At 48.3% G+C, this 124200-nt stretch overlaps 1 protein-coding gene and 1 long non-coding RNA gene across 6 annotated transcripts; one reads left to right on the plus strand and one right to left on the minus strand.

The window, feature by feature from the left end:
• The first annotated feature begins 18099 nt into the window (after positions 1-18099).
• Positions 18100-121282, plus strand: TET3 (tet methylcytosine dioxygenase 3). 5 transcript variants are annotated; one of them, XM_036028162.1, is made up of 12 exons: positions 18100-18122; positions 20185-20893; positions 34904-34960; positions 72328-74485; positions 92162-92252; positions 98021-98114; positions 101597-101805; positions 105788-105938; positions 108374-108463; positions 109051-109188; positions 112494-112830; positions 113471-121282. In XM_036028162.1, exons 2-12 carry the CDS (start codon positions 20591-20593, stop codon positions 115243-115245), a joined length of 5403 nt encoding a protein of 1800 aa, XP_035884055.1. In that variant the 5' UTR covers positions 18100-18122; positions 20185-20590; the 3' UTR covers positions 115246-121282. The 5 variants fall into 5 exon arrangements, with proteins under 5 accessions (XP_035884055.1, XP_035884054.1, XP_028371399.1 ...); XM_036028161.1 differs by lacking the exon at positions 18100-18122 and adding an exon at positions 19133-19336; XM_028515598.2 differs by lacking the exon at positions 18100-18122 and having other exon boundaries at positions 19660-20893.
• LOC118501135 lies at positions 43484-44644 on the minus strand. Its single transcript, XR_004903738.1, has 2 exons — positions 44093-44644; positions 43484-43866 (listed from the first exon to the last, which is right to left on the minus strand). It is a non-coding gene; the product is annotated as an uncharacterized LOC118501135 (long non-coding RNA).
• Positions 121283-124200: the final 2918 nt, after the last annotated feature.

Raw genomic sequence — 124200 nt, forward strand, 5'->3', positions numbered from 1 at the left:
CTGCCCCAGATGGCCACCCCTCCACCCTTCGTGGGCAGAGGTGATAGAGCGGCCATACTTTTATAACCTCATCTCCCAACACTCATTGCACAAAACCCATGGGGAGACCTACAGTTCCAGAGAACATCCTGTGTCTCCCACATGACGGAACACTTCGCTCTCTCCCTCCCTCTTGGCTCCGCCCCACCCTTTTACACTGGAAGAGCTGCTCATTCTGTCAGTCCAAGTCTACCCCCACCACCCCTGTCCCTGCAAGGCTCTCCCCTCCCCCCACACAGTAGCCAGTCTTTGTGCTCCTGGGCACTCTGCGGTATTCAACTGTGTCAAACTGTGTGTCAGACCTGACTGAAAGTTGTCTGGAAACAGCCCTCCCCTCCTGGGCTTTGCCATTCTTGACCTGGACCATGTCGTGGTCACTTAGCACAGTGCCCGACGTTTACTGTTTATTGCCATTCAGTGAGTGCTTAATACAGACTTTTAAATAAATGAACAATGCAACTGGAGACGTGATCTGCCCTTTCTGAGGTCATCGGGTTTGTGAGCTCCATATCGCAATCACCAATTTATGAAGTACCTTGTGTGTGTGAAGCTCTATGAGGATATGCAAGAAAATGGCTGGCCCAGACCCCACCCTCAAACTGCCAAGGAAACCGATGATTATTGAATGCCTCCTGTGTGCCAGACACCCTCCTGAACACTTTTAAAATGTTAATCAGTCCTCACAATAACCCTATGAAGGGAGTTTAAGATCCCAAATTGAAGCTCAGAGAAGTTCAACTGAGTATTTTGAGGGTCCCTCAATAAATGGCAGAACCAGGACTCCCCCCCCCCCCCCCGATCCATTCTTACTCCAGAGTCTGTTCTCTTTCACAACATCAAACCGCCTTGTGAGGAACACAAGACTAGACTCTCAGAAAAGGCAAACATACATTCCTCTGGCCACCTCTCTAGATTTATCAGTTTGCTGTCGTTTCCTAGCAGGAAAACCATCTAGCTGGCCAGCACTACTACATGGGACCCCCAGACCCCAGAGATGTCTCTGTCCCACTGGGGCCCTGAGCAGGCACACAGATGCTTCTAGTGGCCCAGGTTTCCTCCTCCCGGCAGCTGCACCTTCAAGGTGGTGAGCCCTTTCAGGTAGTGTGTGTTGGGGTGTGTTTGGAAGCTTGGGGAAGCTCTGGAATGCCTTTACAAATGCCTTCCCACCCCACCTCTGGGTCCAACCTGCACGTCATTATCAAACGGTTCTCCTGAAACACCTCTAATCACATTAACAGCGGTATCTAAATGCAGAGTGGTATCATGGATTGCTTCCTGCGATAGAAAAAGGGCATTAGTGCAAAAGGTAGTTCAAGTCTGGAGTGTAGTTAATAGTGACGTACTAATAACAGCATCTTCATTTTGACAAATCTACCAGTAACGTAAGGTATTAGCAGTAAGGGAAGCTGAATGAGGGGGTGTACGGAAACTCTGCACCATCTTTGCAACTTTTCTGTAAATCTAAAATTCCCCCAAAAGTTCATTTCTTAAAAAACGTTGATGCCTCTTACAAGACGATGACCAGGCTCCTGAACTGAGCTTTCGAGGTCCTCCGACCTCACCTGCCCGGCCCTGTGAAAGGACCCGCTGTGCTTGCTGAATGGCTTCACTCACTGTCGTCTGAACAAAGCTGTGCTCTCTGTGTCCCTGCGTCTGCCTCAGCCACGTACCCTGCTGGACTGATGAACTGCCACAGACTTGGCCCTGGGCCTTAACTGCAAAACAGAAGTAAGTTACTGTGAACCTGATGAAGCTTAAGCTTCAGGGCCCTAGAGAACCCACCATGGCCGCTGTCACAGAAAGCTCCTCAGGGACCCAAGGTTCAGGCAGGGATATCTGAGTTGCAGCCTGGGCCACATGGCCCTAACTTGCCAAATAGCTGCGAGGGAAATACAGCATCTGATTTTTCAACTTGGCCGTGGGAGGAGGTGGGTAAGTACCCTAACACAGGAGAGGGATTCATTTGTCGGCTCACCGCAAAGTGGCAGCTCTTCACTACAGGTGGGTTTTCTGGAACCGAGGCTTCCTCTAGGAACCATCAGGCTCAGACGACACTTGTGAAGCTCCAGCTTGGTTTGGCTTAGAGGTTGCACAGTACAGACTATGCTCCTATATTTGATTTACTAGACCGGGGTCATGTGGACTTCACCTCGTGAGAACTTGCATAAAACCCTTAAAGTGAAACGAGCCCGTGGGTACACCTTTGGGAGCACTAATGGAAAACAGCGACCCAGGGAAGCGATAGTCTACCCTGAGGCTGCGGGTCTTCCCATGGCAAGAAAACGCTCAGTCTCTGGGAGAAGACCCTGTGTTCTCTATGAGTGGTGGCCCCATCACTCCTCTGATCCTTGGGAGCATCTGGCTTCTCACTCATCCCCAACACCCAGGAAATCACCTGGGGCTAGCCACTTCCCCCTAATATTCCTCAGATGTCTCATCAACAAGCACCCTCTTTGGGAAGCCATAGCTGGCCCCCTCCTCAACTGGGTTCTGTGTCTTGCCTTTGTATCTCCTGTGGAGTGCCTTTTGCATCTATCTTATCGTTGCTCTCACCAGGTAACATTAACATGATCTATTTCTTGTCAGAGCTCAGAATGTGTCTCCGCCCTCTTAGACTCTCCAGTGCCTGGCACATAGGAGTGAGCAACTCAGTAAATGTTAGACAGATGGAAAGAAAGAAGCCGAGAACAAAAGGAGAAATAGGCTGAGCTTGAGAAGGCCCCCTTAGACTAAGCAATGAAATGTCCCCCACACCCTCGCCCCTTTATGCTGCCAGCTACATAGTTGCTACAAACTTGCCAAGTTCCAGGTCAGCCCCCAGCTGGGCTCCAGCAGTCTCTCTGCCTCCGGACTGGTGCCTCATGAGGAGGGACTTGCCCAAGTCAGAAGAAGCTTCAAGTGAAACTGCAACATCAGCCCTGGACTGCCCTCCTCTGAGAAATTAATAAACTCTGTCACTGTTTGGGATTTTATCGTTATATACAGCCATCACTCTGAGCTTTTTGTAACATTCTCTTGTCTAGTTTGGGGCCCTGCTTGCAAGACAACTGTGAGTCAGATGACTTGTAACCAGGGCCCCAGGGAATGTAACCTAGTACTGGGGACCCCCTGCAGTTGATAGATGGCTCCTGGGCTGCCGGTGCTGGCACGTGGCAGGAACGAGGATGGGCAGGGAGCAGCTGTGCCACTTTGGGCAAGTCATCAGGCCTCTGTAGGTTCCTTGCTTTGAAAACAAGATGATCTTCAAGGTCCTTCCAGTCTCATGTTCAAAATATTCACCTTATGAATGAACAAGTGTCTTAGGATAATGGAGGGCTTGGGTTTAAGCACCAGACCAACCTGGGTCCCAATCTTGAAGGTCCCCTCACCAATAGTGCAACTTGGACAAGCTACTTAACTTCTCTAAGCTTCTGTTTTCTTTAAATCTAAAGGGGAAACTAACTTTCCACCCACTTTGCTTTGCAGGGGTTAGAAATACTGCAGTTGGAACATATGGATACAAAGTAGCCAACCTATAAATGGAGCTGGCAGGTGTGTGTGGGTGAAAAGATTGGAGAGAGTTAGGAAGTCCTTAACAGAGAGGCCAGCTGAGCTGAGACTGGAAGGATGAGGTGAGGACTATGTTGGCAGGCAGAATGGTAGGACGTGCCAGACAGGTAAGCAGCATGGGCAAAGGAAGAAATACACACGACATGGTGGAGAACGGTGGGTTTGGTGCCATCCCAAATGGGGGGAGACAACGTGTTTCTAAGTGTGATGCAAGAGGGATTGTAACAGGTGCTTCTTCCAGCTAAGGGAGCGTCATGGATCACATGGCATTCTAGCTAGGCATTAAATGACAGTAGGGTTTTCAGAGCAAAAGTTGGGATGAAAGTGGCTTTGGAGTAAACACCATGGTCAGAAGCAGGAAGCTACAAAAGTGTGCTGTGTGTCTGGGGGAGGGGAGGCCATAAGGCTGGAGGAGAGGGCAATAGTGGAGAAGGAATGCTCAAGTGTTGTTGTTTTTTTTTAAGATTTTATTTATTTATTTTTAGAGAGGGAAGGGAAGGAGAGAGAGAGAGAGAGAGAAAGAGAGAGAAACATCAATGTGTGGTTGTTGGGGGCCCGTGGCCTACAACTTAGGCATGTGCCCTGACTGGGAATCGAACCTGCAATGCCTGATTTTGCAGCCCACACTCAATCCACTGAGCTACACCAGCCAGGGCTAAATGTTCAAGTAGTTTAAATACAACGCTTGGGCCCCTCTTCTCCAAAAGGCAAAGACAACATGGGCTGGCTGAGCCTCCGTTGCTCACGCTGTCTCCTACCTGGGTAACTTCGGCACTTCTGTGAGGGCTCTGCCTGTGAGAACAGAGCCAGGATGCCGGGTCTGAAAGGAGCCTTTGAGGTCCCCCTTGGGGCCCTGGCAAAGGGGCCAGTGGGAGACTTGTGTTCAGAAGGTGGAGGGCTGGGAGAGCAGGCAGGCAGGCAGGCATTCACTGCAGCTTCCTTCCCGCCTGGTGGCTGGCTTTGTGCCCTGAACTTGACCTCAGATGACCTGCTGTGTTCCCTTCCTGGAAACAGTTCCCTTGTGAGGAGCAGTTAGGCTTCCCTTCGTCTTCGCTTTCTTCCTCCTTCAAAGCCAGGACTTTGTCTCAGACTGGCTTCTGCTGCTCCCAAGGTCTCCCCATTACCTGAGCAGGACCCTGCCTCTCCGTTGCGTGCCAGTGGGGCATCTCCCATTAGCAACTTGTTCTCCTTGCCTCTTGTCAGCCTTCATTGTTCTCCCTTTAGAACTGATGACTTTGAAAGTGCAAGATCATGGTATAGATAAGGACAAAAAGGCTAAGCGGGAGCTGTGAAATGTTTTCCCTGGGGCACAGCTCAAACAGCCCAGGAGTTCCAAGTATCAGGCCCATGCTCTCTACCCTGGCTGCCCACTACCTAACTGTACTCCCCAAACTTATTGGGGAGTGGAGGTGTGGACCTTGGCTATTTTGCAAGTCCAGATTAATGTCAGTGTCTTGAAATCCTTGTGTGAAGGAGTGAGTTGTTTCAGGCTTTGTCCTTGTTAACAATACCACGCTTGGATGTTTTGTGGATTGAGCTGGCATGAAAAGCAGTTCCCCAAATGCCTGGATTTGCCCAGTGTCATTGATTTGTGTTGCCTTCAGAGACTAAATCAAGCATCAGCTCCAGCACGGGGAAGGATCTACATCACAGATATATGAAGTATACGCAGCAGACTTATCAAAGAAAGGAGCTGATCTGTAATCAATATACAAGATGGAATTTATTAATCCCAAATAGGCTGCTGTTGCTCAAAAACCTTTTCAGACCTACCTTTGGAGACAGTTTATGGGTCTCAGTAGCAGCCAGACTCTGTTCGCCATTTGATAAGAATAACATTCAACACTGGGCCCCAGGTGCTACGCAGAGTGCTGGGAGCACACACCTTACAAGTGACCTCTTTACATAAAAAAAAAAAAGTTTTACCTAGGTTTGAAAACAATCTTAATCATCAGGTTTGGTTCTGAAGGATATTTTGGCTGCTTTATAAAATGAAGCTCCTCTTCAAAGGATAGAAATGAATTCTCTAATTCAAAATACTCAGAAAAACATGTAGCTTAGACAAAGGCAATCTCAAAAAAAGGAATTCCCAAGACATTTTAAGCAATGGTCATGTAACCTCCCAAGGAGACAACTTAGATAAGAACATTTATTTTGTGATGTTGGTTTAAAGAAAAGGCACGTTTTTCTGAGAACAAGGTTCTGGCTTCTGGAGGCCTGCCACCTCTCAAAACGCCAGATGAGCAAATGGTCTAAACAAATCCAGACCTATTGGCCACTGTCCACTGTTCGTGAGCCCTGTGGCTAGGACAGCCCCAGGCATCCACATTTGACAGCACCTGCCTACACAATCTCCAAATCAAGTCAAATTATAAGACTGACAGAGCTTAGAAACACACTCATTTATTTGCATGGGTTCCCATGTTGCCAAGGATATTTCATCGATCAAAAAATAATTGCTATCATCTGAGTGTCCAGAGTCTAACGACATATTCAATATGCTGTCTGTTTCGCGCAGCACTTCCTCGTTTATCCTCTCTGTGAAGCCACACCACAAGTCTTGCAGTAGGCATGAAACATTCCCATTTTGCATACAGACAAACTAAGGTTCAGTTAAGCGACTTGCCTAAATCACACAATTAGAGAGAGTCGAGTGTGGGGCTTGAAACGAGATCTTGCAGTTCCCCCTTCACCGGAGGACAGTCACTTCAACTCCTTCAGAAACTTGTGCAAGCAGTGTTTCCCAGCCTGGCTGCACCTTAGACCCACCAGCCTGGGCATGATGGGATGTTGCCAAGGACCCATCCAGGCCCATCAACCGCAGTCTCTGAGAGTGGGGCCTGGGCATTTGGTTAGCGATCAGGGTTTTGCTTCTCTCTTAAGGACCTGCTTTAAGGCATGGATGTTCCGCTTGTCCTAGAAATAGTAATTTTCTATCTCTTCATTATAGGACTAACAACACCTATTCATTGTAGAAACTTTAAAAAGAAGGTATAAAGAAGAAAACAAAAATCAAGAGAGTCATTTTTAATCTTTTCATGTATTCTCTTCCCATCTTTGTATATATTTACATACAATTTTTTTTATTTTATATATTTATTTTTAGAGAGAGAGGAAGGGAGGGAGAAACAGAGGGAGAGAAACATCAATGTGTGGTTGCCTCTCACGTGGCCCTCATTAGGGACTCAGCCCACAACCAGGGCATGTGCCCTGATTGGGAATCGAACTTGTGACTCTTTGGTTCACAGCCCACGCTCAATCCACTGAGTTACACCAGCCAGGGCTACATACAAATTTTTTATAATACAATATATACTGATTATCTTCTTTTGACTTCATATAATTCCCAGTGTTACCAAATGTTTTTCAAAAACACTATTTTAAGTATATTTTATTGATTATGCTATTGCAGTGGTCCCATTTTTTTCTCCCCTTTACTCCCCTCCACCCTATTCCCACCAGCATCTCCCCCACTGCCCCACCGCACTGTCATCTATGTCCATGTGTCATACAAATAAGTTTTTTGGCTTCTCCATTTCCTATATTATTCTTAACCTCTCCCTGTTTATTTTGTACCTACCATTTATGTTTCTTATTCCCTGTACCCTTTTCCATATTCCCCACCTCCCCCTCCCCACTGATAACCCTCCATGTGATCTCCATTTCTGTAATTCTGTTCCTGTTCTTGTTGTTTGCTTAGTTTTTGTTTTTGTTTTCCTTAGGTTTAGTTGTTGACAGTTGTGAGTTTGTTCATTTTACTGTTCATAGTTTTGATCTTCTATTTATTAGATAAGTCCCTTTAACATTTCATATAATAAGGGCTTGGTGATGATGAACTCCTTTAAATTGACCTTACCTGGGAAGCACTTGATCTGCCCTTCCATTCTAAATGATAGTTTTGCTAAAAAGAGTAATCTTGGATGTAGGTCCTTGCCTTTCATGATTTGGAATACTTCTTTCTAGCCCCTTCTCAACTACAAGGTTTCTTTTGAGAAATCAGCTGAGAATTGTATGGGAACTCCTTTGTAGGTTACTGCCTCCTTTTCTCTTGCTGCTTTTAAGATTCTCTCCTTAATTTTAATCTTGGGTAATGTAATTATCATGTGCCTTGGTGTGTTCCTGTTTGGGTCCAACTTCTTTGGACTCTCTGAGCTTCCTGGACTTCCTGGAAGTCTATTTCTTTTGCCAGATTGTGTAAGTTCTCCATTATTTTTTTCAGATAAGTTTTCCATTTCTTGCTCTTTCCCTTCTCCTTCTGGCACCCCTATGAATCAGATGTAGGAACATTTAACATTGCCCAGAATTACAGAAATTCCTAACCTCTCCTTGTTTTTTTGAATTTTTGTTTCTTCATTCTGTTCTGGTTGAATGTTCACTTCTTCCTTCTGCTCCAAATCATTGATTTGAGTCCTGAGTTCCTTCCCTTCACTGTTGTTTCCCTGTACATTTTCTTTTATTTCACTTTTTATAACCTTCCCTTTTTCCTCCATTTTGTGACCATGCTCAGCCATTTCTGTGAGCATCCTGATTACCAGTGTTTTGAACTCTGCATCTCATAGGTTGGCTATCTCTTTATCACTTAGTTCTATTTTTGGAGTTTTGATTTGTTCTTTTATTTGGGCCATATGTTTCTGTCTCCATGTACCTGTTATGTTGTAAGAGGTGAAGCCTTAGGTGTTCACCAGGGGGTGGCAACCCATGTTGCTGCGTTGTGATGCTATATGTGAGGATGGGGTTTGAGAAGGAACAATGCTGCTTGCTCAGCTCTCAGCAGCTTTCGGTCACTTCCACCACTAACCAAAAGCAAATTGGGCCCTTCTAGTGCTGATTCCCATGTGGGTGGGCTTGTGTACATTCTAGGACTCCGTGGGTCTCTCCAAGGAACTCTCCTGTGAGGCTGGGAGTTTTTCCTGCTGCCACAACCCCCTCAGATTTTTACAGCCAGAGGTTTTAAGGCTTTATTTCCCTGTGCTGGAACCCTGGGTTTCATGGTCTGTTTCACTCCCATTGTTCTTTAGGGTTTATCCACACACAAATGGACTGCCAGCTGCTGTCTCACCCACCAGGTCCTCCAGCTGCAGCCTTGTTGCATGTCCTCTCTACCCCCTGCTGGTTTCCACCCCTCCTACCGGTCTGGATGAGTGTGTCTCCTTTAACTCTTTGGTTATTGGGCTTCCATACAGTTCAATTTTCTGGCAGTTCTGGTTGCTTTTTGTTTTTAAATTTGTTGTTGTCCTTCTTTTAGTTGTACATGGAGGCACAGTGTATCTACCTACATCTCCATCTTGGCTGGAAGTCTCAGAAACACTATTTTAATATTAAGAGAGATGCAATTTTGAAAGATATGGTTTATGACAGTAACAGTGGTTATCAATGCATTGCAGATTCTTTTGTAGATTTTTCTTTTTGCCCATTTGTATATTTTTATTTTTCTATAATTAACCTGTATTTACTGAATAATCAAATCATTATAATAATAGCTTTATCATATTCCAACATGCTCATAGCCCATAAGTAAATCACCCTTTAATATTGGATATGTAGGTTGTTTTCAGTTTTTTTGCTGTCTTCATGAAGATCTTTGTACCAGATTTTGGAGCATTACTTTCCCAGAAGTGAAATTATGAGTCAGAGGGTATAAACATCTTGAAGGTTATTGATAAACATTACTAAATCACTTCCCAGAAGATACATGAGTTTATGGTCCCATCAGTGGCATATCTTGGGAAACAGAATTGTTACAGACTGCAAAATTGAGCATTTCACTTGTGATCTATTGATTTGCTATGATTATTAATGAGGTTGGACCTTTTATGTCTTTATTGGTCACTTGTATTTCTCCTTTTGTGGATGTTCATACCCCTTTCCCTTTTTTCCAATCTTTTAGTTATTTGTCTTTTTTCCTTACATATTAAGTATGGATAAAACCCTTTTCCTGTTCTTATGTTTTGTAAACACTTTCCCTCGGTTTATCACTTACTTTGGTTTTTTACATCCAGAAGGGTTTCTTGATTTTAAATACCTTTAGATTAGATTACTTGGTCAGGTAAATAGTCACCAACATTTTCTTCACAGTTCTCAATGTATAAATGCTTGTTATATAAGAGCAGTTTATGTGGGTAAGCAGGATTTTATTGGTCTGAACTAGGGAACAGTCCATCTGCTTTTCCTGTAGGAACCTGAGGTGGCTCTACAACACTTTTATAGGATACAGTCCTTGAGCTACCCTGCCTGATACTGATAACATAAAAAACAAACAAACAAACATGTTGTTAGTTCCCACCTACTTTGTAGAGAGAAACATTTTCAAGACAAAGAATATAGCATAACTTCTCACAAAAGACTGCCCTACCCCCAAACCGACACAGCCCATTTCTGCTCTGTATTCAGAAATCAGTTTCAGGGCGGCACCACTGGGCCCCAGGCCGAGACTGTGCTTCAGCTCCCGCCAGCCCTGGTCCCATACCCTGGGGATAGACTTTGACCCTGAGGAGGGCTGCTGTGGCAAGGTAATATTGGGACAAATATATACTAAAAAATTATTTGTTGTTTCTTAGACATTCAAATTTAACTGGATGTCCTGTATTTTTCTTTGCTAAATCTGGTCACCCTAACCCTGCATTTTCTGCTCAGTGTTACTGTCAGGGCTTACATCCCAGAGGCACGCACAGGAAGCGGGAGGCAGACAGGCAGGTAGCCGGTCAGGGCGCTCTCAAGGCCAAGGAGCAGCCTCCTCCCAGGGCCATAGAGAGATTTTTGAAAACCCCCACTCTACTGACTTTTCTACACATATCAGCATGTGCTTATAAATCTGAACTCTCTGCCAGGCCTCGTGGGGGCTTCTAGGCTTCATTGTTCTTTGTCCTCTTTTTTTATTTTTTTAAATATTTTTTAGCAGCTGTGAGGCTCCTTTTGGGCCTGTGAGCCACTGCCTCCCTCAGACACCCACAGCCCACTGCACGTTCCTGTTTGAGTGGCCAGTCTGTCCCCCGTGGCCTCTCTTTGCCTTCAACGCCCTATTTCTGGTCTTACAGTTTTTCGATTGACTATGAATAATTGGACTGTTTTCCAAAGGCTGGATGTTCACATTCAAGTTTTACTGTGGTTTAAGATGCTGAATGTCCCGTGCCTGTGGGTCACGGCCCAGCCATGCAACCATTAGGACAGTCCTAGGAACAGCAGGCAGACGGAGGCACCGCTGGCAGCCCCTCCCGGTTTAGGAGGTGACTAGAACAATGTTGGGAGCACAGTATATCTGCCCAGGAGTGACGCTAGAGGGACCTCAAAGGACTCCATCCGTTTGTGCAGGTGTTTCCAAAAACGCCTCTCCTGGCTCAGTAGGGGGTTCCTGTGTCCTTTTTACCTCTGGCCTACTTATCCCTAGCCCCTGGGAGGCTTCTAAAGCAGAGCTTCTCAGTCTTTAGGCTGCCTCTGAATCACCTGGAGCTCTTGTTAAAATGCAGAGTCTGATTCAATAGCTCTGGGGCCTGCTGAGTTTCTGCATGTCTACAAACTCTCAATGGTACCACTACCGCAAGTCTAGTGATCACACCTGGAGGCAAGAGGCTGACACTTCTTTTCCAGATTGCCTGCTGAATGGCCCAAGAGCCCAGCCTTTTTACTTCCAGGACTTTGGGTGGGACTGCCCGGAGCCCAGGAGGTCTGACTCAAAGGCAATGTGGTTCATGCTAATGAGAAAGGAGAGCACAGAGTGAGGGCAAGGGAGGTGGGCTGGAGTGGAGCAGGCTGGGGCGGAACAGGGAGCCTGAGCGGGGGTCGGGGGGGGGGACGACACAAATTTAGGACAGTTTAGAGTGGAGCTGACTGGACATGGGCTGACTCCACTTGGGGAGGCTGAGCAGGGGCTCTTTCTCAGTGCCGAGCCTCCTCCTGGGCACCTGGACATCTTTATCTCCAATTCCTTAGGTGACACAATGTCCCCACTGATTACCTGCACACATTTTAACTCTGGTTGTCATGGATACATACGGTTAAATTATTGTAGACACTTTCTCTGTGAAGTAGGAAGAGGATCAGGGAATAGGGAGAGGACGGAAGAATGGGATAGTCTGAGTGCCTGCTCTATACCAAGGTCTGAGGTAGGACTTTGCTATAGTGGGGCTCATTTGATCCTCTGCAAAGGAGGCATCGTGAGTCCCATTTTTACAGATGGGAAGGAGGTCAGGAGAGGGGATTATTTCACCCACAGTTACAAACCAGTACAGCGAGGAGCTGGAAACGGAGTCAGGGAATCCAGAGGGAGCATCTCACTGTGTGGGAAAGGCAGGTAATGAAGGAGGGGGGTGGACAACGTCCAAGCAAGAAGAATGAGGTCTCTGATAGGGTCTTGAGGATTGGCCCCCGCACAGTGCAGCTTCTGCATATGGGGCTTGATCCCCACCCATAAAAGGATGCAAGGAAGGGGGGCCTCCAGGATGAAAGGGGTTGATGTCAGGTTCAGATCTCAGATGGGACAAGCAGGGTTCTGCTCAGCAGAACGCAAGATGGGAGCACCACATGGAAACAAATCCCCAAATCAGCAGGACAGTGGCAGACAGGACAGTGGCAGTCAAAGCAGTTTTTCGGGGATGCTCAGCTCTTTCCATAAAGACTTCGCACTGCTCTGGATGGATTCTTAGGACTTGTGTAGTTCAAGGATTTCACCATTTAAAAACAATTTTTAAAAAATACTCACCCGAGGATATATTTATTGATTTTATAGAGGGGGTGAGGAGAGAAGAAGAAGGGGGGGAGAGAGAGAGAGAGACATTAATGTGAGAAAGAAACTTGGATCGGTTGCCTCTCGTACGCGCCACAACAGGAAATTGAACCCGCAATCTAGGTGTGTGCCCTGATCAGGGATTGAACCTGCAATCTTTTGGTGCATGGGAGGATGCTCCAACCAACTGAGCCACCCACCAGGGCTCATCATTTTTATACTATACATATTTTCTCTTCATTCCTCTCCCTCCTCCCCCAACGCTTTTTTTCCCTCCGCACACACGTTCCTTTAAAAAATGCTGACCCTGCCCTGGGTGGGTAGCTCAGTTGGTTAGAGAGTCATTCTGATAAGCCAAGGTTGCTGGTTTAGCCAAGTTTGCAGATTCGATCCTGGTCAGGGCGCATAACAAGAATCAACCAATGAGTGCATAAATAAGTGGAACAGAAAATCAATGTTTCTCTCTCCCTCTCTCCCTCCCTCCTCTCTCCCCAAGTCTCTAAATAAAAAATAAAAAATGTTGACCTCATTTGAGGATTTGATGCCGAAGTTTAGTCAAGGGGTAGATCATAGGGCCTGGGCCCAGCCAGTTTTCCCAGCTGAACTCAGGCCCTCATGTGTGCTGCTTCCTGGGTCTCTCTGTGGGCGTGTCCCGTTAGTGCCTCCAAGGGACATGTCCTTGTTGACCTTACTCAGCAACCTGCTCCTCTCGGCCTCTCGGTGCTACCATCTATCCCGTTGCTCTTCCAGAAACCTCTTCCCTTCCCAGTCATTCAATCAACCCCCATCCTGTGTATTTGACTCCCTGAATCACTCTGTAACATCTCTCTCCAACCCCACTTCCACTACCCTACTGGAGACCATAATTTTTTCTCACCTGGGTTCCTATAACAGTCTTCCAGCTGGTCTCTCTGCCTCCATTTTCAGACCCTATTCTAGTACATTCCCCCATACCACGGCCAGTGTAGAGCAAGATGTAGTCCCTGTCCACAGCACAGTGGATGGGACAGACCCAGGCACGCTTACCTTGTGACTGGCGGGCCCAGTCATCAAAGGCTTCCTGGAGTATCCACCTGAGTTTAGCCAGGAAGGATGAGTGGCAGCGAAGAGCAACAAGGCAGGAAGTGCTTCTACCAAAGACATGCTGTTGTAGAAGTTTGCTTTAGCAGGCAGGCCCCTAGTGACACATATACCCTGAGTCCTTTCCTTTGCTACATTCTTTCTCTGCTTGCAAATTAACTTCTAAGTTTGTCCCACTGCCACTTACCCCTTCCACCATGCTCATCTCAACTCAGATTTTTCACTGTAGTCTAAATCTCTGAACCCGTTCTTTGGTAAGGAATGACGAACCATTAGAGTAGAAATTTGAAGTACATGTTCCCAGGAGGGAGAAGAACCCTGGAGATGGGCAGAACTGATGGGACTTACACGTACTTCAAAAGCACACTTACACACCCACCTCTCATATACACATTCCCTGTGTGATAGTTATTAGTGCTGTTAGCCAAATGTTTTTGCTTTTCCCTCCAGGCACATGGGAGCATTGCATCTATTGCATTTCCCTGCCTACCACCCACCACTTGTTTTGGCCCATGAAATGAGAGCAGAAGTGATATGTGTTACTTCCAGGTAAAGGTTCTCAATCAGTGCTCTGTCTGCCCTACCTGTGTTCCTTGCCTTCAGGGTTAAGTAGGCAACATGTCCGTTTGGCAGCCTGAGTCCCTGAGTGGCTGTGGGAAACAGAGTTCCTGTTGACCCACAATAGACACATTTTTAAAAAAGATTATATTTGTTTATTTTCAGAGAGAAGGGAAGGGAGGGAGGGAGAGAAACATCAATGTGTGGTTGCCTCTCATGTGCTCTGCACAGGGGAACCTGGCCCACAACCCAGGCTTGTGCCCTGACTGGGAATCAAACCAGTGACCCTTTGGTTTGCAAGTTGGCACTCAATCCACTGAACCACACCAGCCAGGGCACAATAGACATATTTCATGATTGAGAAATAAAATTCTGTTATGTCAAAGCACTGAGATCTGGGGATTCTTTGTTACTACAGCATGAGCTAACTGATCCTGACTGACACAAACTGCCAGATCAAGGTTTGGGGGCATCAAGGTCTTTATCCCTGTTGAATTTTCAGCAACCTGAGTTTCTGAGTTAATCAAAGTTCCTATCCTGCTCAGCCCACTTAGATTAAAAGGTTTCTAGGAAATTTCATCTCTTTTGCCTTACAGTGGGGACCCTGGCATTCTCCTTATAAGTTATATTGTCCATTTGATTCAAACTTGATTCAAAGCAAAGTCATAGAAACAGTGACACATACAAGCGTTTGCTGAACTAGCTATTCACAAACAGTCTGATACCTTACGCATGTGAAACTAACAAATGCATGTTCAAAAGCAACCCATTATTGAATCTCTCTTTCCACAAGGGCAAAATGCCATCTTCTGCCCCATACCAGCTCTGGTGTTTGGTAGGCTAATTTCAGAGGTCTTCATTCTACCATTTAGTACTGAAGGACCCTGAACAAATTACCTCTCTGAGTCCCAGTTCCCTCATCGGCAAAATAGTGACGATGATAACAATAATAATAATGATGATGATGATGATAAAAACTACATCATCGAAAGAAAACGAGAGTAACATTTGGTGTATTAGCCTCTCTGTACAGACAGAATGATAATGTGTGTGGAAATGCTTGAAAAAGGGAAACGCTATGAAAATATTAGCTGATAATGTTTTAACCAATATATGACTAAAGAAGAAGCACATCCCAAATCAAATAAACTTCCCAATGTCTTCAATCTTCACAACCAAGCCCAGGTGTGAACATTTGTGTCTATTTACATTTCTGCAAAATGTCCCATCGTACAAAGCACATTCTTCAAATAGGACGAATTGCTCATTAGCTAAAGAGGAGTGGGGTCAAGCATCTCAGGGTGGTTAGTGCCATTCAATCACTCGCAGGTTCAGCAAACGCTCAGCAGTGTTGGTTCCACGCGGTGACTTCCCCCTGAACCACAGGCGTTCATACAATTTATGTCCTGGGCCCTGCGCTGAATCAACCGCAGTTCATCAATGCAGCGGGAAGCCCTCCTTTTTCCTCAGCCCCACCTCGGCCTCCACCCATAGATTGCATTCTCTGTCAACATTGTATTGCGAGCAGTCCGGGCTTTCCCTGGAGACGGGATTTCCCTTTCTAGCCCTTGGGGCACCTGCGCCGCCAGATCCTTAACCTCACAGAAGCAGTGGCCTAAAATTCACCGCCGCCCAGCCGGCCGGCCGTGATCAAAGGAGCCTTCCGCAGTCTACCTCCTCTAAGCGCCTGGGGCCTGAGCCTGGCCGCTGCCTCGGTGCTGAACTTGTTTCTGGCCCTCTTCCTCTAGCCCAGTATTTTTCAAACTTGAGCGTGCATCAGCTGAAGGGCTTGTTAAAACAGATCGCTGAGCTGTTTTAACCCTAGTCCCCGGAGTTCCTGCTTGAGTAAGTTTAGCGTGGGGCCCGAGAACTTGCCTTTCTAACAAGTTCCCAGGTGTTGGTGATGCTGCAGTCCTGGGACCACACTGAGCGAACCATACCATCTCTAGCTTACTGCTGCTCACGGAAAGAGGCTTTCTCAGTGCACCCACGCCGGCTCCAGCTGATCTCCTGCCCTGAGCGCCAGACTGGTGCACGGGAAGTGGCACACCCCTCGAGGCAGGGCCAAAGAAGTCTGGATTTTATTTTGGGGCATCCTGATGGGCTTTTGCGGGTAAGACGGGGGGGGGGGGGGGGGGGGACCTCTGGAAACTGATGGCTCCTCCGTGTTACTGGGTTATTTCATTGACCTCCTAGGGTTACAAAGGTGAAAAGACAGAGTCCCAGCCCTGCAGGAGCTCACAGTAACTGGGAGGGGAATGTGCAAACAACGACGGTGCCTGCCTGGATGATGCCTGTTCCGAGGGAGGGAGCAGTTAAACTTCTGTGGAGGGTGAGTGGGCGGGGCTCTGGAATCTGAAAAGCAGGGGGAAGTTTCATGGAAGAGCTGGCATTTATGCGGACACTTGGAGGATAAGTGGGAATTTGACAGGTAGAAGAAGTAGCTGGAAGGGGCTGAAACGGGAAGAGTTTTCCCCAGACACAAGGAAAGAGCAGCGAGACTGCAAGGTGCAAGGTTCCAGGGGGAGAAGCAGTAAGTAGGACGACCTGACAGGCAGGTCTCCGGCCTGGGCCAGGTTTCCCTCCTATCTCAGTGGCAGCCAGCTCCTTCCTTCTAATTGCTGACTCCTTGTCAGGTGCTGTCCCTCAGGAGCTGGTGTTCCCTGGGGATCTGTCCAGGCTGCCTTTTCCTCTCATTCTCCTTGGCCACTCCTGATGAGCTCCTCCTTACCTGAGGCCTCGCTGACAGGGGCCCATGTGTGTTCCAGCCCAGACTGCCCCTCAGCTCCACACTCATCTCGGCGCTGATGTCCCCAAGCATCTTTCCTCCTGTACTTTGTCTTGGTGAAAGGCACCAGCAGCCTCCTAGTTACCTAAGCCAGAGGACTGTGTGAAAACACCCTCTGTACATAGTTGGTGAAGAGTAAATTGGCATAGGAAATTGCTGGTACCACTTGCCAAGAAAGAATACAGGAGGAAAGATCCCAGGCTCAAATTCTGAGTCTACAGTTTACTAGCTGAGTGACCTTGGGATTACTTTATCTGCTTCCTTATCTATAAAATGGATTTAGTACCTACCGCACAAGGTTGTTCTATAGATTAAACAATAATTGTCATTTATTAAGCCCTATGTTAAGTACTTTACTTGTGTTCTCTTGAAAGATGGTGAATACCTGGCCCAAGGTCACTCTGCTAGCAAATGGCAAAGCCAGGTCTGGAACCCAGGGTTCTCTGGCTCCTAAGTCAGTGTCTTCACCTCATTTTCACACTGTCTCTCTTGAGATTGTATAAAAAATAGGGAAATACTTATGATATAATGTTAAGTGAAAAGAGGACAGCAAATGGTATAATCAGTGTGAGGACAACCATTTTATTAAAAAAGGAAACTACTCTGCCCACAGAAAAGGCTAGAGAGAAATGCAGCAAATGGTTCAATATTGTATTGGAGTGATGTTCGTCTTCTAATCTTCTGACTTTTCTACATTTTATTTAATATAATTTCTATTAAAATAAATTTAAAACATCGAACAATTATAACATTAAAAACAATTACAAGTCCACAACCTGTTCTTATGTTTGATTGAAAATTACACTCTATTGGTTTCTCTTCTCAGTTCTAGACTTACTTCCCTGAATAGAAACTCTTTGGTTCTCTCAAAGTCCAGGGTAGGAAGTAGGTATTGCAGCCATGTTCACCACGCACCCCGCAGCCGACAACCTCACCACTGGAGCAGGCTGTCAAAATCAAGCATGCTAGAAGGGAAACTCCAGACAGAACCCGAGCTTCTCCTACCACCTAGGGCTGCCTTGGACAGCGCTACCAGAGATCAGTAACATTTTTTTTTTTCTGAATAGCCGGCCGAATGCTCTTTTTCCAGTTCTGGCTGACTTGTTAGCTTCAGCCTGGCGGGGATGCCTGCCAGGTACCTGGATGGCTCCGTGAACACAGCCCAAACTGGTCAGGCCAGTCTGCCCGTGGTTGTTTCTGCCAGGACTTGCCCGCGCGCGCGCGCGCACACGCGTGTGTGTGTGTGTGTGTGTGTGTATTAGAGATCCACCCTTCTCCCCAGCAACCCAGGTAGGTGGAAGGCAGCTGCAGGCACCAGCCTGGCAGTCAGGCCAGAGGGGTGGAGTTGAATTAATCTAACCTGGAATTTCAACTTGGCCTGAACAACAGGTGAGGGAGAAAAGCAACAGAGAGAAGGGGCTGTTAAGCAACTTGGAAATATTCTTGTGCCTTGCCCCTTGCCCCCTGGCTGAAAAAATATCCCGGGGTGACTTTTCAAAGTGTCTGCGCCTGGTTACAGGGCTTGGTTGTGCCATGGTCCCCTCCAAGCTGTCCGAGCCCCTCCTGAACGCTTGTCCTCCTCGGTTACCCTCCGCGACGCGCCCGTTCCCCCTCCTCTGAGAGGCAGGGCGGGGGTATCGGATTAGTCTTTGTTTTCGACGCGAAAGAGCCGAGCGCCGCGCGGGGGAGGCTCGCGATGGCAGGGTCCTGGGGTCCGCCTGGGCAAGGCGCTCGGCCGTGACCCCCGCGAAGGTGCCCCACAGCCGGCCCGCGCGCCCTCTGTCCCCGGGTACCCCCTCTTTGCCGGCCAGGCTGACTCGGTACGCAAACGCGCGATGTCCCCCATTGTCCTGCCTCGAAATGAGCGAGCAGCAGTCGGGGGCGGGGGGTCAGTCGGGTCCGGAGCTCAGGAATCCCGAGGGTACCGGGGTCGTCCCAGACCGCCGCGGCCCGCAGGGAGTGGCAGGAAGTGGGGATCTCGGGCCGGCTCGGAGAGGGCCTAGGCTGGGAGGTCCGAGTGCCCCACCCCGTGCGGCCCGCCTCGCCCGCCGGGGCTGCAGAAGCACCGGAGGGCGGGGGCAGCCACCCCAAGGGGGTGGCCGGGTCTAGGGAGGGCGGACCGCGGGGGTGGGGAGGTTCTGCAGGTGCAAAGGCGCAGCGGTAAGGAACCCTGCCCCCACCCGCTGGTGGGTAGCCTGCTCCGTCCCCTCCCCCTCCACGGGAACTCCCTCCTTCGCGCAGCCCCAGGCCCGGCTGAGGGGGCTGCGGCGAGGCCGGCGGGGCTCCGCGGGGCCGCACGTGCGCGCCCTCCCGGGCGGGGGAGTCCCCGGGCGAGCACGTGCCGCGGCGCGCGGGGGGCGGGGAGTCCCGCGGACGCCTTCATTGCTGCTGCTGCTGCCGCCGCGGCCGCCGCTGCCTCTTCCTTCCTCCTGAGCCGTCCCCTCTCGGCTTGGGCGGGGGGCTCCGTGCGCCGAGCTCGGCTGGGCCAGGCGCTCCAGGAGGCGGGTGCCCCAGGCGGCGGCGGCGGCCGCGACGGTGGTGGCAGCAGCGCGGGCCGGGAAACTTTGCCCCTTTGTGCGCTCCGCCCCGGAGGCGGCGGGCAGGTCGGTGCAGTCGGTGCCTTTCCGGCTCCGGGGTGGGGGAGGGGCGGCGGGGAGGCGTGAGGGGCCCAGCCCCAGGGGAGGGGACGGCCCGGGGACCCGCCATCGGGGGGGGGGGGGGCCGCTACTTTGTTGCGGGGGACGGGGCTGGAGTGCCACGGGTCAGAGAGTAGCGGAGCCGGGTGGGGGCGGCGGGGCGGGGGCTGCGGAGCCGCTGGAGCCGAGCGGCCAAGGCCCCAGAACAAAGGAGCCAGAGCGGCGGCGCGCGCGCGGCCCGGGCCAAGCTGGAGCGCGCCCCCCTCCTTGAGCCCCCCTCCTTGCGCCCCCTTGGCTAAGCGGACTGTCCTCCCTGGCCTGGCGAACAGGCGGGCGTGGGGGGCGCGGCCGGGAGGCCAGCGAGGGCTACGCTAGGTGCGACCCCCCTCTGGGCTGTCCCCATGCTGGGGGCGCCTGGGCAGCCCCGCCGAGTGCAGCTCTCATCAAACTTTATTTTGAAAGCTCTTCTCCGTTGGGGAGGCCCCACCGACCTTCAGTGAGGGGTGTGTGGGAATTTGGTTGAAACTCTTCCAGGCCCGTGGGGGTGGGACAGAGGACGACTTTTTTATGTCATCTTGACCACCTTCTTCAATTCATGGTCGACGTGCCCTTAATAACCCATTGGGACCTCAGCCTCCTCCCTCAGGCAGGGAGTGGGTGCTATTGTGTCCTGCCAAGGGGTTCTGAACAGAACTTCATTGAACAAGCCCCTTTGCTTCCCCCATTTTCTCTTTTCCTAGCAGCAGGAAGAGGTTAACACGTGAAAGTTGTCCCTGAGCCCTGAGTGATGTGCTTCCCCTTTCTGTCTCTTTCAGGCAGCGTTGCCTTCATCATCCTGACTTGGGAGAAGAAATATCAGGAGAAACCCCTCACCCTGCTCTGTCCCCATCACACACCTGCTCACCTCATGCCTGGGTCCAGGGTGGGTGAGGGTGAAGAGCCCACCCAGTCAAGATGATCCTTTCTCTGGGTTCTGCTGCTGCTGTCGTCCCCCAGACCCTGGGCCCCAGCAAGTGGGAGTGTGGCCCCCAACTGAGCCCTATCAGACTGCTGCAGAGGAGGTGAAGAGGTGCCCACCCCAGAGACTGGAGCTACTTGCCTTCACCTTGTAGACTCTTGACTGTTTTAGGAAAGAAGGACCTGTCCGGTGGCCTTTGTAGCAGGCAGGAAGCTAGACTGTGGCTCAGCCCTGGCACCTATGCCCCCACTTCTGGTAGCGTCATGAGTCAGTTTCAGGTGCCCCTGGCAGTCCAGCCGGACCTGCCAGGCCTTTATGACTTCCCTCAGGGCCAAGTAATGGTAGGGGGCTTCCAGGAGTCCGGGCTCCCGATGCCTGGGAGTGAACCTCAATTCCGAGGGGGTGGAGATGGGCGAAAGAAACGAAAACGGTGTGGTACTTGTGAGCCCTGCCGGCGGCTGGAGAACTGTGGGGCATGCACCAGTTGTACCAACCGCCGCACACATCAAATCTGCAAACTGCGCAAGTGTGAGGTGCTGAAGAAGAAAGTGGGGCTTCTCAAGGAGGTAAGCTGGCCGGTGCTTGACTACCCTGTTCCTTTCTTGAGTGTGCTGTATTCCCAGGGGTCTTGGTAAAGACAGTTAAGCCCACCCACGCATTCCAGCCTCTTGGTCCAACTTTGAGTGTTAGAGCCATTGGAGGCTGCCTTGGGCTCCTTTGCTAGGCTGATAATTTATAATACAGTAACTAGGTCTCAGCAGACTGGACAGTGATATCCAGCTTTATCTCTAGAAGTTCCTTATCTTGCTGGAGCCCTCATGTATTTCAAGATCCCACCAGCACTTGGGTGATGTGGGGAAGTGATGGTGTCAGGTAAGGGATGGAGGCTGATGGGGTTTAGAAAGAAAAATCTGGAGTGGTTTTATGCTGCCCTTGACAGAGTGGGATATTTCTCTCTGTAAACCTTTTCTTGGGTACCAGTGTTTTTTCTCAGACAGACAGCAGGAGAGCCAGTTGAAATTGCTTGGGAATTTAATGAGTAACCCAGGATTTGGGTTCCCCTACTAAGTGCTTCTTGAAGTCAAGACTGTTTATCTCTGTTCCAGGACCTGGCTTAGTCTCTTGATGTGTCAGAAGCACTCAGATACTAATTGAATGAATGAATGATGTGTTTTTGAGACACTGTCACCTCAGGGAAGAGTACTCCCTGTATTTGGAGTAGCGGGGTAGAGGGAGGGGAGGAGGAGTTGAGATGAGATCAGAGGAGGGAAGTGAAGAGGCACTGACCCCACATTGGCCACCCTTCCCTTCCATGAGGTTGGTGGCAGCCGTGACAGCAGAGAGTTGGCAGAAGTAGGGACGAGCGAAGTCGAGCAGCTCGGCAGGCACGGTGTAGCGGCTGAAGTCGCTTCGGCAGTGGAATTGACGCTGGACAGAGACGGAGGCCTGCGCTGTCTGTGGGGCTCCCTGGCTCTGCCACTGATTCATCCAGAGGATTAGAAAACTGGTCCTCTCTCTGAGCCTGTCTTCTCTCAGGAGAAATGGAGGGGTTGTGCTTGATCTTTGAAGCCCTTTCCAGCTGTTTGCCATTCTGCTTCTGAGGGCTAGGGCACCTGTGGCTTTGATGGACTTGGCTGGGGTTTTCCTGATCGCTGGGTGCAGAGCTGTGCCATGGGCTTGGTGGAGCTGCAGTCCTGTGGCTAGGTTGAATGATGGAAGTATTGGGGGGCGGAAATTGGGTGTCGCTGGGATGTATCTGCCCCCTCTCACCTTCTCCTATCCACTCCTAGTGGATGTATAATATCATGGTCTTGGGATCAGAGACTTGGGGCCCTGTTTCCCTAGTCTCGGGTTAAAGCAGACATCTGGATCACATTTGCAGCTCCCATCCCAGCTTGGGAGAAGTGTACAGCCCTTTCCGTTGCTGGTGTTGGGGGGAGTGGGCATCATGCTGGGCCAATGCCTCATGGGTCATTGCTGAAAGGGTGGTGGGATCAGCGGTGAGTTTTACTCCTGGGCGTGAGATACGGTGTTTTGAGGTGGGGAGAACCTGTCCAGTCTAGTTTGTAAAGCTGGGTTCCTTTGCTTCCTTCCTTCCAGTGTTCACCCCCTTCTCCACCCGTTGTTTCATTCCATTCCTCCCATAATCAAACCTGAGGGGTAGAGGGCTGAGCTTTCTAGGCTGGATGTTCCTGGAACCAGTGGCCCTTGTGAACCAGGTTTAAGTTATTCTTCAGCAGCGATGAGACATACCTGAGCGAAAGGGGCTGGAGCGAGGCCAGAGTCCTGTCATCCTTGTGTGTGAGCTGCCGCCTGGCAGCTGGGTGGTCGTGGTTAAGACACCTGCGATCTGGGTTGGCTGAGGCTTAGAGACAGCCCTGCTGAGAGATGTGTGCACTGCCGTGGTCGGCTGCTCCTCCGGGCCCCGGGGTCAGGGAAAGTGTGGCCGGTGGCCTGCGGGATCCCAGGACAGAAGGTCCACGTGGTGGCCCATGACAGTGTCTCTCAGTTTCTGGAGAAATAATGGAAAGGAGACAATGGATTGAGCTTTTTTCTTAAAGTGAATTTTCTATGACTTAAAGAGGATTGCTTTGTTTTAATAATAGCTCAACTCCACTTCTTAATGTTTAAAACGTGCTCTTTTTTAAAAATCAAACCTATTGGAGTAACATTGGTTTCTTTTAGGAAATGATGGTGTTGATAGAGAGTTGATCTTTTTTTTTAAAGAAGTCTTAGCAAAGTACAAAAGGATAACTGGTATCAGTCTCCATAACTTTTTTATCAGTCTGCGAAGGCTGAAGGCGTGGGAACCACTACCCGGGCAACAGTGCGTTTAATGCATGCACCTCTAGCAGAGCCGAGGCGCCTGGAGGCTCTGCCTGAGCGAAGGAGCTCCAGAGTCAGCGTTTACGGGGACTGCTGGGACCTTAACCATGCAATCTAAGCAGCCAGGTAGCAGAGGAACAAGTCCCGGGATTGGGGAAGTTGAGAAAGGAGGAGATGCATTCCTGGCACCTGCGTTTTCTTTGGTTTTGGTTTAGGATTAGAACTTTAGAATTTGGCCCTGACTCTTCAGGTGGAACAAGACATGGGAGTCTCTTGGGAATCAGAGCATCTCCTTGCATCCTTGTTCCCTGGTATTTCCTCTTCTGGGTGCCTTTTCCTTACTTCCATCCTGTCTGCGCCTCTCCCGGCTTCCTTTGAGCTACCTGCTGACAGCCGCTCTGTATCATCCTGTAAGCAGCTAAATATTATCTTGGGTTTCCTGGCTTCCTTCCCTGCTCCTCACTCTTTTCCCGGTGGAGGGGGTGGGTGGTGGTGCTGTGGAGCCCCTCCACTCACAAGGGAAGTTCAGCATTGTAAGGCTAGAGACAGCTCCCAGGGTGGCCCTCCCACCAGGGGCAGATGACTGCCGCTCTGGGTCCTAAAGTGCAGTAACACACCTAAAGCGTTGGTTCACTCCTGTACCACAGTCGTCCTTCCTAGTTCCAGGAAGCGTTTAGGTCCTGGGCTGATGCCCGAGGTTGTGTGACCGCCACATTCTTGTTACCTGAGTGGTGGCCTGTGGCACACGACAGCTGATCAGAAAAGTCCAATCTGGTGGGTGTGGAGACACAGTGGTCTCAGAACCCAAAGGAAGCCCTGTGCTGCTCACTCTCCTGAGTATCAGTTTTCTCATTCGTCAGATGCGGTAACCCTTTTTTCTGCAGGGCTGTTGTGGAAATTGAGACCAAGTGTGCACAATGTCTGACACATAGTAGGTAATCAGTGCTTGGTGACAGAACATCCCTAGAACATCTAGAAAATAATTAATCTTTGCACATGCACAGTTGTGCATTAGTGAGCCTCTGGGTTGTAATTTTAAAGATGCAGTTCATATTAAATGTTTATCTCAAGACATTCTCCAACATGCTCATATCAGAATTGCAGGGCCAGGCAGAGGGAGGGAGGAGTTTGCCAGCCTCTTTGCTGGGGAGGAGGCTGGACAGCAGGAACAAGGAGCACTCTGGTCCTTTGCAGAACTGAAAAGTTGCTCATGGACAAGGGAAGTGAACGCCTGGTAGGGTGGGAGAAAAGCCCTTTGTGTGTGTGTAGGGGGGGAGGTGCTGCACTGGAAGATGTATGCACAAGCGTGGAAGCACGACTGAGAATGTGATCAGTGAAAAGGGAAAGAAATCGGAATATATATCATGTGAGACACTGTCTGACACTCAGCCAAGTGGTTGAAACAGCTCTCCGTGCCCGTTTTGAGACAAGATACCTTGGAATTAGGGATCGCTCAGCAATATTAGAACAGCTGGTGGATTTGTGCCTCACCTGCTGTGAGATATGTCTTCCTAAAGATAGAGGCTATGAGGAGGGATTCTTTCCACCAACAAAGGGAGAGTTGATGGGTAAAGTAGAAGTGATGAGACTGTAGAGAAAGGGACCCCATCTTAGGGTGGTGAGGCCAGAGAGAAGACTGGGCAAGAGAGGTGTTTACCATAGACTTTACACAAATGTTTTTCATACTGCTTTTCAAAAAAGTTTTTAACCCCAAGGCCACAGGCTCTCAAAGGGAAGTTAGCTGGAGGGCTAAGATGGCTCTTTAAAAAGGAAATGATGAAGGAACAGTCCTGAATGGTGCCCTGAGGAGGAAGGTGGTGGGCGAGGGGGAAGAGCCAAACGGGCTGTGTGCGGCACGGCTGTGGCCTGTTCCTTGGGCGGAAAAGGGTGCGTGACACCAAAGGTAGATTCACGAGTGGTCTGAACAGGGGTAAGAGGAGAGTCAGGAACTGCAGTGACCAGAATATGCTGAAGCTGGTGGAAAATACTCAAGACAATAAAAGCCTTTTATTACTCCCAGTAAGAATGAGAAGGAAGGGGTAGGCTTACAACTTCAGAGAGCATAACCAGTGAATGACACAGAGAGTAGTAGCCATTGGGCCCCTGTTGTGTTAGGAGGTATAAACAGGGAAGGACTGAAGCGTGCATGGCTAGGAAAGCAGAGCCAGCCGTCTGCCGGAGTCTGAATCATTCATTCCCTGCCGAACACCTTCAGACGTGTATGCGCGGTGACATCTTCATGAATTACGATGACTGAAAGGGGGCAAAAGACCAGACCCAGGCAAAAAGTTCAGTTTGTCAAAGAGATTTGGAAAATTATAACTTCAATGTCAACTTTTGATGGTTCTAGACCAGATTGTTACAAAGGTGGTTTGTGAAGCTTTAGAAAGGCAGGTGGTGAACTTTGGGGGTCCCTGTGATTCTTCACAGAGCAACACAGTCAAACTAACATATCTTCAGATAAATGATGGTATCTCCTGCCAGCTTCTTGGACAGATCAGAGGGCCAATTTTTTATTTAAAATCATCCTGAAGAGATGGCACTGGTATAATTGCCCTGTTTCAATCTTTCTTTCTTTCTTTCTTTCTTTCAGAAAGAGAAATATTGATTTGTTGTTCCACTTATTTATTCATTCATTGGTTGATACTTGTATGTTCCCTGGTGTATCAGGACAATGCTCTAACCAACTGACCTACCTGGTCAGGGCATCCTTCTTTAGTCTTCCCCTGCCCCTGCATTTATTTTATTTATTTTTTTCAATTTATTTATTTGGTTCAACCTTTTTGTCAACCATGTGGACCAGGGTTCCATCTGGGGCTCACCTGGGTCCCGCCCCTCCACATTGATTTAATTGGTTTGGGGTGGACCCACAGGGGCTGGGGCTCCCAGGTGTATCTGCTATGTAGTTAGAGTGGAAGTCCTTTGATGCATAGGAGAGCTGAGGTGATGGGCACCTTCTGAACTCTTCTGCAAACTGCTTAGCTGAGTCTTGGGGCACCTGAGTGGTTCACACCCATACTCCCACCTTGCTCATTATTGGACCAGCAGCAATGACATCACTTGGCGCCACCTTAGACTTAGTGAGCCGTAATGTCCACTTTCACCAGACTCCTAGGTGGTCTGTGTGTCCACAGGCGTCTGAGGAGCTGGAGACCGTGAGAAGGGAGGGGGCTTGGAGAGGAGGACAGAAATAAGTCTTAATAAACAGGTAAGAGAACCCCAGTTGCCAACAAGGTTAAGGAGGATGACCCAACCATTTCTTTACCCTGTAGGCCAGGGAGACCAGAACCTCTTGAGATTTATTCCAGGTTTGTTGCTCTTCTGGAGCCCGTTTGCTGCTTGTCTAGTGAGTCATTGGTAAAACCCTCTAGGGACCTGTGTGTGCTCTGAAGAGAGTCAGGAAAGGGTTCTCTGATGTCTGCTGTTCAGGGGCCTGACTCGGGACATTGGAGACCCCTGAGGGAGTAGTAGCTGATGGTGGCTGGGAAGAGGAAGGGTATGTTCATAGATTCCTGGAACCTAAGGAAGGGCCTGGAGGCCTATGCAGCTGAAGGCAGTCGTGCCTTCTTCATCAGATGTAGGTAAGGGGTAGGTGTGTTAGATCTGTGGGTAGGTGGTGGAGGAAGGTGCAGGTATTAAGCTGGATAATAGATTAGGGGTTAAGGAGACAGGGGCAGTGTGGGACAGTGGGCCCAACCAAACCTGATGGACTTTAATTAGGGTAAGTCCAAAGTCACGTACTTGCTTTAAAAAAGAGAAGGAATAAATGCAGAGCGCTGCCTTCCTAGCAGGTGAGAAGAGCTGAAACTCGAAAAGGAATGTTGATAGCCTGTGTTGAGGACATCTTTCAGAGCAGTCACAGGAGAGGCAGTGGAAGGAGGCTGGCCTGTTCAGCTTGGACACGGGTAGAGGAATGCAGGCAGCTCTGGGGTGGAAGACGGAGTCAGCTCTGTCACATAGAGGAGTGTGCAGAACATTTCTTAGTGGGTGGGAGTTGTAAGCAGGCACACTGAAGTCCTGCTAGAAAAAAGAATTGTCTAACGTTTGTAGCTGTTCCAAAACTGAAGAGCAAGCCATACCCAGTGCTGCGTTTCCTGTGTCTGGGCCGAGGTGGGGTGCTGAATGGCAGGGATGTTATGAGGACATCCTCTAAAGGGCGGAGGCTTCCACCCTTGGTATCTCTTGCTAAAACTATGTAAAGTATAATATCAAGGCTATGTTCATAGTCCTCAGATAACTACATTGCAGAAGAAACATCTCCTTTAGACCATAAAGTTTTTGTCAAGTTCTAGACAATCTTATACATAGACCTGATCTCAGACCTAGGTTGAAAGAGAATCTGTGAATTTTCTGCAAACTTCAGCCAAATGCTGAGAGTGTGCAGGGGTAGCTTTTCTCAGGGAAAAGGGCCCATGGTTTTTGGTAGATTCTCAAGAGTATTCATGACTTCTCCAGATTTAACAAGCGTGCTCTACCTGAGCTGTTCAGTATGGTAGCTGTTAGCCATGTGTGGCTATATAAATGCAAATTAATTAAGCCCTGACCGGTGTGGCTCTGTGGGTGGGGCCTTGCCCCACAAAGTGAAAGGTGGTCAGTTCTATTCCGGGTCAGGGCACGTGCCTAGGTTGCAGGTTCGGTCCTGAGTCGGGTGCATATGAGAGGCACCCAGTCAGTGTTTCTCTCTCACATCCTATTTCTCTTCCTTTCTTTCTCCCTCCTTTCGCCTCTCTCTAAAAAATAAGTAAATAAGTTCAAATTAATTTAAATTAAGTAAAATTAAATTCAGTAACTGAGCCGCACTAGCTGCCTTTCAAGTGCTTGCTAGTGGCTGGTGAGCTGAACGTGCAGATGACATTTCTGGGTTGGGGAAGTAGCTGTCCTGGGTGACCGCTCTCAGAAGGATATTTTGGGTTAGGATCCCTGTCCCCACCCCAAGGTAAGTGGTGAGGGGTGTGGAGGGGGACGGTGGTTTCCTGGGTTCTAACCCACAGTGACGCTCACTGCTTCTCCTTGTGGGCGTGGCCATGTTTTAATTATCTGCTGCGGGGGAAAGAATAGCAAGAGAAGTGGGGTGTGGCTCTCCACCCAATGGCTCTGTCCAGAGCTCCCTAGTAGAAAGGGGCGTCTCCCACCCACAGACCTGACTGGAGGCCATGGTGAAACTAGATCTGTTTAGTTTTGGCCCCAAGCATGCCTCTGCACAGACCCTCCCGGAGTCAGTCATCACCTCTGTGCTTTGGGCCTCTTATTCTCGAAGCTAGTGAGGTGACCAGCAGAGTTGGAAGACCACATCAGGGGGCTCAGGAGCTGTCACTAGTTCCCCTTCACTTCTTTGCCGCTCTCTCATGGGCTGAGGCAGGACACTCGGGCTGCCACCTCCTCTCCTACCTTGAGCCCTGCTGCAGTCCGGCTACTGCCTTTGGGGGGGAGTTCTTGAGGGTTGCTGGAGTGTCTACAGGGCCTTTCTGCAGGGACACCTGGAAGGCACACGCCCCTCAGTGGCTTTGTCCCCTGCTGTTTGCATAAGAAATCTGATAACTCAGGTTTTCACTAGTCACCCAGGGAGGGGAAAAAAGAAAGCCACAGCCTGGCGGGGGGCCACGGGCCGGCCTCCAGGCTGTCCTGGCGACTGTAGGTTGGGGGGGTGGGGTTTGCTTGCTTTGCCTCAGGCTGCACAAGCTGCCTGCCCGCCCTGCTCACTCTGACCCATGCAAGTCCTAGCTCCGCCGTGCCCCACATTCCCGCACCCAGCCAGGGAGTTCGTGGGCAGATTAATGCACCTCCCATGACTGGCAAAGCAGTAATTTCTAGATTCTCCAAGTGGAGGGGAAGTGACACTGGGTAGAGTCATTTGGAGGCATTTGCCAGCCTGCACGTGCCCAGTAGTGTCCCACCTCTCCTGGAGACCACTGGGAAGCTGCAGGAAGGGTGTGGAAATGCTGGACCAAAAGCAGGTGATTAGCTACTGCACTAGAGTCTGTCCTACTTCTAAGCCATTCCTCGTGAGGAGGACATTGGGTGGCTCTCTCATCTCATTTTTTTTCCTGTCTTTTTATTGATTGCTGTGCCCTTTAAGGGCAAGCTCTGAGTGTCCCAGTTCCCTCGTGGATGCTGGAAATGACCCTGGAGTCCTATAAGAGAGAGGGATGGCAGACTTTCACTGTGAAGGCTGGGTCCTGTCTGGGCTGGGTTCCTGTTCAGGACGGGAGCCATCAGGAACGGGAGAGCTCATGCTAGGAGGACAGGGAGGAGAGACACCTTCCTGGAATGTTTTCTCTGTCCCAGGACCCACAGTATCCCCGGAATGCACCAGGGGAGGGCAGCTCCTCTCTCTGGTGTTGCTCCAGTTTCCCAGGGCAGGACGTCATCTGCTTTAACTCGTAGACCCGCGAGTTGCTTTCCCAGCCTCATTCAGCAAGTCTCGCCTGGGACTGGCTGTGTGCAGGGCTGCGGCTGAGCTATGAGTAAAGAGGAGGCAGCATGTATTCTGTCCCTAATGAGCTCTCAGTCTGTGGAAGGAGATGAGCGTGGAAACAAATAATTACAGTGCAGTCTGGTAGGGGTACCAGGGAGGGATGCCTTGAGGGCAGAGACCACCAGCCTTTAGTCATCTTTGGGCCCAGAGAGCCCAGTGGGAAAGGGAAGGGACACGTTTTGAGAGTTTCAGTGTAGCGATATGTGAAGGATGTGGGGGCGGGTGAGATGGGAAGACAGGCACTTCCAGAAGGAGGAAGGCATCTCCTCTGAGCCTGAGGTGTGTAGAGATGCTCCCCAAGTGCTTGAACATCCAGTCACTGGTGGCAGGGGTGTGGAAGGACCCAAGTCTCAGGGGACCGCCTGCAGGTGTTCTTGGATCAGGCAGGTAGAAGGTAAGACCCTTTGTGTTAATGCCCCCAGGAAGTTTTCCAGGAGGCTCCCCCCAGGTTCCTAAACCACTCAGCATTCCCATCCCACCTCTTAAGGTCTCCTGTTACTTACTTGACTTCTGGAACATTTGGTGGTCCCAGGCTGTTGAATGTGGGGTGGAGAGACCCTAATAAGGTTCAAAGATCGTAAGACCTCACAAGCCTCTATGAGGGCATGGGGAGTATGGGCAGAGCCACTCCTGCTACCTGTCAGCCTCAGGGCCAGGGCGCGTCCTGCCTGTCGGTACTGAGGCTTGCAGGTGGAGTGCTCGACTGGCTCTGACTCTGTTTCCGTGGACATTGCTGGGTGCCTGGGTTCAGTCTGGTTCTGCTGTATCTCTGAGGAGGAACACCTTTTCTTCTATTGCTGCTACTCCGCCTCCACCTCCTCCTCCTCATCATCCTCCTCCCTGAGATTGCTGTTGACACAGACTTCCGCTGCTGAAGCTAATTGTGAGGCCTGATCAGTGAATGAAGGCAAAGGCAGTTCCCATGACAACCGCAAAGAGTTTCAAATATAAGGGATGATGTGTGTGATGGGCTGCAATTACTTGGGTGGAAATTGATGCGTGGACACCAGGGACTTCAAACATAGGCTCTGAAGGTGGAGGGGGTGTTGGGTTTCTTTGGCAGGATCCTTTGTGTGATGAAGAAGGAAGGGAAGGAGGTCACAGACTTCCCCCACACTTGATTCCAAGTGGCTTCGGTGTGGGAATGTTGGGCAAAACCCCACAGGGGCTTTGAAAAGGTATGCCTCTGGCCATTCTGCTCGGAGAGGCAGGACACCAGAGAGACAAATAGCAGCACCAAGTGTCAAGTGAGAAACATTAGAAGTGCTGTCAGCTGGCAGAGGACTGTAGTAACTCGAGAAGGCTTCCTGGAGGAAGTGGGCTTGAACTGAGCTTTGAAATAAAGCTTTGTGGGGAGTGACCTCATTCAGGACACAGCCATGGCCAGGGAGGAGAAGTCCATCTACCCACCGCCAACTCCAGAAGAGGTAGGTCGACATGAAAATCACAGGGCTGCACAGGGCAGCCCGGACTGTATAGTTACGAGTGAGGGGGCAGCAGGAACCCTCCTCGTTCTGTAGCTGTGTGACCTTGAGCAAGGTGCTTAGCCTCTCTGTATCTTAGTTTCTCCATCTGTAGAATGGACATGAATAACTCCTGTCTTGTTGGTTTGTTTTGAGGGTGAAATAAGATGTGGTACATTTCACTCCAAATGTGGGGCCTGACATGGGGTCGGTGCTTGCTTGGTCTGTGTCTGAATCGTTCCCGTTCCCTAGTCTTTACCTATCTGCCCGGGCTCTGGCCTGTGGGTGTCTGTGCTCTGGAGCTCCTCAGTCTTGGAGTATTTTGTGTGTTTGAGTGAATTTATTCGCCTCTCCCTGGTGGTGAGGACTGTGGCCCCATTCCTCCTGTTGGGAGGTCATGGTGGAAGGTGCATAGGCACCTTGGCCCCCATACAGAAAGGTCCCAAGCACCTCTGGGTCGGTCACTGTGGAGCTCCAAATGTAGAAAAGAGGAGCAGATGGAGATGGGGCAGGGTTGGGTGTGCAGAGTGGCCCCAGCAGGTGCCTTTGTGACTCCTTGGAGCCCTGGCATTCCAGATGCCTCAGAAAAGGCAGGGTGCCAGGGTGGGACAGTGGTGGGTGCAGGTGGACTCCTCAGGGACCGTGGGCTCCTCTTAGGGTAACCGCAGGGGGTGGGCCAGGAATTGTGGTTGAGGTAGGACTGAGTTATCAGTGGGGGCTGGTGAAGCAGAAAGTCAGGGTGGCTCCCGTGGGCTGGTGAGGAAGATGTGGGCTGAGCCGAGCAAGCTGCGACTCAGCTCCAGTTCAGCTGTGTCAGATCCTGCCCTCCCAGGAGAAGAGGTGTCCCACTGATTCCTGGGGACCTCAGTGAAAGCCGGCCAGGAAAGTGGCCTCTGTATCGCCCAACCCCCTGCCTTTCCTCCCTCCTTGCGTAGAAACTCAGCTCAGCACATTCCAGCTCTGTGCAGAGCCTAGTAACTTGGGGAAGACAGGGCCCCCGCCCACGTGGGGAAGACTGCCGTGTAAATAAATAACTGAACTTGGCTGTGATTGGTGCTCTGGAAGAGGCCCTGCACTGCTCCGCTTAGGCCCTGGGAGAAGTAGGTGATGCTCGTAGAGGCTAGACGAGCTGGAGAGTGGCAGAAGGAGGTGGCTTTGGGATTAAGCCTTGCTCCTTGCACCACGTTAGGCAGGGATTGGGGAACCCAGGCAAAGAGCAGTATCTCAAAGACTCCGATACTGTTCTCAGACCCATACCTTAAAGGTCAGTGGCTGAATTCAAGTGACCCTATCCCTCTTTGTATTTCCCTGGGCTTAGAGAACTGGGAGGAGGAAGCCTGGATTGGAATTCTGGCCTGCCACTCAACAGCTGTGTGTTATGTGGGCAAATAATCAACATCTATCTCTAAGTCCGTTTCCCCAGAAGAGACAAGGTTGTGTGTAGAGTAATTCAAATGAGATGCTCCTACTGACATGGTTGGCACAGAGCCTGGTACATAGCAGGGGCTTGATAAATGGTGGTGGCCGCAGCAGCAACAGTATTAATTGTATTGTCCAAGCGGTGTTAGTTGCTCTGTTCCAGCGGCAAACTGTGTGGTGGGTGGGTGGGTCAGGCCAGGGTTTTGGGACCAGGATAAACTTCATTTGGCCTGGCAGAGGTAAGAGCTAAGGGGTGCAGAAGCCCATTTTTTCCATCTTGAGCCATTCCTCAGGACACTGCTCCTTGCCCTGCCTGTCACCTGTCCTGGAGAGGAGCCTAGCAGTGCTGCCCTTTGTCCCCAGGGGTGATGAAGGTGTGGACCCTGTGCCTCCTGGAATCTCCTCACCAGAGGCGAGCTTTGCTGTCCCTTCTGAGGCAGCTTATCCCAGCTGACGAGCCCTTTGGGACCCCAGGGTGGGACAGCTGTTGTGTGGGGCACATCTCTGACACAGGCCGTCACACATGCTGACTGGCTCTGAGTCACTTCTCTCTGGTCTCAGCGTCTGCATCTGTGAGATGAGAAGCAGCACAGAATGACTTCTCCCAGAAACGAGGAACAGTGGTAGCCAGCAGCACCCACACTGTGCAGGGGATATGCTGCATTTCCCCACAGAACCTTCACATCTGTGTATGAGGTCACCGCTCTTTCTAGTTTCATTTTACAGATGGGCAGAGTGAGGCGAAGGTGTCACCACAAGGGTCCTGCAGCTAGGTTATGGAGTAGCCAGGAATACAACCAGATATGTGAGGACCAGAGTCTGTGACATCTCCTTCCTGGGAGGTGGAGGCTCTGGGTGTTCACCAAAGAGAGGGGATGGGGCACAGCAGGCTGTACCTATGCCAGGAATTAAATCCAGGAGTGGAGTACTGGGCCTTCCTCGCCCTACTCTGTTCTCCTGCCCCTCATGTCCTGGGTGGTGCAGCTTTCAGAGGCTCAGAGTCTGGAAACTGGAGGCCAGAGCCCTTGGGGTCTGGACCCACCTTCCCTCCTCAGCCTTTCCCAGGGTTGGGAAGCCCAGATGCTTATTGGGGGTGGGGGTTCCTGTGGCCCTTCTAAGAGAGAAGAAAGTGTCCTGAAGGTGGTGACAGCAGTGGTGGAGGTGGGGGTGGGGAGGCTATCTGGATGGGGTGGGTGTGTGTTCAGGCAGGCATGAGTTGTCCCTGGGTAAGGTGTGGGTGTTTGCGTGCAGGGCGGGGGGTGGGGGCAGGCTGGCTTGGTGAGGCTTTGAGCGGTAGGCCGTGTGGGCTTCAGGAAGTCTATTTTCTGAGGTGGGAGCTGGAGGGAGGGAGAGTAGGGCTGCATATGGTTAAAAACCTTGTCTTCAGAGCCAGATAGACCTGGCTTGGAGTCCCAGATCTGCTGTTTTCTGGCTGTGTCACCTTGGGTAAGTTACTTCACTTGGCTTGCCTTGTTTCTTCATCTGCAAAATGGGGTAAAGAAAGGTTTCTATAGCCAAGGCTTTATTTTTTTCTTTGAAGACTGCAGGGGTTGTTGCTCTTCACGTTGTTGTCATAGCACTGGCACTGGGTGAGGCTGGTGTCCTGAGGTTAGGCAGTGGTGGGAGGGGAAATCCCACCAGAGGCTGCTGGACCCCAGGCGTAGTCTGTCATTTGACCCTGGAAACGCAGAGGATGCCGCTGGTATTATCTTCTGGGTCCTCTACTCAGAGGAGACGGGGTGCCCTGGGATTCCCCCCCCCCCCCCCACCTCCACTGCCTGGGGCCGGCAGTGGGCCTGGGCCGCAGCCGTGCGGCCGACGCGGCCCCAGGCACCCTCAGCTGCGCCCCCGCCTCCCGCCTGGGCAGGTCCAGCCTCCCGCCGCCCTGCCCCCCGCCCGGCCGGCCTCAGGGATTGGCTGGTTAGCGCGCCGCCCCCTGCACACCAGCCTCGCCGGCGGCAGGGAGGGGAGCCAAGCCGGCAGCTGGCCGCCGCCTCCTCTGCAGTGCCTCCCTCCGTGCGCTCCGGCGGGGATAATGGGAGGCCCGCCGGCCCATGCACCAGAGGAGGCCGGCCGAGGTAGAGCGTTTAGGGCAGGGAGGGACAGGCCAGCCCGGACACAGGAGGAGGGGCAATGGCCTTCTGGATCTTGGGAGGGTGGAAAAAGGAGAAATGAAAACAAAAACGCACTGGAAGGCGAATGAGCCCCTTCACCGCGCGTCTGGGCGGCAGCTGGAGGCAGGAAGATGGTCCCCGCTGTCCTTTCTTTCCGGGGAGGCCCCCTCCCTCCCATCCTCCCGCTTCCCCTGCAGCGGTGCTGGGGGTGCAGCAGAAGGACTTCGGGTCTCTCCTGCTGTCAGCCGGGCTCATCAGTTTCTCTGGCTTCTTTTGCAGGTGGAAATAAAGGCTTGTGAAGGAGCCCCGCCGTGGGGACAAGGGGCTGCTGTCAAGGTACCTTGTGTGTGTGTGTGTGTGTGTGTGTGTGTGTGTGTAAGAGAGAGAGAGAGAGAGAGAGTGTGTGCGCGCGCGCGCGAGCGCGGTGGGGGTGAAGTGTCTGACTGGATTGGATAAAAATAAAGGGTCTCCTCGGGTGATCCCTTAATCTCCCACTGTGTGTAGCAGCAGCTGAGGGGGAGGGGTGACGGGGGTGTGGGCGGCCAATGAATTCTCAGGCCTGTGTGGGTTTTGTTTGGATTCTTTTTGCTTTCTCAGCTGGATGGTTTGGGTGCAGTTGGGACTGGATTTGTTGAACTGTGTGTGTGTGTGTGTTTTTAAGACGTACAACCCACTCCCCACCCTTGCCCCTGGAAATCTCTCGAGAATGTCCCTAGCACTGTTGGTTTGCATCCAATCTGCAGAAATCCCTGGGTGGGTGGGGGGTGAGGGGAGGGTAAATTGCGCTCCTGAGTCTGAAGCTGATAGGGTGTCATTAGTCATGCTGCTGTCACCATGGAGATGGCTGGAGGGGAGAGGAGGTGGTGGGGTGAGGATATTTTGGGTAGGGTGGGGGCTGATGCAACATCATGACTGAGAATCTGGCAGGCGGCTGCTGTTACTCTGTGGCTTGGTGTCTGGGGAACCAGGAAGGGAATGTTACCAGGTGAGTGGGAAGCTGGGAAGGGGCACTGGGCTTCTTCTCCATGTGGTTGTCTGAAGGTCAGGGCTGGGGTATCAGGGATAGGGCAGGGTCTGGTGGGGTACCAGCCATTACTAGGAAACACAGATAGTTCTCCCAGTCTGACAAGGACCAGGATCAGTAGGCTTCCTTGGGCTTTGCCCGCATTGTCTGGGCTGGGGACCCTGAGTGATTTTGGGATTACTCAGCAGTATCCTCTGCTGGCCCTGGGCAGAGAAGACAAAGCTGGAGGCAGCTCCATGTGGCTGTCTGTCTAGTTCCAAGCAGAGAGGCTGGAGAAGGCTGGGGACAGGTGGGCAGGGGCAGGACCAGATGGGACTTACCTTAGGAGGAAGGGAGCCCATTCTAGCCCATCTCAGCCCTACCTCCTCTTTGGGCCCCTGGAGCCTGTGGAGAGCTGGGGGAATCTGGTTGCTTGGGTAGCAGGTGGATGAGCTGCTTCTGTCCCCAGACGCTTCTCCTCCTGCTTCCTGGGAAAGCTGTGGGAAGCTCTGTGAGGTGCTGGAAGTCGCACTCTGCCACCTCACTGCCTGGGTGGGGACACTGGCAGGGAGGGGCTCTGCTTCCCTATGTGGGATGGGGGCTCTTGGGTGAGGCAGCAGGGTGGATCAGAAGCCAGGGTGGTTCCTTGGCCTCCTTCCAAGGAACTTGAGGCAAGGAAGTACTTGAGGGAGGGCAAAAATTTTGCTTCTGAAGCAGCTTCTGGGGTAAGGAGAAGAGCCGGAGGGCATTGGCTTCCCTGGGGAGCCGGGCATGCTTTGGTGAGGCCAGGAGAAGTGGGCGATCAGACCGTGAGAGGCCCCTGAGGCAAGCAGAGGGTGGTTGACACTGGTGATGCTGTGGGTGGGGAGGGGAAAGCTGTGAGCTCACTCTGCATGTTCTTCTCGGGAGCAGAACCCCCAGTTCCACCTCCACTTCCTCCCCTGGCCTCCCACTGCTGACGGGGAAGCTGCAGTCACCAAGTGTGCTGCTGAGGGCTGTGGGCATGGAGATCCCGGTGTGCACCTGCTCTGTCCCCCACCCTGGGGACAGCAGGACAAGGGGATGAGGACAGATGGGCTCAGGGAGGGGGCAGCTCCCTCCCTCCTCTGTGTCTCCGGAGGCTCCTGGGCCAGAGCTTCCCTCTCTGCTAGGAGGAAGGACTGCTGGCAGGTTTGTTTACTCCCGAAAGCACCCCCTCCCGCGCGGTGGTTTCTTCAGCTCTTTCCAAGTGTGTTCTCCATTTCTTTCTGCCTGCGAATATTCTCCCGGCCCTGCAGTCCTACTAGAAGCTTCTAGCCTAGTACCTCGACCCTTAATTTTGTGGGCATGTGTCAGGGCTACTTGAAAACCAGAGGAAGCCCTTCATCTTCTTCCTTCCTCCTGCTCAGAGTGGAGCCTGAGCTGTCTGTGTTTTTAAAGCTCTGAGGTTGTGTCTGTGCTTGCTTTTACTAAGTTTTCCGCTGGAGAATCACTGCGTCCTTTTGGCCTGCCTTGGGCACTGCCAGCAAGTACTGGAAACTGAGTCTCCTGTTCCTAGTGCCACACCAAGTTTTCTTTGGTGACCAGTTTGGTGCAGTGTCCCACACACCCTGGATGAGGCAGTCTGGCCAGATCCACTTCCACCAGCAGGTCGTGGTGTAGGAAGACACCGGGCGCATGAGTTCATTCTGAGATCAGGCCGAGACTCTGGGGCACAACAGGGGGGTCTCACAGTCTGTTCCCATGGGCTGGGTGCAGGCGGGGGTTTCAAGAACATCCACGATGTAGGGCGTGTGGAATTGAGCTTGATAAACACAGGTTGTCACTTTGCTGTCTAGTGTGTTATGTGTCTACCCATGATATGCGAAGGACCGAGCCAGAGCACACACTGTTGCTGTCACCTCCTTGTTGGCAGCCTGGACAGGAGTGAGTGCCCAGTGCCGAGAGCATCATGCCGCCCGACTTTCAGGCTCCCACACTGCTCCCACGCACTGCCCCATGGGAATCCTCAATTGGCTGAAGATGGTTGGAAACTATTTTGGGACTCTGCCCAGGATCTCTACCTTCTGTCTCTGCTTTTGACCACTGCAGAAATGCCCCTTTGTTGAGGATCTGTGGTCCTCAACTTTCCGTACACCGTGGGTGACTCCTGCTAGTTTCTTGCCTGCTTTGCTTGCTCTTCCCATTTGCCAGCCCTTTGTGAGGGTCCAGCAGGAATTCTTTATCTCTGAGGTGTGTTTACAAGCAGTCGTGAACTTGGGGAGAAAGGGCAGTAGGTGAGCATGGCAGGCTAGAGTGGGAAATGAACCAACCAGGAGGATTTCTGGTTCAATTTGAGGAGAGAGAAGACGTCCCCAGTTAAAGCAAGAATGAGAGTGAGAGTCTCGGGGCTCAGCCCCACCTCCTTGGTGACTCCCAAATCATTTTGAATGTTCTGGGAGAGAGAAAGGACTTTCCAGGATAGACAGGTGAGTGGGCCCCAGGGGGCCCTCCTGCACCCCACAGTGCCCACAGGGGTCACTGCAGGGCTTGCCAAGCAGGGGCCCGGCCCTGGACTCCCTGCAGCTGCAGTTGGTCGTTTCTGCAGAAACGGTCTTTGTGGTCTTGCCAGGTCCCCTCCCAGGCCCCCGAGGCTGCAGCAAATGGTTTGGCTGGCCGAGAGTGGGTTCAGGGAGTGTGGGAGGGGCTTTGGTTTGGCTCAGTTTTTGGGTCTCCCAGTCCTCTCCAGTCCTCTTTCCCACCCTGACCTCTGGCCTTGTTTCCTCTCACACTTGAGAGCCTGGCAGTCAGCCGAGAGCCCCCCTTTGTTCCCAGCATGTCTGCAGCATCTGGGGAGGAGGTGGCTTCCTCGTGCGTTAGTTTGGGAAGCCTTTGCGCAGAGGGAGGACAGGGATGGCTCGGGCAGTGAGAATCTGTAGATTGTGGTGCCATCCAGGACCCCGACCCCATCCCCCTTCACTTCCTCTCTCTTTCTTCCTCCCTTTGTTTTTCAACATTTGCTGAGCTTTTGCCCTGTTCCAGGTACAGTCCTGGGTCCTGAAAAATAAGAGAAATCATATTATTTTATCTTTACAATATATCACTGGAAGTGAGAGACATTGACTAAATTATCTAAAGTCAGTTTTTGTTTTTCAAACAGCGAAGGCTTTTAACCTTTGTGTTTGGGGCTGCGAACGTGCAGGCGGCAGGACCGCGCCCCCAGCTGAGCCCGGCTCTTTACCTTTGCTTTCAGCACTGGCTCAGTGGACCTCAAGGGACTTTGAAGGAAGAATCAGCATGCCAGGCATGTTTTCAGTAAGTTAGCATTTCTGGGATCTGGCAATTACAGATTAGGGGAGTGGGGTCAGGAGTGGAGCAGCTGGGAAGAGAGCTTAGTTTTGAAAGGCAAGTGTTAGCTTTAGAAGTGTCGGACTTGAGAGTAGGTGTGAGACTGGATAGAAACACGGTTCTGGGCGTCTTCCTGGAGCTCACGCCTTCTACATGCTGTGCGTGTTCAGGCCCTCCAGCCTTGACTGCTTTGGGGGCTCCCTCGGAGACCTCTGCCTGAGACGAGGAGGGTGAGAAAGTGCAGTTGTCCCATTTCTTTCCCGCCCTGTTCCCAACTCTACCGCTCGGGTTCCGTCAGCAGTCATGCGGAGGTCACTTAATGTCCCTGGTCTTCAGTTTCCTCTGTAAAAGGAAGGGGTTGCCTTCCGAAGTTTATTTTTCTCAAACTAAATGTGGCAAAGGGCCAGGGTTTGTTTTTTATTTTTTTTTTAATACTTTATTTCCAAAATGTTGCAGACCGCCGCACAGTCCTACTTTGTACAAGTAGTTTGCAGCTTGCGCTGCACATGGCTCAAAAGTTCAGCACCATCCAGAACGGTCCCTGAGCCGCTGAAGGAGGCGAGTCTGGTGAGCTTGCTGTCGCACGTCCGTGCAGGTTCAGTCGCTGTGCCGGCTTCCAGAGGCCTGCCGTCGGTTCCTCTGTGTGTGGTGTGGGGCCTAGTGACAGACAGTTTACGGGCCATGACCTGGACAAGCCACATTTTTGAACTTCACTTCTGGGAGAGCAGAGGGTCTCTGTTTTGGCCACTCCACCCCTTTTTGGACATGACCTACCCTCTGTTCTGTACTGTCCCCCTTGGGGACAGAGCAACACTCGGAAGAGTAGAGATCTTGCTCTTTCAGAGATTCTCTCAGAGCCCCCTCAAAAGATTACTTGCATCTCAGCCTCCCTAGATAAGGATGCCTCCCGTTTTCAGTCATCTCTGCAAGTCTCAGATTATTCTGATGGAGAAGTGTTGGAACGTGCAGAGCCCCCCCACCCCCACCAAGGAACAGGACTGTGTGTGTGTGTGTGTGTGTGTGTGTAAACTGCGTGATATAGAGGGAGGGGGCAGTCAAGGCAGAGGCGAGGTCTCCTGTAGATGCTGGATGGACTTGGGCCCTGCAAGACACTGGAGCTCTGTTGCCTCATGCAGAGCCCCTTGCGTTTTGGCTTTCCCCATTCATTCGGTGGCTGTCAGTGGTGTAGAAAAAGTAGAGTCTGTTTCCTCCGAGGGCTGATCACAAATTCTGCCCTGGCGTCTGTAAGGATAGACACTCCAGTATTTTTTAGGACATGAGTTTGGGCATCTTTTTCCTACTTTATCCCAATTCTCTCCACCCCCCTGCCCCTGCAAAGTTTTTTTTCCACTGAGGATCTGCTAAGTTTAGCTAAAAAGATAAAAATACTAGTTTCCTTCTACCCTGGCTGCCTCATCATAGAGGAGAATAGGGCGAGGACTAAGGAGTAGGTAAAATAGTCTTGCCACAGAAATATTCCTTAAGAGGCAAATATCCCAAGGACAGTAAGATTAGAATCTGGCTAAACCCTGGTCACCTCTGTAGCCTGGACCTCTTGTGCCCTTGGTGCTTAAGTAATTGGATTTCCCAACCCCGCCCCCAAGCATTTTTCAGTGTAATCCTAACCTCCTGGGCTTTGCAAAGGAAACAAAGACATTGAAAGGGTTTGCAACTTGTCCCTGACAGGGAGCTCCTAAACTCCCTGACTGAGTTTTCCCCGCTTTGCTTTCTCTGAAGCGTGATATCCCTCCCCAGGAGCCTGCTCTCAGCCTGTGGGCCTTGGGTCCTAGCCCTGCTAAGCAGATGGTGTTTACAGAAGGAGCCAGTTCCTGCCAGTCCACCTTCCTGGACCTTAGGAAGGTCCATCTCTGATTCCTGCTGGCCACTCTGCAGACGGGTGAAGAACCAGGGAGGCCAGTACCTCCGGGCAGAGGCAGACACCCTGGAGGGCTCAGGCTGAGAGCCCAGGCTGGATCTCCAGCCACTCTGTGCTGCAGCTTCTCCCTTTGAGTGGGACCCCTGGGCCAAGTCGCTGCTCCACTGGCTTGAACAAGCCCAGGATGGGTGCAGAGAATGTCCCCCGACTACACCAGGCCCTGGGGATCACTGGTGCCCTACACCCTGCGCTCCAGGGGACACAGGTGGATTTGCAGTGGAGCGCTGGAGGCTGTGCTCGAGAGATGCCCGCTCCTTCCCCGTTTTCCTGGCACTGTGATCCCTCTCTCTTCTCTCTCAGTGTTCTCCATCCTAGGGCACTCTTCATGGCCTCAGCCCACCCTCACTCTTTGCGCCCCTCGTGCTTTGCGCGCAGCCCTAAGTCCTGAGCTGAGCAGAGGGGGCCTCTGAGGGCACTGCTTTGTGGGGCGTGGTCCAGGGGCTTCTGTGGCAGAATTGCCCTGGAGCGTGTGAAGTGCTGCAGGGCTGCCGGGCGAAGGCAGACATCGGCTGGGGTCAGACCCACGGGCTCCTGTCCCATAGCCCGGTAGAGCAGGCTCGGGACGAGGGTGGCGCGGGGGTCTCAGGGATTAGTGTTGGAAGCACTGGGCACTTGGGCCTGGTGGCATCCCCTTCCTCACTGGCCCTGCCTCTTGTCCCCGAGCCATGTCCTACCTGATGATTGAGCTATATGCTGACCTCTGCCCTGTGGCCTTTCTTCCCACTATTATTTCTCCTCGGTTTCCTGTTTTCTAGCTGTGGGTTCCCAGTGCTGTCATTTGGACCCTGGGTAGTGTTTAGGGCTTAGCTGTGGGGCTGTGTGGTTGGAGTGGTGTATGTCTTGGGGTTGTCCTGGCAAGTGGTCCAGAGCAGCCTGAACACCCTCTGGGAGCCAGGGCCCAGGCTGCTATGCCCAGCTCCCGGAGAGCCCCTCCCCTCACTTTCCACAGACTGCCGCCTCTGTGCGGAGGGCATCATTCCCCACTGGGTCCCGGCCTGAGGTCTGGGGGAAGGGAGATGCGGAGGAGGACTGGGTGGGAGCCAGGGCACTTCTGCCCTGAACACTACCTCCCACCCCCGCAGCCTCCACAGGATGGGCAGGGGCTGTGCACACATGCACACAAGCATGCGCACACACACACGCACGCACACACGCATACCTGCCTCAACTTGCTTAGAGTTTCCTGTGGCCAGTCCCTCTGGTTCAACTAGTTTAGTAGTTTTCAGTCCCACTGCATGTTAGAATCATCTGGGAGTTTTTAAAAAAGAAAATATCAATGCCTGGGCCCACGCCCCAGAGAGGCTGATGTAATTGGTCTGGAGTGGGGCCCAGGCCCCAGCATTTGTCAGGGCTCCCCAGGTGATTTGAAGGTGCCCCCAGGCTTGGGAAGCCCCTGCCCTCGCCCAGTGAAGCTTCCCTGGGCCTCCCGTGCCCCTGGGTTGCCCCAGAATTTTTTCTCATCCATTGGTAGTTTCAGTGATAACACAGAGCCTGGGAAAATCAAGGCAATGAGATATGTCCAACAAAATACTGGGTTGAATGTTCTGTTCCATGAGACTGGTCCATGAGTTCAGATTGATTAAAACCAGAATTTGAGGGAAACTAGCAGCTGACAGACACTCAGTATTCTCCTTTCCATTTTTAATTATTTAAAAATGTTTTATTGAAGTACAGCATACAAACAAAAAAGCACCCACTGTGTACAGCTTGGTGACTTTTCCCAAAGTACGCACACCTGCGTGACCAGCCTCTAGATCCAGAAGTCAGTACCCTCGCCCCATTCCCACTGTCCAGAATTTCTGTGGCCCTTGGGCAAGCCAGGTCAGGCTGTGTGTGTAATGCAGCACTGTGCTGGCCCTGCGCCCAGAGGACGTCAGCTTGTCCTACGCTGGGAACGTCCTTCCTTCCACATGTGTGTGGGTGTTCCCGAAGCCGAGTGGGTTTTACAGCCACAGGGCACAGGGCAGAGGAATCCCACAAGCCCCCCCTCCCTGGTGTTACCCAATTCCCTGTCACCTTCAGCTCTTTTCCCACCTTCGCCTTTAGGCTTGCCAGTCCTCTTGGCTAAATCCAAACATCTGTTTCTTTCTTTTTTTCTTTTTGGCTTTTTATTCTCTTTTTTGAGTATGCAGATAGTACAAGTTCTTTGGAAAAATTCGGAAGTAGAAAAAAGTTAAAACAGGAAAGAAAAATTAGGAAGTAGAAATAGAAGAGGAGGAATTTACCCAGTTTCGCAACCCTGTTAACTGCTGTGAACTGGAGCACCCCTCCAGACTTGATTCTCTGCATGCTTGCACTTGTTTTGTGCTGTTTATAAAAATGGAGTCATGCCGCACTGGAGCCCACTTTTCCCTACGTAATGACTAGTCGTAATGCTTGTGGAGCACTTACTATGTGTGGGGCGTGGAGAGGCAAAGTTTTCATTGTTTGCTCCCTGAATTCTCATGACAGCATGCATGGTTTGAAGATGAAATTGCATTTTTCTTTGCCTATTATTAAGATGAATTATATTAATACATGCTTTGAATATACCATACTTGGTAATGGGGTATTTTTTTAAATGTGCTATTTAATTTGAACTATTTTTTAAAAGATTTTATTTATTTATTTTTAGAGAGAGGGGAAGGGAGAGAAAAAAAGGGAGAGAAACATCAGTGTGTGGTTACTTTTCACACACCCGCTACCGGGGACCTAGTCAGCAACCCAGGCATGTGCCCTGACTGGGAATCGAACAGGCAACCCTTTGGTTCACAGGTGGGCACTCAATCTACTGAGCCACACAAGCTAGGGCTAATTTGAACTATTAATGTGGGAGTTTTGCATCTATGTTTGTTAATGAGATTGACCTATGATTTTCATTGAAATAGTGAAACAATGTTGACCTGTTTCATGGTATGATTTCATGTTTTCATTGTCACATGTTGGTATTACAGTAATAGTAATTTCAAATAATGGATAATGAAGATTTGATTCTTCCTTTATACTGTGGAACGATTTCTTTTTTTTTAAAAGATTTTATTTACTTATTTTTTTTTTAGAGAGGGAATGGAGGGGGGGAGAGAGAGAGAGAGAGAGAGAGAAAGAAAGAGAAACATCAATGTGCGGTTGCTGGGGGTTATGGCCTGCAACCCAGGCATGTACCCTGGCTGGGAATCGAACCTGGGACACTTTGGTTCCCAGCCCGAGCTCAATCCACTGAGCTACGCCAGCCAGGGCTCGGAACAATTTCAATAATATTATTCCTTAAAGATTTGAAAGAAATCTGGTGAAACTGAGCCTGGCACCTTTTCAGAGGGGCGGGTCTTTGCAGCTCTCTGATTCGTGTTTCCTGTGGCTGTTGATACACGAAGTTGACTTTGTGTTTCATGTGAAAGGGAGCGACTTTCAAATTTATTTGTGTATATAGTCATTGCTTTGCAGTTCCCTTATCTGATTTTTTCGCTTTCTTAATTTCTAATGTCATGTATTAATTTTTCTTTTCTTTAATTAGCTTTGCCAGAGTTTTATGTAACTTGAAAGTGCATAGATGTGTCAGCTGTGTTTTCTGTTTTCTAAAGCTTTAATTTCTGCTTTAGTGTTTATTGTCTTTTTCTTACATCCATTTGGTTTGTGCTTTTTCTAGATTCTCAGGTGGATCTCAGGACACTTTTTTTTTTTCTACCTTTTTCTTCTTTGATCACAGACACATTTAAAACTATGACTTTTTCTTGAAGTTCTGCTGTGGCCTCATTGTCCAGGGTTTGATATCTTATGTGTGCTAGAGGTTTTGGGGAGATGCTGGTGGCCTACCTACCATATAAATGAATGCCAAGTCCTGATTCAGCCTGATCCCCCTTCCTCCCAACTGGAGCCCCCTGGGGAATCCCTGTACTTAGAATAACACAAGACCAGAGAGTGTATTGCCTGGTTATTCTTGTGGGCTCCGTCTCCAAACCCCTGGGTAGGGACCTTGTAATAGCTGACCAGCTTAGCAACCAGGACCTGCAGAAACTTTTTTTTTAAACATAAATAAAGCAAAATCAGTTTGACTTATTGCTTAGGACTAGAGTATCTCCCAAGCCCAAGCGGAAGTTTTAATAGTATTTAGAAAAGCCTCACGCATTAGCACCAGAGGAAATGAAGTAGGAGCTTAAAGGCAGTGATGGGGGAGGCGGGGTGGGCATTTGGCTCAGATATCCAGTTGAGCTGGTCCAGGCGCCAGGTTTGGGTCCTCCTCCCTGCGTCTTTCATGCACCTCTAGAAGATGTGATCCAATTGGTGTCCCTGAAGCTTGGAACAGTGTCCTGGGATGGAGAGGACAGTAGGAGAAGAGAGGGATCACAGTGCCAGGAAAACAGGGTGGGTGTCTCTTGGGCACAGCCTCCAGCGCTCTCTGAAAATCCATCTCTGTGTCCACCAGAGTGCAGTGTACAGGGAACTGGTGATCCCCAGGGGGAGGGCACAGCCTCCACTCTCCGGGTCTGGCAGGGCTTGGTGGGAGTGGGGGGGGGGGGGCACCTGTTTACCCATCCTGTGCTTATTCCAACCAGCGGAGAAGTGGCTTGGCCCAGGGGACCCACTCAAGGGAGAATGTGCAGCACTTTGGGGGACAGATTTCTTTTTTACCCTCTGTCTGGGCTCCATAAAGAGCGGTGGAGGCTGGGGTGAGGGTAGGAGGCTGGGGGAGCAGAGAAGAGATGGATTTTGAGTCCAACCTAGAAACCAGTAGCAATACTCATCATCTTCCTCCCCCGCAAAAAAAAATAATAGAGAAGCTTTTGGACATTAAATAAAAGTAGTACATACCCATTTAAAGGAATAAAATAATATAAAATTGAAAATCTCTATTTTCTGTTTTCTTGTGGGCTCCGTCTCCAAACCCCTGGGTAGGGACCTTGTAATATCTGACCAGCTATTGTATATTGAAAACTGAAGATCTCTATTTCTTCTCCATCCCAGTGTAGTCTCTACGAGCAATTTATACATATCTTTCCACACTTTAAAATGAGTACATGGACTTCCTCTCTTTCCCACAGAAAAGTGTGCGTACCATTGGCTTTTATTTTATTTACTCATTAATATGTGGGGGACTTCTCTCCATGGCAGTATATCTATCTTAGGTTTTTAAATGCTGTGGAGTCTGTCATTTTATAGGTTTATTATAATTTGTTTCTTACTGATGGACATTTACAGTTTCAATATTTTACAATTATATATGATGTGTAATTTACATATCTATAAATATATATTTTTTTCTTTTTTTTTCTTTTTTTATTATCTTTTTTTAAATTTTAAACATTGTTCGAGTACAGTTTTCTCCCCGCTACTCCCATTCCAGCCCACCCACCCAACCCTCCCCCCTTCCCCCCATTACCCCCCACCCCTAGTTTTTGTCCATGTGTCCTCCAAATTTGTTCCTGTAGTCCCTACCCATTTCCCCCTGAAATTCCCTCTTCTCTCCCCTCTGGCCACTGTCAGACTATCCCCTATTTCAGTGTCTTTGGTTATATTTTGCTAGTTTTTTTGTTTGTTTGTTTTGTTGTTTAGATTCCTGTTAAAGGTGATATCATGTGGTATTTGTCTTTCACTGCCTGGCTTGTTTCACTTAGCGTAATGCTTTCCAGCTCCATCCATGCTGTTGCAAAGGGTATGAGCTCCTTCTTTCTTTCTGCTGCATAGAATTCCACTGTGTAAATGTACCATAGTTTTTTGATCCATTCATTTACTGATGGGCATCTAGGTTGCTTCCAGCACCTAGCTATTGTAAATTGTGCTGCTATGAACATCAGGGTGCAAAGGTTCTTTTGTATTGGTGTTTTAGTGTTCTTAGGATAGAGTCCCAGCAATGGAATTGCTGGGTCAAAAGGCAGATTATAAATATATTTTTGGTTATTTGTTCAAGCACATGTATAGGACAGAATCATACAAATGGAATTTTAATTAACTTTACCAAATTATCCTCCCAAAAGGTAATTTGATAATATCCATCAAATTTGCTATCCCACCTACACTGAATGAGGAATTACCAGTTTTTTAAAATTATATTTCGATTATACTATTACAGTTGTCCTGATTTTCCCCCCTTTGTCCCCCTCCACCCAGCACCCCCCAGTCCCTCAGGCAGTCCCCCCAACCATTATGCATGTCCCCAGGGTCCCAGTGGTAGGTTCTGTGGCTGCTCCACTTCCTGGACTGTACACCCCCTGGCTGTTCTTCCCATTTGTCCTTTTTAAGCCCCTCACCTCTTCCCTCATTGCCCCACACCCTCCTCTCATTTGGAGTTACAGGTTTTTAACTTTTCCAGTTTGATAGGTAAAAAAGATATCTCTTATTATTTTAATTTATTTTATTAGTGGACTTGAGGATGTTTTAAATGTTAACCATTTTGCATTTATTCTGTGTATCACATATTTATTACTCACTTTTTTTTTTTTTAATATTTTGTTTATTTATTTTTAGAGAGGGAAGGAAGGGAGAGAGAGAGAGAGAGAAACATCAATGTGCGGTTGCTGGGGATTCCGGCCTGCAACCCAGGAATGTACCCTGGCTGGGAATCGAACCTGGGACACATTGGTTCCCAGCCCGCGCTCAATCCACTGAGCTATGCCAGCCAGGGCTTATTACTCACTTTTAATTACACTTTTTATTGCACCATAATGTTCTTATATATTGTGAATATTAACCTCTGCTATATTTTGAAAAAATTGTGGCCTCTCATTTCACATGTGTCTGTCATATGGAAATTTGATTTTTATACAATTGGAATTCATCAGTATTTTGGCACCCACGTTTTTACTTTATAGTTTTATTATAGATGGGTAGATCCCTAAGCCAAGATTTATTTTGTATTTGGTATAAGATAGGGGTTGAATTTTTCCCAAATAGAAGACCTATTATGTCCAGTCTATCAGATATTTATTGTTTTCCAAAAGGTTTGTAATTCTACCTTATGCATTTTATACATACACATATATTCATGAATTTTTAGGGCCTGTCTTCAGTTCCATTGACTTGATTGTCTGATTCTGTGTCAGGATTTCATTGTTTTAATTACTGCAGTTTTTATATAACAATTTGGTTTTTTTAAAAACATCCTCAAAAACTCATTTTTTCCACAACATTTTTTTGGCTTTTCTTTTGCATTTCCTTTTCCAAATAAGCTTATAAACAACTTGTCAAGTTCTATGAAAAATGGATTTTTTCAATTGAAATCACATGGCATTTTATAGATTATTTGGAGCAGAATGGACAGCTTTATAGTAAGCCTTCCCACCCAGGAAATAGGCAGTAGATCTTCCTCTGCGTTCTAGTCTTTCTGTGTGTCCATCAGAGACTTAAAGTTCTCTTCCTAATGGTTCTTCCACATTTCTCATTATGTTTATGCCTAGGGGGTTGTAGGTTTGTTTGTTGCTGCAGTGACCGGGGTCTTCGCTGTTAAACTTTCTAACCTGTCACTGCAGGTACGTTAGAAATGCTCTGGTTTTTGCCAGCTGCTCCGTGATGCTGTCTCTGGGCCCGGGCAGCCCCTTGCTCCCTCAGTCCCCATGTGTGTTTTATGTGCCTTCGAAGCAATACTTTAGGGCCTGGTGTGAGTTCCTAGTTGGTGAGGTGCTTGTCTTACTCAATTTCATTCCCTAGTACCTGGCACAAAGCCTAGCATGCAGTAAATCCTTTTAATAAATGCTGTGGAATCAGATTGATGAGAGAGACAATGAGCTTCACCTCCCCAGTGTGACAACCCGGGCCAGTGTGAGGACAGAATCTAAAGCAGCCCTGGCTCCAAGCCGGGGGACTGTGAGCCGGGCAGCAGAGATGGGCACCTGCCCTGCTCCCGCAGTGAAAAGAAGATCCTGGGCCACTTTCCCACAGGCGGGCATCAGGGAGGAGCCCTCTGATCTGATACCTTGTAATTACCCTGGGACTGACAGCCCACTTGTCATTAACCCTCATTAGTACTAACTAGTAGGGAGAGCGGCCTTCCTGGTTCCCAGACACCTGAAGGCAGCACAGACTTCCCGCAGCTGCTCTTTGGGGATGAGGAGCCATCAAGTCTGAAGCAGAGCTTGTAAAGGCCCCTGGTGACAGTGGACTCCACGTCTGTGTGCCTGGTCTTCTTTCTGAAAGGTAGTGGCTTTCTCCTTCTCCCTACTGTTCTCCAGAGTCTGTGGCCTTCCCGCCCCCAAGTGATTTCTAGGTGAAGTTTATTCTTATCAGTGTACAAATTCTCCTCATTGTGTTTGCATTTTAAGCTTGTAACTGGGGAATGAAAGACCCTATTTCTTAAAGGAGCTGTCCAGTGCAAGCCACTGTGCCTTGCGCCCTGCCATCCTGCAGCTTCCTCTCCGTGTTGCCATAAGAGCTAGGATGGAGATGGAGATCTCTACTTTCCTGGGAAGGCTGGGTCCACCAGAACCCATGAACAAGGGCCCCTCATCTCTGGGGCACCAGGGCTATAGACCTGGAGATGTGAGGATCTCTGCTGCTCTTAAGCAGAGGGCAGGAGTTCTACCCGAAAGAAAGTGGGGAAAGGGGACCAACTGTGCTTGTATTTGTATAAAAGAAATACCAGTTAGAGGTGCACTGTGTGCTGCTTCCCAGGCACTCTACCAGTCCTCCTGCATCTGGTTCAGTGTGTCACCAGGATGTGTTTGACTGTGGCCGTGAACAGCTTCATTTAGCCTGCAGTCTGTGCTTCCCCTTCCCTTTAATGCTCAGGGCAGCAGAGGAGGTAGAAACACTTTCTCTGGCTCCTCTTCTAGTTAACTTAAACCCACCAGAGAAATAGTACAGCCAAGGGTACACCCAAGAGGTTGGGCCCTCACCCCATCCATGTCTTACTCCCATTCCTAGTGCCCACCTGAGGTTGGGGAGCAGCCCAGGGCTGGGGGTGGTCTTCATGGGCCCTGCCTGCACAGTGCCAAGTCCTTGGGCCCCTCATGGCAGCCACGGCTGGATCTCTGCCAGCTCTGGAGGAGCCACCTTCTCAGGGTGCCCGGCAGAACCTCTGACAGATGGACCTCTGTGATCCCATGGAGTTGTTCCAAATGACTTCTCCCGGAGCAGAGTGAGCTCTGGCATGAGGCTGCGATGCTGCGCTGCTCAGGACTTCAGCCCACCTGTTGGGGAAAGCCTTCCCTACCCCTGCCTCCCTGCCCACTTGTTGCCCTCTTTCATATAGCAGGGGTGCTGACCACTGACTGTTGGAGCCCACGAACACACAGGGCTGGGTGTGTGGGTAGAAAGACTGCTGTCTCCTGCCAGCCCGAACACCGTCACTTCACCCAGTTTCTGAACCACCCAGTTTCTGAACCACTTGGTTTTCCGCTTTCTTCCGTTCACCCTCAGCCTCAGGGAGTTAGTTATTGGAGGAGGGCTCTCAAAGGCAGTCCACGGACGACCATAGACACACAGGACTGATCTCTGGGGGTGGGGCCTGGGAACATGCATCTGTGGCCAGTGCCCTGCAGGTGGTTCCTCTGCCCACTGGAGTTGCAGAACTCTGTGTAGTGCTGGGAAAGCGCTCTGCTTACTTGGGGTTCCCAGTGTTTGATGAGGACTGAAAAGACATGCCTGTAAGGGCTGCCATGATTTGTGAAAAGGCCAGGCCTTATGCAAACACTTGTGAAAAACCAAGAGAGACTAAGTGTCAAAGCTGTTAAATTTCAGATAAGCTCAAACTCTAGGAAATAAACTTTGTTGTTGTGTATTACAAAGAATGCAAATTCATTGCAGGAAATCAGGAAGTTCATGTAAGCAAATAGAGAAAAATAGCCATAATTTTACCACTCAGAGAGAACTCCTATTAATATCTTGATCTTTTTACAATATTACATGTATTTTGAAATTTTAAATGTCTTTTCATTTTTCCACTTATTATAATACATGTTTAGTATAAAAATGATTTATTTTTAATTGGCATGAAATTCGTGTGAAATGTTTTGATCTGCAGATCTTCCATTGCTGTGTTAGATGAGATCTGTATTTCTTTGTGAGTATATTTTGATTTGCTTTACCTATTTACCTTTGTGTGATTTTTCTTAAGAATTCATGAAGAAGCTTCAGATCTTAGTGGTATTAACTCTCTTATACCTTGGCAACTATTACAAATATCTTTTAATTTTTTAATGTTTGTTTTGAGTTTCTGACAAATTTTGTACATGTTTATACAATCTAGGTTTTTTAAACAATTTATTTATTTGTTTATTTTAATGCTCACCTGAGGACATGCTTAGAGGGGGAAGAAAGGGGGAGAGAGAGAGGGAGAGAAACATCAGTTGGTTGCCTCTCACATGCACCCTGACTGGGAACTGAGCCTGCAACCCAGACATGTGCCTGACCGAGACCTTTTGGTTTATGGGATGATGCTCCAACCAACTGAGCCACACTGGCCAGGGCTCAAGTCTAGTTCTGATAGTTTATCAAGTTGATTTTTTTGTTTTGTTTGGCCAAACAAAACAGGTACTGCTTTTGTAAATGTAAGAGGATTTGAAGAGCTTGGACAGTTATAGGCCAGACCAGTGCGTCTCACATTTTAATGTTCATCTAGAACACCTAGGAATCTCTTTATAATACAGTTTCCAATTCAGCAGGTCTGGGTAGGGCCTGAGATTCTGCATTTCTAATAAGCCCTTAGGTGATGTTGATGCTGCTGGTGTAAGTAGTAAGAGGGCCAGAGTTTCCAAACATGGATGATCACAGAGGTACTTGAGGAGCGTTTGGAACACGGAGTTTTCCGGGTCATACCCTGGAGACGTCTGGCTGTGCAGCTGAGTCCCAGCTTGGCCACATCTGGCTGGATGACTTAGAGACAATGCCTTGGCCTTTCTGGACCCTTGGGTTCTGTGCCTATTAATTGGAGAGACAGTGCTTACCTGAGAGGGGTCTGAGGGAATTAATGAAAGAATAAACAGATTGACATTTTCTATGAGCTAGAAAATAATGTAATATACAATTATTGGGCCTGGTGCCCTTTTGAGGGTTAGTTCTCTGACAAATTTCTACTTCTCTGGTGACTGATATTTTCGGTGTTTCTACTTCTTGAGGAAATGTTTCTAGAAGATTGTTCTTTCATCCATATTTTTAAAGTTTTTAGTATGAACTTCAAGTTTTATCTATTGGCAGTGGTATTTCCTTTTCACATTTCTAATACTGCTTATTTATGTTTTTAAGATGATCATCCTAGCCAGAAGTTTATTTTATTGGTCTTTGGAGAGCCACCTCTTGGATTCATTTATAAATACCACTACATTTGTTTTAGATCAAGTATTTCTGTCCTTTATCTCTACAGATTTCTTTTTCCTGCCTTTCTTAGTTTTATTTTTTAGCTGCTTGGATGGAAAACTACATTTTTTCCTCCTTATTTAACAAAAGTATTTAGAAGCATGATTTTTTTTCTCTTTAATACTCATTGTTTTCATTGATGTTAATCTTCAAATCTGTGTGACTTTTTTCCCACAGAACAGCTCTATTTTTATACTCATATCAGTTTATATATTAATGATATTTAAAGTATGTACTTACCAGAACAAGTACAACTAGCATAAACAGATTGAAAATAAATGTAATTGTGATTGTTTTCCCCCTTGACCCTGGAGTGATTTAGGAGACTTAATTGGGATTTCCAGATGTTGTTTCTTTTGGTTAGAGAGGCTCATCCAGGTCATTCCAGGCTGTGATCCTGTGCTCCACGTGGGCCTGCGTGCTCTGGCGGGAGCTTGTGCATGTGCGTCACGCAGCTTCGGGTCAGTCTTCGGGGCATGTGGGTGCAGAGCCCCCTGTGCCCTGTGCAGGTGGAGGGCAGGGGTCTTGGGAGAAGAACGGGGTGGTCCTGTTCTGAGGCTCTGGGCTTCTCCTGGCGACAGCCAGCCCAGACACTGTCCAGAGGCCCCCTTCCTCTCCTGCCTGTGCTCTTCCGTTCTCATCCAAGGCCTGGGGTGGTGCCTGGGATTCACTGTCCCACGCCACCGATTGGAAGAGCTGGGGTCTGGGGAGAGCGGACTTGAGTCGGAGGCCCTGGGTTTCCGGGCCACCTGCTGCCGCCCTTCCCAGCTCCTCGAGTGCGAGTGCTGCTGACGCTCCTGTCTCACAGTGGGCAGCAAGAGTCTCTCAGATCATCCAGTAACATAACTCTTAAAATTTTTTTTTATTTTGGCATAATTTCAGAGTTCATAAAAGCTGCAGGAATAGGAACAAAGAATTGTCTCTACTAAGATTCCCAAATAGTAACATTTTACTACATTTGCTTTATTTTTTTCTGTCTCGTTCTCTGTAATTTTTATTTGAACCATTTGAAAGTAGGTAGCAGACCTCATCCCTTCTGAATACTTGAGTGTGGACTGGCTTTTTTCCTTTTTAAGGTTTTATTATTTTTAGGGAGAGGGGAAGGGAGGGAGAAAGAAAGGGAAAGAAACATCAATCGGCTGTCTCTTTCACACGCCCCAGCCAGGCACCTGGTCCACAGCCCAGGCATGTGCCCTAACTGGGAATCAAACCGGCGACCTTTTGCTTTGCAGGGCGATGCTCAGCCAACTGATCCACGCTGGTCAGAGCTGAGTGTGGACTTTCTAAAATCACATAAATAACCACAAGTGCAACGATCAGAATCAGGAAGCTAACAGGCATACACCACCACTATAGACTATCTGCAAACCGTATGAACACGAATGTTGCCACTTACAGACCTTACCCACATTTTGCCTGTTGTCACAACCTCTTTTCTATTTACATGTCTTCAGTGGTCAGGCTTTTTGTGTCCTTTACTCTGGGACAGAGCCTCTGTTTTTTCTGACATTTAAAAATAATTTTGAAAAAGCAGATGGCCAGGTGGCTCAGTTGGTTGGAGCGTTGTCCTGTGCACCACAAAGGTTGCAGGTTTGATCCCAGTCAGGACACATACAGCAGGCAACCATTAGTGTTTCTCTCACATTGATGTTTTCTGTCTCATGAATGTTTTTTTCTTTCTCTCGCTCTCTCCCTATCTCCCCTCCCCCTTCCTCTCTCTGTAAAATCAATAAAAATATCTTCAAGTGGAATTTTTTAAAAAGCAGATAAGTAATTTGAAAGCACAGACAGGTGTAAAAAAATGACTGTGCAGGGCTTACAGCAAGACAGTTTTAGAAGAGCTGGGGCTGCGGATCTAGGATCTGGTCTTGCTGAAGCGCTTTCCTAGTTACACTCCTCTTCCCTCCCCCTCCCCTCCTGGGGAACACCTAGCTCCTGGGTCTTTTTCCATCAGCCAAGTCCTCGGGCAGAGAGGTGGAGCACACCCAGTTCCCAGGGATCTTCTTTCTCCTGCCCTTCCCCATTGCCCCTGCTGTGCGCAATGCCAGGCCCACAGCACCCCACCTCCACCCCTTCCCTCGCCGGTTTAGGTGTTGGCAGGGGATCAAGGCCATAGCTGGGGAGAGAGGGACTTTAAAACTGGTCTAGCCACTGCCTCTCCTTGAGAAACGGGCTGAGGAACAAGGATCACTGCGCGGGCAGGGCAGGGCTGCTGCTTTCTGAGGAGTGACGCCCACAGGTTGGGGGCGTGGGTAGTAATGCCCCTTGGGAGTTTTGGGGTTAGTGGCTGGGACTTGTTTCTTCTCAAACCAGAACGTGGGAGCCTGCCATGTGTCCCTGGGCTGCGCCAAGAGTGAGCAGGTCACCTGCTCACCTGCCCCAGGCCCTCCCCTGCAGCAGGTTCAATAGTGGTCATATCGCAGCACAACAGAAGAGATAATCGATGTGGGGTTATCTTGCAGCCTTGGCACCCTCTTGTATTGTGGGTCCTAAGCACATGATTCTTTTTTTCCAACAAAATGATTTGTGTGTATCTCTTTAAGGGTATACTAATTGCTTAATACATATTCTTGTCTTTGTTGTTTTTATTTTACTGAAGCTCTTGTGAACTCCCCTCTTCAACTTTTTTTAACTAATAAGGACCTTTTGAACCAACCTATAATTCTTGTCTGACTTTATCTGTGACTCTGGTTAGCTCATCAGCTGGTTTTCTGCAGTGGTGCTTGGGTTTAGGGACCCCCACCTGTGTGTTTCAGAGCTCATGGCCACACCCACACCCTGCTGTCCTGAGAGGCCTCTCCCCATCAAAGCTCAGCCTCCCCACGGACTGGACCACTGCCACCTGCCCAGGGAGGGATAAAACCTCTCTTGCTTTCACTTTTTCACTTTCACTTGTAATCCAATGGAGAAACAAAGGGAGTGAGTAAATACTTGTGATGGAGTTACAGAGAAGAATTTTTCACTGATGTCCCTGTCACTCCTTTTGTCCTTCTCACTCCACCTTTGGGGGAGGGGGAGGGCCAGGGAGGGGTCCTGCCTGCTCTGCCAGCCCTTCCTTGAGCAGGTGTTTAGTTTCTGCTTTTGTCTTAGATTCTTACCAAGATGGAGAAGATGACAAGGGTTTACTCTAAATATTTTTAAATTGAAATATCATTCATATAACATACAATTTACCCATTTAAAGTGTACAATTCAGTGGTTTTTAGTGTATTCACAGAGTTGTGCAACCATCACCACAGTCAATTTCAGAACATTTCCATTGCTCCAGAACAGAAACTCTCCCCAGTAGCGTTCCTCCCCTCCTTGTTCCCCCTGTCCCCTCAGCTTTAGGCAACCACTAATCTTTTTGTCTCTATGGATTCGCCTTATCTGGCCATTTCATATAAATGGAATCATACAATATGTAGCCTTTAGGTCCTGGTTTCTTTCACTTAGCAGAGGTGTGTTCAGGTGCGTCTGTGTTGTAGCATGGATCAGTACTTCGTTCCTTTTCATGGTTGCATAATATTCCTCTTCGCAGGCAGACTCCGGACATCTAAGTTGTCTCCCAAATGAGATGAAACCCTTGTGTTCATGTGATCAAAGTCCTGCCTGCTGTGACCCAGGTTGTTACCTCCAGTCTTTGGGGCTGGTCGAGTCCATCTGTTCAGCCAGCCAGAGCGCTGACTTTGTGCCATGTTTTCTCTGCCCTCAGGGCAATCAAATGCCAGAATAGACGTGGGGGAAAGAGGAAAGAAACCACCTCAGTAGTCACTGTGTGCCGTGAGAATGGAGCAAAAAGTGACAGAAACTAGGCATGCAGCCTCGGGCTATACGTACACCACATACATACCAGGCAAAGCATGGCAGCTATTAAAAATGAAACTCCTGAAGAAGAGTTGAGACTGTGGAAATACTTAAGCTAGAGAAAGGGAAGAAGTTAGCATTTTTATAAATCCCGAGTAAGACAACTTTGTGAAAATCTAATTTCAATAATAAAATAATTCACATGCAACCACCCGCCCCCTCCCCCTGCCCCCCACAAATATGCTCATTGACCTCAGCTTTGTAAAAGCAGCCTGTGCTGCACAGGAAAGAAGAGGCACCAAGTGTCAACTCCAGCCATCTCAGGGGAGCCGGACTCTTTGTTACTTACTTCATTTTCCACTTCGCAGTGGCGGAACTTCCTGTTCCCCCAGCATCTTCTATTGAAACTATTTTTTACCTTCCTTATTATTCTGTTTTTATGACTTGACTTTATTATTTTGGGTCATCCACCAGGGTTTTCCTTGGCTGTAATGAGCTTTTGTCCGCCTTTGATATTCTCTCGGTAACTACACAAAGGGCAGCTTCACTCTGAGGTCAACTCACAGTTAATATGAGTTTCATTGAATTCATCACACACTCAGAGCCACAGAGTACATAACATAGATTTATACCGCCCACACACATTTAGAGATAGTGGCACAGTGTGTACCCTAGAGGAACCTGTTTTTGAATGGGACCCAAAGCATTTAAATAACTGGAAAGTCTGTCCAAGAGGCAGGGACTGCTCACTCACTGGTGTATTCCCAGTGCCTAAAAGTGACACTCAGGTAGTAAATGCTACCTATTTGTTGAAGAAATAGATGAATGAATACGTATCTATCATGTAATAAAGATATAATTGCCGTAATGTGCTGATAGCATCAGTAGGTGAAATTTCATGACTCTATGGGGGCTTTTATGGCTATTCCACTTTTTTTAAAGTACCTTCCCTCTTCTGTCATTTGCACACACAGTTTTACACAGTCATAATAATCTTCATGTACAGCTTGGTATTCTGTTTTTACTCCCCATGTTGTCCAACACTCTTCATACTGTTTATAATTGTTTTGACTGTATAGTGATCTGCTGAGTTGTACTATCACTTACCAAACTGTTGCCCTCGTCCTGAGTTTTCGGCTTTCATTAATGTGTAAACAAAACTTCTGAAGTGTGAATTTATAAACCTAAGTTCTAGGAGCCTCACTACGAGGTGGGAGCGTCTTTATTGCTCTTGATACATTTGTCCATTTACTTATCTATTTGTTTATTTTTACTGTTGAACCAGAAGAGAAGATGGGAGTTGTGAATTAGCAGGCACCCTTGCCTGGGTGTTGGGGGGCATGGGTTTGAGGTTCAGTGGATTGACTGTGTGTCCAACAGTGGGGTGCTGGGGTGAATGCAAAGGGGGATGGTCAGCCAGTGATCCATGATCCATCTACTGCGATTGTCCCGGTGAGAAATAAGTCAGGAGAAACCAGAAAGCAGATCTGAAATACTCTCAAGAGGAGCAGTCTGCATGAGTGTGGAAGCAATAAAGAGGGAGACATCAAAGGTGATGGCAGGGCATTCCCAGGATGCCCAGGGGAGGGGGACAGGCGCTAAGTTAGGTTTTAGGTGTTGAGTTTAGTTGCCACCCAAGTAGGAAATGTCTGGTAGCTGGAGAGTTTGAGAAGCAGTCCAGGGGAACAGAGGCTTCGGGCTATTAGTGCTGGCTGAGCGGGAGAGGTTTCCGGGAGAGCTGTTGGGGCCGGGGAGGAACTGGTGGAGAGCTCTGTTGGGGGGATGGATGGGAGGAAAAGGAGAGAATGGTGGAGGACCATGATCCTATGGAGGGACACATGGGGGAGGGCAGGAGGGTGGCGGTCTGCCACAGAGACGCTGGAGGGAGAACTAGAGGGAAGACGGCTCCGAGGGTCTTTCTTATCAACCCTGACCCTCAGGGAGGAGATAATGGATGAGGAGGGGCCCAGGGGCCCATTCCCTTGTTCTCCAGTATTGTAGGCAAGACTTTGAGATGAATGTGTACAAGAACCCAAATTACTGGCATGTTTCAGTTTTCTGGACTAACAGACCAGCAGGACTGGTGGATAATGAGACTTTGCACTGAGATGTGTTGTTGTGATTTTTCCAGGGGTTTAGGAGAGAATAGAATTATGCAAATAGATTTGCTGCCTTCTGGACAGCGAAGGCTTCCCTAAACGGCAGTTTCCCCCTTTTCCATTTCCTAGCCTACTGGATGAAATTGGTTTTATGACTAATGGGTGAAGGCTGCTCTCCCCCAGATTTCTTTTTTTCTGGATTTTTGGGGTGGGACTTAAAGATTAATTCCTTTTGAATGAGAAGAAATTAAATTTTTCATTTCTTTGAATGAAAGCAATTTAAGCCTTCTTGAGCCCCTGAGAAGGGAATGTGTGGAGCAAACTCACTTCCAGGGGTCCAAGTGAGAGGCTGACATCCGTAGTCACTGAGTCGCCTGCGAATGTAGGAGCTTGTTCTCCAACAGATGAGAATCCTGGCAGCTGGAGGCTGTGGGCATCCAGCATCAACTCTGATGTTCAGTCTTTGCCCTTGCTAATTACGTACTTGGAGCATGTCACATACTTCAAGTTAACCTCTCTGTGCTTCATTTTGTTGACCCACTGAAATAGATGTTGGCTTGTTGGAAGAATTGAAAGGTTACATGTAAATATAAAAATGATTACTTAATGAGTAGTTCCAGGGTCTGTCACCCAGCACTCAAAACTATTAGCCCCTGTTATCAGGGTGGTTCTCTAGTCCCTGCCCTTTGCACACACCTGCACGGCCAGTGGGTTATGTGGGGTTTGGTGCACCTTTAGGGAGAGTGCATGGGACTGTTAGTCAAGGTTAGTTGACTTGACATTGGCAGCGTTTCTCTTCTCATGTCCTTAGCTTTTTAGACTTTGGGGTAGGAGGTGAGTGGTGAGAACTGGGTTTGAGCCGGGGTGGGCGGAGCTGTGGGAAACCCCACCCTCGCCTGGAACTGACGGGGCTTTTCTGGCGGGGAGACGTGCACTGCGTGGCGTGGGCCCTGTTCTAAGCAAGCGCTGCTGGAGTGCGGCGGGTGTGTGTTTACACGTGTGTGTGTGTGTGTGTGTGTGTGTGTGTTAGGGAGTAAGGGCTCTCGCTGTTTGGCTGAGGAGCCGTGTCAGCGCCTGACCTGCCTTCTCGTGTGCTGGCGGCTTGGAGGCAAGCTGCTGCTCCTTGCGCCAGGCCTCAGATGTGGTCGGCTCAATTTCCTCCCACTGGCCTCCGGCCGCCAGCGCCGGCTGCTTGAGGCAGGGGCTTCCGTCAGAGTGCTGGCTGCCGCTCAGGGCCGCAGCTCTAGAGGCTGGAGGGGGAGCCTGCAGAGCGGCACTGCTGCTCGGCTTCCCCCACCCCCACCCTTCCTGCCACGGCTGCTGCGTTAGGGGAGGACCTAGCTGCCGGGGGGAGGGGGTTCTGCGTGGGTCGCAGTTGGAGGGCTTTGCTTTGGAGCCCAGCAAGTTACAGAAAACTTTCAAGGCAGGGCAGGGGGGTAGACTTTAGGCTCAGCACCCCACCTTGACCAGACCCCGTCTTCCCTTCCAGTGTTGTTCTCCTCTTGTAGAATTGTTCTTGCTTTCCGCATGTGTGTGATTGTGTGTGTGTGTGTGGGTGTGTGTGTGTGTGTAACAAACTCTGTAGCAACAGAAATAGCAAGAAAGAAAATTTACCCCAAATTCCTTTGCCTGAGCCTGCATAGTTTGTGAATGTTCAGGTGTGTTGTAGGTACTCTTTTCTTAACTGCCCCCCCACTCAATAAAAATGTACTACCTACAGTAAGTTCTGGAGACTGTGAACAACAGAATGTACTCATTCTCTACATCGGAGATGAGTCCTGTTGACATAGCTGAAAATTTCCCCTCGGTGCCTGTGTGTGCATTGTTAATGGAATTGAATTCTTAAATTGGGCAACATTTTGAATCCTTTTTCCCCCCACTTCAAATAGTATGAACACTTCCCCTGTCATAAAAATCCTCAGCATGTATTTATGAGTACAAGTATATTCTTGAGTTTCATTTTTATATTTAAGACAGTTCTCTATTTTATGTGTTCTCATTCTGTGTAATTTAAGCAGTTCTACATCTAGTGAGTAAAATATAATGTATTGTAATTTTTCTTATATATAATTTGAAGCATATTTATTTGACTTAGTATTTTATATATAGGCATCCTCATTTTATTGTACTTTGCTTTACTGAGCTTCATAGACGTGTGTTTGATTTTTTTTTTTTTTTAACAAAAAAATTGAAGGCAAGATTCTCCACCATCAAAAAGATTATGACTTACTTGATTGCAGTGGTCTGGAGCCAGATCTGCAATATCTCCGACATATGCTTGTACGTTAAACAGATGATGCGTAATAATAAGCACATGTGAATCCTCTACCCAAGTTAAGAACTAGAATGTTGCCAACCTAACTGGACCTATCTGGGTGCCTTCCCCACACTGTGTACGTCTTTGTCACCTCCAGAGATCACCTCTACCTTGACTTTTCTCACTCCCTTCCTCCACGAAACGAGGAAAATCTCAAATAAGCAAGTTTGAAAAGTTTTTAATTACGTTTTAATTCTTATGTGATACATTTAATTTTTTGTTTTTTTTTTTAAGGATTGAATTGGTAGACTATAATCTTTTGAAGCTTGTTGTTTTATTTTTACTGAGTGTAGTTTCTGAGATTCACTCATATGCTTGTGGTTCATTCGTTTGCACTGCTGTAAAATATTCCACGTGGCTGGCGGGCACGTAGAATATTTCTGTAGTGTGGATTTTATGCATCACGCTACCCTGAGCATTGCATGCCCATCTCCTGATGCACATGCGCAAAGTCTGTCTACAGGTGGGATTGCAGAGCTGTTAGGTACGTGGTAGCACCACCAGACCTCTCCAGAGTGGTTGCTCTGTGATGCCTTTTGCCAGTGCTGTATCAGAAAGCGTTTCTGCTGAACACCACAGCACTCGGTGTTTAAACTGAAAAGCCCTTTTATGGTGCTTTTTACCACACTATGGACCTGGTATTGTTGTAAGTGTTCTTCATATATTAGCTTGTTTAATTCTTATTGATGTTAGGTACTGTTAGGTATTAACTCCCCATTTACAGATGAGGAAATAAAGCACAGAGAAGTTAATTGTTAACCACACATTTATAGATGAAGAAGTGAGGCACAGAGAGGTTAAGTAACTTGCCCAAGGTCACAGCTAGTAAGTGGTGGGGGCAAGATTTGAACTAAGTGTTCTTGCTCTTAAATTCTATATACTAGATATACCAAGAAACATCATAATTCTATTACCCAAGATTAAAGATAAGGAGAGAATCTTAAAAGCAGCAAGAGAAAAGGAGACACTTACCTACAAAGGAGTTCCCATAAGACTGTCAGCTGACTTCTCAAAAGAAACCTTACCAGCAAGAATGGACTGGAAAGAAGTATTGAAAGTCATGAAAGGCAAGGACCTACATCCAAGATTACTCTATCCAGCAAAGCTATCATTTAGAATGGAAGGGCAGACACAGTGCTTCCCAGATAAGGTCAAGTTAAAGGAATTCATCACTACCAAGTTCTTATTATATGAAATATTAAAGGGACTTATCTAAGAAAAAAGATCAAACTATGAACAGTAAAATGATGACAAACTCAGAACTATCAACTATCGAATATAAAAAAGAAAAACAAACTAAGCAAACAACTAGAACAGGAACAGAGTCACAGAAATAGAGATTACAAGGAGGGTTATCAGTGGGGAGGGGGAGGAGGGAGAATGGGGGAAAAGTTACAGGGAATAAGAAGCATAAATGGTAGGTACAAAGTAGACCGGGGAGGTTAAGAATAGTATAGAAAATGGAGAAGCCAAAGAACTTATATGTACGACCCATGGACATGAACTAAGGTGGGGGGATGCTGTGGGAGGGGTGGTGCAGGATGGAGGGAGATAAGGGAAGAAGAAAATGGGACAACTGTAATAGCATAATCAATAAATATACTTAAAAATTCTATATACTGGATATAAATGGAACTCACAGTGGTTTTATTTTGTATTTCTCTGATTACTAATGAAGTATTTTTTCATATTTTTTTCCATTCTCTTTTCATAAACTGTCATAACATTTTAAAAACCACTCCCTATTGTAGGATGCTAGGTTACTTGTAATTCTTTATTGTTAATACTTCTGGGAAAATCTTTGGCACATGTAACTTTTTTATTTTTTCTGTTGTCTTATATATTTGTTTCTATTTCCTGAAATAAGATTAATAGTAGTATTTAAAAAATAGTAGTACTTAGTGGTTAAAAATGGCTGTGCCCTTCTGGATTGCTGTTTGTTCTTGAGAACATGACTCAGTCTCTCTGTGTAGTGTCCTCATCAATGGAGATAAGTCTCTGCCTTGGAGGAGTCTGTGATGATTGGAGGAGATGAATGAGTGTGCAGTGATTAGCATGATATTCGGTACATTACAAGAGTGTTCCGTCAGAGTTATGTGGAGACTTTTCTTAGTTTCTTGCTGCTCTTTTCCTTTCTTCCCTGAAGCCACATTAACTACTACTGGGTCAGAGGGCATGAACAGTCACAGCCCGTGCTTCTGCCAGATATGATGACCTCAGGGAATTTGGCCTCAGTTCAGCTTTTCCTGAGCATCACCCCAGCGGCTGAGAGATCTGCTCTGTCCATTTGTAGTAGGAAAATGTCTTCCTGCTACATTCATGGTAACCACAAGAACCAGTACCTCTCCTCACCTAACACAAGAATACCCTCTGCCAACACGAGACAGTCTCGAGAAGTTAGACATAACTCTCTGAGATTTGCTGCCTGCAGAGAGAGTTTGGTTGTGGAGAGTGCAGTCACAGGACCGGGCTAGGCAGTGTACATGCGCACACACACTCACACTTACACACAACTGCCAGTGGTGCACATTCTCTTAAAGGTTTCCCTAAGAGTCTCTTTCCTCACTCTTTTTTTTTTCATGAATAAATCCCAAGAGGGGAGCTCCCCTCAGGAGATGAATAACTGATGAAATCTGGACAGACTGCGCCATGAACGCAACCCGTGTGCTGTTAGAGGAGTGGGGCTGTCCACGTGGGGCCGGGAGGGTGGAGGGGAGTTTGCGTGGAGGTGGACACTGAGCTCCAGGACTGGGGCGAAGGGTGGAGCTGGAAAGTCCAATCCCTTGGCCAGTGGCTAGAGAAATGGAACAGCTGAGCTGGTGGTGCTGGCGGCCAGGCTGGGAAGGCACTGGGTGGGATTTACTGGCCAGCAGCGTGGGGAGCAGCCCTCGCTATCTTGCAATCCCTTGAGAAGCCATTCTTGGAGATTCCACTGGGGAGGACGTGCCCCTCACGTCCTAACCTGCTTCCTAACCACTGGGAGGTTGACTGCAGACTTTTCATCCTGGATAAAAATGCCTCTCGGACCTGTTTCTTCTACCGTGGTGCCTGACTGTGGAGGGTCGGCGGAACGGCCCTGGGGACTCTGCTCTTCTAACTTCCCCTTTCCTAGAGGCCCTGAGAAGGTTGGTCAGCGAGGACTTTGCTGTCTCGAGATAAATAGTCTTTGTCTCCACACATCCCTTCCATTGCTCCTTCATAGAGGATTGTTGATCTGGTTTTGAAGGGTCGACCCTGAGAGCTGGGAAAACCTTGGAAACCATGGTGTGTCTCTGCACTTCTCATTGTGTTCTGGACCAAGTGAGGTGTCTGGGAGGTGGGTTCCATAATTCTCCAGCCTTGCCTGGCATTCGTGGCAGGGGTCTGTGGAGTCCCTCTGGTGGGGAGGCAGGTTCTTGTCGAATACCTGCAGGTGTGAGGGAGGGGCAGCTGTGGAAAATTGGGAGCACAAGAAAGGGGTTGGCTGTAGAACGGATGGGACCTTGGAGTCCTGACCAGGCAGGGTACAGGGACAGACTCTAACGGAGGTTCCTGGACCCCCGGAGAAGACCTGGAGCCCTCCGAAGATGAGACTTGTGACTGGCGGGGAGGGGGCGATGCTGTATGCACACGTCAGGTCTTCATGAAGTAGGATGGGAGCCAGGTCTCTTCTGGGGTCTGAAAAGGGCATTCACCATGCCCGACCTCCAGTACCAAACCCCTGCTGCCCCCAGACAAGGGAGCACACCCCCAGCCCGGGCAAGACCAAGCCTGGGATGGTCCAGAGCCCTCCTAAGACACCATGAGGCAGGGAAGAGACCTGGTTATGGCTGGGTGTGCAGGTCAGTGCAGGTACACTGGGTGTGCAGGGCAGGGCAGGGCTTTGTGTCTGGAAGGTGGCTGTAAGAAGGACCAGAGCTGACACCTGTGATGAGCCTCTCTGTGGGTGAGGTGGGGCTGTTTCAAGATCAGTTGTGAGGTTTCTGCGTCCCTTGTGGCAGAGGCATTCCTGACAGCATTGGTGATGCTCAGACTTCCCCCGTGCGTGCGCTTTGATGGGTGCAGTGACAGAGGAGACTGCTGACTCTGCCCAGAGCTTCTGTGGGCCGTCCTCTCCAAGTCCTGGGGTGCTGAGGCTCGTACCAGGTCTGGGGAGGAAGCAGCGACAGTTCTTTCTGAACACGTGGAGCGCTCTCTGTGAGGCTCTGCGAGACTCTGCAAGGCTCTGCGAGGCTCTGAGAGGCTCTGAGGTATGGTGGAAGCCTGGCACCCGCTGGAGGAGCCCAGCGTGTGGTTGGTAATGCACCCTATGGAAAAGATCCCTGCAGAAGGTGTGCTGACTACAGCATCTGGTTCAGACCCTGCAGTGGGCAGGGCTGGCTGTGGGGGACTTCACCAGGCGTGGACTGATTCAGTTCCTCGTCTCACCCTCGGCATTTAATCATTTGCCTCCAGAACCACGCTTTACTCCAGACTCCCTGCTCTGGCCTTGGTTCAGGCCCTTGCTGTTGGGCGTCTGGATGGTGGCTCTACCTCCCAAATGGTCTTCAGGCCGCCAGCCTCAAACTCCGCAGTCCTTGCCCTGCTGGGACACTGGGTGTCCCTCCTGAAATGTAAATGAGCTCTGCTGTGCTCATGCTGTGTGAGCTGCACCCCTGCCCTCCCCACGCTTGGCGCCCAGCAGCTCACCCATCCCCCTTCTGCCAGGCCTTCTTCTGAATCTTTGCCTTCTCAATGCTAGTCCCTCCATCTGGAATTCCTCCTCCTTCCCCCTCCTTCAAAGCACCTGCCCATCTTTCAAACCTCATTCTGAAGGTGAAACCTTTCTTGACACATGCGATCACCTGCCCAGAGAGAAGCGACCCCTCCCCCCTGTGTAGACCGTTTTTGCTGCACTGATGGCGCTTCAGGGGCACTCGTGTGTTTGTAGGTCTGTGTCGTGCCTTTTACCTTGTAAACTTCTCAGTGTTCCTAAAATAAACAGTCTGGTCTGTTGTTGGGTCAGAAGCCTCTGTAGAATTTGGGGGCATAAACAACAGAGATTTTATTGTGCTCACAGAGCCTGCAGATCCAGAAGTCAGGAAGGACACAGCATGGGTAGCTTGTCTCTGTTCCTTGATGGTTAAGGCATCAGCTGGGAAGGCTCAAACGCTAGAAGTAAGTGCATGACTGGGCTGGAATCCTCACAGGCCTTCCTCACTCAGACATTTGACAGGTGACGCCAGCTGTTGGCCGGGGCCTCAGCTGGGCACCTACACACAGCCTTCCCGTGTGACCTGGGTTTCCTCATAGCGCGATGGCTAGGCTCCGAGAGAAGGTGTCCCAAGAGAACCAGGCAGAAGCTGTACTGCCTTGTGTAATCTAGCCTTTAAAGCCACATAGTGTCACTTCCACCACTGTCACAAGCCCACCTGGATTCAAGGGGAGGGAGCACAGACCCCCGCCTCCCCATGGACGAAGTGTGTGGGGGGCAGAGGGGTTGTGGTGGCCATCTTGGGAGAATAAAATCTGTCACAGGTGCTAAGAACTGGGTGCATGCACATGGCACTCTGAAAATACGAAGGTGGAGCAAGGAAGAGTTACGAAGTTGGTGGCCGGGAGTCTTGAGGGAGGGCGAGATAGACCAACAGCAGAGATGGCAGGGTGGAGAAGAGATGGTGTGTGTGTGCATGCACATGGATGATGGGGAAAGGGACTCGGGGGTGTGTAGAGTTGCTTGAAGGAGCCACTGTCAGGTTAGAAAATTTACAAAGTGCACACACCCCAATGCCCAAATTAGGAGAGCAAGAACAGAGAGGGAGGAGATGGGACAGAGAGGCATCATGTTTAGAGTTCCTTGGATCTGGGGACTGAGTGTGCTGGCAGAGCGTGGACGATGTTTGAGTAGGGGACATTGGTGAGTGTAAGAACACTGGCAAAAAAAGAAGAGTTGGAGCAGGAGCCGTGGGAGGTGGGGTGGGGGAATTCATTTCCGTTTTAGATGAGCTGACTCCTGTTCCAGGTGTGCGGGCTAGCTGGAGGTCAGCTGAGAGGTTCAGACAAAGGGTGGACACTGAGGAGCATCCTCGGAGTGTGGTGGTTGCTGGAGCCCAGAGGGGACTGACCATTGAGGGAGAAGCTGTGGAGGCTTTTAGTGTTGGGGCATATCTGCACAGGAATTTGAAAGGGCCTAAACCGCCCCTTTCTCTTCCTCCAGCATTGTCCTGCCCACCTGTCAACAGTCACCAAATAACTACTTGGTTTTCTTTTCGACATCTTTGTTTTTTAAACAGAAGTGGGAGGGGGAGAAAGAGAGGGAGAGAAACATCAATATGTGGTTGTCTCTCATACGCCCCCTACTAGGGATCCAGCCAGTGATGCAGGCATGTGCCGTAAACTGGGAATCAAACTGGTGACCCTTTGGTTCACAGGCTGGCACTCAATCCACTGATCCACACCATCCAGGGCTGGTGCATTTTTTAGTATTCTTAAGTATTAAAACTACCCCAAATCGAGTCAAAGTTCTTCTCTCTAAAGCTTTACCCTTTTTCTAATTCCATTTTTTAGCACCACTCAAAACAAGTGGAATTCTTTCCTCAAATGACAGACCTTCAGATGGTTAAAGACCTTGAGTTTTGTCTTCTTCAGAACCAAAGGGACCTGTCCTGTTGTGGTTTTGAACTGTCCAGCTGGCTGTCCACTGTGCCCCCTCCGAGGTGCAGCCCCAAAGAGAAGCCCACCTTGCGGGTAGAGACTGCAGGGGCGGAGCAGGGCGGTGGTGCCCTGTGCTGTGGCGCCTGCTCTGGTCAAGTCTGCATCTGACTGTGGGCTGGGGTGCATTAGTGCACTATGAAATGCAACCTGCAAGAGAGAGGGAGGGAAGGAGGGATTCGTTAATCTACTGAAGAGAAAGACTGTTTTGCAAAGTTATCACACATTTAAGTATGTAATAGATCCTGGCATAAAATGTATTTCTCACTGTGGATTGTAGTAAAAACATTTGAGAAAACCCTGGGTTGTAAGACCCTTTAAAGCCACCAAGTCACATCATATTGGGTGCCCCATCACAGTCTTCTGCCCCTCCCGAATCCTAAAATATCCTTATGTGTGCGCTAGTCACAACATCCTCGCTTCTTCCATCTTTAGTTTGCACAGGTGTGGTGTGGAGCCTCGTCTCGGACCCTGTTAGATTTTTTTTCTCCAGCTTGTTGGCCTTTTGGACTTGGTTCTGTCACTTAATATAGGTGTGTCCTTCCCGTTTTTGGCATCTATTTGGCAAACGTGCCTTTGCTATCCTTATTGATAGCTGTCTTGAACAGGGCAGTTCTGAGGTCAGAGCACCGTGGCAGGCTCTCCGGGTGACACGCCACTCGCGCTTTCAGTGTGGCTGCTCAGCCGGTGCCGAGCCGCCTCTGCCCTGCCTGTGCTTCCCTGCACCTTGCCCTCCAAGGGATCATGGCTGACCCTGTGCAGCTTGAGTGTCTACAGCCCCAGTCACAAACCCCAATGCCCACAGGGGCTTGGCAAGTAACACAGATGAACAAAGTGACCATTAATTCAGGCATCTGATAAACAATCCCTGAGCCTTGGCCCTGGTTTCAAGAAGTCAGTGCGGAATGGTGAAGCTGGGTGTGAGCGGGAGTGGTAGACAGAGCGGCCAGGCAGAAGTGCGGACTGTGGGGAAATCTGAGTTTCATGTGAAATTTGATTTTTTAATGTTGGCAACACAAGCAAATAAAAACTCAGCACTGTACAAGTTTCTCCCACTGTCTGAAAGTAGAGTGTTTCTGTGAAACCTGTTGTAAGCTGAAACAGCATACAGTGTAGCATTACCATTAATTTATATGGAAAATTTTTTTAGCATTCCTAGCTCCAGCAAATAAACTCTCATATACTAAAAATACTGAATTATGTCCAGTTTTTTTTAAAGATTTTATTTATTTATTTATTTTTAGAGAGGGAAGGGAGAGAGAAAGAGAGAAACATCAATGTGCGGTTGCTGGGGGTCATGGCCTGCAACCCAGGCATGTACCCTGACTGGGAATCCAACTTGCGACACTTTGGTTCGCAGCCCGCGCTCAATCCACTGAGCTACGCCAGCCAGGGCAATGTCCAGTTTTTTAAAAAAAAATATTTCATTTATTTTTAGAAAGAGGAAAAGGGAGAGAGAAAGAAAGGGAGAAGAACATCAATCGGTTGCCTCTCACACACTCCCAGCTGGGACCTGGCCCACAACCCAGGGCTGTGCCCTGACTGGGAATCACACCGGCGACCTTTGCCATTCACAGGCTGGCACTCAGTCCAGTGAGCCACACCAGCCCGTGCTAAGTCCAGTTTTGTATCAAGCATGACACACACCCTTATGAGCTCTGTTACGCTTTTCTGATACCTTAGGACATACCTTGCTGAAGGATGCACAGAGTGAATCTAGATCAAGTGTGGATGCTCACAGACACAGGTCGAAGTTCTGGCAGCTGATGCTGAGACTCTGAGTGTGGACCCTGGGGTAGGAGCTTGGCGGCGCCACCCCCGCCGCTCAGGGTGCAGGCTGCTTCTGTAAAGGCTCGCTGCCAAACAAACACTGAACGTTGTTTTCACTTTTTTGTCTTTTTTTGTAAAAGTTAAAATCCTCTGTGGTTTTCTTTCAGTTAAGCAAAAACAAGTACTAATGTCAATTTTCATAAAAATAAAGTGGCGTAACTCGAACTTTCAAAAAGCGGGGGATACCTGTACAGACCAAACAAAACAGATCTGTGGCCGATTTGGCCGGCAGCCCTTGAATTTGTGATCTGTCAGCCAGGATGTCTCATCTCCTGCCAATAACCACGCGACATAAAGCAGTAAGATTAGTTGGACATTAAGGGGTTGATGGCCTTGGTGGGGCCTGCCTCCTGTAGTTCCTGTTGTTACCCACTCGGGAATCTTACCTGGGGCTGTTCTCACTCAGTGTCCTGAAAGTTGAGACAACACTTGTCCTTGACCCACCTACTGGCACCTTCCCCTGGTGGCACGTTTCCTCCAGGGTCACCAGCAAGTGTGAGGAATGTATGAGTGGGCTCCCCTGGCCAGGCAACTGGAATTCAGCCTTTCTTCAAGCCTCCCACCCATCCTGGCTTCACTGCCCTCATACCTGTGTCTACCCTTCCCTTTCTTCTTTTTTTGGTCCAACTAACACTTTCCTTTCCAGGGAATTCAGAGGCCCCAGAGTGGGCTTAGCCCTCTCTTACTCTTATTCACACACTAAAAATAACTTTTCCAGTCCTTTTTGTTGTCTCGATCATTTTGGGGAAGCCTCAGTTCATGTAGCATTGTCCTTCCGCGGCACTGCTTTTGGGAAGTCTTCTCTCCCATGTTTCTTCATGGTTATGTGTGCTCATTTTGGCTTTCATCCATGAGCAGGCAAGCTTTGACCACCTCGGATTTTGTAGCCTTGGCAGCCACATTAATTTAGGTTTCTAAGACTGAAGGAAGGGAGTACTGGGTGATCAGCCACATTTCCTAGAGGAAAGGTATTTGTTCCTATTCTTACACCAGGATCAGGAAGAGGCTGGCATATTCCATGGCCATTGCGGGGTGGGAGGCCTTTCACTGGACTGAGAATGTGTTTCTGCAGCAGCTACAAGCAGGAGGCACAGAAATCAGGAAGATTTGAATGGTGTCTTAAAGGAGCTACCAACTAGTGGGGAAGACAGCTGCTTGAGAAACAGTAGTGGCATGTGATAGGTGCTAATAGAGACATCTCTCAGGTGCCACGGGAACTCAGGGGAAAGAGCCACAGGTAGTTCCGCCAACCAGGTCAGGGAGGAGGTCAGGGAGGAGGTGACGTTGTGGAATAAGCCAGAGTAACCTCACATAGGCTGGGAAAGGCATTCCAGGTGATGAGAATTGTGTTGGCAAGGCTCAGAAAAGCATATTGGAAAAGCATGAAGGTCTTGGGTTCACAGTTGTGGGTTGAAGAGGATGGGGTAGAACCATGGGCTGGGGCCTCTGCCCACCTCCCACCAGGCTGATCCCAAATCTCAGCTTCCCCACGCCACTCTGGGGCCTGTGATGGTCATGGTCAACAGACCGGGGACTCGTATCATTTTGGTCATCTGTTTAATACACTTATGTTCTATCTGAGGGACTAATTTTTTTTTTAACTTTTTATTTCAATAAAACTTTAAAACTTACAAAAAAGTTGTAGGAAGAGTACCTGGGACTCCCACAAACCCAGTTTTTTTTTTTACATTTTGCCTCACTTGCTTTTACGTACATATGGATGTGGGCTCATAGTCGCTGGCTGCAGAACGACATTTCGGTTGACGGCGGACCATGTGCACAGTGGTGGTCTGCCGGGGAGCCTAGTGTGTAGTGGGCTGCCGCATCTAGGCTTGTGTGAGCACATGCTACGATGTTCGCACGATGGCAAAATCGCCTAATGACACATTTCTCAGAATGTATCCCTGCCATTAAATGGCACGTGGCTGTAATTTTTTCTGATCCATTTAAGATTAAGCTGGAGATAATGGCGAACCTTCACCCTGAAGGCTTCAGTGTGTGTGTGTCCTGCGGACAAGGGGTTCTTTTACACACCTGTCGTGTGAGGGTCCAAGTGAAGAAGACGAGGATGGGCGCAGTATGATCTTATCCGTAGCCGTGTTCAAATTCCCTCAGTAGTCCCGAGGGTGTACTTTATAGCTGTTTCTCCCCAGTCCCAGGTCTGACCCATGAGTGTGCATTTTGCTCTCCTGTGTCCTTAGTCTTGTGTAAACTGGAGGAGACGTTTGTCTTTCTTATCTTTGAAATTGGTGCAGGGGACAACCCAGGTGCCTTCTGACATGCCCTCAGTTTGGGTTTTTCTGATGTTTTCTTGTGATTGCGTTCGGGTTATAGGTTTCGGCAGGAGTTCTGTGTGACTGGTGTTACATCCTTCACCATGTAGCATGCGAAGAGACACACGCTGTTGGTTTTTCCCGGTATCTGTGGTGATGATAACTTGGATCATTTGGCAAAGGTGGTGTCTCCCAGATTTCTGCACCATGAAGTCACTGTTATAATTAAGTAACTTTTGAGGACATGTTTTGAGACATGTATGCATCCTGCGCCTTGTCAAGCTTTCACCTGCTAGTTGTACATCCAGTGACTTTCTAAATCCATCATTCCTTCTACATAGTTTTTAAAATTGGTGTATTTTACTGTAAGGAAGAGCTTTCCTTCCTAGAGAGATGAATCTTGCAAACTCAATTTTGCATCTTTGTATTAGCTTTTACCTTGCTGGACCAGCCCCCTGGGCCCTCCCCAAGCTGTGTGCTTTGGTGGACCTTGGCTTCCTGGGCTTGGGGAGGGGCCTGGACCTTTTTCCCCACGCCAGTAGGCTTGTCATCAATAAGACCGGCTCAGTGTGAGGCAGAATACATGCTGTGTCAGATCATTTGGGTTTCCCTCAGGCCTGGGATGGGGACTGCTGTCCTGTCCCAGACTCTGATCCCAGCCTGGCTTAAGTGAGGACAGCAGTGGGCAAAGGAAAGAACTGTGGGTTCCTTCCCACTGTGAAGCTGTGTCTGACCCCTGTCCTGGCTGAATGTGTTAATCAAATCCAATCTGCACACACATTTTACATAATGGCACATTATTACTTGGTGTACTTGGGTAGCTTTCTTTGTCTTCTGACACACCCACAAAGTCAACATGGTCCTGCTGTCACCTCGGTCATTGCGAGGTCACGACCTTTCTGTGTGTGCTTAATAAATGCTTAGTCTCAGGGGACCCTCATCAGTGTGATTGGTCTGAGTCTCCAAAGAGTCTGACCAGCGGTCAGAGTTCTGTGCTAAGAGCTCTTAAAGTCCTGCCTTCCATTGCTGCCGATGCGGCTAGTTGGGCAAGGAGACGTGGGAAGATGAGCCCGAGGTTCAGGCCCTATCAGAGACGGAGAGGGTTGCCAGGAAACCAGGGTTCAGGGGTGCATCTTAGTGGTGTGAGGTAGGACAAGCTTTTCAAATGTTATGGCTCATCTTTTTTCTTTTTTCTCTCTCTCTTTCTCTCTCTCTCTCTCTCCAGACAGGCTCAGAGCTCAGCCCAGTTGATGGACCTGTTCCAGGTCAGATGGACTCAGGGCCAGTGTACCATGGGGACTCAAGGCAGCTAAGCACCTCAGGGGCGCCGGTCAATGGTGCTAGAGAACCCGCTGGACCCAGCCTGCTGGGGGCTGGGGGTCCTTGGCGAGTAGACCAGAAGCCCGACTGGGACGCTGCCCCAGGCCCAGCTCACAGTGCTCGCCTGGAAGATGCCCACGATCTGGTGGCCTTTTCGGCCGTGGCCGAAGCTGTGTCCTCTTACGGGGCCCTTAGCACCCGGCTCTATGAAACCTTCAACCGTGAGATGAATCGCGAGGCTGGGAACAACAGCAGGGGACCCCCATCAGGGCCTGAGAGCTGCTCTGCTGACAGCGAAGACCTTGACACGCTGCAGACGGCCCTGGCCCTCGCTCGGCATGGCATGAAACCACCCAACTGCAACTGCGATGGCCCGGAATGCCCTGACTACCTCGAGTGGCTGGAGGGGAAGATCAAGTCTGTGGTCGTGGAGGGAGGGGAGCAACGGCCCAGGCTCCCAGGGACTCTGCCTCCTAGTGAGGCTGGCCTCCCAACACCAAGCACCAGGCCGCTCCTCAGCTCTGAAGTCCCCCAGATACCTCCCCCTCCCCCTCCCCCACCCCCTCCCCCTCCCCCAGATGGCCTGCCTCTGTCCCAGAATGCCCTGAGTATCGCCAAGGAAAAAAACATCAGCCTGCAGACCGCCATCGCCATCGAAGCCCTCACACAGCTCTCCTCTGCCCTGCCCCAGCCTTCTCACTCCACCTCCCAGGCTTCTTGCCCCCTTCCTGAGGCCTTGTCCCCTCCTGCCCCTTTCAGATCTCCCCAGTCCTACCTCCGGGCCCCCTCATGGCCTGTGGTCCCCCCTGAAGAGCCCCCATCGTTTGTTCCTGATAGCCCTGCCTTCCCCCCAGCCACGCCTAGAACAGAGTTTCCTGAAGCCTGGGGCACTGACACCCCACCAGCAACTCCCCGGAGCTCTTGGCCCGTGCCCCGCCCAAGCCCAGACCCCATGGCCGAACTGGAGCAGTTGTTAGGCAATGCCAGTGATTACATCCAGTCAGTATTCAAGCGGCCCGAGTCCCTGCCCAGCAAGCCCAAAGTCAAGGTTGAGGCACCTTCTTCCTCCCCAGCCCCATCCCCCATCCTCCAGAGGGAGGCTTCCACACCATCCTTGGAGCCCAGCACCCACCAGAAGGCCCAGGCCGCCCTGCAGCAGCACCTCCACCACAAGCGCAGTCTCTTCCTGGACCAGGCCCACGATGCCTCCTTCCCTGGTCCCACGGAGCCTCCTGCTCCCGGCTGGTGGGCACCATCAAGCTCACCTGTCCCTCGGCCTCCGGACAGACCGCCCAAGGAGAAGAAGAAGAAGCCCCTGACACCAGCTGGAGGTCTCCTGGCAGCAGAGAAAGCCACTCCTGGGATCAAGCCCACTGTCCGGAAGCCCATTCAGATCAAGAAGTCCAGGCCACGGGAAGCACAGCCTCTCTTCCCACCTCTCCGGCAAATCGTCCTAGAAGGGCTGAGGCCCCCAGCCACCGAGGATGCGCAGGCACATCCACCTGCCCCTGTCCCTGCCTCACAGGGCTCTGCTGTCCCCCTGCCCCCAGAACCTTCTCTTGCGCTATTTGCACCTAGTCCCTCCGGGGACAGCCTGCTGCCCCCTACTCAGGAAATGAGGTCCCCCAGCCCCATGGCAACCCTGCAGCCAGGCTCTGCTGGCCCTCTTCCCCCTGCCGATGACAAGCTGGAAGAGCTCATCCGGCAATTTGAAGCCGAATTTGGGGATAGCTTTGGGCTTCCTGGCCCCCCGTCTGTGCCCATTCAGGACCCTGAGAGCCAGCCAACGTGTCTCCCAGCCCCCGAGAGCCCTTTCGCTACCCGCTCCCCCAAGCAGATCAAGATCGAGTCTTCAGGAGCCGTGACTGTGCTCTCAACCACTTGCTTCCATTCAGAGGAGGGAGGCCAGGAGGCCACGCCCACCAAGGCTGAGAACCCACTCACACCCACCCTCAGTGGTTTTCTGGAGTCACCTCTTAAGTACCTGGACACACCCACCAAGAGTCTGCTGGACACACCCGCCAAGAGAGCCCAGGCCGAGTTCCCCACCTGCGATTGCGTCGGTAATTGCTTCTGGGTGCCAGGGAAGGGCGAGGGGGTGTAGCGCAGTGGGCTCAGGCTCCTAGGGCTCTGTCTTTCATCTGGCAGATAGTTACTGTGTGCCACCCACCACTCTGGGTTCTGGGGACACAGAAATAAGCTCATAGGGCAATGGGAAAGACATCGAAGGAAAGTAACGATGATGCTTTGTGGCGTGTGGCATGTCAGTAGAAGTGGGCAGAGGTGCTCTGTCACGCAGACTGAGGTGAAGGCTTCCTGGAGGCCTTCCTGTTAAAGGTGGTGCTTGTGCTAAGACCTGAGCTTGGTGGCTGTGAGAGGGCTTTGAGACTGTTCTTGGTCTGGGGGGAGCATGAACAAAAGGTGGCTTCAGAGATAGACAGGCCAGATCTTTCAGGGCCCAGCGGGCTGAGGTTGGGAGTTCGATCTCATAGGTAATAGTGAGCTTCTCAGGATCTTAAAGCAAGTAATGACCTTATGCTTCTGAAAGACTCTTGTGGCCTGTGGCAGAGAGGAAGGGTTGGTGGGGGACCTGTAAGGTATCTTGAGCCCAGAAAGCAGTCTCAAGGGTCTGCACTGAAAGAGTGGGCGGGTGTGAGGGCCTCTGAGGAGGAGGGAGGGTGGAATGATGGCCACTCAGGTCTCCACCTTGGCAGTGGCCGTCACTGAGAACAGGGGCTTGGGGGAGAGGTGATGATTTCTGTTTGGACGACCTGGGTTTGAAGAGGCCGAGAGACTGGAATCTGGATTAGGGTTTGGGCATAGTTGTGTGTCCAGGTGGGTGGCTGAAGCCATGGGCTGGGTGAAGGCACTGAGGAACTTGGGTCCATTTCGTGCCTTCCAGACCAGACGCAGTCCTGGGCCTGTGAGGACTGTCCCTGTGGACGTCGCTGTCTGGGGCAGGGGGTGGGGTGGGGTGTAGATGCAGGTTGCAACTGATGCGTTGGCCCCAGGCACACTTTGGACTCCAGCTCCCTGGTGTTTATGGAGTGTTCCCTACAAGATACATGTGTTCCTGATGTTGACCAAAAAACACGTTGATGCTGGTAATGAGCATGTTGAATTTTTATGTTTTTGATACACAGACAGGTTCTACAAAAAAGGCTATCCTCTCTGCTTGTGAAATACATTAGTAGTAGGTCCACTGTGTGATTTGTTGAGACGTTGTGTCCCTGTCAATGGAGAGGAGCTGGGCTGCCTGCCCAGTCCAGCCACCCCAGACTCCTGGGGTGCAGGGCAGAGGATCAGTGATGAGCAGTCACTTGGGGAGCACGGAGGAGTTGGCCCCAGGGCTTCTTTCTGGGGGCAGACAAAGGTGCAGGGTCCTGGCGGTGCTCACAGACACGCGGGGTGTGGTTCCCGCTGAGGGTCGACCCCCATCTAACGGTGGTATGACTTCGAGGCCCTTATTTCCCGGCGGTCGGGAGAGGCTCGCTCTGACCACAGGGGTTGGGCTCCCGGTGCCCTCTCCTCCCGTTCTGTGTCTGCATGTGTCCACCCCACCCGACTTGGGCTTAGCGCATGGGTAGGTGTGCCTCCTGGCCTGGTAGGAAGCGTCCGCACCTAGTGCTGTGGACATTAATATCCTTAGCAGACATTTTAATTGTTGGCTTCAGTATATAGACATTGTGTTTGATCAAAGTAGTCTTTTTTAAATTTGAATTCTATTCCATCATTTCCTCATGTATAAAGTAGAAATGATAATAGTACCCCCTTCCCCAGGGTGATGTGGGAAGAAAATTTGTTAATATGTGTGAAGCACTTAGAACCTTAGAGAACATTGTACGCATTCTAAAACCGTTCACCATTTTTGAGCCCATTGAATAAGGCAGCAACAGGCCTTATATTGCAACAGGCCTTGCAATAGACAAGAAAAAGAAGTAAAAATATACATATTAGGTTGGCCAAAAAGTCTGTTTAGTTTTTCCATAAAACAGAAGACATATTTTTTCATTTTCACCAACTACTTTATTGTTTTGGATATTTTGAGTATGTCGGCTGTCTCCCGCTATTGGCTAATAGTGGGTAGAGGCCACGGGTGCTGCTAAACATCTCCCACTGTGTGACAGCCCCATGGCAAAGATTTGGCCAAAATAATCAGTAGTACCAAGAAACTTCACAAACCACTCTGGCGTGTTCAGTCAGTCACAGCACCTTCTTGCATACACTGCTGCATTTCAGTTGCAATTTTTACATTTCTTGAAATAAAAAATACACTGAAAATGTTGCTCTTTGTTCTTTCATTTCAATATTAAAATGGCTGCATAAAAATTCACCAATTTTGATAAGTTTTTTATAATACATGCTGATATGACAGCTGTCACTTTAACTTCAAATGAAGTTAAAGACAACTAAGCACTACCAGAGCCATCGTACTGAAAAAACTAAACAAACTTTTTGGCCAACCCAATACTATAAAGAAAGAAAAGTGCTCGCTGTTGATTGATTCATCCATCATTTATTGATTATGTTGCTCTGTGCTAGGGAAATAATTAATCTCTGAAGGACTTTGTGGTTTGTTTGAAGAGACAGTATAAACAGTAAAATACTCAGTCGCCTGTTCAACAGGTGTCTGCCAGGTGCGTGTGCTGTCACACGGCAGTGGCCTGAACTGGAAGAGCACTGAAGCACGAGGCTTGGTTGTGATTATGAAGGGTAATGTTTTATTTAACAAATCCTTGTTCAGAGTCTTGAAAAATGCAGTGAACACAGATGGGGAGAGACAAGAAGGGGGGCCCCTCCAGACCGAGGAATACGTGAGCACAGTCTTCAGGGTAGCGAGGAGCAAGCTAGCAGGAGGTAAGACCTGTAGCACAGGGGTAGACGTGAACCCTCAGTGTTCTCCTGTGTTCCTTGGACCAGAGGCCCCCATCCCACCCTGAGATGACAGGTCTCAGCTTTGAAGCTAGTGGGCAAAAGTGCAGGCAGTAAGCTGTCAGCATCAGAGACGCTCGGCAGCGGCAACGCTGGCAGCTGTTGCCTTGGCAGCTGGGGAAGGAGACAAGGGGAGTGAGATTCCCACTGCCAGTCATTATAGCTCCAGTCATGTCCAATGCTACACAAAGAATTAGAAACCAAACCTACCTTGTGAAAAATACAGAGAAAAGACTGGAAGGAAATACACCAACAGTGTATGGGTGACTTTCCCCTCATTAGTATTTTGTATTTTCTGTAGTGAAATATGTGTGCCTTGTAGTCAGGAAATATTTTTGAAAATACATCCTAGGGATAACATGGAAGATGGATTGGTAAAGGGGGATAATCTTTTTTTAAGTATATTTTATTGATTATGCTATTATAGTTGTCCTATTTTTCTTATCTCCATTATCCCCCTTTGCCCTGCATCCCCCCTCCCTCCAGCATCCCCCCCACGTAGTTCATGTCCATGGGTCGTACATATAAGTTCTCTGGCTTCTCCATTTCCTATACTATTCTTAACTTCCCCCTGTCTATTTTGTACTTACCATTTATGCTTCTTATTCCCTGTACCTTTTCCCCGATTCTCTGCCCCCTCCCTGCTGATAACCCTTCATGTGTTCTCCATTTCTGTGACTGTTCCTGTTCTAGTTGTTTGCTTAGTTTGTTTTTGTTTCTGTTTTTGTTTTAGGTTCAGTTGATAGTTGTTGAGTTTGTTGTCATTTACTGTTTATAGTTTTGATCTTCTTTTTCTTTAGATAAGTCCCTTTAACATTTCATATAAGGGCTTGGTGATGATGAACTCCTTTAACTTGACCTTATCTGGGAAGCACTTTATCTCCCCTTCCATTCTAAATGAAAGCTTTGCTGGATAGAGTAATCTTGGATGTAGTAACCTTGCCTTTCACGACTTCGAATACTTCTTTCCAGCCCCCTGCCTGCAAGGTTTCTTTTGAGAAATCAACTGATAGTTTTATGGGAACTCCTTTGTAGGTAACCGCCTCCTGTTCTCTTGCTGCTTCTCTTCTTATCTTTAATCTTGGGTAATTTAATGATGATGTGCCTTGGTGTGTTCCTTCTTGGGTCCAACTTCTTTGGGTCTGAGCTTTCTGGAGCTGCATGTCTATTTCCTTTGCCAGATTAGGAAAATTTTCCTTTGTTATTTTTTCAAAGAAGTTTTCAATTTCTTGGTCTTCCTCTTCTCCTTCTGGCACCCCTATGATTCAAATGTTGGAATGTTTAAAGTTGTCCCAGAGGTTCCTAAACCTGTCCTTGTTTTTTTAAAGTCTTGTTTCTTCATTCTGTTCCAGTTGAATGTGTATTTCTTCCTTCTGCTCCAAATCGTTGACGAGTCCTGGTTTTCTTCCCTTCACTTTTGGTTCCCTGTATATTTTTCTTTATTTCACTTTGTATAGCCTTCACTTTTTCCTCTATTTTGCAACCATACTCAGTCATTTCTGTGAGCATCCTGATTACCAGTGTTTTGAACTCTGCATCTGATAGGTTGGCTATCTCCTCATTGCTTAGTTAGTTTTCTGCAGTTTTGATCTGTTCTTTCATTTGGGCCATATTTCCTTGTCTCAGTGCACCTGTTACATTGTAAGGGGTAGAGCCTTAGGTATTGGCCAGGGTGGGGCAACCCACTTCACTGCCTTGTGGTGCAGTCTGGATGAATGTTTCTTCTTTAACTCTTTGGTTGTCAGACTTCCATACAGTTTGAATTTCTGGCAGTTCTGGTTGTTTTCTATTTTAAATTGGTCATTGAAGTTCTTTTGATTGTGTGAAGAAGCAAAGCATAGGTACCTATGCCTCCATCTTGGCCACAAGAAGGGTGATAATCTTGTTGCAAGAGACCAGTTAGGAAGATGATGGTGGTGGTGGTGGTGGTGGTGGTGGTGGTGTCATGATAATAGTAACAATAGAACCTTGTCCTACTCCAGGCATGGTGCGGAGTACTTTACAGTCCCCTCCATTCAAGTCTCATAACATCCATATGAGAGGTGCTGTCAGTACTGCAGTTCCTCTTCATGATGAAGAATTAAAGTTGGCTTAAGTAGTTTACTCAGGCCATAAAGGCTAGCAAATGGTGGAAGTGGGATTTGAACCTAGGCAGTTGGACTCTAAGCCATGTCATATAGTGACTGAGATTGTTAGTTGAGACATGAGTCCTAACTTCACAGTGGTCTTAGAATGAAGAGGGCCAAAGAAGAAGGGATTCACTTGGAAATAGCTTCTAGAGGTGCTGGGGTGCATGTTAGGGAAGGTCATTGTTCTTTTCCAGAAATGTCTGGACCCCACGTCTGGACAGATGCTCCATCAGCTGGGATGGCAGAATTGCCTTTGTGAACTGGGCTCAGGACAAAGGTTAGAATAAAGCCGCTCGCTCTGGGATTCACGTGAGATGGGAGCCCTCTTCTCTCCCAGAAACTCATGCCTCAGCAGTGCTAGGCAGAGGGATGCAGGTTGCCTGCCAGTGTGGGGAGGCATTTTTGTAGAAGTGACAGTGAAATATGGAGATGCCTTTAAGGGCTCACAATAAATAATTGATAATGTACTGTAAAAACAACTTTATAAAAGTATAAAAATGTTTTCTAGCAAAAAGAACATAATAGTCAAGGTCTCTGGTGATTTTTCCAAATACGCAGTTTTTGCCAATATGGGCATCACCAGGTAACCAAAAACCCAAGCTCCAAGAGCATTGTTTTACCCTTGTTTAAGACCACGGGGTTTGTGAAGGAATGGACGGGATTCCTATGGACTCGCTCTGTGAATCTGGAAATACTAGAATTAAAGGCAACCCTTTGAAGCGTTTAAGATATAATTATAAGAGTCATGAAAGGAAGTGGCCTCGCTTCAGAAGGTACAGGTTTGAGAAAAGCTAGCACACAATTGATGTTCCATACTGAGTTATGGGAGGTGAGAGTACTGGGACACAGTTCTGAGGCACATACTGGAGATCCCGCTAAACACCCCTTACCCATCCGACAACACAGTCACTGTCAGAGGCAGAACAGTGAGTGCAGGGCTGTGGGCTGGGCCCTTTGGTACTTTATCTATTCTCAGAAGTGGGGAAATTCACATAGAGAGCCAGTTTAGGACAGGGAATGGATCCAGAGGACATTTTAGTGGGAAAAGCATCCTTTGAGATCATCTGCTTATCATTGTACAGATAAGGAAATAGGTCTGTGTTTACTTTTAAGTCTTGTCCTGATATCTCTGAGGCGCTGGCAACTGTAAGCAGATTAGGAGACAGATGTGAGGGGTTGCCGTCAGAGAAATGCTGTATTTTTATCCCGTTGATCAACCTGCCCTAAAAGAGCAGCCAAAGACCAATACGAGAAAAATATCTCCTTGGCCTGGAATGTGATGAAAGTTTGGCCGAGGGAGGGATGTCGTCCTGCAAACGTGGTTGACAGCAGGACCCACTGAGTCACCTGAGTGTGGTCACAGTCTGCAAGAGGGACACAGAGACTCATCTCTGTTTACAGGCATGTAAGATCTACTTCTGCGGTTTTTATGGGAATGTATTTCCACCCTTGCATTCAATTTGAGATAAAGAGGAACTTCATCGTTTAAATTTTTTTAATGACAGTGGGATATTTGGACACCATTGTAAAGGTGGGGATCTGACTCTGGGTAGGAGGATATTAGAGAGACCTTCCTGGAGGTGGTAATAGCTGATCTGAGTTTTAAAGGATAAGTAGAAGTTTAATAGATCAAGAGGGAGAAGGTAGTAGAGTGTTCCAGGCAAAGGTACATAGAGATACGGAGGTGAGAAAACACAGGGAAATACAAGTCATTCCGGTATAACCAGTGTGTTAGATGAAAGACTGAGGGAGTGGCTGAGGAGGAAAGTTTCAGGGTAAGTGGGGATGGTACCAAAGGCAGAGAAACCAGTTTGCAAGTTCAGGCAAGAAATAATAGGTGCCAGAACTAAAAGGGACAATGAGCAGGAGGGAGGGAAGGAGAGGGTTGAAAAGAGAAAGAATAAGAAAATGAATGAATTGGTTCACTGACCAGCTGGAGTAAGGAAGAAGCAGTCACAGGTGACTTCTGAGGTTCTAGGTGGGGTGACTGGTGGGATGGTGGCACCGTTGGCCAAAATTTGAAATACCAGGAGGGAAGCAAGTATGGACATGTGGACTTGGAGGTGTCTGGAGGTGTGTGTCTGATTGACTCTGTGAATTGGAGGTTCTTCAGCAAACTGATGGTAGCTGAAGTTTCAATAGAGTCATTTCACCAGGCTGAACATGTAGATGGAGAAGAGGGCTGAAACACAGGATACTAACATTCAGGGGAGAGAAGCTGGAGCAGGAGGCTGTGGAGGAGGTGTGGGAGAGATGTGGAAAGAAGCCGAGCAGAGGATAGGTTAAGGAACCAGCAGACAGTCTGGGAGGTGGAGAGGGCTGACCAGAGCTGAAGGAGGGTCAAGATTTAAGGCTGGATTCTTCTTTGTCCTACATTACCTATTATACATATATGTGCTGTAGTCTTTTGAATTAAATCCCAGGTTCCTAAAATAGGGACTGAATATTGTATTTCTAAAGTATCTACACTCATGCTGAGCATATGGTAAGTTCTCCCCATACAGGGTGGGGCAAATGTAGGTTTAACATTGTGAGTGCACGAAGCACATAGTTTATTTTTGTGTTATCATGTAATTATTATTTTCCAGACAAACAGCTGTAAACCTACTTTTGCCCCACCCTATGTTTTTTGGCCAACTGGTCAACCTTATTTGACGTCTGTATTTAAACTCTACAAAGACATCAGATTGGTTTAGGCATGATCCCCTTACTTTTAATCTTTGCCATCAGTGAATATGCCCATTGTTATAATGGTATTTTTGCCTACTACCTATAGGCCCAATATGCCACCCATGAACTTACAGGCAGCTGATGTGAGATTTTAATTTAAGAAAAAAGTTTATCTGGCACACCTGAACCCAGGTAGGACCCAATCCCCTCCCGTCCCTCTGCGTGGATGTGTGACTGCCAGGAGTACTGTGCTAGCAGTCACTGATGGTTGTGGAGGTAGGGCCTCATTAGTTATGTAAGCTTAAGCTGTTTGGCTGCAAGTCCACTGACATTACATCATGAAACTGAGGCATTATATTGGATTATTTGGGAAAAAGAGGATAGTTGCAATAAAATCTTTATGTGATCTTGACACCTATGTATTAATTGTATGCCAGTTATCAACTGCCTCTCTGTGTCAGTGTCATAGAGAAGAAATTCTCAGCCTACATCTATACCTGGCATGAGGGTCCCCTCTTGGGAAGTGTGGGGACACCATTCTCTGTGTAGAAAGAGGGAAAAGTGGAAGGTTTGTCTAGAAACGAAGGTCCCTTTTTCTGTTAGGCAGTAAGGAGTAGTTTCTCGTGCTCTGTATCTCTTGCTGATAGCAGAAAGGATACATTTCATTTTCTCCCCAGCCTAGTGCAGAAGTGGAACAGAGCATATTTTCTACTTTAATGAGTTTAAAATTAAGTGCACAGGGCGAAGAAAAGCACCTAGAGCCACATAATCAGCATTTGTCAAAAACTGGACTTTTCTCTCCTGAGCCCTACCCCAGGGCTTTCTATTATGTATTTGGGGTGGCTGGGGGGAGGGGACTTCTCTTCTGCTTTCATTGCTCAAAGTGAGACATGAAACAGATTTTCCTTTTTCTTTTTCTTTTCTTTTATTGTTGTTCAAAACAGTTGTCTGCCTTTCCCCGCCACCACTGTCGAGCCGTTTCCTTGCTCTGTCACTTCACCTCTTTGGAGAAGGAAGAACTATTATACCAGGGACTAAAAGGAAAAATGATGAACTAACAGCAGAATAGTAAAATGTTCCTTTCCTGAAACCTGGTGAAAGAAACCAAAAAAAAATTTCATCCACTGAAATTTGGAAATAGCCCTACATTTCAAGGGCTCTCTGCCAGTTTAAGGTCAATTTGAATTAAAATAAAGCGTGCCGTGTGGTATACAACTCCCAGTATTGAGAAACACAATAGTGGAGGCTCAAAGGGACTCCACAGCTGGAAGAGATGGGCTGGAGACCACCCATCTAGAAAGCATGCTCTTTGGAAAAATCAGGATTGCAAACAGGCCCCCTTTTCCTCTTTGCTCCAGCTTCCAATGGGGGATGAGGTGTGAGGCGAGGGTGGTTGGCTGGAGAGAGGGGAATCCATATCCTAGGAACTAGCTTCATAACCAAGGGCTGACAGCACCAAACAAAGGCCATTGTGCAGAGAGAAATAATTGCTGAACCACCCAACAAAAATCCTGCAAACCATGGGGCTTTGTTTTACCTTGATATCTTATCAGAATGACCAGGTCGCTCCCAAATGAGGAAATAAACCAGAGTCTTAGCATTAGGACAGAGTACAACCCAACCCTCAACACACAAACACAGAGGCGTTGGCCTCCACAGACAGAAAGCATGGAGACACAGTTTCCTAGTTGCAACCGTCCACAGTCAGCCCCAAGTCCTCCCATTCCCCCTCAGGCTGCTGAACTTTTGAACCAATCTTTGAAACCTCTATAACATCCAAGTCTCTAGCCTAATTTCTAAAAGAAGAATTGAGCAGTGTCCAGGTAGAGAGGAGTGAGGAGATTCTACTTATCCTGTTTCTGAGCAAATAAGCCTAGACTGGTGGCTTTCCACGGGGGGGCTATTTTACCCCTTTTTCCCCAGAGGACATTGGACAATGTCTGAGAACATTTTTCACTGTCACAACCAGTGTGGTTCTACTGGCATCTAGTGGGTAGAGCTAGGGATGCGGTTAACCCTTCAACAATGCACAGGTCAGCCCCTGCAATAAAGAATCATCTAGTCCAAAATGTCAGAGTGCGGAGCAGGAAAAATCCTGGTGATGAATTTCCTCCATTGAAAGATTAATAAGCAAATAAACACAAAATCCAACATGCATCCCATTCAAATTCTTAGGGGTAAGTAGAGGGATTAATATAACATTTTAAATGAAGGCTAACATTGGAAAATAAGAGTTTGAACAACTTATTTATACCTTCAAGGAAGTAGAATGGAATGTTCATTGTGAAGCCAGAAATGAGTGATGGGGCGCTAGAATGAAGTTACAGAGAAGTCACAAGGGGTATGGATTGAGTTCCAGAAGAAGCGGGCCAACAAACAGAGCATTTGCAACTCTCCAGAAGCTGCAAAGAGCAGAATCAGAACTACAGAAACAGCAAATCAGGGAGGAGGAGAGACAGGCTCCAAGAAGCACTCCACAACAGGAAAAGAAAACAGAAATGAGCATCATTAGAGTAGAGATAAGCGAAGGCAACAGAGGGGGCGCTGCACGCAGATTCATTCTGTGCAGATGTCGGGATCGTTCGTGGGTTCCTGGCAAAGAGCACAGAAGACACCGGACAAAGGCACGAGTCAAAGAATAAAAAAAAATTTCTAAAATGAAAAATTGACAAATAATGATCCTGGTGAAATTACTGAAATTTAAGAATGAAGAAGTGCCTACAAATAACTTAATCAAAAAATTAAGTCAGTCACACATACTTGGTTTTTCAAACTTTTTTTACTTTAAAAAATATTTTCTAAAAACAGTCTTTTAATTGAAATACACATATGAGAAGGTATGCAAATCTTAAGCATGCAGCTCAGTGTGGTTTTACAAAAGGTTCATACTTGTGTAACCACATCTAGATCAAGAAACAATTTCACCAGCCCCTCAGAAGTTCCTACGCCCTTGCTCAGTCACAGCGCCCGACCTCCTCAAGCAAACTCTGGCCTGAGGACCGAACCTGGCCCACATCTGTGAGCGAAAGACGATTTTCAGGTTCTTAAATGTTTTTTAAAAATCAAAAGAAAAAATACCTCTCAACACTCACGAAAATTACATAAAGTCCAAATTTCAGTGCCTGTGAGTTTTAATGAAACACAGCCATGCTCATTTATTTAAGCCTCACCTGTGGCTTCTTCTGTACCACATCAGCAAGGATGCGTAGTTGCCACAGGGACTGCGTGCCCTGCAAAGCCTTGTATGGTTGCCATGTGGCCCTTAACGTAAAAAGCTTGCTGACCCCTGTCCTGAAGTAACCACTGTTCTAACTTCTAACATGGATCAGTTTTGCCTGTCCTTGAACTTCTTACATATGGAATCATGTCTATATACATACTTTTTCATATTCTGTCCTCTTTTGCTCAGGGCTGCATTTGTGAGATTCAGTTGTGTGTGCAGTGGTAATTGTAGATTGTTCATTCTCATTGCTGTATGGTATTTTATTTTATGACTATACCATCATTTACCCATAAGATGGTGTATAGTCCCTTGGAGTGTTTCCAGTTTGGGGTTGTTAATGAATCATGCTGATTAAAAGGCTCCTACATAAGTCTCTTGGTACATGTATATATACACTTATATGTCCCTGTAGGGTGAATACGTAGGATGGAAATTGTGTGTTCAGTTTCAGTAGGGACTGTCCATTTTCCCAAGTGGTAGTAACCGTTGGACTCCCATCAGACTGCCCCACACCCTCGCCAGCAGGTGACACAAATGAACAGTCTTTCTGGAGCTGTGGTAGGTGTTTAATCCCATCTCCTTGTGGCTTTAGTTTACGTTTCTCTGATGATTGAAGAGGTTCAGCAGCTTCTCGTATGCCCTCTCTTGCAGAGTGCCTGTTCAGGTCATTTGCCCATTTCTCTTTTGTATTGCTGCCTTTTTCTGAGTGCTTGGTAAGTGTTTTATAGTTATTCTAGATAGGAGTTCTTTTTGGATAAATGTATTGCAGTTCTCAGAATACTGAGATAAAAAGTTTGACCTAAGAATTTGCTATCCAATAAAGTTGATAGTTACATGTAAAGTCTTCATAAAAACATTTCCAAATATGGGAGAACTCAAATTTCCTGGAGGTGAATGAAGTAAGTAGCAGGTTGGGGATGCTGTGGTATGAAGGGGCAGGCAGGGAACACTAAATGTTTTCAAATACAAGGTCTAAGTTTAAATAATGGTGATAATTATTTTTCCCAAAAACGAGAGGTAATATGCTTACTTACACTATACTTGAAGTAAATTTATTTTTATATTAAATATCTTCCATAATAAAGGGGAAACAAGTGCTCATGAGGATACCAACAGAAAGCAGGAAGTACAAAATGAAGGAAGAGGCAGGAGAAATAATAAGGGTGCTGACTTCTTTCTCTCCAAAATTACCATTACCATCACTAAACACGTACTATAGATTTTTCACATTACTGGGGAGATAGGTAAAAGGAAAATACAAAATTATAACAAAAGATAGGAAAGAAAGAAAACAAGGAAATACAAACATGGAAAATAAAATGACAGAACACCATGCATATGTTACACTAATAAATGTTAAGTAGTGTAAACTCACCTATTAATTTTAAGATTAAAGGCATTAAACTTTCCCAAGAAGGTTAATAAATCTTATTTCACTATGGGAAAACAGAAATCTATTGGTCACTAATTGAGAGCATCATATATAATATATGCCGTACCTGTTGTAAACATATGCAATGAAGACATGTATAAAAATTAGCATAGTTAAACTTGTAAAAGTGTATTAGTTTTATAACTAGGCATACTTGGTTATAAGTCCAGTTTCTTCCATAGAATATCTTCTCTCTGATACACATAATTAACACATATAGTGGATTAGGAAAAGGGATGTATGAAAGGAAACAGTACTTCTGTAATACTCCTTGGGCTGCCTTGTAAACTGCTAACAGGGAGAGAGTGCCTTTGGTTTCATGTGGCTCTCGGGGCTGTGTCTGCCCTTTGTGTTTCATGGCCTTCCCCAGAGAAACAGACCATTCCGTTTCCAGGTTGGCTTGGTTTCGGATTTTCATACCTTTTCCCAGCTGCTAGGATGGAGCTGCCAAGATTTGGTTTGCATCTTCTCCTTGAAAATCTCCTTTCCCTGCCCTTAACTATGTAAGTTTTGAGTTTCACTGATTTGGGGCACAAGGTAGTTCCCAAAAGCTACATTACGTTCCAGTAATGTTCCATTCTAGTTCCAGTGTAAGACCCTGCAGTCACTCCATTATTTTGACTTTTCTCCAGACAATAGACACTGGAATAGAGCCCAGAAGTTCTGGCATGTCCTATGTTTCATTTTCTGTGTGCCGTCTATTATCCCAGTGCCTATAAAAAGCCTTCAGACCACTGCTTCCAACATACACAGTCTTGCATTCTCTTTCCCTGTCCCCCTCGGTCTCCTCCCCTCCCCCACTTTGCATGGTTTCCTTCTGTAATTCTTTCTCGTTCAAAATAGTGTCTGTTTGGAGCAAGTCATTTTTAATCCCCCAGTTGAAAATATGTATTCATGAAATATTTAAGCATTGATAGGTTGAACTGTACTAGGTACCTTATGTCTCATCTAATAATCGGCAATCTAAACATAGTGTGGAGACTTCAGTTTAACTGCTTTAAGGACCCTAAAGGCTGTAGTGACCCAACCACAACTGCACAGTTTGTGTGACAGGGTCTGGACAGCAGCTGCCTATTGCGTTCGTGTCATGCACCAAACACTGCTCTTAGACCTGGGAGAGGCATGAGGGTTAGAGGCCGGGAAGGTAACTTGTCACCATTGCCCAGGTCTTTGCAAAATCCATGTTCATTCTGCTGTTCCATGTTAACAGTTAAAATGAACTGTGTTACACGCTTTGATATTTCTGTCGTATGCAAGGAGCTCTGGAAATCCAGAGGGAAAAAGAACCTCGGAGGCCCAGTAGGGTTTCACAGAAAAGGAGGCATTGAAATTAGGCCTTAAAAGATGAGTTTTCCAAAGAGAGACATAAAGGAAGACACTTTGTTTTCAATGAGAAAATGTTTAAAGAGAGGGTGTTGCCTGGTTATGTGGAAGGAGCTGTGTGGCCGAGGCTGGGAGGGATGCAGACCTGCCTCCGTGGGAGCCTTGGGGACTGTGCCCTGGAATTTGGGTTCTGCCTTCTATTTAGTGTGGAGTGCTCACTGGGAAGTGGTATGGTCAGATTTCTGTTTGGGGGAGTATACAAGGTGCTGCTGGGTAGGGTGACCTGGGAGGACTGAGACCAGCTGGGAGACCATGCCAATAATTCAGCCAAGGACCTGACCCAGGATATTAGGGGGTGATGAGGAGCCTCCATGAGCAGAAGCCCTAAGTGGTAGACAACTTCCATCAGTTCATTGAGCTGCACACACCATGGCCGAACTTGCTCTTACACTTATCATTAGTGTGTGTGATGGCATATACACCTTCATGCTTGTGTGTATGCATGTATGCTGATACATGTGTGGGTGTGTGTATGCTAACTAGCATATTATACATGCTATACTGAAACTTGCTTGTTTCTCACTTAAAATACTTGGAGGTCATTTTTTATCAGTGAATCTGGAACCACCTGGTGCCTTTTGATAACTGCTTAGTATTTTATTATATGGATTTGCCATAATGAATTTGTGACACATAATGAATGTATTATGATGGACATTTAGATTTCAGATATTGTGTCATTACAAATGATGCAATAAGTGTTCTAGTATGTATATATTTTGCACTCGTGAAAGTATATCCAAATTCCTAGAAGGATTTGACATTTCTTTGAAATTGCTGAGTCAAATGGATTGGGCAGTTGTACTTTTACTATATTGCTAAATTACGTTCCATGCAGCCTGTTTTCCGGTACCCTTGCCAGCAGAAGGGGTCATCAGACTTTGGTGGTGACTCGTCTGAAAGGTGAAACTGGCATCTCTACGTATGTCTGAGCCATTTTCATCTCCCTTCAAGAGAACCACTTTTATCCTGTTTTCATTTTTCTGTTGTGTTACTGACCTTATTTAGCTGTGGGAGCTCTTGATATAGTAAGGAAATTCGACTTTTGTCTGGTATGAGTTTCAGATATTTCCTGTCAGTGTAGTATTTGTCTTTTGGCTTGACTTTTGGTAGTAATTAACTACAAAACTTTCTTTAGTTAACTCTATCAGGGTTTTTTGTTGAATATATGTGGCTTCTGAATTTCATGTTATATGTAGAGATCTTACCACTTCTTGACTATTTTTAAAAATCTTTCATTGTTTTTCTTCCAGATATTTGTATAGTTTATTTATCTTTTGTACTTAAAGATTTAGACCATTTGAAATGTATTTGAGGATAGGGTGTATTAAGTATGGATCAAACTTTCCCCCCAGTTGTCCCAACACCATGTGTTTAAAAAAAATTAATCTTGCCTGTCGATTTGAAATGCTATAAGGTACCTCCTTACGTGTGAGTCTACCCTGCCCAGCTGGACAGTACACTTCGTAAGTCAGTTCTGTCTGCCTCGTTTCCCCTATAAAGCTGAGCATCATGTTCCCCATAGAATAGGTACATTAATTTTTTCACATGTTATAAGTTGTGAATTCCATATACTGTATAGAAAAGTGCACAGAACATTCACCTACTGTTTAATTAAAATTTCTAAGATAAACACTCGTGGACCACCTAGTCCAAGAAGTAGACCATCCCCAGTTTCCCTGGTATCCCCATATTCTCTTCTAAACACAGTCCTCTCCCACCCTGCAGGGGTGACCGTTCTCTCCACTTGTGACAACAATCTCCTTGTTTTTCTTTAAGGTTGAACCATCTGAAATTGCCATTTTCTGTAGGTACAAAATTGTTGAATATCTGCAACAATTTTTATATTTTCTATAAAAATTTTCTATATTTCAACCTAGTGATTTGAGCACCTATGGATCTCTGAGCAGTATCGTTCATTCAGTCGAGCCTGGTTTTGAATGTTGTTTCCATGTAATCTTGCTGTACTTGTGCTGTGCTGTTCTCCTTCCACTCACTGCAGTGCAGCCTGCAGCCGTGCTGCTGCAGGGTGTCAGTTCTCATGCCGGATGCCTGCCGTGGTGTGACTCTGCTGCATTTCTGACCTCTGCCCCTGTTGCTGCATTATGGGCTGTTTCTACTTCCATCCACTGAAAATAATGTCGCTGTGAGTGAAAGTCCTTGCATATAAATTGGTGCATGTGGCTGAGACACCCTCTAGCACAGATAGGATCAGCAAGTTAGGGCCCCCTGCTTAGTTTTTTACTTTGTCTTTTTATTTTTTTAACTTTTTATTTTGACATAATTTTACATTTATAGTAGAGTTATAAAGTTGATACAGAGAGTTCCTGCATTCTCTTTACCCAGCTTCCCCTACTATCAGGGTCTTACACGACTGTGGTACATCTAAAATCCATTTTTCCACTGATGTTTCTCTTCTGCTCTGGTATGACACCACACTGCATTTCGTTGTCATGCCTCCTTAGACGTGAAACAGACTTTCCAACTGTAGTTCAGTGTTTGTATAAAGTTCTTTAAAACCCACCCATGTTGTTCCGTGAATCAATAGTTGCTTCCTTTTTAAAAAAATTTTAGTGAACTTCACATAACATAAAATTAATCATTTTAAAGTGAATAATTCAGTGGCGTTTAGTACATTCACAGTGCTAGGCAACCACCACGTGTTAGTTCCAAAGCATTTTCATCGCCCCAAATAAAACCCGTTATGTAGTTACTTTGTGTTTCTCTCTCCTCTCAGCCTCTGGCAACCACCAGTCTGCTTTCGGTTTCTATGAATTTACTCATTCTGGGTATTTTATGTGAATGGAGTCATACAATATATGATTGTTTATGTCTGGATTCTTTCACTTAGCATAATGTTTTTGAGGTTCAGCCACATTGTAGCATGAATCAATACTTCATTCCTTTTTTTAAAAAATTGTGGTAAAATATATATAACCTAAAATTTGCCATTTTCACCATGTTTAAGTGTACAGTGTAGTAGCATTAATTACATTCACAGTATGGGGCAACCATCACCACTTTCTATGTTCAAAACCTTCTCATCACCCTAAACAGAAACTCTGCACCCAGTAAGTAGTGACTCCACTTCCCCCACTCCTTCTAGGCCCTGATAATCTCTCATTTTCATCTCAGTAAATTTGCCTGTTCTAGGCAGTTCATGTAAGTGGAATTCTGCAATATTTGTCTTTTTGTGTCTGGCTTATTTCACTTAGCCTGATGTTTTTAGAGTTCACCCATGTTGTAGCAGGTGCCAGACTTTATTCCTTTTTACGGTGGACTAATACTGTACAGCTAGACCGCATCCTCCTCCTCTTCTTCTGTTGATGGACACTTGTGTTGTTTGTGTCTGTGGCTCTCGTGGATCGTGCTGCTATGAACGCAGGTGCTCAGGTGCTGTTGAGTCCTTGTTTTTAGTCCATTTGTGTGGATACGTGGAATAGAGTTGTTGGCCGACCCCTGGTCTAGAATATGTATGATGATAAACTAAATTCCAATGTGGTTGGACTGCAGTCTTGACAACACGTAGTTTTGTGTTTATTTTTTTAAGATTTTTATTCATTTATTTTTAGAGAGAGGGGAAGGGAGGGAGAAAGAGGAGAGAACATCAGTGTGTGGTTGCCTCTCACACACCCCCTACTGGGGACCTGGCCTGCAACCCAGGCATGTGCCCTGACTGAGTATCAAACCAGTGACCCTTTGGTTCACAGGCTGGCACTCAATCCACAGAGCCACACCAGCCGGTGCACATGATTTTATTATACTTTAAATTTTTTGCCAACTTGTGTGATGGTATTTCATTTAATTTGTATTCCCTGATTTCTAATGCAGTTGAACACGTCATGTGTTTATAAGCCATTTGAGTTTCCTGTTTTGTACTGTGCCCATTAATTTTCCTATTGGTTTGCCTTTCCAAATGAATGTTGAGGAACTGTTGTCTCCAAATAATGTTTACTCTGTGTTTCTGCAGAACAAATAGTGGAGAAAGATGAAGGTCCGTATTACACCCACCTGGGATCTGGCCCCACGGTAGCCTCTATCCGGGAACTCATGGAGGAGCGGTGAGTGATGCGCAGATATCCAAGGAGAAATACACAAATTGTTAACACAACATGGACTTCAAGCACCTCTCAGTTTCACTGCCTCATGCTAGACGACATACAGAAGGGAATATTGATATTCAGACTGTGGAAGGTTGAACGTGGGACTCTCCTGTTACTTCTGAGTCTCTTTCTTTCTGTAGGTCTGTCCTCCATCCATCCCCTTCTCCCCTTTTCCTCTCTCTCCTGAAATATTTCTTATTGAAGAAATGTGGTTAAGTGGTTATATGTCCTACAGAGTTCTGCATGGTCTGAATTTTGCTGCTAGCTTTCCTGTAGTATGTTTAACATGGTCTTCTGCCCTATGTCCTATCGATTGGTAGTTAGATGTAAAGGCTTGATCAGAAACAGATTGTTTTTTTCTTTCTTTTTTTTCCAAAGCTACTTTATAGGTGATATGTTGTACCTCAACTAGGAGGAATGTATTGTCTCATCTTTGGCCAATGGTCTCCTGAGTCCTTTTGACATGGTCCTGAGAGTCTAGCATAGCTTTCTTGATTTCTCGGATGACAAGATGTTCTGGACTTACACTGTACCTTTATCCAAGAAGTCCTGGTTCCTTTCATTGTGGGAAAAAGTATTTAGAAAACAGACTCTGGGAGCTGGCCATGCTCACTGCCACTGGGGTGCTCAGTTTCTGGACCACTTCAGTGGAAAGAGCAAAGATGTGTGTGTGTCGGTTTTTTATTTTTGTTACTGTTTAGTGATTACATACATTGGAAGTTTGTATTGACCCTTCTAATTCAAAATCAAGACTATAGGGTTTTTACTTAATAGCCGTCTCTTGTTTTTTCTTAAGCAGTTTGTATGGCTAGAGACTGTAAAGTCTGTACACATGTCCACAGCAGGCCTTAAATGCTGTGTGTTCCAGTGTATGGAGAGTAAAATAGAGATTGAGAGCATGTGAACACTGAAGCTGCACCAAGGTCCAGTCAGTCCCGGCCTACCCACTTACTGCCGAGTCGCTCATGTTCTCTGTGACTCAGCTTTCTTATCTGCGAACCGGAGTGAGAGACGTGCACACACTGTAGGAGAGTTGTGAGGGTAAACTGAACTGATCGTGTGTGAAACACTCAGTGTTTACTACTACATAGGGAGTGTCTACCTCATATACCCATGTACTGGATGCATTATTTCATAACAAACAATAGTATTTTAGTAGTAAAGGCAAAGGTTATGTAGACACAAACATGTTTGTTCATACATATACATACATGTGTGGAAGGCTGAGTGGCTCCGAGGGTCCACAAATGTGGGAACCAGATTTTGTCTGACTGGGGAGGCCAGACTAATCCTTTCATTAATAGAGCAGGGACCATGATTTTTAACTGAGTAACTCAGAGCATCCCTGAATGAATAAAAGGTAAGGTGGATGGAGGACAGTGATCTGCCGTAATCACTCTTCATTGCCCTGTACCACCTGGAAACATTTATATTTGAAGTAGCCCATCAGGAAAGCAGTTGATCAGAGAGACCCAGGCTGTGAATTCGGGCCTGGCTGAAGGGGCACCTCTGAGGCAGCAAGAATGAAACGTACTTAAAACAGGTGTGTGTTGTACACACATGCCTGCGTGTTGCAGTTTCAGTGTTGGGAGGGCATCACTTTGGCCACTGATTTTTGTAAGGAATTCTCATACTATCTGAGGGCCATCGGGGAGTCAAATGTACAAAGTTTGTTCTGGGATACTGTGTGCGTGTGTGTGTGTGTGTGTGTTTCTCCGTCACAATTTTATGAGACTTCTAGATAGCTGTCTAAATAACTTTTAGTTACAGAAGACTCTGTTTTCAAACAAGGATTAAGAGATAGTGATAAAGTTGAGATTTCTTCTCTCTTTTCCTCATTGCTTTAAGAATAACGGCCAAGTATAGATTCTTCAGAAACTGGTCCAAGGGAGGAGTTTTTCTCAAGACCAGGAATACATGTGTTTTTCCTCAGTAACTGATTTATTTTTATCTTGAGGACCTTGTAAATCATGTAACAGGTTGCGTTTGCATCTTTATGTCGGCTGCTCGTAAGCTAGAGCCAGATTTGTGTGCCCCATTAGAGGAATGTCATTTCTCATCTTTGGCCCGTGGGAGCCTGTTCAGGTTCACTCCTGAGTCCTTCTGACGGGACTCTGAGGAGCCTCCATTAGCTTCCTTGATTTCTCATGTGATGACATGTTCCAGGTTCATCTCAAAAACACACACAAGACCCACTCTCTGCATTTTGTGCACCAACATCATGTCCGTCTGTTTCCACCTTTACTCTGGTGCCATCGCCTGCTATTTTTATCATCTAGACGTGTCTTCAAGTCCCTTTTGGAACCAGAAAGGGAGTGAACGGTTGATGATGAACAGAACCTGGCTGGGGGTCTAGCTTGTGAATGAGTTGGGCTGCCCCTTTCCCTGGACCTCCCCTTCCTCTGCGGGACCATGCCTCTCTCAGGAGGTGGCCAAGGCAGGAGGGGAAGCAAACTGAAATTTTAGGGAGACACCGGTGCTTTTAGCTTACCTGGTAAAAATGTGGAGGAAGGAGGGGGAGTCAAAAGGGAGCCCTAAAATATTATCCCAGTTTAGTAGGTGTTCTATCCCTCCCGGCGACCCAGCTCCTCATTGCCCCTGATGGTTGGAGCCCGTTTCAACGCGTGTCTAAGAATGGTATGCTGCTCAGAGCCCTGTGTTCTCTGGCGGGAAGAGGATTGATTCTCTGCAGGCAAGGAGTTCATTCAAGGTTCATTCTGGAAATGAAGAGCCAGCACTATTCCTCTGAGTGTGGGGGAGCTGGCCTCACGGTGATAGAGGTAACCCCGGGGAAGCACCGGTTTAGGTCAGTGGTCCTCAGACTTGAGTGTGCTTCCATCTCCTAGAGGGCTTGGGAAGGCACAGCATGTGGCCCCTAGCCCCGAGTCTGTGACCTGGCCGGTCTGGCGGTGACCCTGGAGTGTGCCCTTCCTACCCGCCCCCCTCACCCCGTTTCTAGGCAATGCCGGTCCTGCCCCCGCCCGTGAAGAACCACTGGCTGGGATAATCAGGTTACCCTTGGGGATGAGGTTTCAGCCCATTCTTACAGACTTAGTTTAGGGTCTAGGAATTTATCCATATTCTAAAAGGGCCTCTTAATGGTAGGCCAGAAAGTAAGACATTTAAGAAAAAAGAAATCTAGAGCCGGTTGGTTGTCTTTAAATGCCAAGATGGTTCTGGTTTAAAAAAGTGTCTAGCCCATCGTTCAGTGCTTGGCTCTTTTATTTGCTCTGGAATATGAAGTTCACTACAGGAAGCTTTTCTCGCAAGAGTGGGATGGTGCAGCAGGTCCTAGCCAGGAAGCCCGAGTCCGTGTCCTCAGCTCACCCTCCTGTGGGGAACACGATATCCTGCCTTTCTGGTGAGAGCAGTGTGGTCGCCCCCAGCTGTTCCTCCCACAGCGACCCCAGCACTCACCGGGCACCCAGCCTCTGCCCTCATGGGCCGCTTCCTGATAAATCTTGTTGAATTGAGCGTTTTCCGGAGCCCAGACAAAAGCAGCACTATCTGGTCTTGTCCTCTTGAGCCAGACCACGCCGTGTGAACTCCCCAGAGTGCTGTCTGCAAGCACATTCTATACGGGACTCACATAGCCTTAGAATTTTAATGTGGTAATTGTCAGAAACAGTTTTCACCTCTTCACTGAGACCTTGAGTGAAATAGAGAACTCAAGAGAAACCTTAGATCAGCATTTTTAAAATATTAGTTCTCTTTTCCAATTACAAAAACAAAACATGTCTGTAAGAGGCCTTTTCAAAAAAGTTTAGAGTGAATAAAGCTCTCTAGCAGTTTGCCTTCCCAGAAGAAACTTGAAAAAAAAACCCAAAACTTACCTTTAAATTTTTCGTAAGCATTTACAAAGATCTACAAATGATATGAAGAAATGTCGAACCAAGTGGGATCAGCCATACTGTGCCCACCGTGTGCAGCTGCTGCCCTCTCCCTTAATCTCGTCCCCGTCAGCACATATAACTCGGTCGTATCCTTTTAGATGGCTGCATGGCCTTCGTTGTGTGGAAGTGCACTGTATTCTGTGTAGCCAGCCCAGTGCTGGACACGCACGTTGTCCCTGATGTCTCTGTTATCTGTGCGGCCATAAGTGTCTCGTTCCTAATCTTGGTGTCTTCACACAGTCATTTCAGGTCTCAGGAGTGAGATGGAGCATATGTGTAACTGTGTATGTGTGTTAGCAACATGTATGACCATAATAGCTGTGATAACATTACCCTCTATTAAATGATCTATTAAAATAGTATGCTGAGACCAAAATTGGATTCACTACAGAAATCCAAGGATAGTTTGATTTAGAAATTCTGTTAAAATAGCATTAAAAAAAATAGCATTCCATGTTAATGGACCAAACGAGAAAAACCATTCTGTTATCTCTCTCCTCAGATGCTAAAAATGTTTTTGATAAAAGTAATCAATTTTTTAAATGTTAAAAAATTGGTTACATTTATTGGGGTGACACTGGCTAATAAAGGTAATCAATTCTTGATTAAAGGTCCTTAGAACAAGAGACCCTTTCAAGGTGAGGAAGCCTCTCTCTCTCCCAAAGTCGGTGAGCTTCACGCTCAGCGCTGGATAGTTGGGGACATTTCCGGGAAAGTCAGGAAATAAGCCAATGTGCCTGCCAGCACTTTGGCAGTGCTGGTCAGCACGGAGACGAGAGATGGAAATAGAGGCATAAAGAGTTAAAAAGGAGGAGGTGGCAAATAACCACTATTTGCAGGTAATATGATACTGTACCTGAAAGTAAGAAGCTATTAAAAATAAGATAATTCAGTAAGATGACTGTTTACATTATTAAGAATAATTAATGTTTGTTGGACTCTTCCCTTATGCCAAGAACTTCAAAGCATTTTAAATAATGCACTCCATGTGGATTACCTCACTTGATCTTTTTTTCCAAGCCTAGGAGGAAGAAATCATTTTTATCTCCATTTTACAGATGAGGAAACTGAGGCTTGGAAAAGTTCCATCACTTGGCCACAGTCTTTGTAGTGAGAAAGTCCCTGGGCTGGCACTCCAGCCCAGTCCCCTCCAACCCCTCTTGGGCTGCACATCAGGCATCCTTACCCCCAGGGAGTTGGGTGGCATCAAGCAGGCCGGTTCAGCTCTGGGGCCATAGTCTCATCACCTCTGAAGGTGCTTTGGGTAATTAGCTGCTCTCAGGATCCCTGGGTGTGTGCACGTGTAGGTGGGCCAGGGCAGAAGCCTGACTGGGAACCAGGTGTGTTTACTGTCTGAGGGGACCTCGGCCAGTTTGTGCTTTGTAGGGTCACTTCTCCCTGACCTCAGCTGTCCGTGTCGTGTTCACATGTCAGTTGTGGATTGTTGAAAGAGAACAATGCAGATTTCCCCGTGTATTTTCTTTGTTTAATTGAATTTATAAATAGCTAGCCCTCTGGGCAACTCGGCTAACAGGGCTAGACACAGATGTTTGGTTTGTCTACCTTCCTAGAGGCTCAGAACCAATACTCAGGGACATTCTGCTGGACCTCTCCCTGGGGCAGAGCTGAGCCAGGTGCGCCAGAGGCTGTGGGAACCTGGAAGTGGCCACTGTGTTTTCAGAAGCTCTTAGCACAGCATAAACATTTACACCTTTCTTTTTCTTCTCTGTTGCCCCCACAGTAACTAGAAACCTGCAGAGGCTTGGCTTCTTACTGTAAGTTGCTCTCCTTTGGGTTCCTCTGAGCGAAGGGTGCTTCTGTCTCCCTCTCCAGGTATGGAGAGAAGGGGAAAGCCATCCGGATCGAGAAGGTCATCTACACCGGGAAGGAGGGGAAGAGCTCACGCGGCTGCCCCATCGCCAAGTGGGTGAGTGCTGTGACCCTGTAGCCCAGACTGTGCCTCCCTCTCCAGGGCTGGGCTGTGGGGAGGAAGTAGACATGTTTCTTTCCAGGGAACCTTGGGACTGGCCTCATGTGTGTGGTTACAGTCTTTTCCCCCAGCCTCGGCTACTTGACTTTCTTATACTTAAATGCCAGCCCCTGGCATCCTGGGCTGGCCTCAAAACTGCTCTAGTCATTAGACTCGGCTCATATCATCCCCTCATTTGATGTTGGAGATGGCGTCTAACTGAAGTCCGGGCCCCACTGTGACCAACTACAAACAGACTGCTCTGCCCCCTCTGTGTGCCTGGAGTTTCTGGTGGCTCTGTCTCCTGTCTGGAAGGGGCTAGGTTAGGCTGGGTCAGGGGCAGCCTTGCTTCTGAGCCACTGTGTCTTACAGGCAACCTGGGTGTCTCAGCAGGGTGACGTCAGCGACTCTGACCCCAGTTTCACCCAGAGTTTCCTGACCCTTATACTTCCAGTCCACAAAGAGTTTTCTAGGACCACTGCGGCATGAGGAGTGACAGCAGGGTCGTCGGGGGGGCTGTGAGCCCCGCACTGTGCTGGGCGCATGGGAGAGGGACCTGCAGGGAAAGTGGAAAGCCCTCTCCCTGTGTTCATCTGCTTGTGATGTTGAGACACATGAAATAAAACCACAGAGATGTGAATAATCAAGGCTGAACTTGGAGAGGCAGACTTGGTGCTGTAGCGTTGAGGGGCAGGGACACGGGTGGTGGGAGGAGCGTCAGGCCAGGTTTCCCCGTGAATGTGGACATGTGCGGGGCCGCGAATACAGGGCCGCGTCTGACGGGCGAAGGAGAGAGCGGAGGCATTTCTGGTGAGGGGACTCCTGCGGGCTAAGGCCGAAAGGCAGCGTGAACGCACACGCAGCTCACTTGGAGTGCGGGATGGGGGTCAGTGACCTTTGTCAGCCTGTGCCCATCTGTACACATGCCTGTCCTTATCTGGTGTTTACCCCCTGCCTTTGCATCTTTGTATTGAATGAAGGCTCAAAGCAGGAACTCATGGCCCAGAGGTGTTTTGTTTAGCATGTGAGGAGGAGATTCTGAAACACACAGGGATGAACCTTGAAGACATCATGCTAAATGAAATCAGCCAGTTATAGAAGGACAAATATTACGTGATTCCACTTATGTGAGGGACCCAGAATAGTCAAACTCATGGGGTGAAAAGGTAGGAGAGTAGTTACCAAGGGTGTGGGCGGGGGAGAATGGAGAGTTAATGTTTAATGACGGCAGAGTTTCTGTGTGGGAAGATGGGAAAGTTCTGGTGACGGTTGCACAGCAGTGTGAATGTACTTATTGCCTCTGAACTGTACACTTAGAAACAGCTCAAATGGTAAATTTTATGTCACATATTTTTTACCACAATAAAAAACCCCGCATGGGGTACCTCCTGTCTTTTTAAGCGATAATTGCATGTAATAATCTGGATTTCTATTTTCTTCTTGCAAAATTGCTAGAGATAGCTACATTGGGCTGGAATTCCCTATAAGCAGTGGCTGATGAAGAGGAGGCTTTGCTTCCTCCTTTTGAAGATGCAAGTGCTTTCGCTTTGCCATGGTCCACGCCACTCCCTAGTCTTCTTACATCTGGCCCATTTTCCTCATTTATGTCACCTGCCTGGATGCCCTTTCAACACGGACATACTCATGACCAAGTCTGTCTCCAGCTCAGATGTCTGCTGTCCTCCGGGCCCCTCTGTTGGGCCTGCTGGAAATAGGCACACAGGTGTTGCAAAGGGCCTCAGCCCTGTGTGTTCCCAGTAGCAACACCAACAAGCAACACGATCAGGAAGCGACACTGACACGCACTCCTACAGCACAAAACGTGGGCGTCCTTGAGGACTTTTCCCTGTCCCTCGGTTCCTGTATTCATGTGGTCCCCAAATCACCTCTCTCCCAAATATCTCTGGAATTCACTCCTTTTCCTATTTTATTCCCCACTGCCCTAGTTCAGGACTTTGTGCTTGTGTTATGTCCTGTTTCCCAGGCCCCCCCTGCCAACCATCTGTCCCCCTGCTCTGTAGCATGAAGCTTTTTACATAAGTAAGCCCCCTGTTTATCATCCTGGGAACCCCTCCTTGAGTCCTTGTTCCTCAGTCTGCTGCTCAGAGTCCTCCCCAGGTGCCCCTTTCTGTCCACACCTACATCTTAGCTGGCCACAGAATGACACGGGGTCCTTTGGGGAGACTCAGCCCCCTCATTCTCCACTACCAGGACCCTGTGCCCTGACCTCCTGTTTGGGGAGCCAGGACAGTGTTTCAGGAGTGAGTGAAGACTGAGGGGGAGACTAGGGAGGGAATGGCCGTATCCTGAGGAGCAGAGAGCGTAGGGCTCCAGACCCTTGCTTTTGAGTCAGCAGCCAGATGGAGATACAGCTCACATACTGGTGACCTATGTAAAGTATGTAATTCACTGGGTTTTAGTATACTAACATCATTAAATTTTAAAAGCTGTACTGAAATAGCTAAAACATAAGATTTGCCATTCTAACCATTTTTACGGACACAGGCCCATGACACCAGCTGCGTGCACACCGGGACGCAGCCATCCCCGCAGTTTGCTCCTGCGGCTCATCTTGTGCTGCACTGACACTCTACCCCTGAACAGCGCTCCCCACCCTCTGCCCTCACCCCTGGTAGCTCCCTTCTAGTCTCTCTCTCTCTTTGTGAATCCGCCTCTTCTAGGTGCCCCGTGGAAGGAACCACACGACATTCGTCCTCCAGCGTCTGGCTTCTTTCACTTAGCATAACGTTCTCAGGGTTCGCCCATGCTGTGGCATGTGTTGGAATTTTGTCCCTTTTTAAGACGACCACTGTCCATTGTTTGGACATGCCACATCGTGTTTCCCGTTCGTCAGCTGCTGGGCACTGGGCTGTGTCTGTCTTGGGCTGGTGCACGTACTGCTGCTCGGAACACGGGCTCCAAGTGTCTGCTGGGGTCCCTGCTCTCAGATCCCTCTCCTGGTGATACTCCCAGGGGTGGAATTGACCAGTTCTGTGGTGATTGTATGTCTAGTTCTTTGAGGAACTGCCAGAAACTGTTTCCCACAGCACCACGGTCCTTGCGCTTTAACCAGAAACATGCGGATGTGCAGCATTTTGTCTTCCAATGTTGTAGGACGACATAAAGTTCTCCTAGTGTATTTTGGCTTACAATTTTAGCTCTGTATTTGTGTTCCTAAGTCTATATAAATCATTAATAACTTAGTTTTTGTAATGATTATTTTTTTCTTAAAAAAGTAACTTCTGTGTTTTTCGTCCTCTAACTATAATGGTGTCAGCCTCTGTGGTTGTGACACCCTCGGGTGTCACTGCCCTAAAGACCTGCCCCCGCCCTGTGCCACCGGCAGCGGGGAGGGGGTGTGGCGTCCTGAGCAGGGGAGCGCAGGTGCCTGGCTCCCCGTGGCTAACGGCGCCTGCCCCTCCCCCCACACACCCCTGCAGGTGATCCGCAGGCACACACTGGAGGAGAAGCTGCTCTGCCTGGTGCGGCACCGGGCAGGCCACCATTGCCAGAACGCCGTGATTGTCATCCTCATCCTGGCCTGGGAGGGCATCCCCCGCAGCCTCGGAGACACCCTGTACCAGGAGCTCACCGACACCCTCCGGAAGTACGGGAACCCTACCAGCCGGAGATGTGGCCTCAATGACGAGTACGTGGGCAGGGACTCCGGGCGACTCTGGGGAGAGCACTTGTCCCATCCAGGGCCCTGTTTGCCTGGGGTGAAAGGATGCTTCCCGTGGGCCCCGGCCTGGGCTCTGGTCCTGGCTGGGGAGGGTCTGTCGACGGGGCTCAGCTTTACTCTTGTGCCCAATCAAATCCGAGACTCTCATGGTGGTAACAAGTGTGAAAAAGTGTGTAAGTGCCCCACTAATACAGGGCATCAATGATATCCACAAAACCTGCCCTGAGGGGTTTTTCTCTTTATTCCATATTTTAAATTAAGGTATTTTTACTTACAGTAAAATTTATCCTTTGAGGGACACAGTTGGCAGAGTTTTGACAAATGTTTACAGTCATGTAGCCACGACCATCACAATCAAGACCTAGAACAGTTTCGTCATCCAAAAAACTCCCTCATGCCCCTTTGTAGACAGCCTCCCCCAGCCCCAGCAGCCATCAGTCTCGTTTCCTGTCCCCATGGGTTTGCCTTCTCAAGGCTGTTGCCTGAATGGACCCACACAGTGTAGCCTCTGGAGACTGTCTTCTGTCCCTGAGCACAGTGTTCCCAAACTTTGCCTGTGGGTGTGCATCAGCCACTGGCCCTTTTCAGCGCTGAGTAGTACTCCACCACAGGGATGGTCACTGTTTGTCCATTGCCCCCGCTGAGGAGCCCTCAGGTGGTTTCTGGATTTTATTAAGGGTTGAATTATAGCATCAATGTTTGTTTAAAGCCTGTCGACACCCAGGAGTGTTTGAACCCTGTGGTGCATGTGCTTCCGCTGTCCATGTGGTCTGCGTTAGAGCCGGTCAGGTTATTAGAGTTCAGGCAAAGCATGAACTTTTTTTTTTTTTTTAATTTTATTTTTAATCATTGTTCAAGTACAGTTTTCTCCCCCCTACTCCCATTCCAGCCCACCCACCCAACCCTCCCCTCTTCTCCCCCATTACCCCCTATCCCTAGTTTTTGTCCATGTGTCCTCCAGATTTGCTCCTGTAAACCCTACCCATTCCCCCCTGAAATTCCCTCTTCTCTCCCCTCTGGCCACTGTCAGACTATCCCCTATTTCAGTGTCTTTGGTTATATTTTGCTAGTTTTTTTCGTTTTGTTGTTTAGATTCCTGTTAAAGGTGATATCATGTGGTATTTGTCTTTCACTGCCTGGCTTGTTTTGCTTAGCATAATGCTTTCCAGCTCCATCCATGCTGTTGCAAAGGGTATGAGCTCCTTCTTTCTTTCTGCTGCATAGAATTCCATTGTGTAAATGTACCATAGTTTTTTGATCCATTCATTTACTGATGGGCATCTAGGTTGCTTCCAGCACCTAGCTATTGTAAATTGTGCTGCTATGAACATCGGGGTGCAAAGGTTCTTTTGTATTGGTGTTTTAGTGTTCTTAGGATAGAGTCCCAGCAATGGAATTGCCAGGTCAAAAGGCAGATCCATTTTTAGTTGTCTGAGGATGTTCCAAACTGTTTTCCATAGTGGTTGTACCAGTCTGCAGTCCCACCAACAGTGCACTAGGGACCCCCTTTCTCCACAGCCTCTCCAACACTTGTTGTTTGTTGCTTTGTTTATGATGGCCATTCTGTCTGGTGTGAAGTGGTATCTCATTGTGGTTTTAATTTGCATCTCTCTGATAGCTAGCGATATTGAACATCATTTCATGTGTCTTTGGATTTTCTGTATGTCCTCCTTGGAGAAGTGTCTGTTCAAGTCCTTTGCCCATTTTTTAATTGGGTTATTTGTCTTCTTAGAGTGGAGTCGTGTAAGTTCTTTATATATTTTGGAGATTAAACCCTTGTCTGAGGTATCATTGGCAAATATGTTTTCCCATACAGTTGGTTCTCTTTTTATTATGATACTGTTTTCTTTAGCTGTGCAAAAGCTTTTAATTTTGATGAGGTCCCATTTGTTTATTCTTTCCTTTATGTCCCTTGCTCTAGGAGACAAGTCGGTAAAAAAGTTTCTGCGTGAAATATCAGAGATTTTCCTACCTACGTTCTCTTCTAGGACTTTAATGGTGTCGCGCTTTATATTTAAGTCTTTTATCCACCTTGAATCTATTTTTGTATAAGGTGTAAGTTGGTGCTCGAGTTTCATTTTTTTGCACGTAGCTGTCCAGTTCTCCCAACACCATTTGTTGAAGAGGCTATTTTTATTCCATTTTATGTTGCTGCTTCCTTTGTCAAATATTAATTGACCGTAGAGGCTTGGGTTTATTTCTGGGCTCTCTGTTCTGTTCCATTGGTCCATGTGCCTGTTTTTATGCCAGTACCAGACAGTTTTGATTACAGTGGCCTTGTAGTATAGTTTAGTGTCAGGTATTGTGATCCCTCCTACTTTACTTTTCTTTCTCAAAATTGCAGCAGCTATTCGGGGTTGTTTATGGTTCCATATAAATTGTTGAAGTGTTTGTTCTATGTCTGTGAAATATGCCATTGGTACTTTAATAGGTATTGCATTGAATGTGTAAATTGCTTTTGGTAGTATGGACATTTTGATGATATTAATTCTTCCAATCCATGAACACGGTATATGTTTCCATTTGTTTGTGTCTTCCTTGATTTCTCTCCTCAGTGTTATGTAGTTTTCTGAATACAGGTCTTTTACCTCTTTGGTTAGGTTTATTCCTAGGTATTTTATTTTTCTTTTTGCTATTTCAAATGGGATTTTTTTCTTGATTTCTGCTTCTGCTGTTTCATTGTTGGTGTACAGAAATGCCTTTGATTTCTGGATATTGACTTTGTATCCTGCTGTTTTACCAAATTCCTTTATTAGGTCAAGCAGATTTTTGGTGGAGTCTATAGGATTTTCTATGTACACTATCATGTCATCTGCAAACAGTGACAGTTTTGTTTCCTCCTTTCTGATTTGGATGCCTTTTATTTCTTTTTCTTGTCTGATTGCTGTGGCTAGAACCTCCAGTACTATATTGAATAGAAGTGGTGAAAGTGGACATCCTTGTCTTGTTCCTGTTCTTAGTGGAAAAGATTTAAATTTTTTCCCATTGAGTATAATGTTGGCTGTAGGTTTCTCATATATGGCCTTTATTATGTTGAGGAATGCTCCCTCTATTCCCACTTTACTGAGTGTTTTTATCATAAATGGGTGCTGTACCTTATCAAATGCTTTTTCTGCATCTATTGATATGATCATGTGGTTTTTGTCTTTGCTTTTGTTTATGTGATGTATTACAGTTACTGATTTGCGAATATTGTACCATCCTTGCATCCCTGGAATGAATCCCACTTGGTCATGGTGTATGATCTTCTTAATGTACTGTTGGATGCGGTTTGCCAGTATCTTGTTGAGGATTTTAGCATCAATGTTCATCAGCGATATTGGCCTGTAGTTTTCTTTCTTTGTTGTGTCTTTATCTGGTTTTGGAATTAAGATGATGTTGGCCTCATAAAAAGAATTTGGGAGTCTTCCATCTTTTTGGATTTTTTGAAATAGTCTGTGAAGGATAGGTGTTAGTTCTTCCTTAAATGCTTTGTAGAATTCTCCTGTGAAACCATCTGGTCCAGGGCTTTTGTGTGTTGGGAGTTTTTTGATTACTGCTTCAATTTCTTTTGCTGTTATTGGTTTGTTCAGGCTTTCTGCTTCCATTTTATTGAGTTTTGGAAGATTATATTTTTCTAGAAATTTGTCCATTTCATCTAGGTTGCAAAGCATGAACTTTACTGGGTTTTTTACTGGGTCTTCCCCACCTGTCTCAAACAACCCGTGTGCTTCTCCCAACAACAGACTCTCAGACCTCTGGGCTCAGGAGTGGGGACAGAACAGGTTGCAGAGAGCTGCCCCTTTACCCAGGGAAATTTGAGAAAGGAGTTGCGGGTGGGGAAGGATGTGGTCCCAGTCACTGGGAGTCCAGTGGATGCCAGGCCTCCGCAGGGCCTGCCTCTGAGGGAGGACGGAGATTCTAGAACAAAAAAAATGTACCTATGCCTAACACGTGGTGTGTGTTGCAGCCGGACCTGTGCTTGCCAAGGCAAAGACCCCAACACCTGTGGTGCCTCCTTCTCCTTTGGCTGTTCCTGGAGCATGTACTTCAACGGCTGCAAATACGCTCGGAGCAAGACACCTCGCAAGTTCCGCCTCGCAGGGGACAACCCTAAAGAGGTGAGGGGCTCCCAGGGAGCTGCGGGTCTTTCCCACTCACCCTGTCACGCCTCATGTCTCTAATTGTCTTGTGGGGTTAACACACCACAACTCAGATGTACAGAAAATGGAGCTTGCTTTATTTTTGTTAACCTCATCTCGCTGTGAAATAAGGGTATGTGAGAAATGCATGGAGAGGTGCAATGAGTGAAAAATTAGGGTTCCCAATTACAAGTGCTTTAGACTCCTCCAGTTTAAAACCATCTCTTTAAAGTAAATATTCAAACTTCTCATTGGAATTTGATCCTTTTAAAGGGTAATTTCTTTCCTTCGTTCTTCTCTTTTTGGGTCTGGCAGGTGTCAGGAGGAGGGCCCCTGGTCCTTGATCCATCCTCTGGGCCAGTGCCCGACTTCCCAAGATGTCCCCTATCCTGTCTGGTAGCCGGGAAGATACCTCTGTGTAGCTGTCCCGTCTTCTCCTTTCAGGGGCCTGGGCCACTCCCTGGGCACTGGGCTGGCATCCACAAGGTGCAGCCTCTAGGTCTAAGGCCTCCTCTCTGCAGTCTCCTCATTGGAGGCCAGGCCCCTGGGTCTGCACTGCTGGCCACGCTCAAGCTGCGGCAACCAGGAGCACCAGGTCCGGCCACCTCCCACTCTGCCACTTCCCATTGGGTTGCCAGTGAGACGAAGGCCACCCTAGAGGTGGTCTCCACTCGGAGTTCCAAATGCAAAGCAGGCAGAGGCCTGTGTCGGCTTTCTGCCATTTCTATCCAGCCTCCCTACCTCTCCCCGGCCTGAGCTCCTGCAGGGTGGCCGTCCGGGTCCCTCTGCTAGGTTCCAGGCAACATCTTGACCCCAGCTGCTGTGTCTCAGCTCTCTCCAAGCTCCTCGAACCAGAGGGGCTTCCCATTTTCCACCTGCAGGGACTTCCCTGAGGCATATTTTTCTGCACCACAAATAAACTTCTATGCTTGGACATCCAGATTTGCTTGTCAGAAGTAAAAGGGAGCATTTTCTAATTTGAAGCCCTTTTCTCCCTCAAAGCCTGGCTATTAGACTGTTGTGTGAGCTAGTCTGATAGCCTGGTTGGACACTGGAGTTTTATTTAGGACAGCATCTGCTCTCCCTGAAAGCAGCAAATGCTGTTGCTTCGATGCATGCAAGAGCCTCCCGGCCACCGAGAGGTAGGGGTCACCAGGAATGAAAATGCATTGGTTAATTTCTCACAAATACTTCCCTTGTTCCATCAGCTACTGTTTCCTGGACACTTACTAAGTGTGGGGTGCTCTGCCCAGCACCTCACAGGCATCTCAGTTAATTTCACGATGCCCTCATGACCTGTCCTAGGCGCATCACTCCTTACTTTCCAGGTGAGGATGTTGCTTGCCCAAGGCCATATGGCAGCAATGGTGAGGCCATGGTTTAAGGAAGCCTGTTTCTCCCCAGAGCTCATGCGCCTTGCCTTGTGCTGTGCTGGCTTCGGGCCCATAGTGCTTGTGGCCGCATTGGAGCGGCAGCCAGGAAGGTGCAATTGTGGATGGCAGCCATTGCTAATCCTATGAACTTGCTTCTTTTTTTCTTCCCTGTTTCTCCTTTCTTCCATGAAAACTCTTCATGCCTTCTCTGGAAACTCTTTTGAGGCCCACTAGGAGGGCCTACAACCCTACTTGCTGCCCTTGGAGGGCCAGAGGTTGGCTGTGGACACCTGAAATGTAGCTGGAGGGCTGCCGCCTCGCTCAGGGCAGCCTTGTCCATTGGAGCATTCTGCGATGATGGAAATGTTGTTCCCTGCTGTCTAGTACAGCAGCCACAGGAGCCACATGTAGCTCATGTGCATTTGAAATGCGGCTGGTGCAGCGGAGGAAGTGAATTTTAATTTTATTTAATTTTCATTAGAATTCACGTTTATTTCAGTAGGCACATGTGGCTTGTGACTAACACATACAGTGGTGCCAGGTAGAGAGGATGGAGCTCTGAAATCTGTGTACCTGGCTCAGGACAGGCTCTGGGCCTGGATAGCTACAGAACGTCTAGTGTGGACCTTGACTGCACCTCTCAGCCAGTGCTTACCTGTCTCTGACACAGGAAGGAGTGTTCACACTCATTGCTCACGCCTGGACGTGCTGCTGTGCCACCCTCCCGGCCGGGGTGTGGAGCATGCGCAAGCAGGAGCTGTTCTGAGGTGGTCTGGGTGGCACTGGGCTGGAAGAACAGCAGCTTAGCAGTCAGGGATGACTACCAGTGGCTTTTCCTGGTACGCTTGTGTCTCCAACTTTAAAACAGGCGTAGCACTCCATACCCCGCACAGAAGGACGCTGTAATGACATCTGGTGGCACCTTGCCTCCTGTCTCCCCGGTGGAAGCCCAGAGGTGGTTCCGGAGTGGTGACTGGTTTCCAGCGGGTAGAGTTGGCCAATCGGGCTGCTCTGGACGTGCGACTGCTCTTGTCTCCACAGGAAGAAGTGCTCCGGAAGAGTTTCCAGGACCTGGCCACCGAAGTCGCTCCCTTGTACAAGCGGCTGGCCCCGCAGGCCTACCAGAACCAGGTACTGAGTCCTGGGCCTTCCTCTGCCCACATATCATCACTGCCTCTGCCCAGGCTCCCCAAGGTAGGGAATGGGGGTGAGCTCCTCCTCTGTGCTCCTTACAGGAAAGGCCCAGCCAGAGGTGGAGCAGTGATGTGGTTCTTTTATAAGACCCCTTTTTCACACCACACCAACTGCATCCCAGTCCATCTCTCCTGCATCCCAGTCCGTCTCTCCTGCATCCCTGGTCTTCAGCCCCCTCCACCACCACTCATCTGGTTTTCACTGGTGAGGCTTGAGTTTCCCTCCCTAGGCACATGTACCTACGCACCTCTAACGTAGGGTGTGGAACACTCCAAGTGAGAACCATTTTTATATGTCTGAGTGGTGCATCAGGTTCCCCTTCAGAGGAGGTAAGGGAGGTTGAGGTAACCCAGGAAGAAGTGATTCCTGCTGGGGTGTCAGCCAGAAAACCTCCATCCTGAAGCCCAAAGGCGAGGCAACTGTGATCCTTAACTTCCCTTCCCCAAGACCTGGCCTACCCAGGCACACAATCAGGGCCGCTTACCTCAGGTCACGTGAGCAGCTCTCCTTGGTCATCCACACAGGTGACCAATGAGGAAATAGCGATCGACTGCCGTCTGGGGCTAAAGGAAGGGAGGCCCTTCTCGGGGGTCACAGCCTGCATGGACTTCTGTGCCCACGCCCACAAGGACCAGCATAACCTCTACAATGGCTGCACAGTGGTAAGGAAGCCTGTGTCCTGTTACACCTCACCCATGGGACCGCCCTGGGACGGGCTGACTAGTCTGTGTGGACAGATGGGCTCGAGTAGGGAGGGACCTAGAGACAGATTCTCAGACACTGGGACTGCCCTTCCAAACTGCCTGTTCCTGCCCACCTTTCTAAGAAAACCCTCACCTGCCCTGGCTGTGGCTCAATGGATAGAGTGCTGGCCTGTGAATCAAAAGGTTGCTGGTTCGATTCCCAGTCAGGGCACATGCCTGGGTTGTGGTCCAGTTCCCCGATAGAGCGTGCGTGAGAGGCAGCCACACATTGATGTTTCTCTTTCTCCCTCCCTTCCCCTCTCTAAAAGATAAATAAATAAAATCTTTAAAACAAGAAAAAAGAAAAAAAACCCTCACCAGATCCATGCACGGGTTTGCCTTGTTTTCCGTGATTAAGCGAATGCTGCGGAAAGCAGCCCCTTGGGCACGGAGGCCGCAGTTATCTGAAGTGTGGTTCCAGGCCTCTGTGAACACTTGACTTAAATTCAAACACCCTCTCATTTCATTCATTGAGCAAACATTTAGTGTGCCCAGGTACAGCTTTGGGTGCCAGGGCATAGAATGCACAGAGTCCTTTCCGGGTATGTGGTCTGATCTGCCGTCTGATAGAGATGAAGGCTGAGAAGAAAATATAAAGGCAGGCAGGGGGTGAAGTGATAGGAGATGTTTTACAGGCAGCGAGGCCTCTGTGTGGAGGGGCAGGCAGGGGCAGGGTGCAGGGAGCCCAGGAGGCCAGGCGGGGCCGGGGGTTGTGCTCTAAGTGTGATGGGAAGTCCCTGGAGCTTCCCATCTTCATCTGCAAGGAGTAAGATCTCATTTATAAAGTTAAACATGTTATCTTGCTCCTGCAGGTGGAGAATAAAGTGTGTGGGGTTGGGGGAGGGGAGAGCGGGAGGTTGGGACAGTAGTCCAGGCCAGAGGTGACAGGGCGTGGGCAGGAATGAGGTTGGGAGTGGCAGTAAGTAGACAGGTCTTGGATGATTTTGAAGATAGGGCTGAGAGGATTTGCTGATGGACTGGATACAGGGTGAGAAAGCAGACTGGAGGACCACTCCAAGGTTTGTAGCATAGGCAACTGAGGGATTATTGGTGTTAAATACTGAGATGCAGAATAATAGAGGAATACCAGTTTGGGGGTGACAAAATAAAGAATTCTGTTTGAGATGCTTGCTAGATGTCCGGGTGGAGATGCGGAATAGGCAGGGAAGAGGAAGAATCTGGAGACGTGAACTTGGGACTGGAGAGCGTGTAGTTAGTTCATGGTTAGAGCCCCAAGGCTAGATGCAGTCAACAGGAGAGCTAATGGAGAGGGAGGGTTTGGGCTTGGAGGGACACCCTCAAAGGGATGAGGCCAGCTCTCTCCTCTGCATTTTAACTAGGTCCTGGGCAGACAGGACTCCTGAGGAGCTGGGGAAGAGGCGGGGGCACCGGCACATTCATCTAAAAGGGGTCCCCAGATCTGGGGCAGCCTGTGGCCCCGTGGAGATTGGTGGCCCAGCCCTAGGATTTCATTTCTCCACCTTGTTGTCTTCTCTATGTCCAAGGCCAAGAAGCAGGATGGGGCAGGCTCCTGTCTACACTCTGTTGTGGGGTTGCCAGCTGAAATAGAAAGGAATGGTCCTCCAGGATTAGGAGCGGGCTGGAGGGAGGACAGGGCACCAGCAGAAAGGAGCACAGGGAGATTATTGGGATCTCAGCTTCTAGAGTTTGGAGTGAAAAAAAGGAAACTTTTTCCAAAATGAATAGTATATTTTACTAATTGAACAACTATTCATTGTAAAAACATTTAAATAACACAAGAAAGTATAAATAAAGTAAAAGCTGCCTGAAGTCCCATAGAAATAACCCATGTTAGCATTTTAATGACCATCCATCCATTCAGACACCTGAGTGTGTGTGCACATACAGCTATCTAAATTTCACACAGACGGGCCTCCTCACCTTCTCCCTCCCTTCGCATCTAAGTATAGATCAATCAATCAATAATTAAATAAATATAAAAAAACATATTGTGTATAAATTGAGCCATGGCTAGTGTGGCTCAATTGATTGGAGCAAACTGTGAAAGGTCGCAGGTTTGATTCCCAGTCAGGGCACATGCCTAGGTTGCAGGTTCAATCCCCAGTCAGGGCACAAATGAGAGGCAACCAATCAATGTTGAAAGAATTTTGTGCAAATTGAAATGTCTGTGTACTTACCCTCAAAACAACCAATAAAATCTTAATTATGAAAGAAAAAAAAGTAGAGAGTAAATTTGAGGGGGGGGAATCAAACTTTGTTAGTAATCAGAGCAATACAAACCAATGAGATACATTTTGATAATGCACAAAATATTTTCAAGAAATTATTGGCAAAATTATTAAGAAGTGTAGGAATATTGAAAACACATTCTGCCAATATGGGTTAAATGCTGATGATAATTATTTTGGGCAGTTTAGCAACATGTGGCAGTTCTGCTCCACAGTGTTTAGTCTAAGGAATTAAGTATCTTAAAAATTTTAGCCAAAGGATAAGGTATTATTTATGATATGGAAAAATTGGAAGCAAGTTTAAATGGTGATGAAGGACTAAATACATGAATGTGTTGATACAGTAGAATCAGCTCTTAAATCATCCCGAAGGAGAATATTTACTATATTTTCACATGAAGTTATAGAACCACATGCATAATATGAAAGTGTTTACAGTGGTTATATCCGAGTGGTGGGATTAGAGAAATAACTTTTATTTCCTTTTTACTGGCCTAAGTTTTCTGCAACCAGCACAAGCAGTTTTTAATAAAAAGGAAATTATTTTAAGAGCTAAAGGAGGCCGAGTGTTCAAGGCACAGAAGGCAATGAGGGGAGGTCTGAGACCAGGAAGTAAGTTCTGCACGGACAGGGCAGGGGGCGGGGGCGCATTGTGCTGGCCCGGAGAGAGGGTGGAACATGTCTCCCAGCCCTGAGCTGGCTCCTTGCCAGCCGTGTGACCCTGGGCCAGTCATCTCATCCCCTCTCAGCCTTACTAAGATCACATGAAACAGTGTGAATGGACATGCTTTGAAAGCTGTAGAATAGACTAAATGGTGGTGGTACTGTTACTCTGAGAACCAAGAAAGAGGTGCTTTGTAGACACTCCAGGAGGTAACAGGGAGCATTAGGGCCGAGTGGATGGCTGGTGCTGGGGCTGCTGTTGGGGACTGTGTCACCATTGGTGGATGCTCAGCCCCTTCTCCCAGCGCCGGGCTCCCCCAACTCCATGCCCCTCCCTCTCTGCCGGGCCAGGTCTGCACCCTGACCAAGGAAGACAATCGCTGCGTGGGCAAGATCCCTGAGGACGAGCAGTTGCACGTGCTGCCCCTGTACAAGATGGCCACCACGGATGAGTTTGGCAGTGAGGAGAACCAGAACGCCAAGGTGGGCAGCGGGGCCATCCAGGTGCTCACTGCCTTCCCCCGCGAGGTCCGGCGCCTGCCGGAACCCGCCAAGTCCTGCCGCCAGCGGCAGCTGGAAGCCAGGAGGGCAGCGGCTGAGAAGAAGAAGATTCAAAAGGAGAAGCTAAGCACCCCAGAGAAGATCAAGCAGGAGGCCCTGGAGCTCGCTGGCATCTCCACTGACTCAGGTGTGTGGGGAGCAGGCATCCATCCGGGGTGGCATTGGTGCTGTTGGGTGGTGGGCTGGACAGCTCCCTCACCGCCCCCTTCCTGCCAGAGGACCACATTCCAACAGTACAGTCCTGGGCGCCTCTCAGCCACCTGGGCCATCCCATTTTCTTAACTTTGTCAGATGGGGTGTCAGCCACAGCGGTCCGAGGACACCAGACCTGGTGGGAGATGTCTGGGGAGCCAGTGCCAGGAGGTTGGCTTATCTTCCCAAAGAGGAGCTGGGTTTCCCCTCCAGCTTGCCTGCTCCCTCCCTGAGAGACTGTGGAGGGTCCCATGGCTTCAGGCACGTGGGCTGCAGTGGGGCAGCAGAGTGGCCAGCAGGAGGGTAGGTGCTTCAGTGAAGACTTGTGCATCCAAGGGTGAGGGGGCAGGGGGAGTGATGCAGAGGGCACTGTGGGCTCTGGGAACCACTTTTTCCAGGACTTCAGCAGGTCTGGAAGGGGCCGTGATGAGTAGCACCCAGAGCAAGTGCAGCCTCACCTGCAGAGGGAACCTCTGTGGAAGAGGGGAGGTTCCATCACTAGTCCTCCTACCCAGGGCCTTGGCCAGCTGTGGTTCTATCTGCTTCTTCTCTGCCTTGCCTCCTGTTCTCCCCAGGCCTGTCTCTGAAGGGTGGATTGTCCCAGCAGAGCCTGAAGCCCTCTCTCAAGGTGGAGCCACAGAACCACTTCAGCTCCTTCAAGTACAGCAGCAACACGGTGGTGGAGAGCTACTCGGTGCTGGGCAGCTGCCGGCCTTCCGACCCGTACAGCATGAACAGCGTGTACTCCTACCACTCCTACTATGCACAGCCCAGCCTGGCCTCCGTCAATGGCTTCCACTCCAAGTACGCTCTTCCGTCATTCAGCTACTACAGCTTTCCATCCAGCAACCCCGTCTTCCCCTCTCAGTTCCTGGGGCCTGGCACCTGGGGGCACAGTGGCAGCAGCTGCAGTTTTGAGAAGAAACCAGACCTCCATGCTCTGCACAACAGCCTGAGCCCGGCCTACGGTGGTGCTGAGTTTGCCGAGCTGCCTGGCCAGGCTGTTCCCACGGACACCCACCACCCCACTCCTCACCACCAGCAGCCTGCTTACCCAGGCCCCAAGGAGTATCTGCTTCCCAAGGTCCCCCAGATCCACCCAGCATCCAGGGACCCCTCTCCCTTTGCACAGAGCTCCAACTGCTACAACAGATCCATCAAACAAGAGCCAGTAGACCCACTGGCCCAGGCTGAATCTATAACGAGAGACCCTGGTAAGATGGGCAAAACACCTTTGCCCGAGGCATCTCAGAATGGGGGACACAATCATCTATGGGGACAGTACTCAGGTGGCCCAAGCATGTCCCCCAAGAGGACTAACAGTGTGGGTGGCAGCTGGGGTGTGTTCCCTCCAGGGGAGAGCCCTGCCATCGTCCCCGATAAGATCGGTTCTTTTGGAGCTGGCTGCCTGACTCCTTCCCCCTTCCCCGATGGCCAGTGGGGGCTGTTCCCCGGTGAGGGGCAGCAGCCGGCTTCCCAGCCTGGAGGACGGCTTCGAAGCAAACCGTGGAGCCCCTGCAAGTTTGGGAACAGCACGTCAGCCTTGGCCGGGCCCAGCCTGGCTGAGAAGCCATGGGGGGTGGGGGCGGGGGATTTCAACTCTGCCCTGAAAGGTGGTCCTGGGTTCCAAGACAAGCTGTGGAGCCCCCTCAAAGGGGAGGAGGGACGGATTTCAACCCCGGGGGCCAGCCAGCTGGACAAAGCCTGGCAGTCCTTTGGCATACCCCTGGGCTCCAGTGAGAAGCTGTTCGGGGCCCTGAAGTCCGAGGAGAAGCTGTGGGATCCCTTCAGCCTGGAGGAGGGGACAGCCGAGGAGCCCCCCAACAAGGGGCTGGTGAAGGAGGAAAAGGGTGGCGTGGAGGAGGAAGAGGAGGAGCTGTGGTCCGACAGTGAACACAACTTCCTAGACGAGAACATCGGTGGCGTGGCTGTGGCCCCTGCCCACGGCTCCATCCTCATCGAGTGTGCCCGACGGGAGCTGCACGCCACCACCCCCCTCAAGAAGCCCAACCGCTGCCACCCCACCCGCATCTCGCTGGTCTTCTACCAGCACAAGAACCTCAACCAGCCCAACCACGGGCTGGCCCTCTGGGAGGCCAAGATGAAACAGCTGGCAGAGAGGGCGCGGCAGCGGCAGGAGGAGGCTGCCCGGCTGGGCCTGGGCCAGCAGGAGGCCAAGCTCTATGGGAAGAAGCGCAAGTGGGGGGGTGCCGTGGTCACCGAGCCCCAGCATAAGGAGAAGGGGCTTGTCCCTACCCGGCAGGCCCTGGCTGTGCCCACAGACTCAGCGGTCACCGTGTCCTCCTACGCCTACACGAAGGTCACTGGTCCCTACAGCCGCTGGATCTAGGTGCCAGGGTGCCAGCGTACCTCAGCATCGGGCCCGGCCCGAGCTGCCTCTGTGGTGCTTTTGCCCTCACACCTGGGGGCGGGTTGGGGGTGCAGAAGTCTTTTTATCTATATATACATATATAGATACGCATATATATGTATTTATGGTCCAAACCTCAGAACTGACCCGCCCCTCCCTTCCCCCACTTCCCCAGCACTTTGAAGAAGAAGCTACGGCTGTCGGGTGATTTTTTTCGGGAATTTAATATTTATATCTCCACATTGGCTTTTTCCCCCCTTGTTAGGGGGGACTTTTATTTTCTCTTGTTTTTAAAACTCTATCCTTGTATATCACAATAATGGAAAGAAAGTTTATAGTGTCCTTTCACAAAGGAGTAGTTTTAAATTCCATTTAAAAATGTGTATTTATTGGATTTTTTAAAAGCGACAATAGTAATGGTAAAGGATGGTCAGGATAGGCCGGAAGTGCTCATTCCTGCCCAGTCTGGCTGGGCCCGGCGAGCCTGGCCCTCTTGGGAGCTGACGAGGTTCTCTCAGCCACCTGCCCCTCATGAGCCAAGTGCAGATTGTAGCTACCCAGTCCATCCCTCTGGACAGATATGCCCTCCCTTCAGGGGAGGGAGCCCTCAGGACGGCTTCTGTCCTCTCCAGTAGGATGGAAGAATCTGTAGAAAAACATCTGGGGTCCCTTTTCCAGGCACCGGCTTGGTGTTGTGGGGAGGGGGCAGGTGCACCCCAGGCCAGGCACCTGAGAGGCTGACGTAGATTTCCCCAGAAACCAGGTTGGAAGTAGACAGCTTCAAGCTTGCTAGTCTCCACACTGAATCCTCTCTGTCTGTTATTTATCAAGTCATGTGATGTCACGGTTTCCTAGGCAGCACCTTGTGATGGAGCTGGAGTTGAGAGGCTCTTAGGAGCCTTTTTCCACCAAGTCAACAAGCCAATGAGTAATACTGGGCTGAAGGAATTTGTCTTATTGGCAGTTTTTTAAAAATGCCCCAAAGTCCATGCTGATACTGAAAAAAGGGCTACTGTATCTTTAAAAACAAGAAGCTGAACCCAAGCTGTGAAAAGCCAGCACTGCCTGTGTGTGCAGCGCTGTGCAGAGCCTGGTGCTGTAGTATTGTGCTGGGATTTCCTTGGCTTAAGGGCAGGGCTCATCCTGCAGGAGCTCAGCACACCAGTGTAACAGCAGTTAACGCATCTCTCCTTATTCCTGGATTTTCCCATTGGATAATGGTGCATGCCTCACCCCCGAACCCACCCCCTCCATGCTATCACTTGGGGGACAGACCTACACTTAACAATTTTAAAATGCAAGAGGCAAACGTTTTCAGCTGGTAGCTATGATTTTCCTCCCTAATTGGTGCCATTTCTCTATTCGGTCATTTTCTCCTTCCTCCCCTCTTCACCCACTTCAACACACGCGTTCAAAAATTCTGGTGCATTCGTTCAGTTCTTTGAAATAAGAATGTGGTGCTTAATTTTCACAACATTGTTGAGAGAGCTTGGGCCTGACAGGTGGAAGCAGCATTCATGGACAGCAAGTCACACTTCTTGGCGTGTTTGTTTTTCCTGTGGCGTTAGCAGCAATGATGTCAGTGTGGGTGCGTGGTGAGTGGGAGGCTTCATCAGGACACACGGAGGGGGACGTGGCCACTCAGTGAATGACCGCTGAGCCCTGAGATAAACGTCAGAGATTTATGGAGCAGTTTTATTCAGATGTGGGTCTTCCTGAAACGAGTTTAACAATCAGATGACGATGCTGAAGGCAAGTTCCTGAGCTTCCAGGTGCCTTGTGTAGGAGCTGAGAGCCGCCCGCCGGGTGTTTACTGCAGCGGCCCAGAAGCACTGGCAGAGGGTCGCTGTGAGAGTCCTGAGCATGTGTGTGGTCTGGTTTTAACTGTAAATAGGGAAAGATTTTTTTAAGCACTTTTGCCTAGATTTAAACAGCAACTTGAAAAAAATAAAGTATGTTTTAACATGTAATTGTGGGAGAAATTGTAAATAGTAGCTGAATATTTAACGTGCTTTGTCTATCCTTCACTTTTACCATATTCTGTAAAGTTGCATTTATTTTACAGGACAAAAATGAAATATTATTGCTTTTGAAATAAATACCCAAGAGCTTATCAGGATTTAGAATTATTCAGAACTCAGAATTATAGGAAAACCTCTGACCTTCAGTGTGACAAGCTAAAGGAAGCAGAGCCTTTAATGAGCATGCTAATTTTCTAGTTTTGAGGAGAAGTTGGGTCCTTTAAATGCTATTTTGCTTATCGCATCAGTACTTTTATGCAGGTCTCATTTGACTCCGTGCTTAGGTAGATACGGGGGTGCCTTGAAAACTTCATTTTAAATGATTTTAAGCAAGAGATACAATATTTTACGAAACATTTGGAGAATGTGACCGTCTGTATGGCGCGGGAAAGCCCCAGGTTGGCTGTTGGTTTGGAAGGTCCCGAGTGTAACCCAGGCGATTCTGATACTTGGCATGTGTGAGTCTTCCTGATGTATGGTAGCTATGCTCTTTCCCTCGTCGCCCTCTGGTAGCAAAGCCATTAGATGAAAAGAGAATCCAATACAAGCTCAAAGCATGTGGTATCTCCCCTCCCCCCCCGACCCCACGCTCAAACAGCCTTTGGTGCATAAATTTCTTTCTAGATTAGCAAACAGGCTGCTGAGAGGTGAGTCAGAGGCAGTCTCCATGGGTCCCCAGCCCCTCAGAATGGTGTTCCAGAAATGAGGTGGTGCTGTTGCCACGCTCAAGCCCATGCTGATTTGTACACACTACACGTATAACCTACCTCAAATCTCAGTCATTAAAATTAGCATGCTTTAGACATATATTTGAAAAGTAACTATGCACAGCTCTTTATTCCCCTCCTTGCTGCTGAAGGTTTCTTAAAGAGAAAAAATCAAATTTTTATTTTTTACTGGCACTATCATTTTTTAAGTCCTAAAGATGATTAAGACATTTTTATCATGAGAAGAAAAATAAAGCCATTGCAACTAAAGAACCTAACAGCATGACCAAGTTTTAAGAGTAGTATTATAGCAACCGAAACAACTCGGAGTCTTCGAGTCATCTCCCCATGCGCCCATCCGCAGACACCATCCACATGCAGCGCTGACGATTGGTTCCTCTCGTTTTCTTTTGTTTCCACTGCCTTTTGCTTGCAAGGGAAGTGCTTGCAAAGTTCTGTGCTAAGAGATTTTTAAAATAAAAAGTGCTTCTTGGCAGGTTCTCACAAAATAACTGGTGCTAGCTTAAGAAACCATTATCTAACCATTGGAAATCTTGACTAAAGGTGTTTCATGGATTTTTGAGGTGTTTTGTTTCCTTTGTCGTCCGGTCTGTTTTGGCAGGGCCTCAGTTTCCCTCTCACCGGCTCCGTGGGCACCGCTTTGCCTTCTCACCGAGATGACACTGGCGTGCGTGCGTGAAAGGCGGTCAAACCCTGTCCCTCCATGGTCCTTCCACCAGCCTCTTTTGGGTACCATACTGTGCAGAGCAAGGGGTTTTCAGAGTGCTAGAGCAAGGAAAGGAGTAGCAGGGCTTCACCATTTCGTACTTAGCCATGGGAGGTGTGTGAGGATGGACGCCTGACGGTGGGTCGCTGGTAACCTGACTTCACAGAGAGCCATCCAGCCAGGCTTTGGGCCGGTTAGCCACCGCCAGGTCTCACACCCAGGCAAAGCTGGTGGGCAATTAAAACATCCCTGACGTGCCTCGACCAACCTCTTTCCTTTTGTTCCTGAAGTGTGTTTCATGGACTAGGAAGCATTTTCATGAATTGAAGCAGTCTAAATCAAATGGTGCTATGGTGTTTTAATGTGACTGTCCTTGATCCTGTTCCTGCTGAGGTGCTATTGAGGTTCTGAAACCACAACCAACCAAAAACAAGGTGGGCTCCAGTCTCTCTCGGCTTTTTCTCCCCTCCCTATTTTGGTGCTGTCTCCTTAGACCCCTGTTTACCATGCTGTCACCTGCTCTGAGCAGTATTTCTGTTTTATTGTTCCTGCCTTGGTGGCCAAACGCAGAAAGGCGAGCCACAGAGGCAGCTGGCTCCCTGAGTGCGAACGGGGGTGGGCTGCCCAGCTTGGCTGGTGCTCTAGTTTCCTATCTGTCTTCTCAGGCCTAACGAGAAAGGAGGGGTGAAGGGCTTGCTTTTTTTTTTTTTTCTTTCTTTTTTCAAAGGAAGGGGAGTCAGGTTCTCCTGCCTTTTCTAACATGGCAGGCATTCTCATAGCCAAGGGCACACGTTCTCTTGCAGCCCAGGGTGCCAAGTAGACCTCTCTGAGGGTCCCAAAGGTGCTCTGCACACCAAGGTGGACTACAGGATCTGCCTCCTCACCCCACACTGGCCAGAGCCATGGTGACGGTCTCCTTCCTTGGCTCCTCACAGCCTTTGCCCCAGTGTTGCTTCCACCCCTCATTGGTAACCCCTCATGTTCAAACTAAAGGAAGGAGCTTTCTTTGCTCCCTCAATGCCACTGAGGCTGCTTTTTAGTTGGTGCTATTCTAAATTTCTTCTTGGGTCCACAAAAGTTGATGTTTTAAGAACTCAACAGGAAGCTCCATTTTGTGTCATCCACTGTCACAATAATTTTTTTAAATACCTCAAAAACAGGACATCACGATAACTTCAGTAAAGTAGATTCTGTGAGGGTCTGATACCTGCAGCTTGCCCATTTGATGATGTAGTTGACCTTGAGGAATCTGAGGTCACTTTATTTTCCATTCTTCAGCAAATGGCAGACCATCTTAAGGAAGGAGCATGGTTGACTTTATTTCATTTTCTTCTTAAGTTTTGCTCTTCAAGAAAATGTGAATTTCCTGTGCCCATCTCATTGAGCTTTTGCAGTCATTGTTGCTGTCATTTGAAATGACTCCCACAAAACCTAGTTTGATTAGCCAGCGGCATCTACAGTAGGACGTGGCTAATTTCAACATACCCTGGACCAAAATGAACACTTCTTGAGGTGCGTACTCCCAGCATAGGTTATACAGTCCCACATTCACACCTGCAAAGTTGTTTCCTGCGTGTGAGGCCGGCTTGGCACGCCCAGCCCCTCTTCCCGCAGAGCTGCCCGCTAGAGCAAAGCAATAGGCTTCTCCCCTGAGCAGAGACTGCAGCACAGCAATGCAAGTTCTAACGTTGCTTTTTGCCTAAGAATCAGTGAGTGATTTGGCCTACTTCCTCGCTTGCTTCTATTCTGATATCAGGGATGCTTTTTGTAGCGGTATTATTTGCTCTCTTTTCTCATTTTGACTGCCCGTCATTCAGGGATAACTTGTCACTGTTCGCGTGGGGATTTAAAAAAATGCCATTTGACTCATTTGAACATCTAAATTTTCTTGGTTCCAAAAGTTTTTTTTTTCTTTTGAGGGGAAAAAGGAGGAGAAAAACAGGAGTGGTGTTGTTTCTTTTTCATGTACTCCAATTTAAAAAGAAACAAGGGCAGGCCATATTATGGCAAATAATGCATCAGATTTAATCTCAAACCCCTGTAGCTTTTTGATGTGTTTTTTTTTCTTCTATCTTTGAATTCCTGTTTGGTTACTTGGCTTCCAATGGAGGTGAACTTAACAACCATACTTGAATATTCCGTCTTGACTTTGTAACTGTGGCTACTTGAAATGAAGTTTATCTGGGGTTGATGGATGAATGGTAGATTTTTGCAATGTCTCAAGGCAATAGGATGTGTATTATTAAACTGTAGATATTCTTAGTACAGTAAATTTATGCTGATAATTTTATTTTGTATAATTTTTACCTTTTTGTTAATATTTTTCTTCCCACTTTATTGGTTTGCCTCCTGAGCTACGCCTCCTTACCCTCCCTTCTCCCCCAGTGTTTCAGTAAATTTAATTTAGGGTGCCTAGAAATTGCAAGTATGTATCCTTTTTTTTGATTTGTATTTTATTATAATTTACACAAACAACTGGGTTTGTGAACTGTATTACTCCTGGTATCTTTAAAATATTGTGGGTGTTTTAATAAATTTTATATTTATTTTTTGCACTCAAATTCAGTGTGGGTCCTTCTTTCTGCGCCTCCCCCCTCGAAGCAGGCCCTGACTAGGGTGTTGAAGCCTCACTAAGCCTGTTCTCACACTGTAGATTGTATAGATGCACAGACGAAGCCTTCACAAGTAATAGCAGTGATTAAGCCTGTCCTTGTCCTGTTCTGCCACCTGCAAAAAGTAATGTTCAGAGGTTATCAGCTGTTAAAACGGGCCATAAAGGGGGAAATGCAGGTGGCCTTTTTCTCAAGTTTCTCCTTTTGCTTCCTTTCCCTTTTATCTTTGTTCCCTTTTTTCATTCAATTTGGAGACCAGTCCCCCCTCCCCCCATTAAGGTTGTTCACTTCTGTTATGTTTGCTGAAAGATCACTAATCCTGTTCCAAGCTGATGGCCTGAACCCGTGTCTGGTAGGGAGGGCCAAATATGGGGACTAGCGTCTGCTGTCCGTGGGGCAGGGAGCTTTCCTACAAGGTCCCATGCTTGGGACTGTCAAAAGGACCAGGTATTCAGAACGTGGCAGCTAATAGATGCTCTTGGTTCAGATTGCCAAGTGCAGTGGCTGCTCTTGAAAAGGGACTGTAAATCAAGGAAAGCAAGAGAGAGGATACTGGGGAGGGAAAACCACCCCCTCCTGCTTGAAATATGGAGCTGAAACGGATTCAGCATCCCAGAGACAAGCAACCCAGCCATCCATGGAGACCTCAGCATTCTTTCTAGTTGATGCCAACATCCTGTTAGGTCACTAGACAGGAGAGCACCTTTCTGAAGGCATCGGAGTGAAAACCCCACAATCCTAACGTGGCGCCAAACCACAGGCTCCAAGGCTTCCATCTGCATTCCGTTTCCCTGGCAATGGAACCCCTGGAAATGCCTGGGCACGCATGGCTATCCCGGATCCTCATACATGTGTGCATGTTTTACAGAAGTGGGATCACACTGTGTTTGGTAAACTCTCCACTCTATACCTTTGGGCTGAAAGAGCCCCAGGCCTGTCCCTATTCCCAGGGCCTGAGGTGAGGACCAGGAGATTCCTGCTTCCTCAGGTGCAGACTCACTACTGGGTAACTATAAACATGCTTTTTTCTCTTACAGAAACTCCATGTTAAATATAGAAAAACTAGAAGACTGCAGTTTTAAACTTTCTGAATTTCCACTACAAGAGAACCACATGTTGCTTGCAAACATTTTCTGAATGTGTAAATATACCCATATGTATACATACATCTTAAAATGGGATAACACTTTGTTGTAACCTTTTCTCATTTAATATATCTTTAAAAACCAGTGATGTAGAACTACATCATTTTAAAGAGTTGCCTAGTATTTCATTGTATGGATATGGAAGCATTTAGTCATTTATAATATTACTGAACTCTGAAGTCCCAACTTGCTGCAATTTTAAATTGAAACAATCTAAATCTGCCTCCATCAAAGTCCCACCCACTGAATTTCTTCCTACCCTAAAAAGCACACCAATCAATCCCTCAGCCACATGATCACATTCTGAACTCCCCGAACCTTCTGGTGACATAGCTCCAGACCCTATGCAACCCCGCCCCGTTCCCCTATCTTTAACACCTAGAACACCTTATATTGGGATTTCTAGAAATGAACACTTTGTTCCAGGTGGGACCTGGCAGGCCCAAGCCAAGCACAGAGACACCAAGGAATCCCACAGCCTGGTCATGCCATTTTTATAAACACACCAAGTTTTTACTTTTTAAGCAGCCAAGTCGTGCTGATGGCTGATGGGCTCGGTGGGAAGGACGTGGCTCTCTTGCTCCCCAAGTGTGTGATGTGAGGTGAGCCATTTCATCTACAATGTCGTGTCTGTGTTTACAGAGCAGTCTAATGAAACCACAAGAGATGGATATAACGATCAAAAAGAAAAAAAAAAACACCTTGCAGTGAACATACCAGGTATTCAGAGCATGGCAGGTAATAGATGCTGTCATTATTACTCATGACAGACAAAACTTTAGGGCACCGAAGTGTCCAAGACTAGTCATCAACTGCATAGTGACCTCTTAGGTGAACTACTGCCAAGGCAGGCCCTCCAGCCCCAGCCTTTGTGCACTTCATCTTGTTTTTAATTCTACACACAGCACTTGAAGTCAGCCATCTTAAACGACTAAACGGCTAAACGGCTTAAACAGACTGACTCATCCCCTCTCCTGTTTTGAATCTTAATTGTGTCATCTTTAGTTTTCCCTACCCAGCTCAACAGCCTTATCCCAGGGTCTTTTGCTGATGCTCTCATAGGCTTAACCTCACAGGGCTGTTAGTCATCTTTATGTCTCCCATGAACTCAAAAACTAATCTTACACTCATCATCCTGTGAGAGGAAATGCATCCTTTCATACCCCAGGGCATGGTGGTTCTAGTGAAAATAAGTTCAACACCTACAACCCAGGGCACATTTGTCAGAGCCAGGAGCACCATAGAAGACACGGGGACCACACACACAGAACACCATCAAAGCCCATCAAAATCTTGGTCCTTCCAACCCCATCCCCATGCCTACCTCTGGAAGCTTTGGCAGATACTGCTCTGCTCCGCCCCGCCAAGAAGCCCTGAGTTGCCCTGTTTCCTTTCCCTACACTTCAACCATATCTTCTTCGTTTTCCTTCACACACACTGATCCTTACTCCTCCAGGCTAACTGCCTCCCACCCCCATGTTTTCTCTTGGTTTATACCCTCTGCTTCTCCTTTGGAATGGGTTTCATCCACAGTCCACTTTCTGTGCCCCGCCCCCCACCACTGCACTCTCGGGTCCCCAGGGCCCAATCCTGCTATAAGGCCCTCATGCTCACCCCTTTCCCACCCCTTCCTTTTGCGACCACATTCTGCAGGTGTGGACGACCTCCTGGCTTCCACTTCCCCACCACTCACTCACCTGCACCCTGTTTCTGGAGAGAAAG

Source organism: Phyllostomus discolor, chromosome 6 (genome assembly GCF_004126475.2).
Source record: "Phyllostomus discolor isolate MPI-MPIP mPhyDis1 chromosome 6, mPhyDis1.pri.v3, whole genome shotgun sequence".
NCBI lineage: Eukaryota > Metazoa > Chordata > Mammalia > Chiroptera > Phyllostomidae > Phyllostomus > Phyllostomus discolor.

Coding starts and splice junctions, on each gene's coding strand:
- TET3 (XM_036028162.1), top strand. CDS start 20,591: ATGAGTCAGTTTCAGGTGCCCCTGGCAGTCCAGCCGGACCTGCCAGGC. Junction 20,894..34,903: donor AAGTGGGGCTTCTCAAGGAG/GTAAGCTGGCCG, acceptor CTTCTTTTGCAG/GTGGAAATAAAGGCTTGTGA. Junction 92,253..98,020: donor CGGGAACTCATGGAGGAGCG/GTGAGTGATGCG, acceptor CTCCCTCTCCAG/GTATGGAGAGAAGGGGAAAG.